The following is a 144,179-nucleotide window of genomic DNA, read 5'->3' on the forward strand; positions in this document are numbered from 1 at the left end:
CTTTAACTTTTTAAAGACTTTTCAGCATTTGTTCTGCACACTTACCTACGCAAACTCCAAGGGGCCACAGTGACTGGGGTCCCATTTCAGGCCCAGCGTGGAGCCGGAGAGCTCCTCAGCTGTAAAATGAGAGCGCCGGAGCGCAGTGTGAAAATGGATTAGCCTCGCTGAGATAAGGGAAGCCCTCAGCGAGCCATGCACGCCTTCAATGGGGAAAAGAACTGCTGTACAAATTGTTTTTGGTACATTAAGTACCTGTTACTTTATTTCACAGATGGAAAACAATAACACAGGCTCCGGGGTTGGAACTAGTGCTGCATTGAGGAATCTGAGAGGTTGGGTCCACCTTGCAACCACAGAGTTTGCCCTTTTTTCTTAATACGCAAAGTGATTTTCATAAGGGCTTTCGACTGAAGGAATTCAACAGACCAACGTAACATATGATGATAAATGACAAAGTGCCAGGGCGGCAGCCGACAGGAGACTGAGGGAAATCATACAGAATATCCATGTTAATAGAAAAAATAAAATAAAATAGAAAAAAGGCTGAACGTTCCCACTCAGCAACCAGGGCAGGGATTTTTCATTAATAGGCCCGCTGCCGCACCAGGGCCCCCCAAATTAAATGAGTGTGTCAGATCCTGGATGATTTATACATTTGGACTGATCTAACAGCTCCGTGGAACAGCTATGACACCCTGACAAGCCAACAATGGATATGAAAAATGAGCCAATACCGCCGCACTAAATCTGAGACTTTCAAAGGCAAACGCACGCATAGAATCGAAACCTCTAACATACTCACAAGTATAATGAAAATAAAGTGGGGGAAAAAATCCCCATAAGATTTTCTGCACAATTTTGGCTAAATCATTCAGTGTTTATATGAATGGAGTGATGGAGACAAATTGGTCCGAGTGGAGTGTGGCAGTACTTTGCCTTTCTGATGTCTTTTTGCGGCTGGGCACAGAGCACATCACTTCACAGCTAAATGAGATATCAGGCCTATTGCTGAGCTTTGACTCAATAGGAATATGTCAAATCAAGTTAGAGCCAAGGTGCTTTTTTCTGAACACCTCACCTCTCCTTCTGTTTCCATCACATTTAAAATACACGTGCAATTTATTGTTTTCTTTTTTCTTCCTGGTAACTTTACTTAAAAAGGAAAAAGAATGTTTGGGTTTCAGTGGCAGCAGAAGCCAACGTCAACCTTCCTCCATGCAGTGGCAAAAAAACATGTTTATAATTACATTGTGTGCAAGGCTAGTGGCCTTACTCTCTTGTTAGATGAAGTGATAAAAACCAGCATGATGGACTAAAGCATTTTTGCTTTTCTTAGTATTGTCCTTTTACCCTCTCATTCTCTGTCTGATGAAAAACTGCACTTGGTGTTCCTCAGAGCTCAGCAGATTTAGAGGAAACAATTACCAGTCCGGTGATCTCTGCTTCCCCAGTCCCGCCGATAAACACCCAGCGCCCTGAGGTATGGTCAGAAAATGATACAGTTTTAAACGGGTTAAATTTCATTGTTTCCTTTACACACCCTCTCTTCCTCTCATTACCCCCCCCCCCCCCCCCCCCACACACACTCCTCCACCCCCCTCTCTCCCTCTGAGGTTTTATTTCACAAAAGTGCAAACACATTTTTTTGTCGATCGGGGCAACAAAAAAAAAACAGAGGAGAGAAACGATAAAGAATATGAAAAGCCCATCTTCACAGAACATTAGACATCGCAAAACAACCCAAAGCTATGATCGGATATATCAAAACTGACAAGTAAAAGTTGATTGCTGAGTGTCTATTGATTGAGCAATATTTCACTGGGAGAGAACAGCCTCATAGTTGTCTTCACCAAACCCGGCCGCAGAGCCACATTTAATGGAGACAGTCCGTGTAAATAGTCCGCACAGATAAAGATGTTAACTTTGTTATTACACAACACATATGATACGACAACATCAGGTGCAGGTTTTGATTCTCAAAATGACTTCAGTTGTTTACATGTACTGGACACCTTGTTTGCATGATGGCAGTGCATAAAGAATCAAATGTAGCTGATGTGTGTGTTCATATGTTTCCACATCAATCTGTTCATGCATTGTATAGGAGGCCAGTGTTTGACCAAAGTGATGTACTGAGAATGGAGTTAGTTTGTGTTATAATTTCCCGTAATAGCAGCCAGAGCATTCTATTGTAAAGGTTGAGGAAATTACAGATTTACAATGAAAAGGAGAAAATATAGGCCTACAGTTTACTGCACTGTAAAACATAAATACCATGTAAGTATTGAAATAATATTGAATTTAAGACACTTTTAAAAAAATTTCATAAATTAGGGCAAGCTTAATACAGAAAAGCAATCTAACCAAAACTAGTTATAATAGTACTACCATATAAATTGTAGCTGTTCATAGGAATTGTTTGATATTTTACGTGTTTCTTTTCCTTTGACACTTATATTTATTTATTTTTTCAAAAAGTCAGATGAGTAGATTGCCATAAATAGATATAAACATGAAGTGAAACTGCCATTAGGTGATTAGCTTAGCTTAGCAACTAGTCTGGCTCTGTCTGAAGCTTAACACATGATATCTTGTTCATAGAAAAACTGAACCATAAAAAAGGTTTAGCTTCTATTCTCACAATGACGACCGAATAAAATGGGTCAATTATTGAAATTATGGAATCTGGACTGAGACTGGTAAGCTTTTTCCAGCTGCTAAGTTAACTGTCATTTAACTGCTTCATAGCTCAATATTCTGCGCAGTAATTTGACAGTGGTATCAATCTTCTTATCTAATTCTTACAAAAAAAAAGGTGAAGATGAATTTTCGAAAAAATTTCACAATATTGTACTTACCATTTAGATTTCAGGTTGTAACCTATTATAAAGCTCTAATATGAAATAGAAGAACATGAAGATAGAGGATTTAAGATTTCATATTCAGAAAACAGGGACATACAGATAATGACTGGAGCTTCTGTGGTGGTAAAAGGTTAAAAGGTAGAGCAGTGATGATTTATGGGTAGTAAAAGCCAACTTCAGGCGAGGAGGTCATGGGAAAGGTTGTGAGACTTGGGAGGTGAGAACAGGCAGAAATACACCTTTTCCATATTCTATTTGACCGTGTCACATTTAGTTATGGCGGGCATGCAATGATATGATCATCTGTAAATTGTGCCTTTATCCCTCCTATGCGAAAGAAAGAGACAGGGAAAAGAAGGGGATGAAAAATAGGAGAGATGCTTGACAGGGAGTGAAACACTTGAGCTGTAGAGAAGGCCAACAGTGCCGAGCACAGAGCAGCCCAGGAGTGATTGAATGATCCCATTCTGGGCTCTTTGTTAGACACTAGGCAGCGATGTATGAAGATTGATACACAAGTGCTCGACTCGGTTTGCTGGATCATCAAACCGATTGATATTATACTCCAGCCAAGGATGAAGACAAAGTAAGTGTTATCATACTCAATACTGGGGCTTGTCAGAAGCAGGAAATCATCCCATGTCACTGGTTATGGAAGCGTTTCGCTGACTGTCATGAGAATTTATCTCGGAGATGTGGCGCTCTATGGCAGTGTGCAGCTGACGGCAGAGGCCGCACCGTAAAGATCTTAGCTAAAGATTGAATTACAGCATTGTGCTTCGGACTGCATTTATTTCACCACTATCATGTTCATCACCAAAGATACTGTAAATCCCCAGTCTTCTTATCAAGGAGCCATTTTTTGTCACTCAAATAACATTATTCATGGTGCTATCATTATTCAGATAACATACACATTGCATCAGATGATTTGTTTATCTGTTGTACAGCGAGGGCTTCCTACATTACCCCTGTGGTTTCTCCAGCCTCCTCATTATTTCTCGGCCCTGGGAGCAGTCAGTGCAAAGTGAACGTAATATCTGTTTGGTGGCTCCATTGAGAAGGTGACGTGTAGTTTCTGAACTACATGAACTGATTACTCCTTTTACAAACTGAGAGCATGGCACTGGATCTGCAACACTGCTGGCTTTCCACAGTTGTTCGTCATTGCAGCTGGTGGAATTAGTCATATAGCCCTGTAGTAAAAATGTGAAAAATGTCTTCAAGTATACTCCTTTTCAAAATGTCGAGCAGAGACAGAGACAAATCTGTTTTATTTACATGTATTTAACTTGAATTTTGGAAGAAAAAAAATATAATAATAATAATAATAATAATAATAATAATAATAATAAATACAGATATAATTCATATGTATTCTGCAAATTGGGATTGTTTAAATTGGTCCAACAATTTTCTTTTTCAGTATAGTTATAAATTAAGCAATAGTCACCGTGGACCTGATTAACTGGAGCACATACTGTATGAGTGACATTGTTGGCTCTGCACAGAAACATCCCTTTTTTTTTTGCAGAATGATTCAAAGCAGTAGTACAACCATGTATTGTTGTCCAGTCCAGTAGTCTTTTTCATCTCATAAAACTCTTCTTTGTTCCTCAAAATTACATATTTAAAATGTTAAACCTGAAAAAAAATCCCCTTCTCTCTGTCTCCCCACCCTCACAGCGCCACCTGCAGTTAAGGAGCTACTGAGCCCCACCCACAAGTTGACAGGATTGGTTTCTTGGGTTTGTGACATCACAGATCCTGGCTTTCACAATTTTCTGATTGGCATTTCTGTACTGGTGCATTGAGGTGGAAACACTCGGCCATGGATGGTATTAACTGCTTATTTCCCTCAAAATGTGTTGTATCATACAAAAGGCACAAGAGAGACATGTTAACATGTTAAGAAACTTTCACGGGAGTTGGACTTTAAAGACACATAAAGAGATTGGCATTGTTTGACTAAATATGCTGTGGTATCAGGCAATGGTCCATGCTATATTTTTATCCCTGTAAAAATAAGCACTAGTCGTAGCAAGACAAATAAAGTAAAAAAGAATGAACATTTTGGCACCTCCAATTCCTACTCAAGTACAGTAATTGAGTAATTACAGTTAGTTACTTCGCTTCACTGTTAATTTGCAATATATTGGACTATTTGTCTGATATTACATTAATGCTTAGGAAGACATGTTAATGTTAAAGGTAGGATTGGTAGGTTGTTTCACTTTTTCTTATTTGTTGAAATCTTCTTCACATCCAGATAGCCATCAATCATGTGTTTTCTGTCATAAGGCTCTTTCTAGCTTTTCCAGGATTGCCAACCCCAGCTTTAAATCACAAGTTTAAAATGAAGATCACTGAATCCCAATAATAAAACTTTGGATCTCTAACATGATCAAATCATTGGGTAATTCGTTTTTATCAGCAATTCTGTAATGTACTGTTTCACTACGTGAGTCACTGACTGCAGTGGGCTCATACTAACACCAGAAGCTTCCTGGTGCTGTTTAAAGATCCAGAGACGCAGTCGATATAAGTACGTGCCTCCCTCTATGGAGTGGTTTTATGCACACTGTAAAGCTGTCAGTTATGTCTGTGCATACAGGGCCCTCACCATGTCGACTCTGTAAAAGCCATGTATGGGAAACACTGCAGGCCGCGGCACTTACGACTATTTCTCCTTACATTCATCATTTAAACATGTGCTCGCAGGCAGCAGAGGGCTGTCAAAAAGACTTACTGCTTTTCATCTTCATATTGAAATTTCCGAGGAGGTAGTTGTCCTGCTGCTTGTATTATATCAGATCTATTCTTATGGGATAAAGTTGTAATACAGTCACCCCAGCTATACACAAAGGGAGACACAGACACACATTCACACACGCCTTGTCCAAGTGGGATGCTTGAGCCAAGAGGTGCTTGCTATGATTTGGCCTTGTTAAGCTGTTGAGCCTGAAGAGAGAGAGAATTACCTCTGTAGGGAGGCAGACATATGTGTGTGTGTGCGGTGTGTGCTATATACGAATGTCTAGTGGTGATGGGAACAGGAGGGGGGGGGGGTGCACTAGCTTTGAGTTAAGGGCTCTATCAAGGGACAAACTTCTCTGGCACCACAAAGCCACATGATCCATCTCCCTTTTTAGCTGGTGTCAGGACCATTTTATGTGATGATGATTTGATGCTTGGGCACTGGGCCTCCTTCTCCCCTGCTCAGATTGAGCTATGATAGTCAGAGCTGGGATCACTGGGATCACTGAGCGGCTGGGCTTCAGCCATCGGGAAGCGGCGACGTGTCCCTCAGCTGTTAAACTAGAGCGGTTTGTGTCCGGTTAAAAATGAGCAGGAAGTTATAGTGAAGTTATCGAGGAAAAACTCAAAATAATGGACAAGGCCTTTTTCATGGAGGATATTTGACCTTCACAATAGAATCAGTTTCTTATTGTGCATATCGTCAGTATTGATGTATTAATATATAATTAGCATTTAACTGTTGGAAGTACAACTTGTTTTAGTCCAGCGTTTCCCAATGTAGGCATCAGATCCCCTTTGAAGAATCTCAAGATTAATCAAGAGATGATAAATGCTCACAAATGTTTTCATACCTTTCTCTAATTTTTGATTTATTTTTTAGCTTAAAGCAGAAATATATTTTTTTATGTAAAATCTGTCTTCTTAGCAGGTTTACAAAAATACTACTGAACCAATTTTGATTAAACTTGGTGGAAGGAGAGGACTTGGGCCAAGGAAGAACACACTGCATCTTGGCACAGATCAGGATGAAGGGGTAGGTCAAGAATTTTTTTTATAACCCCCTATAACAAGTCAAGATTTTAAATTAAATTTTTTTGGACATATTCAATGAAATGAAAATCTCCATCGAGTGGATTTAAATGTTTTTAAGAGGTTTGTACTCTACTGAGAGTTATTAATGATGATTAACATGTGACCACTGCACTTTGATAAGTCAAAAGGTCTGCTGATATAAAGCCTTTAACAGCAGCTTTACCTTTAGGGGGTTAAGGCATCCGTACAGACTAATATTCATTTGAGTGAACTAATTCACTGTGTGACTTTTGCATTATAGGATATAGAGGAAAGCTCTAATATGTAACCACAGTGTAATTTTTTTTGACAGTTTACTTACATTATATACTTTCTGCTAACAATCCCACAATGCAATTCCTCGTAATTGATGCATTCAAAGCTAAGGATCATCCATCAATGTCTGAAATCTCAATCCCTGCTCAGTGCAGAGGAACCTACTGACTCTGTCTGTTATAAAGATAAGTGAGTGATTTCATCCACAGTTCTACAGGCACCTTCACATTGCAGGGAAAACCATGTGTCACAAAATTGTGAGGTTTTCAGGAAAAACTGAAGTACCAAGTGTTCAAAAGGTTAATAAATTTCCTCTTTATCTAAACTAAAAAAATAAAAAATAAACATCCACTGAATTATCTGACACTCGTGATTTGATGCAGAGCTTTTCAGCCCTGGGTGTCTTTTCTATGTGCATGAAGAATTGATGTTCTGGAGATTTTCACAGGACAGCAGAGATAAGTGAATGAATGTCAGTGGGATACGGGTATGGTGTGACATAAAAAACCCTCCCCATAACAAACCTTATCAAAAAAGAGCTAATCTTTATATAGAGCAGACATCACAGCTAGAAAAGTGTGTCACTTGACTTTTATGGCTCGCTTCCCCCAAATAACAAGCAAATTATATTTCCTTATTACCCCTGGTGGTACTCTGATCTGAGTCTAGCTACGAACGTTATCCAAAGCTACATTTCAGTATATTTAGTAGAGCTGTGAAAAATAACGCGTTAACGCGTTATGATTAAATTACAGGATTAATTCGTTTTTTTTTTAACGCATTTAACGCATGCGCAGAAGGACCTTCCAATTCCGCCGCCTCTGCACTAGTTGCCGCTCTAATGCAGTCAGACGGCAGCTGCCATTCAAACAAACAAACAACATGGATAATTCTGATGAACCTGAGGACCTTCTGGACAGGAAGATCGTGTTCCAAAAAAACAAAGATCGAACATTCAGTAAAACCAAGGTGATATGCACACTCTGCGAGAAGTTATCGTTTCGACGTAGCAATACCCGCCTAACCACCGCAACGCGAAGCATGTGTTGGTCGGCGAGGGGCGTTCAAGTGGAATGCGCCAAACCAGACTCACTCGCCGGACACATTGTGCAAAAGAAGCGGTCAGCTTTACTGTCAGAGAATTTGAACAAGTTAGTTTGCCTCACCAACTGGCTAAAGACCGAGTAGCTAAGAGGGCCTTTAGAGGCATTAGATTGTATCATGGTGTGGTTAATGGTTGTGTGACAAAAAATATAAAAAATGTCAACCATCCTATGGCTAAGAAGCTCAAATAATTTCTGTTTGATTTAAAAAAAAAAAAAGTTTTATTCAACCACACAATGGCTAAGGAGCCCGAATATTGTTTAGGATGAAGATTATATTAATGTTCCATATGGAAAAGCAATGATAACTGCTGAAGAACTGCTGAGTTGCAGCACAAAAGAAAAGTTAAATGTCATAAATCTTGTTTTCACAAAAATATTCCGAGAAAATCGGTAATGTGATTAATCATGATTAATCCATAGAAACCTGTGATTAATTTGATTAAAAATTTTAATCATTTCACAGCCCTAATATTTAGTTAAACTTTTCAATGATGTGACTATTAAAAACCAAAATTGATCAAATGGTAAATGATCTTTATTTATATAGCGCCTTTCTAGTCCTGATGACCACTCTAAGTGAGTTTTGCCATTCACCCGTTCACAAACACATCCATACAGTGCATATGTGCAGCACTATTTGAGAAGGGGCCATTTTGGGGTGAAGTACACTTCAGCATGTGGAATGGGTAAAACAGGGATCAAACCACCGACCCTCTTGGTGAAGGACAACTGTGCCAGACCCCGAGCCACAGCTCCCCAGAAATCAGAAACTGTGGCAGAAATCCCTTTTTAAGACATATGTCTGAAGATCAGGACATTAAAAGCAGAACTATCTGATTGAGGATGTATATTAACTGTAGGAAAAGATAACGAAAAAAAATCTTTAGTTTTATTTATTATAATGGATTATTATATTTTTGCTGAAATGCCCCTTTAGGTACTGCAGTTTCCATCTAGTGCACATCCCCACTAGTCCCACCTGCTCAAAGTACTGCCAATAAACAAACTACTCACTCTTATGATCATAAGCGTTATAAATCCACTGTATTGTCCAATTCCGTGTAGCTTTTAAACAGTGTCAGTGTGTTGTGTTTGTGATCGGCCGCGTAATAGTGTAATAACTCTGTCCGCTGTAGAGGCTGTGGGTAAATGAGACGGTTCTGCTACATTAGCTTCATAACACCATAATCCTCTCTCCATAAACCATTACATGGGCCGCAACATTTGTGATTTATGGGGGGTAGAGGATCAATGGGAAAAAATTAATGCTCGCAAAACGTCCCAGGGACAGTATTGAGCAGATTTTAATTGTGATTTCGTTCAAGTGGCTGTTAGGCGGATGATGAATGGGAGCTAACCTTCCCCTCTGCCAAGCACTGGAGAGAGTCTTTAATATGACAATTAAGTGTCTGTCTTTTAGATTTTATTGTATCTTTCTCTCTCTATCTTGAGGGGGGGGGGGCACTCTGTCCTCCCTCTTCCTTTTCTTTTTACTTGCCTCCTGCGCACTCCGCCTTCGTTCTCTTTCTCTCTCTCTTCACATCACTTCATCTGTACAGTGAAGCTCTTGCGCAGATTAAATTGAGACTCTAGTTTTCTCCATCTCGGAGCACTTACTTATGTTTTATGACACGCGCTAAATCAATTTTATGTTGTTATTGATTTTTTCCACCCTTCCTCGTCCTATTACCCTCTTGCTTAAATCGACACATTTTGCCTTTTGCTCCCTGATTCTTCCCGGTCTTGTCTCCTGGTGACCTTACATGTATGACTGCGATACAGGAAAAACATACAGGGGGGGGCTTGTTTATGTACATGCTGGAGTAGAATCAGGAACTGTTGTAAAACGTAGAGGTCAGAAGGTGGCAGGTTAAACTTGGCGGTGACAGTAATCAGACATCAGCTGTTTTCAGATATAAACTCTTGAGGATGTCCGTGTAATTGGGACCGGACATTCTCCAGAATTTGCTTATCACAGATGATCAACACAGATTCTGCTCTCCGAGTTGTTCACAACAGCAAAGGAGCGTTCAGGTGAGGGGGGTTGCAACAGGCAGAGGTGAGACGTGACTTCGATTCTGCTGCGGAGATCACGTGTTTTCGTTTACTCCATGTCAGTACCAAAAGCTTTCTTGATATCTTCGTATTCGCATTTTGCACCTTTTTTTCATCCGTGGATATTTGTGTGGTTTTATGTTTTTTTGTCTGTAGCATATAAGAAACGTCATCAACATCCTCTCTCTCTTGCAGTGACTCCTGGGGAGGATGTCCTGCGTCCTGTGTTCTCACATCTGCTCATTCGGACATTCTCCCGCGTTTTTACAAGGGGACTGGTCAGAGAAAGTCCACAAGAGCTGTCACTCACATTTGTATTTTCACATACAGCCTCTCCAGAGATTCTCCGGAGTTCAGTCTATGTCTCAAAGCAGCAAATTTCTTGCAGTTAAAGATTTAAACTCGCAGGCTTTCCCCCCTCTGTGACATCACTCAAAGTGTTTTTCTCTTATTTCTCATACACCAGGAATGATTAAGGCCATCTTGACAAAAGCCATATATTTTAGTGAAGGTAAAGCACGTCACAGCCCAATCTGAGGTCCCCCCTAAAGGAAAAAATTAAACCTTTCCCTTCAATCATAAGACACAGTGCCAGCTCCAACATTAATAGAAAATAATTGTCTTTGTGAGCCGTTTTCATTAAGTTGTTCAAGTAAAATAAAAGATGTTTTGGGGGGATTTTTAATTTCACCTTCATCACTAAGAGTGACAATGCCTGTGGCACAATGTGAGCAGTTATTCAGAAGTGTCTCGGTGAACTGAGCCAAAAAGGCCAAAGGCCAAAAATGTCAATGATTGTGCGCAGCATTACAGGATAAAATGGGGCTGAATAGAAATGATAAAAAAGTAAAAGGAACGGGGAAATAATCAGTAAACAATAGAAATTTGAATTAAAATAATGACACAGAAAATATAACCAGGACCTGTTTTTCCAATCCTGTTTTACCAGATCTGTTTAGCTTTCCTTTGCAGTTTACTAATTCATTGCTTTAAGCAGAACTAACTGGTAAGTGCAGGAGGTTAAATGCAATAAGAGCTGGCTTGATCTCAGTCAATTTGTCCCTGTCTGTTGGCAGGTGCCCAGGCCTCGCTGTGTCCCAGTCCCCAGTGTTGGCTCCATCAGGACTCGCAGCACAGAGCTGAGCGGCAGCATCAATGTGACCATTTAGAGTGCGATGTGTGCAGATGCAGGAGGAGGAAGGTCAGGCCATTGTGCGACCCTCCTCCCTCTTGCCTTTCACTTCACTCTCTAGGACGCTGTCCACATCAAAGTTGGTATTGAAGCCCCTCAATCGGAAATCCCGGTTTGGCAGGGAAGCGAGGGCTTTAAGAAAAGAATGAGGGCCTTGACCCAACATGGGCGACTAAATCAGCCGGCCGACAGCCAAGAGGAAGATTAATACTCAGAGAGGCCTCTTTACTCCTGGTGTTAATGAACATTTCATATCTGTACTTATAGTCTAGATTGTGTTTACTTCTAACCTTAAATTAGCATATTGTAGCTGTAATAGAAAAGCGATATATAAATACAAAACCATTTACCATTTAATATATATTTATTATAACTTATGCTTATGAATAGGATTTTGAGCCAAAGACATGTATACAAAAGATGTCATTGCAGAAAATGACATTTTATTCTTTAAAGGATCTCAGAGTGTGGTATGATGGTGCAGCCGTCACCTTGGTTTGGTCTGGACGGAGTTAGCGTGTTCTTCACGTGGATATGCAGGTTCTCTTCAGTTACTGTCTGTGGAAAATAAACAGATGTATTTCTTAATATATAACTCATCTACTCTAAGTATTTCCTATTCTACACATGAATATAATTTTGAGATCCTCCTTTACTTTTCCAAGAAAAAAACGTTTTTACTTTTTACATAATAATATGTAATAATAAATAATAATAATAGGTTACTCACTGTTAAACAACAAAAAGCATATGCAGCAGGTAAAATTTGAATTTTTATCATTTTAACCGCTTTTCACAGATGAATGCATACATTTTTTTTAACAATATTAATATGCAATATCGAGATGGATGGATCTACATAATGAGCAATTTTCATTTCTATTCTCTAATTGCATGTCGTTATTTAGGAACTTAACTTTACCGTACTTTACGCATTTTGAATGCAAGAATAACTTGGTGTAAGTGGTGTAAACAGTTCTAAACAAAGAGAAGTGAAAAAAACTCCAGTGTTTTTCTACATATTAGGTTTGAAAGTCATGGTAAATAAGTAAAAGTATTCTGCAATTATAGTCATTTACACAATAAGGGTCTGTGGGACTAAACAATAAACTAAATGGCAGGAAAACATCCGCGGAAGTTGTTACACTCATATATGTCTATACAGTATGATGAACACATCCATAAGGCGGTGATTACACTTTCTAAATGTCTTGTGTACATTTACATTGATGCCCTCTTTATCTGATTATAGTCCCATCACCAAAGTCAATTAACGCATACATGGTTTCCTATATGAAGAAGAGGAGGATGCTCCATTATCTCAGTCCTGAGTAGCAGGGAGGAGGAGAAGTGAGACGGAGGAGAGGAGGGAGATGGAAGGCAGACGGAGGAGGTTGCAGATAGTGGGATGCATGACTTCTTCCCTCTGTCTCTTTTTCGTGTGTTTCAGCTCATGTGGAAAAGCTTTTCAAATTATGATGTGGATTGACGTGGAGCAGCTGTCTCCTCTCCTGGGTCCTGTCCGTCACCTCGCCGGTCACCGCTGACAGCACTATGATGGATTAGGAATTGTCATCCAGGACGCTTGTCACTTGTTTACAAGTCGGCCATCCCTCATCTCTCACCACAGGCCTTATAATCTGGCCGACACTCCTCCGAGCCCCGCCCCTCCGCTGCCAGACACGCTATACAAGACAACACCATACATTACAACAGCTTTCTTTTTCTTCTTCTTCCTCTTCCCCCTAACCCTTTTCTCTCTCTCTCCTCATCCTACATCCCTGGGCTGAACACAGTCAACACATTTAATGCATTAATATATGTGTTGTGTTCGCCAATCTCCCAGGGACCAGGGTGATGTCTTCTCCTGTCAACCTCTACCCCTGAGAACTGACTGGGTTTTATACAAACATCCCAGTGGGGGAGGGAGGGACGCTCGGATCTAACCTGCATTTTGTTTGAACAATGGAGCGTTTAAATCTGTTGCTCAAAAATATGAACAATATGTTCTCCATCACTGAGATGGTAAATAAAAAATCTGATGTAATCCACAGCCTGTAGCTGCATAATCAGGTAATTATGAACAAAGAATAGAACCCTCTCTTGTTTTCCTTTTTAGAGTTAAGCAATAAATAGTTATCAGATTTTTTTTGAGCGTGAGAATTATGAATATATATCAAATTATTACTTATTAATCGATCCAAATTGTGAAAAAATAGCATCTTCTTAGCATTATCTTATGTTATGTGTATTCAATATGTAAATATATATATTTTTTAATATTTATCTTATATACATTAAGTCGTATGTGTGTAAAGCACTTTGTAAACATGTTTTCGAAAAGTTGTATGCAAATTTATTTATTTATTTATGAATTTTATATCGAATCTTAACATCATTCAATTTTGGAACAATTGATGGACAAAACCAGCAACATTAAGACATCACCCTGCAACACTTTTTAAGGGCATTTTCAGACATCGAATTAAATAAATAAATGATTCAGTCAAAATTATCTATGTTAATAAGAAATTGTGTTACAACAAAACACCTTTTTACTCGACCAACATTTTGTTGTGTATTCGAACTGGTTCTCAGAGTTTGAAGCAAAACCCGTTGAAAACAAGCTCAAAACCACCTTCCAAAAGCTTTCACACCCAATGGTCTGATGAGCCGTGTGTCTCAGAAATGTCAAGGAAGAATTCCCGCAGAGTGGACTCTGATCTCTCTTTACAGCATCTCTCAGTCTGTGGCCTGCTGTGGGAATGTGGGAGTTTATGCTCCCTCTGCAGGCACAGTCCAAACTGGAAGACGAGCTAACCAGCCTTCCTCTCTCGCTCGGCCCAGCCAGCTGTGATCCTGCGGAGAGGATGAGTGGATGCCTTCCACCCTGCACTGCTGAGAGCCTCCCTGTGCTCCCAGCGTGGCCCTTGAGAGAGGTCATAATCTTCTCCTATCTGCCTTAATGGTCCCCTCTGTGGATGCGGTGATGGCAGGCCGGGGGAGTGGGGGCGGCACGCTGAAACCGACCACGAGCATATTGTCATTAAATTAAAAATTTCCGAACACTCCCTTGCTCATGGCATAACCGTCGCCGTGAGAGCGATCATAATTGGCTCTGAAAACATGCGTAATTGCCTTCAGCTGGCGTTCTTTTACAGTTGACATTGTTGAGGCGGCGGCGGGCCGATCGGCGGATTGAATATGCAGCTTGTTTCACAATGGCAGTCGTAATTGAAATATGGTACGAGTGAGTGGAAGATTACATTAAAGCTCCTAGATAATCACCTGACAGGGGAGTCATTGAATTGACAATCTGCTGCAGTTTTTTCGGGGAGCGGGCCAGGGAGAACAGGCCAAGGGAGGGAGGGAGTTGGGTGGGTGAGTGGGGTGGAGCGGGGGGGTAAAAGAAGGGATTGGGCAGAAGTAGAAGAAGAAAAAAGGTCTTGGCTGGCTCACTTATTCAGAGCAGTCCTTGATTGCCAGCCTGGCATTCCTGGGTGCTTTCTATCACCACATTTACCCAGCCTCCCCCCCACCACCCTCCCTATTCTCTCTCAGACACTCACCCCTCCGCTGCTTTGAGGAGACCACTTCCCCTTTAAGAGCTAACAGATGGTCTCCACTGCTGTTGGATTTAACCTCATTTTCATTCATATTTTTATTGCTTTTCCTCTCATCGTCGGAAAATGGTACCTTTCCTACTAAACACTGGCACTTCACACAGCCTGCGGTCTGCTGACACGCAAAGGAAATCTTTTTTTTATCAAAGAAAAGAAGCATGTGATAGTAAAATGCCATCATTCCACTCGCATGTTCATCTTCTGATTTCTCCTAACCTCCCTCGAATATTTCACCCCACAGCCCTTTCACTTCCTCACCCAGAAGGACGGCAGGGAGGGAAGTGTCGTTTCACAAATATTTCAAAACAACACAGGGACAGTGTTCATGCCCATTACTGGAAACTGATGCCTAAAAAAGACGAGAGGGGTCACATTCAAGTCGACCTCCTTCTCCATGCATGCTGTAAAGTATCAGTGCTGTTGTTGTTGCCTATAAGGTAAAATAGAAAGAAAAAAAACTTGCAGGTGCCTCCTCTCTTTAATCTACTTCACCCCTCACCATTATCTTATATTTGGGTATAAACACAGAGACTGTGCAACCCGATAATATGCAATTAAAAACAAAGATCATTAAAAAGTTATTGGTGTCTGCCTAATTACTATAACTTTACCCCCCTTATAATGAGCGTGCATGGGTATTGATTCGAAGCAAATCTCCCTTTCCTCCTGGAAAAAAGCAGGTAGTTACTTTGTGTTAAATCATTAATATAGTAATGATTTTTCCAGAACACTCTCAATTAAGACCAGAGCAGAAAATGACCCAGGGGAGCTGAAGCTCACGCTCTTAAAAGTGTGATGTTCCAAATATATCCTGGCCTCTCTCACCAGAGAATATGGATAGGGCCGAGCCGTGTTTCTGAATAATTTAAAGTGGGGCTTGTTGATTAGGTTGCGTGTAAATGTGTTTCTGTTTTAAAGGTCTGCACCTTTAATGTAATACAATGTGTACTAATACACTACTACATATGTGGTATGAGTAGGAAGTACTGCAGCACTGAGGTTTGACCTCATGTAGGATCATAATGAAGAAAAATAAATCTACCAGGATGAAATAAGAATTGAACAAGCATTCATAATAAAATAATGGAAAGACAAACCATTCTTTTTAAAATGAAGCATGATCCTAAAATTATCCTTAATTGGAAATGTCAGCATGCTAACATGCTACTGGTGATTTGAGAAGTTTTGTTTCCATTTTTCCCTTCATGATACCGAGTCTGATACCTAGACTTTGTGTATCGGCCGACACTGAGTACTGAGGAACTTATCTTGCTATCATTAATGTATGGCCTATAGCTCAAGCATACAATACTTCTTGAAGTTGTACTAATGGGAGTACCAAGCATGAGTTGCCAAATTGCTGACATTTTAGCAAGTTCTGGCTTAGGCCACAAAAAGCTTGTGACAGAATCGTTCCCAAACAAATGCTGTTTAATTAATTTGGTTAAAGTCATCAAGTAATCCAGAGAGAGAGAGAGAGCACCAAAATCAGTGTGTGTGTGTGTGTGTGTGTGTGTGTGTGTGTGTGTGTGTGTGTGTGTGTGTGTGTGTGTGTGTGTGTGTGTGTGTGTGTGGGCATACGTGAGTGCACAATGTTACCTTTCCCTCAAATTTAATCGATTATAGTGATACTTTTGGCCCGGGACAGACGTGATCACTACAAGCGTTTTCCACTGTACTGACAAGTAGCAGAACAGCACCACTGTTTTTTTTAAGTGCCGAAGAGGAAGTGGTTTCCAGTAAAAGAAAATTACAGTTTTATCTTGATTATTCTAATATACTTTAAAAAGGTTCTATTGGATCTGTGCATAGATTTGTGAATTTTTTCCGACCTGGCATTTTCAGGTGTATTGGAGGCACCTCCACTGCTGGTATCGGTATTGGAACATTTACATCATGCAACATGATGTTGAAGAGGTCATTTAACCATAATCAACCTGTTATACCATAAGCATGCTAATATTAGCTAATTAGCATTCAACATTAGCATTAGATACGTTTTCATTTTGACATGCATGTGTGCACTAAATTCCAGGCCAATCCAACAACATGTTGCCAAGATGTGCCACTAAAAACCACAAATGTGAACATTAACATTTTGCAAGGTTATAGGTGAGGGAATCACCAAAGTGTTTTACTGTACAAAATGTTGTGCCAATACATTTTAAAAGGGGAAGGGAGGTCATGAGAATCTGCCTCTTGCACCATATCTATACCAAATTTCAAAGAATTCTTTATTTTTAGCATTAAAAAAAGTTCATCAAAACTCAGTAGAATTTCAAAGCTAAACTATAGCGTGGCTAAAGTACAACTGAACCTCCTCTAGTGCGCCGCCTTCTTCTATAAGTTGCTTGTCTGTCATCACTGAACCTCCATCCCCGGCCAATTGAACACCCCTCCCCCCCGCTACACTCCCCCCAAACATGCTCCAACAATTAGATCACTTGTCGGCCTATTGTCTTAACACCTGCAAGAAAATCTGTCTCAATTTTCCCCTCTGCATCTGATCTACTCTTTCTCCCGTCTTCCCCTGTGGCCCCGCAGAGACGCTGGTCTCGGCCCCAACCAGCAGCTTCTGTCCCTGTCAGGGGGCTTCTGGTTGCTGCCATCCCACCATGCATTGTGCCCTTGCCAAGAGCATGTGCCAGTTCACACCCCTATAGCACCAAATAGTTGTTGTGATCCTGCCTTTTCTTTTCCTTGCGGTCTTTTGAGGCCCCTGTGCCAAACACACACAGAGCTCATGTAGGGACACACACACACATACACACACACACACACACACACACACACACACACACACACACACACACACACAAAATAAAAAACATCTCACTCTCCTTCCTTACACTCAGACCCATAATATTCACTTAGTGAGGACCAAGAGGGGTCGGAACAAAGAGACCCTCAGTGTTGGCCAGTGATTTGTTAGAGTCTCCGTAACCACAGTTTACAACAGCTTTCTTTTGAAATGCTTGACATTTTGCTTCCTAGTCCTTAGATATAGTCGGTGGGTACAGTGTGTCATCTTTGTTTGACTTCATCACACGTAAAGAGCTGTTTTCACTGGGTTTAATGTCATCCCCAAGGTAACCAGCAGGTTTCTGGCAACAACGCAGAAACAGCCAATTTGTCAATGGAATGTGTGTCAATATAAATCTATCAAATCCGTCTCAGAGCCATTCAGGGCTTCAGTTTTCGTATCTTTCTTCCTGTTTTTTGTGGCTCATAAGCCAGGTGCCGACCTCCAACATGTAGTGAGTAGTTTGAGTGTTTCAGGTTAGTATTAGGTGTTGACTGCATAACACACTAAGCAATTTAATGTTTCTGTTTACAGGATGTGTTGGTTTGTCTGTATGAAGTGGAAATTAAAGAAATATGCCTCATTGCCCATCCAAAACATTCAGCTGCAGGCTTCACACAGCTAATATCTTATAAAGTCAAGAAGTGGTTTTATAACCTTACTGTGATAATTACAGTAATGCTATGTGTGTTGTTTTTACTGGTACCTATCCCTATCTACATATTTGCAACTTGCCAAATACTTAAATTAATAACATAACCTCACAATGTTTATAACAAACACAATCTGATCCCAATTAAGTTTCACACCAAACATATTTGCTTCGGCATTTAGTTGGACAGAGACATCATTTTTGACGACAGAGATTTACTGGATATATAGTTTTAAAGAAGACGGAACAATGATTATACAGGAAGAAAACATTCTTGTTTTTATATGCTAATGAAAGGATGAGCTCACAGTGACTCCAGGATCCTTGATCAGCCATTTTAGATATTAAAAATTCAAGAAAATATAACAACAGATGATTCAACTGCTATTTGGGGATACTATGGTTCATTAAGTCACTACAGACATACAACTTGAGATGGAAGTATGACAGTTGTCAAAAATGCTTAATACCAAAGTTGACTTGTATAGCATATTTCATCAAGGCAATTCAAAGTAAATGGTTTGTATTTATATAGCGCTTTTGTAGTCTTGATGACCACACAAAGCACTTGACATTCACCCTTTCACACACACATTCATGCAGTGCATCTTTTAGCAGCACTTTTGGGGGGTTCAGGATCTTGCCCAAGGACACTTCGGCATGCAGATTGGGAAGACTGAGATCGAACTGCTGACCTTCTGGTTGGAGGGCGACCGCTGTACCCCACAGCCACAGCCACGTGCTTTACATAAAATAAAAAAAGACATCACAACACACTGTAAAAACACCAGAAAACAATACAAAATTAAACAAGTTACATAAAGAATAAAGACAAGATGGCGGAGGTAGCTGGCAGAGGTCAATCAAATCAAAGATCTAAAAAGCTATCGATGGTAAAATGATTGTGGAAGATGAACTAAACTTTTTCATGGCTAAAATGACATTATCTTACTGGCTGGTAATCACTTCATACTGGAATGGATTGAAAGTTCCAAAATATTACTCTTTGAACTCTGCCCAAGCTTCAGTCAACGCTGTGGCAGGGACACGAAAAGACGTGAATGAAGGGACATGAAAAGACGCAAACAACGTTAAAAGCAGCTTGAAACTACTTCAGGAGGTTGGAGTACCTTGCTATGTGTCTCACTTTTTGGACATCCCAAGCAAGTCCCATGTGTCTGAGCTGGTAAAACTACTGTATTATCTCCAATAGAAGTTGGGTTATGTGCTCGACTAAATGGCAGGTCACCCCTGTATTAACCCATGCATCTTCCGGTCCTGCAATAACAATCAAAGGTCAGTCAACAGAAACGCTGAGTGCTATTACTTTGAAACAGGTATACAAAGTCTTGTAAATAAGTATGTTTGTGACATATTCGACAGATAAACATTGAAATTGTGCCGAAAGTTCATTTTGATCAGTGTGGCCCCTCTCATCTGTCAACATGGGCGCCATAATGCAAAGCAAGTCGTTCCGCAATGTGGCCCAAGCGTAAGTCAGCAACAGAGCAGATCTATCTCTGTCTCTGAGCTCCAGCCGAAAGGTATCAGAAGAAGAATGTAGAAATGATAATTTGCAGATATTCTAAATGAATGACAGCAGTCAGTGATTTGAATGAGCCGTCCTGTGTTTCAGGAACAATTTAAATAATATCTTAGCCGAGTTCTTTTGTGCCTGCAGGAGAGTAACCATTAACATTGAGGCTGATATCAATCATATAAAAAGATAATCAGTAACTCTGGATCCCACACAATGGAATCCTATAATTACAATACAATAATTACAGAATAAAATGACCTAAAAAGCTATAGTTGAATAAATGAATTCATACAATCTACACACGTCAGTGTAATGACTTCAAAACATTATGTAACTTTCATGAGGATAAAGTGCATGCAGTAAAATTTAAACACATCCAACAACGATCTTACCTCCCTGAGTCCTCGGGATAAAGTCAAATAAGGGTTCATGACCTGTAATGATTTTTTACCCTGGAGTCCGTGACATGAAAATGTTTGAGCTCCTCTGCTGTACATACGTACAATGTCTAAAGGACGGTATGTCACAGTATGGCCTTTATGTTCTTGTGACATTATCAAAACGCTCATATGACAGCACACCAATTATGAATCCTGACGAGTGGACACCGGAAAACATCTCACACTTCCACTCTCATTGACATGACCTTTCACTGTGATCCTGCGCTCTCAAGATAGATGTCCCCTCCTGTAATGCCCTGTCTTTTTTCCCTTTTCTATTCATAGCTTCTTCTGCATCATCCCAAGGTAAATCCTATTGGATGGATGTTTTGGTCGTGGAAGCTCGTGAATGTTTTTGCCGCAGCTGCTGTTATTTATTGGCCACTGACAGGGCCATGAATTCCGGGGCCAAAGCGAAACTCATATTGTTATCAAAAGCATAAAATTCCTATCACTTTAGGTGTCAGAGCAGAGACAAGAAAATGAAACAGGTACTCATAAAGGCAGCGGGTGTTATAAATCAGCCAAAGGGGCCAGAGCAAGGAGAAGCTTGATTAAATAAGGGGAATTAGGTATTTTTGCAAAAGCGGGATATAACATTGATCTATGCTCCTGTCAGTGGCCACGCTTGACACTATTGTGTATTGTTTATTTTTCTTGTTCATGTATACTATATCAATTTGATATGACTGAGAGAAAACCCTGCCTCCTGTGGCCGCTATGTGCTCTGTTTCCTGGAAAACCGGGGAAGAACTCATCCAGGATCAGTTTGCCTGCGCCAGTTCCCTCGGCGATTTAAACACCAATCATATGCTGAAGCTTTGTTTACCAGGACATATGTGAAATGACCCCATGGAATATACTGTTTTTCTTACAACGCCATGGGCATCAAGAGGCAATTTAAGGTCAGTCAGGGGTGAGACACTTCGCTAGTTTATACCAGGGAGCAATACAATTTCATTGCTTTTTAAGGAAAATTACCTTTTGCCAAATCATTTCTATTTTTCTACTCCGTGCCAGATATCTATTTAATAAAAAGTTGTCCTGTTATTTGGAAAAACACAATAAATCCTCACACTTTACCTGAACAATTCGGACATAACAAACAATCTTTCACTTGCGTTTCCTGTTTCATTGCTATTTTGGGTAGACGCTGCTGATCCCAAGAGTTTGAAACTTCTGCCATGAAACGAGGTAAACAAAAGTACAAGATGATTTGATAAGTACTTTGAAATCTAAAAGTAAACAATTTATGCATGATGAATATATATGCATAAAGTATATATATATATATATATCCTGCGACACGTCTCCGTGAAACCAAATTTTGGCTCCATGTTTTCTCTTCCCCAAACATATGATTTCAGCCACGCCCACCTCTGCTATGATTTGGGGGTGTCCGCACGGCTGATGGGATCTGTGAACTCTGAAGAGTGGGGTGACGACCTCCCACCTCATCCATCACCCGGTGATGGACATGGGAAGCCGGTGCCTGACAGGTTGGGGTGGGGGGTGAATGGGGGTGCGGAGGGTACAAATGGGGTTAATGATAGGACTGAAGAGGGATCTCTGCTACCACAGCATGGTGGCTGGAAGAACAGAGCAGGGGGGGTAGAGAAGTGTGGCCAGGATTGAGGTCAGGGACGTATCAATGGGGTATTAGATGGACCACAGTTAGCCCGGCTAAATGTTTGTGTGACAGCCCAAGAAAGATTATCTGACTGTTTTTGCATGTGACAAATAAACAAAAAGTGTATCATCTGGTTCTGTTTGTGCCCCAATGTTTCTCACTTTCAGCTTTTGTTTTGAAACACATATCGCTGGCGTCTGGTACAGTTCTCCAGCTGACATTTGTGAAAGAGCAAACGGGTCCAATTCAAATGATGAATCTGGTAGTCAGGAGCGGTGTCACTCCATTCTCCAAATCTCACTGAGGTATAATGAGCCTCTGAGGGCCACTTGTTCCTTACAGCCACAGAAACTGGGACCAGCGTCATCAATCTTCAGAGCGCTGCTGAAGTGAAGCCGACTCCGGTTCTGAAGGTGCTCCTCTCTGTTGATTTCCTCTCAGTGGGAAAGCCCACGCTCCCATCACACGCCAAGAGAGCGTGCACACGGCTGCAAGCAGGGCGTGGTCACACACTGTGCGAACGATGAGAAGCAAACCTCCAACCGACACAACCAGTATTGAGCGACACCACGCCGTGAAGCGCACACCCACACACAAACACCCACACACACACACACACATAAATGTTAGTGTGGAATGGGTTCAGTGACGTTTGACCCCGGCCAACCACACGCCTGTCAACACCATACACTGCTGTTTTTTTCTTTGTGCATGACTGTGTGTGATCATACGTTTTCCTCTGTCTGACCTAAATGCAATCATGTCTAGACACTTCTTTCTTTCCTTCTGCTGCTGCATTGCTCATATTGTGCACATCATGTCAAAAGTTAGCTTTTTCAGGAAGTTCAAAAAGACTCCTTCCCCCTCAGTGTCAGACAGGAGCTTCACGCATAGTGAAACCAGGAACAGGCCACGGATGAGCTGCCCGCTTCACTCTCACTCTTGAATCTGTGGTTTCACTGTTTATTTTTTCTACGCTGGTTTTGATTTCATGTCATTAACGCTTGTTTTCTTGTTTTTTCTTAATACGTGTTGTTTTTCCGAGACTGATATCTTTGCATAACATGATGCAGGAGCCTATCTTGTCTTAGAGTGCAAATCAGATTAGTTCTTATTCTGTAAATAAGGATAAGCTATTTTTATAACAGAGGGAAACAACAGGGATTGACACAGATACTGTACATTATAATCTTCAAGACGATTTGCTCTGATTGATCCTGTTGTTTCTGTCTTTCTTCTGTTCATCAAAATATTTGTGCAAATGACTACATATGTCTTTATTGTGTTTGTAGGTGTTGGAGCTGTTGTTACCAGCTCTGGATGATCTCCAGTACACACTAACACACACACACACACAAAATACAAGTGTTGTGTGTGGATCGGGTGAAACAACAAGCTGCCCTTGCTTGTCTTCTGCTGGCCGGGGCCCTCGGTGGGATGGGCAGTTTGTGAAATGACAGGACATGCCAACAAATTGCATCACTTCTGGCTCTGTGGCCGAGGACAATGGGCCACCATATGCCGAAGTGTGGGGAAATGAATGGAGCTCATTTGTGCTGGCACCCCGAGCCCCCCCCGCTCCCCCCTTCCCGACCCTGCTGGGGCTGAGGCCGACACAGACAGACGAGCCCACCCTCTGCTGCGGTGCTGTCCACCAAGAACAACACAGACAAACATACTTTTGAATTTGTTGTGTGGAAATGAAATAAAGACAATTGAGTTCATTTGGTGACACTTCACAGAGCAGTGCTGAGAGGGCGGGTTGTAACGTTTTAAACTTTAAAATAACTTAAATTACTCTGTAACTGCAGGGTTATTGTTTGGAAGACAAGTGATATTAATAACATGCAGTGCATCATATAGTCATTTACATATATACACATGTTTTTCCATACATGTGAATGTGTCATTGAGAGCAGACGAGTGTGCTAGTTTGTGTTTATCTGCCTTTATTTGTGTGCGTGTGTGTGTGTGAGTGTTTGTGAGCTTGTGTCCGCGTCGGCCTGGGATGATAGCAGATGATTAAGGAGTGGCTGCTCTGTTGACATGAGATACTAATGAGGATGAAATGAGAAGGTCAGGGCTCGTCTCCAGGAGGGGGACACCAAACCCCCCCGTACCATCACCACCATCACCCCCCACTCTCTTCTCTCCCTGAACCCCTCTGGTTGCCTCCCTCCTCAGGATGGTGGGCTAATTCTCCTCTTAATCAGTACAGGCCAGCACACACACAAACACACACGTATACATTCGGGCCCTCTGATCAGGCACTCTGCATCCTCACAATAGAAACAATTAGCAGCTCAACAAGCTCAGCATTATGATTAGCGCCTCTTTTTGGAGGCACTTTAAATCTGACCAGGCCGGCCTCTGCTGTCAATCCATTCTGCTAATGCTGGCAATAAAGATGATGTCAAAAAGTGTACACATTAGTTATCACACTCATTCCAATGCAGACTTGAATATTCTTAAATAAGAGTGAATTTATTTCTGTCACTTTATTTTTGTCATTTTAAGCCTCTGGGGACTTTGAGGAAGAGAAAAGCACCTGAAAAACTGATGTTGACAGAAAATGAAAACACCCCAAAGCCCAATGCAAGGCTAATGTCACATGTGTTTATACCATTCAAAAGTCATGGGCACGTTGAAAATGTTGGGTAACATGTTGGAACAGGTTATTTTCCAGGATAAAAGGTTAACGTGTAAAATGACTTGACACAGGTCTTTCCCACAGGAAATATAAACACACATGAAGATTTTTAGATGGATAGTGAAAATGACTAAAAAAATGAAACACAATCATCTCTGGACAGATATTTACAGAATAATTATACAGGTCGTGGATTCACTGTTGGACTTCTGCTGGTGCAGGCCACCTACACAAACTAGAACCAGCTGTCAGTCATCACCCACCCCCCTCCCAGAAGAAAAGACCGACTTATGCAGGGATGAAGGAATGTAATGATGGAACATCCAGACAAAGGTAGGAGTGATGGTCGCCCAGCGATGCAGCAAGGCGACCTGTGTGAGTGCAGGAGAGCTTTTATTAATGGAGGTGTGAGGGTCTCTATCAGCATAGTGAACTGTTGACCCTGACAAGGGGAAGGAAGTGCTCGGCCAGCTGCACGCCATTTTTCATCTCTCTGATAGACCCCTCTCCCTCAGAGGGAGGGAGGCCGAGAGAAGGGAGGGGGGGGGGGGGGATAAAAGAGAGGGAGAGAGGGGCGTGTCCGATAATACGAAGAAGTTGGTCCTGTGAAGTGTGGCGAAGTGTTAGATGGAGGCCTCTTAAGCCGTGACCCCTGTGATTTTAAAGAGCACCCAGCTCACCTCGTTAATCAAAGGCTGATGCGTATCACAGTGAACCCCCCCCCCCAGCCCGCCCCCCACACTCCTCCTTACACAACCCTAAAACCCCACCCCAGCCACGGCCGTGTTGCACTCTGTCATTTTTCACAGGAGGTTGATGGGAAGATAAGGATCCTCGGGTCGTCCAGCCAGTTCAGGACACCATTTGTAGGGAGAGGAGTGTGTTTGACTCCTGAGTGTGTGCATGTTCATGTTAATGAAAGGAGCAGACAGGGGTCAAGGTCATTGTCCATAAAAGACGGTGGTTTTGGAACCCTTTCGTGTGCAGGTATATGTCACATGAAACCCACTGATGCATTATATCAGCACTCATTAAAGAGGAACACCTTTTTTACACATCAGTCTGTTTATAGGTAATGGGAGCATTACTGCAAATGTCTAAAAGATGGTATTCAGTCTATAAAAGTGGGTGTTTAAAATCTGATATACTGCCTTAAGGGATGTCACTTGACTCTGTGGTATTTGATACTGGAGTGTAAAAAGTATGACGAAGCAGAGAAGGACTCACACAGAACAATAAAAGATTCAGAGTCTGGATTTCAAATGTGTATATTTCATTTATACCAGGGCTGTACAAACAGTGCAAATGATTCGGCCCATGTTGGACTTCACTCAATACAGAATTAACAATAAAAAAGAACATGAACAGATTTAGATATGGGACGCGGAGTGAAAAGATATTAACACACCTCTGTAGGCCGCTTGATGCCACATCAGCCACATTAGCAACAGCATAACACAAGCAAATCACCAACTGAACTGTTGCATTGTGGGCAATATAGGCACCAGGTTTTGACAAAGAAAAACACGCCACTTCTGCCTGACATTTTTGTCTTGTTCGGTTGTGATTGGTTGCTAAGTCTCATTTATCACATACTATATGTCTATATTGAGCTCTGCTGCAATGCATGAGTTAGCATCATGTGTCAGTATCAAGGCCTATGAGGCCTAAATATACTGTAGATCTGATGTAATAAAGCATACATCTATAAATCTGCCATGTTGTAATTTCTATGTATAAATTCCTTTGTAAATTTCCCCCCACATTTCTCAGCAACAGGAGACCTAATAATAGAACTCACGTGCAAATTGAACTTGAGGATTATTGTGTTTTTGGCATCCGACTTCCCCCTTCCTCCTGAAATGAACAATAGAGGCAGATGTTTTTTTTATATAGAGAAAAAGTTTTAAAAGCATTTTTAACATCTTTTGTTTTATTTAAATCTAGGTGACAAATTGCTAAATATACTGACCAGGCACATTAAAGTGTTCCAAAGTTTTATATCTGCTTACTTCAAATAAAAATCAATTAAAATGTATATACCTATTGAATAAATCATGTCAGTGTAGAACGTCATAAACCTGCTCTGTACTAAGTCCAGTGTGATCGCTCTGTGCCGTTCGGCCAAGAGTAAGGGGAAGAGAGAGAGGGAAGGAGAGGAAAAATGAGCCTGCCAGTGGTTAATTGAGCATACAGATTCCTAATGTTTCAGGCGGTGGCCTCGCAGATGAGGGATGGCACTTTTTTTTTCACGACGCATCTTCCTTTGTTTCCTCTTTAAGGCTAATGAAGTCGGCCTTCCAGTCGCCACCTGGGCCGGACGCTCAGACACCAGAGAGACTCTCACATCCCCATTCGCGGAGTCTAACAGCGAGTCATCATCTTCGACACCACCCGCCCCACCACCACCACCACCACCACCTCCACCACCCATCCCTGCCAACGCTCCGCCGCCACCCTCGGCCAGCTCAAAGACAAACACACAAAAATGACACGACAGACTCACGCAAAAGCTGAAATGTAAGCATGCTTGCACACATACTGTACACTGGGAACACATGCACACACGCACGTCGGGTTATTAGCGAGACGTTAGTGATGAACTCACACTCTGAGATGAGGTTTACAGCATATTTATTACCAAAGCCGCAGACCTGTTTATTTTTACTATCTCAAAACAGCAAGCATCCATTATACAAAGATTTTTTTTTGGGGTTCCTCGCTTGTCTTTTTTTCCGACATGCCTTTAGGTCACCCACTAATGAGCTTAGCACTGAGGAAACGTGGAAGCGATTAGACGAGGCTTGGCTGTTTAAACAACAGGGTGATGATATTGCACCTTATGATTGCACACATTTATAACAACAGAAACAGGGGAGGAGGAGGAGAGGCTCACGTCTCTGTCTCGCCAGGCGACTTCACATGGCCTCACCTGTGTACGGGAAACAAGTGACTGATGGTGGCCGCTGTTGGCAGCCTCACGCTCCCCTCCTTATCCTTGCTCTGCTTTAGCAAGGTGGCTCTGAACCTCCTTCAGCGCCCCTGTCTCTTTTGCTGTAGCAGCGCAGGCCAAGTAGTTGTGGTCACCCAAACATGTTCAAGGTGCTCCGTGACCATATGTTTGCTCATTGGGGAGCGGAGCAGGGAAGGGCTGGACTCCATGACCTTCACCCGGGTTGAGCAATGAATACTCCAGGCTCCGCTCGCTTGGGTTCATGCCAGGTGAACACAGGATTCGAGCAACCCCAGACACGAAACGGGAGCGCACAGAGCATTTGACTACTGAAGGTGGGGAACGAGAGCGTGAAGGTGGGGAGTAGTCAACTTTCTGGCAGAGAAGCTAACATGCTTTTTAGTCTGTGATGAGCAGGTTGGTTCAAACCAGAGTGTCGTTGTTGGCAGGATTTGATCAACCTGCAGAAGGCCGTCAGACATCCTCCAGTGGAGCTACTTTGGGATACAACTACTATTTCTCACATGACAAACATTTACATTTCCTTTAAATCAGGATCCAACTTCCATTTTCACTGGTTTCGTTATTGTCGATTCCTTCGTTCTGTAATATTCCGCTATGACAATTTCAGACAGCAGTGCAGCAGAACTGCCTTAAATAGTAGCTGCAGTTCCCTGTTTTGGTTGTGTTAGTTGTAGGTAAAAGTGATGTGTGTTTTACGAGCACTTACTGTCAGAATGATAATTATTCACTGTTTCATTTTCCATTTTAGCCTTGAACAAGGTCGTAATATAAAAATATATATTTAAACATGGTATAATGCATTTGTTACCTAATATTATACAATTGAATGTTAATATATTCAATATTTTTTCATAATATTTCTTGAAAATCTTACAAACAAGATTATGCGATTAGTATTTACAATTTTTATATTTGTAATAAAATATAATTTCAGGTACGCTGATTCATATTTTTTTCACTCAGAAACTGTAAAACTGCACTACCTCATATTTACTTTATTTCATTTTATTATCTTTTATCTTCTTTATTTTCATGAATGGAGTTTGATAACATGACATATACTCATTATTGAACTAAATTGATACCTTGTTTTGTCTGTTTTTTCTTTTCATGTCTTTTAACATTCTCCTTCTCAAACAACATCATCTGCATTAGTGCAAATTAAACACCGGTAAAGATTAAACCTGCGCTGATAACTCCAAATGTCGGTGACATGGAGTCAACAAGGGATCTTTATGGGGAGGGAAAGGACTGAACGAAAATACCATTACTCTCAAGATCATTTAAACATGTGCTGGCATTTATCTTGGTGGTCCATGTCCGAGCACTAATGACAAACTGTTGTTATTAGTGGACTGAATCAAAGCCAAAGGCATGCCCACCCAAAACTTGAATCCGCTAAAACCACCACACCAACGCTCTAATGTGGTATTACAAAAATAATACAATAGTCAAACTAGTGTAAATTAAAAGTAACACAACATGTGTTTTGTTTGATGTGTTTTTTATACCTTTCTCTCTCTCTTTCTTTCTATCTCTCTCGCTCTATCTCTCTCTCTCTCATCCTCCTCTCTCTCCCTCTCTCTCTCTCCCTCTCTCTCTCTCTCCTTCCTGTTCTCTTTTTCAGTCCTCCACCATCAACTTTATTTTCGTGGGAAGATTAAATATTTCTGCTTGAGAACCCCCTTTAAACTATGAAATGACTGCTGTCACTGACACACAGAACCCCCCCCCCCCCCCCCCCCTCCCCTGTACACACACACATACACACACACACACCACGCTCCCCTGATTTTGGATGGATAGATGGGTCGGGAGGAGGAGGGGAGGGATGAGGGGAGGGGGCTGAAATATATAATCTCCTGAAAAGAATGAGGCCCTCTGGGATTTTCTCAAAGTGGCCCCTCTCTGCACTGAGGCCGGGGGAAGAGTGGGCTAGCGGCTGGTGCTGCTGGTATGGTGTAGTGTGTGTGCGTGCGTGTGCATGTGTGTGAGTGTGTGGGACGAGGGGGGTAGGTGGGGGGGGGGGGGGGGACTAAAACACGTCCACTCCACACTGTAACCTGAGTCAGAAGGGGGCCAATCTGTCAAATAATTAGCTGTTGCCCAGCACAAAGGTTTTATTTGCAGGAATTTCATCGCGGCAGGATTGAATAATATGTCTGTGCATTGTGCGGGGTCATGGGAACATCATCCCTTACTGGTGGCCCATAAAAGACGGCTAAATGATAATGAGAAAAGGCTCCGGTAATTCAATTCCTCAAGCTTTGGTTTCCATCTTTCTCCCCCCCCCCCCCCCCCCCCCCCAGTCTTTCTGTCCTTTTCTCTCCGCTCAGCTAATTGCGGAACTTCATGTTGATGCTGAAGTGGCTTTATTCAGCTTGCAAGAAAAACACACGGTGTAGTGGGAAAAAAAAAAAAAAAATCGTTCACGTCTTATTTCTCTTGCTTAGTATGTAATTCACGATTGAACAGTTACCGTCTTCAGGTCTGATGCTTTATTTTACTATGTGAAAATAGCATCAAGAGATGACAAGTAATAAATGGATGATTCAAATTGAGTGTGAATGAAGAAACAAGGAGACACTCGAAGAGATAAATACTGAACAGATGATACCAAAGAGTTTATTTGAATTCCTTTGATATTCTTCTGGCATAAACATAGGTGAATAGATAATCAGCAGCATGTGCCTCCCACTGCCAAACCCACCGGCTCAGTTGTCTTTTTGTACATCGACCTCTGACCTCTGAGAGCAGCCAAGCAGGAAGTGGATAGTGTTAAAAGGGATTGATTGGTTTGTGGTCTATAGATGATTGTTTATATCATTCCATACTGGAGGTTTGACCCTTGGCGACCCCTCTGTGGACCAATCCGCTGAGAGCCATGACCTGCATCCATTTGCAACAGGGGCTAATTAGCTTTGACGGGCCCCGTGTTTGCGTCCGGGTTGTAAACTGAAGCCCTGCAGTGCCCTGATTGAAGAAAGACGCGGCGCGGCTACTCCTACCTCATGCCCACCATTTCCCCCCCGCCGAATGTCAAACACATTAAACTTAATGTACCAGCAAATCTTACTCAATTATTTGTATGTTGTTGAGTTGCGTGCACATGTGTGTTTATGTGCGTGTCTTGTGGCCCTAAATGGCTGTTCATACGTCAGTGTATGTTCAGCTGTCTGAGCACACTCAAGCATGCTGGTGTTTACATGTACGAGGGGCAGAGATGACGGGGAGGCAGACGGGCTGAGTTTTGCCGTTCTCACTGGTATGTCCATGTCGGATGAGGTTACACATCCTGCAACACATTGTGGAGCGATGAGGAAACTTGCTTGTAAGTAAAATAATTGGATTATTGCGTCCTGTGATCTCGCTAATTATAATGAAAGCAAGTTTACAATTTTCCAATTATTATTCCATGCCTATTCTGTTCCCCTCTAATAAAGAGGAGCACTGATGCAAAACAAAATGCTAGGACTCCATTTCCTGCCCGTGCCTTAGAGCTATTCAGAGATGAGGGATGTACACACCCTCCAAATATCAGCCCCAGTGCCGCACATAACATATTCAACTGCAGAACACACACAGATCCCACAAGGACACATAAATCGTGCCATATACAGTCTTTTTTTTTTTCTCTGAATAAAATGTACATATGTTTTAAATGAGGGAAATTTTGGTTTTAAAATAAATCCTCTGATGTGAGAAAAAAATAAAAGACAGTACAGTTTAGTTTATGTGATTTATTCTTCACGGTGTCCTTGGTTACCAGGCATCAAATCGACATGAGTCACTCACTATGCCTCTGACAAATCATTGTATTAAATCTCCTCCCCTCGCAAGACCGTCCACTCTGTCTCTGCTCCTCCTCCGAGCCCACACACACACACACACTTGGGTGCTTAGTATCAGTCACTCATACGTCTCTCTGCCCTGCCTGTCAGTCTTACAGCAAATTCCCCGGATCACACTACATCTGACAGTATTTCATCTTGGATTTGATGATAAGTGAGAGGATTTCAGTTCAAGCTGCAGAGCTTAGCATGAAAACGCTGCTCTCTGTGAAAAGCTGAGGGTTTACATGATGTGGGATCCCCTCACCCTCACCTAACCTTTTTTTCCCCCTTTCTATGTCATCGCCTTGCCGTCTCTCTCTCTTTCTTTTTCCCTCTTTGCAGGATTTTGTTGATTTAGCTGCCTGACACACCGACACTGGTTAACTCCTAAAGGAGCTAAACGCAGCTAACCCCACACTGCATAGTTATTCTATCACCGGACTCCGAGGGGAACACAAAAAGGATGTATTTTAATTAAGCAAAGCCCAAGGGCTTCAGTATTACTATAATCACATGGAGGTGGACACAGTGAGATGAGGAAAAGAAAGAGCTGGGGTCATCGTGGATGAAGAGAAATTGTACCGTTTGAAGTCATACTGCATGACGCTATTACAATAATAAAAAATATGGCAGATTTGACTTAGATTTTCATTTATGTTTGATTATAATTAAGCCAGAAAAAGGTGTTTTTTCTTGTGGTGTAAAGTCCGACTCACAAAGTCCCTGAATAAGATTTATATTGTGGTCATGTCTCATTAACATCTGCTCAGTATCGGATGGAAAAAGTCCTTAATCGATTAAACCAATGTGCATCATAAATATATGAGATTGGCTGCTCGTGGGACAGCCATTTGTGACATGAAATAATACAACTAGAAAAAACTGCACTTTTTTATTGATAACAACTGCCATGAAATTGCCGACACCAAAAATGAACTGATCCATACAACATGCATTTTTTAATGTGACCAAAGCCCGATGCATTATTTCCTCATTTCCAAAAACTGTTAAAACACTGAAATCAGCCAAATCTTTATGCTCCTTGGTTTATATGAACATGCTACTATAGTTTCCGTTTGACTCAATCGCACATGTAACATTCTACTGCTGCAGAGTAGTACAATCAAATTTGTCTCACAATAACTCATCTTCCTCACATACTAAGTCCAAAGGTTTTATTCAGGTCTCTCTCTCTCTCTCTCTCTCTCTCTCTCTCTCTCTCTCTCTCTCTCTCTCTCTCTCTCTCTCTCTCTCTCTCTCTCTCTCTCTCTCTCTCTCTCTCTCTCTCTCTCTCTCTCTCTCTCGCTCTCTCTCCATTTGGTATAACAAGGTTCTACTCTAGTGACAGTGAAACAAGCTGTTTTTGCATCAAAGCTGATCTCAGCCTTTCATTGCTGGGCCCTGTTTACTCTCCAGTGTAAAACAATCCAGTAGATTCCCAGCCAAAATCAACTCGATCTAAAATAAAACACAGCGGCTGATATAAACTGCCAATCTTCTTGGTCATAATATCATACAATTACATACAAAGTAATTATAGTAATTAAACTAATGTGTTCAGATTTCTGTGGTATGATTCAGTTAGCATGAAATGATAGTGTATTGACCCTGTGTGTCTCTTTGTATGTGTGTAGCACATTTTGCAGCGACATACGTGTCTGACAGACTCTAATAACAGGTGAAGGGTGAGAGCGAACTCCCTCATCCCCCACCTCAACACACACACACACACACACTGACACACACGCAAAAACACATGCGTGCAGCCTAGGTTAACCCTGGAAATAAAGAAATAAAGGCATTACATGGAGAACATGAGGAGAATCCTGAATGCCAGTTGCTGGTAGGAAAGATGGATTGCCTGAATTCTCCACCAATCACCAAACAACACATTGGCTGCAGCATTGATTGATGAAGTATTTAAGTCGTCAATCTCACATCACCTGCTTTTCTTTTCTCTCTTTCGGCCCAATGGCCGCAGAAAAGCTATGCTGTGTCTGCAGATCGGATGAACCCTGACCGACGGGAAAACTTTGCAGATTTTCAGCCTGTGGGATCAAAATGAGGGTTGATGGTGGACGCTGAATCTAGTCATGAAAATTAGCCAAAGGTTTGCTGACAGATTTCAACTTTTATAAGCAGGTTGGGTTTTTTAATTTGCTTCACCCATTTCACTACAGATATGTGAGGTGTAACCTTTTTGGGCAACACACAGCTTGCTTCAAAACACAGGTCACTGTGTGTTTCCTCTCTCAAAACAGGCATTTTACAAAACCGCCAGTCACACCTCCAACTCCACCAGCCTTGCACTATAGGCCTCGGTGTGTGTATGTTTAGCTCAGCCCAATATTATTGATCACAAATCATGATTAACAATGATAATACTGATGAAAATGGAACATTAGCCCTCACCTCTGACCTTATTTGCAGACCTCTTTGTACTCTATGATGTATTCAATATCATAATCATGCTTGAGTACACTTGGTTTGAGGGAGCGGGGGTTGTGGGATCAATGGGACTCATGCACTCATAAGCAGAGAGAAAACATCACACCTGCAGATATTGTGTTGACAGTGCATCGGAGAGCAAACACAGAGCCACTGTCTGGTCCACCCGAGCTGAAGAGGGCCATTGATCCACCAGTTAACCTATTCTCCTGCATCAGTACAGCGGCAAACCCTCGGAGGAAAGTCCCTACCCACCCCACCCCACCCACCCCCCGTCCCCAAACCTGGCCATTGTTTCCCTCCACTAATATGATACCCCCCGAAGGTTCTCCACAGACCTCATTCCTAATCAATGCATGTGGTTGGTGGGATCATCCTGTCTCTGCAAATTAATGACTTCACTTTTTTCTGTGGTTTCATTCCATCGATTTGTTTTATTAGCCCATTGATCTCCATGCACTACCCCCCCCCCCCCCCCCCACCTCCTAACCCCACCTTCTACCTCACCAGGTCCGACCAATGTGCTTCCTCTTTGCTTATCAATGTGAGAGCTGATGCCATCAATGCAATCTGCTGATGCCTAGGTGAAAAGATGTGGGAGCAGTGTGTACAGATGGGTGAGACTCACTGTGGTTAAGCTGGATATACACTGGGCAGCTTTAGAAATGCTGTTGTTAAATTCCACCTCACACTGTAAGAGCAGATCGTCTGAGATGTGAAACCAAAGCTCCCGATCTACCTGCTCACATTGTTCAGAAACGTGCTGCCTCGGTTATATGTGCCATTCTGTTATAACTTTACCTCATAATAACAACTTTATTCATACAGCACTTTTGAAACAGCAGTTGCAAAGTAAAACGAGTACAAATATAAACAAGAATACTGAAAATCAATGACAAGAAGCTAAATAATACAATGTCATTTACAATCAAAGATGAAAAACGATATTAGACTATTTCAAATTCTAAAGGGAAAGACAGCAGATACAATGATAAATATTTTAAAGGTAATTCCAAAAGAAAAAGATAAAGAAACATAAATAATAGTAAAAACAAACATTTACCGAAACATTTAAAAAAACTTGGCTGTTTTGCAGAAAGAAAGAAAGTTACGTTGGATGTAACTATATTCTACATTGATCACTATCTGCACTTCGATAATTGCACTTAAAATTCACATGTCCGATATTCATCAGAAAATTTTGACCAGATGCTCCGGACCACCTGTTGGATTGTCGGGAACATTTGACTAAAGCTCGCACAATCTCCGAATGCGGTTGAAAAACGGGTTTAAATCTCACAGTGTGTGCTCAGTTTTAATGCTGTAGATTTATGCTGTTTTGTGTCTATCTGGTTCCTATTGTTAAGTTTTCCTTGAAATTAACTCCACAGTTGAAGTAAAACATAAATTTGCTTATTTGAGAAGAGGTTAGACCTCAAAGATGCCACTTTAACAAATGTTCATTATCTTTAATGTTCTCAGTGAGTCCAAATTATAGATATCCAGGTTAAAGGAATGTGATTTTTTACTAGTTTAATAGAATTGCCATGGTCTAAATCACTCTGACGTTCATCTGGTCAGGGCTCGCTGGTCTTATTAACAGCCATATCTAACTCTATCCCCTATAATTCCCTCTGAGATCCGAACAAAAGGATAGGAAGTGCTTTACTCCGACAAGTCAGACTTCACTTCACAGGAGGAATTACAGCTTTTCATTTTCTGTCACTGGAGCGTTTTAGTGAGGTGCCCCACCAGCATAACGACGCTCTTTCTCTCTTGTTTTATGACTTGAGCCAAGCACAAAGAGTTGATTCACAGTAATTACATATGAAAACGCAGATGCCGACGAGCATATCAGAAGTTTGAAAGCACCGAGACAGCTGCAAAAGTACACACACTAAATATTCCAATGCTGAAAGAAACATGGAGTCGGAGCCTTACACCCTCAAGATAAAAAAAAAACACACAAAAGTTCTTAAAGGGGAAAAAAATTCAAATGTGAGGTAGCTGAAGTGAGCCCCGTGTCCGTCAATGCTTCTGTCTGAATCCATCAGGGAACACAGAGTTTGTATTCGCTGGACGAGATTCTCCTCAGAGCCTCTGCCATGTTATAAGCAAAACCAAAAAAAGCTGATGTAATGCTAAAGGCTGTAAAAGATCTGGCTCCACCCATCCTCTCTCCCTCTATCTCATTCCTGTATCTTCCAATCTATTTGTTCTCTGTATTTTGTGATCGCTTTTCAGCCTTTACTGTGATAAGAGTATTTCATTTAAGGGATATTGTGTCAACTGCAGCAACAAGCATTCTGCTCTACACACAACTTCTCAGAAATATACAAGTGGCAAGTCAGTTTAACATCGCACCAAGCAAGTGCACAACTTATAACAAATAAATCCACAATATAAGTGCTGTGTCACATGTTGGCTGAAGACGTTGAAATATAAAAATATAAAAATATTAACAACCACACTGAAGATAAAAATGTCCAATCTGCATCTTGTTTTTCAGTGTGTGGTAGGTGTATGCACGTATCCTTCTCTGCAGGACAGTGCTTTTCTGCGGTGAGAAATAACAATATCTTGAGAGTGTCCACATTCAAAGATGAGAAAGAGACTATCAAGCGCCCCGCTCCCCCGCCAAAACTGCATGTTTATCCAGCTTGTGGGAATTCCTGTTCCTCAGGACGGATCCGGAGTTGTCCTGATTGGCGAGATTCCCGTCCCACCCTCCGCTCTGTCGGGCCCTCTCAGGGAAATCACATCCCACACAGATAGACGATTACTCACTGTCCCTCCACTAAGACGTTACTCTGCTGACCTGGCAGCCGGAGAGATGGCGATGGTGTGTTTGTAAATAACAGTGATGTGAACGCTCTGAAACATATATGCAGATGTACACATGCAAAGACGTGGATACTTTAAAATTTACAGTAAGACTTACACATGCATGCACATGCACACAGTTTAAGGTTTTCACTCCACTAATGTAAAACTTAGTTAAAACAAGTTAATATCACTTATCTGAGTAATAGCTCCCGAGTTCCCAAAATGTAAAAAAATAAGGTTGTCAGGGTCATTGCTGTTTGAGACTTTATTTTCTATTGTTTTTGTATATTAGGCAATAGAAGAATGGATCTTTATTAATATTTTTCTTCTGTCTTCTATCTTTTGTATCTATCTAGTGTACAAACAAAAGAGATCACATGCAAAACAGTGGAGCGGGTTTGGATTTGGAACCTTTTCTCTGGGGATGAAGTGACATGTTCTCCCAGTGATTCAAAACCCTATTTTGGTTCTCCTGACTTTTACTACTTCCTGTTGCATTTCTGTCTATCGTCTCTCTGGCCATTATTCTCCTGCCGTCGGGAACATCTGTCCTGATAAAAATGTTAAAATATGAGTGTTTTGTTCCCCTTCACTGAAAAACAACAAACAAAATCAACTACCATGATCTTACATAATATATTTCTATACACAATCAAAGATATGCCCTTGTGTGCATGAATAAATTAATAATAAAATTCTCTTGTCATCCCACGCTGTATGAACAAACATTTTCATGTACTTCACCTTTGCAGACCTGAAACCTCTGTCATCTTGATACTATTATCAGTAATTTGTACCTGGGATTCAGGTCATAAAGATTTATCTGGGCAATTAAACATGGTACAGTGTTCAGCACATTAAGAGGTAGGTAACTTACGTGTTGGTGCGTTAAGTCACCACTACATGCTTACACCTCTCTCCTGTCTTTGCATAAATCCTTTCAGGGCTTCTGGCAGCGGTTTCCTGCTCTTTCATCTGGCTCCCTTGTGGTAGGACTATTAGCCCAGCCTGTATACCTGCAAGTGTTTGGGAGGCAGCTGGCTCTGGACGCTCAGTGCCTGCACGGGCCTAGGGGCTGCTGGGACCTGGGAACACTGGCACCAAATACCAATGGGTAATTAGACCTTCATTCAAGAGCGAATGTGGCAAGCATTAGACACAAGGCTCTTTCCGGTTCAATTCTTATCTCCATCCTGCCTTCTTTTCCCCTCACAACAACCATGCTTCATCCACACTTTTTTTTTTTTCCTTTTCTCATGATTTTTCTTTCCGGTGTTGGACAATCCATAATCTCAAGAAGAACATCTGGCGTGTAAGGCCCTGCCATTAACATCTGTCTCGAGGGATCAAATCACAAGTGGACAGTTCTGAGCACAGGTGTGAACGCGCCCAAGACGTATTGAGGATGCTTTTGAGATGTGATTGCTCAGATCACCTTCGGAAGTGGTCTGGGCTGCATGTGGCCACACTCTTTTAGATGTCTTAATGCAAATAGATGTTGTACCACACTAAGGAACCACTTCTCAACTCACGACCCCCGGATCGGCTTCGCTTTCAAAATTGACACAACATAGTTTTTGAAATTCTCAGTGTTTCCCGTTCACTGATTTATTGTGGGCCACCACTATATTAAAATACCAGCCATGAAAGACATGAGCCCCAGCTTTCCCTTTACTATGTTTTGCTAAAGTGCAGTTTAACAACTCCCCCCTTGCAAAAACATGCAAAACAATAAGATTATGCTTTCATATATGTCACATTTCTTGCCACAGATGCAGATACTGAAGTGTCAGATATGAAGATAATATATTTATGTGTGTCTGTTATGTACCATTTCTTTTTGGTCAGTTGTGAGAAACATGACAGCAGTTGTTTCTCATGTAGGAGGAAATCTATGAGAGGCCCCTTTTCGTTCTGTGGTGAAAGGTGACATAACCCATAATTCCACTCAAACCACAATGTTCTTTTATCAGATGTTCCTCCCTTGCACTGTGAGGGGGGGTCACGTGACACAAGCGCTCACAAATGACAGTAACAAATTGCTGTAAATAGACAGAAGCATGGAAGCACAAGGTCCAGCCTCACAGCAGCCAGGGCTTAGCACTGCCAAAGAGGATTTTCGTTGGGTTAAAGGATCAAATACAAACTACAATATTTCCCCCTGTAACAGAACAATAGTTTGTGCAGTAAGACCAATATTTAGTGCTGACACAGGCCTGTGAAGATACATAACAATTTCCAATTGGTTAAACTTGTGAATGCAATTTCAAATCGGAACAAAACTCTGCAAGTTGCCTGGTTTCTGATGTCTTCAATTACAAATGTCAAATGTTACTTTTGTTATTTTCAATTTACATGTCCATCTCTGAACCATGCTTATTAGCCAATACAAATGTTTTTCTGATTGACATGTATGTTTTAACTGATTTAACTTCTTGTTTAACCTGATCCCTTTTCTTTGCTCTTTGTTGTTCTGTAAATATTTGGGAGTGTTGTTTAAATGATTTTAGTATTAAACACTCCAACAAGTACAAGAACACACTGAAGTCAGAACAACGACTTCCCACCTCTGGGAATGGTTCCTTCTGCGGAGCATGTGAATGCACAGTACACACACAGGGGTCCAGCAAACAGGAGCTAACACATTAGCAAGATGGCAAAGGTGAAGGATCAGAGATTCACCAATCTCTGACCCTTCACCTTTCACTCAAAGTCATTTGAAAAATGTAAATTAAACTGACCTTTGAAAATATTTAAATGAAATGTGGATATAAACATATAAGGAGAGAAAGCTATTATTTTTAGCTCATTATCGAATTTTGATTTAAATTATTTCATATAAAAAAAAGTATTTATTTGATATTGAACTAAAAACAAAAAAATCCAAATTCTACAGATATAATTAATTCCCACATTTAATCCTTGTGTCACAGGTAGGGGAGGTGTGAACCGGCTGACAGACTTGGTTACTCTGCAGTGAATTGAATCCAAGGCTGGGCAGGATGCTGCTTTTAGCGGTCAGAGGAAAACACTGGGTCCACATTAGCATAAACAGGAACACAAAAGGAAAAAGGGGAGAGGAATGGAATAGAAAATAGTGTTGTCAACAGGACCCCCCAGTGAGGAATTTCAATTTCATATATCTAATTATCCCTGTCAGATGGAAACAAGTGCCAAAAAGCTGTCTTTGTTCTCCCTCTTTATCCCCCGCATCTCTCTCAATTAATTTCGGCACAGGAATATGACTAATTGTCTCTCTGCAGCGTTGCAACCACATAAATAATAATTGTGGCCCGTGTTGCAGGGCGGGGGCTGTGGGGGTACTCATGCATCCGTTTATAAAATTTGAACACAATGGTTTGTGCATAATTCAGGTGATCGCGTTAGCAGGCCGATGCAACCTCTCTGCAGACATCACCCTCTGCCCCACTGTCTTGTAGCTGCATAATACCTCTATACTTTCCCTCCTTTGTACAAGCAGAGCGTCATGTCTCTCATTTCTGTCATTGGGATTGTTTCTTTGTTTAGAGTGCTGATATTAGCATCATAATCAGCCAGAAAGAAAGAGGCGGCAGTGATGACTGATTTATGCGTGGTTTGTGCTGAGAGGCCCAACAAAACCAGTTAGCGTCTACTCTCCATTTTCATCAGACATGTGCACTTTTTTTTCACTTGCCGACACACTAACTAACTTGAGAAATCAAATTTTCACCACCGTACAGTACTTCAGGGATGAAAACCTTTTCAGCGGGTTTGGTATATTTTTTCTGAATCTGGTACTTTGATAAAAGGTTCTTCTATTTCAATCTAAATGAAAGTGGCAAAGAAACACTCAAACTACTCTAATCAAGTGTTTTCAGCCTTCATACATACTGCTTTCGTAGGAGTATTGCACTCTGGTTTACATTTAACTCACATTGCAAGGTTTGTGACTTTGACAATGATTGTATAATTAATTAGTGTCCTATTCACACCGAAAGACCTTGTGTTTACCGGAAGGCCAAAAATATGCACTCCTGAAAAGATGTTTTATCACATATTGGGAATGGCATTAAAAGCCCTTGAAGGATACAACTAAAGAGATGACATTTGTTTGTTCAATAAAATCCTTCTCAAAAACGATCAGCAAAACCTAAACATAATGAGCCAAACATCCAAAACACTTCTAAACAAGGCTGCAGTCGAGCCCCGGCCCTCCAACCATAAAACATACCAACTCATTCACTCACACAGAGAGGGAGGGAGGGATGGAGGGAGGGAGGGGGAGGAGTTATTGTTACATTTCATTAGACACATTCCTTCTCTTTGGACTCTTGACCAGTTGCCATGGCATTTTAGCTGACCACGTTTCATATCAACCTCTCTCACTCACTCTCTCTCTCTTTGTTCTCTCAGTCAGTAAACTTAAACATGACTGGGATGACATGACCGTATTCACCATACACATTAACAACTTAGACGAAATAATGTAACAGGTAGAAAAAGTTTTATATAAAATGTTATAGAAGCTCCACCTATAAATGTTTGTTAATTTGCTTTAATATGTTTTCTTGAAGGATTAACAGGCTATCTTGCATAAACCAGCTGCAGGCTAATTGGGCCTGATTTAAATTACTTATTATACCTTAAAAAAAAATATAAAATATCTAAATAAATTAATAATAAAACATTTAATAAGTAAAACTTAACAATATGCTCCACAGTTCTCATCGTAAAGTCGACTTGATGCTCATAAATATTCCACTCTAAAGTCACGTTTTCCTCACTAAGATACGCCGTTGAAGGTCACTTTTCCAAACCGCGAATATCCTCACCTTCTGCCTGCATACTGTACAGGCCAAGCTAATCCCTATATTGAAACTGAGTGTTGGCACAGTGCATAAATCATGAGATGCACAATCGTTTAATATAGATATAACTCATTGGGATATTGGATTGTGTTGTCAGCCGCAGATATGCCTATTAGGGTGATGGCACCAGCTGACACTACGCTAAACCTCTTTGGTTATACATTGCACTGGAACACATTACAAAGACTCAAGCCTGCCTGCACATCCTGTGCTAGCACGAGAAGGAGTAACCATTCAATAGTGTGTGTTCACACTTCACAGGAGAATGCAAGACGACAACATCTGCTTGACTTGCAGGTATCACTGTCAGCTCATTGTCTTTTGTTTGAGGAAGGACGAGGTGTTAAAGAACAAGAAGAAAATGCAAATAGCTGATTGGCCAGAAGAACAACCACTTTACTCTTTGTTTTCTCTTAGGCTACATCCGTACTACTACATATTACTACAACTAAAAGGATCTCCATCCACTTGAGCAATTTAGCTCTGTATCAGTTTTAATCCCTGTCAATATGAACATGCCTGACAATGCATATCACATAACCACTCACGTACACCCCATGGACATCCGGAAGGCAGAAAGCTTACACACCTTATGCCGCAAACTCAAAAACACACCTCTGCCGACTTTACCTTAAATACAATTTTAAAACTAACAATTTAGTAGCACTTAAATGAACAGAACACTTACTTATAGCACTTTGTAGTTTTGCTTTTTTTGAAGAAGAAAATTGTACTTTCTTGATTATTGTTGTTCTGGGTTTGCACCCTCATGGTTGAATGCACATGTTGTAAGTCGCTTTGGATAAAAGCGTCAGCTAAATTAAATGTAATGTAATGTAATACACTGGGCATGCGCATGCTGGTGTACAGAGGAAGCTTTTGGTTGCGAGTTGCATACAGAGCTAGGTTACAAAATAGAAGCTGTTAACAAAGACAACAGGGTCGGCAACGCTTGAAATTAATTATCCATAATGTTTTCTACACGGTTAGCTGAGGCCGACGCTGGTTGTTTTCTTTCAGAAGAGGGTCATGTGATCGGAGCCCAGTGTTGCCAGATTGGAATTGTTGAAGTATCGTAATTGAAGCTTAAAATTATCGTTTTTTGGGGGGGAATATTATCGTATGCAACCAGAGTAGGTATGGGACGCTGCTGGAACAAACTGATCTGAGCACTGTCATCACGCGTAGTAGTTTGGATGTAGCCTAAGATACTGCCTACTCCACTGATTCAACATTGTGATTTGGCTAAATGGTCATAAGGGAAAGTCTGCACCACTGGTCACCAATGGCAACTTGGCCTGAAGTGTTATTGTAGTTTTTTTTACCAGGGTTGACCGTGCTTGGTAAAGATCACTACACGACACCTGTTGTATGAGCAGAAAGTGGCATTCAGTTGCCGTTAGTGATACTGAATGACCGAATTATATCGACAAAATGCAGCCTGTCACTCAAATCCCGCTGTTTAATTCTTTCACAAAAGTTTCCATACTCACATTAATTTGCATTTTTCCATCAACAGTCAAGTGTGTGCAAAAAAAGACGATAACAAAAAGAGGGGAAAAAATGATTTGCATTCAGTGTATAAATAGTTCCAGGGACAAGGGCTGTTAAGTTTGAAATTAACATGTAAACAGTTGGAAAGTCTGTCTGTCCCCCTGCCCCCCCATCCCCTTCTCCTTAACCCCCGCCCCTGGCTCCCTTTTAGCGCCTTGATAAATAAACATAAAGGCTCGCACAAAGACCGCCTTGTTCCTTTAAATGGGCTCCTTTTTAATGGAGACATATATTTCTAGGATTATATCAGCATTCAGTTGCAAATTTTGAGTTTTAATACTCCAATCGGGGCAGTCTATGAATAAGAGTATCATTTGAATGCAGGGAACACCTGGTGCTGAGGGCTGGGCTGTGAGGGGGCTTCGAGCTGACCTGGTGTCAGTGCCAAGGCTTCACTTGTTCCCAGCCGCTCCATTCAGATTCTCCCAGCCTCAGTCCTACTGATGACTGTAGATTCATGATCTGAGTATGTGACATGAAGAATCAGAATCAATCAAGTGCATTTCCTGATTGAATGCGAGACATATGAAAGGTCAAGAATTACACTACAATGGTTTAAAATTCATAGTCATATTCTATCTTGTGACAGTAATTACAAAGCAGTTAAGGCAGACTAGAAATGCTTTTATTTTAGCTTATTTAGACGTGTTTTCAGCGGTGCTACAGGCCGTCACATCAGCATGTAGTTTTAGATGGGGGAGGGACTTACATGTTAATTGAAAGAAAGTCTTCTTATTCTATCAGATCTTTTTTTTTTTTTTTTACCAAGTCTACATTGTCCCCTTGAAATGGAGATGAGAGCTCCAAATTCTCTCCTGTAACAAGAATGACAATGAATATTGTGTTAGATTTTTTACTTACTTGGCAGCTTGAGAAGAGATGGGGGTAGGAGTTGGGAGGTACTATTTGGAGGAGGAGAGAGGAAGGGGTTCCAGGGTCTATTCGTATGCACCCCGCATCCACTCAACACACAATCAGGCCTGTATTGCGTTTTGCAAATTTATACCCAGGATGTTGGTTGAGAGTGTTTCCCTGAAAAAGAGAGGGAGAGAGAGAGAGGTTTTTTTTTTTTCGAGTAAGTGTCTGCTTTCATGAGCAAGAGTGATTGAGGCACACAAACAAACCTTTGTTTCCCAGCTCACAGATGCAAGGACCAAGCTCTGATTTATGCCCCACCCCGAGACACATTTGCACTTTTTTTAATACTTTGAGACTAAGACTGTATGAAAACAGTACTAATTCTACTGAAAGCCAAATGTCTCTTGTGGCTGCAGCAACACAGATTGTCAAATAAAAGTGTCGCCCTAGTGAGAGACATTTTCTACGCTGGCCTTTACATCCACTAGCTATTCAGAGCAGCCCCTCTTCTTCCTCAAAATATTTGCACAGCCTTATTTTTGCAGGGGGCTGGGGAGCTGTACTCATGACAAGCCGATCTATAACCGGACACCAACCGTCAAAGTCAAAGGCAAGAAACACTGAAGCTAATGGACATTGACTCGCCTTTGCCTTGTTTGAGATTCATTTGCATTCTGTTTTGCTGATTTTCAGAAAATTTTGAAAAAACATTGAAACTTGGCTCATGACAATAGAAGCACAGAGGACATGTACTTTACCATAGAACAGTGGACCATTGTGTGCAGAGCATACAATTACCTCAAGGCAGTTTGTGTGATTTGTAATTACTGTACTGTACTAATGTGTGTTTGGTACATTCCAATCAAAAGCAGGTACAGTAGACCAGTATCATATGTCACATCAAATATTATAGGGGGCAAAGACACATGTGTAAAATAATTAACATTTAAAATTCAAACATTTAATTTAATGGTATATTCATAAAGGTTTACATGCAATTCAATTTACTGTTCATTGTAGTTGAATCTGTTTTACCAGTTTCTAAAGTGGCTTTATCCTGATTTACCTAAATAAAAGATGTTTAAGTTCCCTCAGACGATGGTCAGGACCAATGGACCAAAGTCCAGTTTGAGGTAGTGTAGGTCCAGAGCTAACAAACACCAATCAGATCGATAGCAGTGTGCAATTCAATCAACATCAAGCAGAGATAGACGCAGCCAGGACGTTTGTATGTTATACAAAAAGTCTTTGGTTCGCTCCCTAAATCGCAACATGAAACAAAACTAACCAATCAAATGTGAACAATGAAGCAAAGATATCAATCACATTTTGGACAATGACTCATCTTTGCAGGAGTGAAAGAGCAGTAGGGATGCACCTTAACTGTTATTTCTCTCATCAGTTATCAAAAAGATTTTTTAGCAGTCAAACTTTCTGTGTGAGGTTTATTTCCTGCATTGAATCATATGAAGTTTGTTATTTAAGTATATCTAAGTGATGGGTTTGTCATACCTGCACTACATCGGGTCAGAGTGTTGTATCTGCTGAGCTGAGAGCCCAGTTAAGTTTGAAGGCTGCTGACAACTTGTTTACGTCAGTCCCAATTAATAATTAGTTTAATGATTTGAGCGCTTGACATGTGCCCCGGACAAATGCAGGCAGGAAAATGCAGACACAGTGCTGTTTGCATAAATCTGCCATTTCAGCGCGGGTTGAAGGGAAAGAGAGCGAGAGCGAGAGAGGTGGGGGAATTATAGGACTCAGATGTGTGTGATTGGCGGTTCCCTTGGCTCCCGGGGTTAGAGAGTTCAGAGAGAAGCCGATTATTGTTCTCCCTCAGGTCAAGCCTTCATAAATAAACAAGGGAGAGCCTGCGGCACCGTGTTTTAGTATGATTAGCATATCATACAGCCTATCGACAAGGCACTTATCATATTACAGGACGGCCGTCCTCTGAGCACACGTAGGTTACATGTACAGGGTTGCTGAGCATACATCTCTGTTCATTAGAGGGGTCCTCGGGGGAGAGAATAAATCATATCAGCACGTGGTTATGGCAGCGCAGTCGTTTCACTTCGCCATACAGCGGATGTCAACCAGGGGCTTCAGTAATTCAGAGAGGAACAGGCAGTTAGCTTTATACTGAGGAGGGGAGATGATCCAGAGGATTCATAGGGAGAGAGTTGGTCGACTAGCAGACAGAGCTGTAGTAATTGAGACTAATTTCTGGTTAATGGTGCAGGGTTAGAAACAGTGACCATTGGAGTTCTATGGTTTGATCAGGGTCAGAGTTAGAACCAGGGGGTTTTGCGGTTGGGAAAAAAAGACTGCATCTCACTCCCAAGGGGTGAACTGTTTCTCTATTAAACATGACCATTAAACAAATGCTGTGTGTTTAAACATTAGCATACAAACCAATCACTGAGCTCATGATTATTCACTATCACAGATGGATGAGAGTGGTGATGTGATTTACAGAGTGATTTCCAAATGTACGGAATCTTGACTGGCTAATCTCAACCCTTTATGTAAAATTGGGTGGGGTTTAATATGATGACCAAAACAGGAGCACACCAACTGGAGGGCCACTGGGGGTTTTCAATAACAACCAAGATGGCTACTGGATATTTAGTGGAGAGGTCTATTGAATTCACTTTGGAATAAACAAACTGGATGGAACTTTTTTTAACTTATAGAAAAAAACAAAAGGGGTAAATAAGTATCCAGCGATTAAAAAAATTAGGCCAAGGGAAGCATCCAACATGTTGACCTTTTTTCAAGGCAAAACCAAGATGAAAACTAAATAAAAGTATTTTCTAAAAAGGAAAATGAGCATATATACATTTTTTTCTTAATGAAAACAATAGAGTAAAGTGAGGAATGGATACATTTACAAATAAACTACTCACTGTTTTAATGCAAAGTCAAAGGTGAGCTGCATTTATCTGCAGAATCACACACTCCAGTTTAGCCCTAATAAATTTAACAGTATCATCCCCACTGCCCGAAAACATCCCTTGGTCAGGAGTTGATTTAGAGTCTTCATCTGTTGTAGTACCAATAGTAAGAATGGTCTTGTATTCAGTAATGTTCTGACTCTGTCAGTAATGTGGTGTTGTTGGAAGAAACTGATTTATGGACATATTGCTACTACAACTTTATGGACTAAATTGACCTGCAATCCACTAAAAGGAGAAGCAGCTACGAACAAATATGCAAACCAGTTTTGTGCATGTAACGTTGGCCTTTTTTCAATTAGCTACCATGTTGCTGTCAGAAACTACGGAGATGATGTCATCAGACTAAATCTGTCTTCATGGGTTCGCACAGATGTATCACATCATTGTCAGAACAAGTTTCTCTTCTCGAACTAAACGTTCAGTCAGCAGTATTTTCGTAAACAAGTGAGGACCAGTAATGCTAAGTGAGCAACGACCACAGTAAGAGTGATTCTCCTCACACAGCTGGACTGAGGACAAGTTTTTAAACTAAACTATATTCAGATGTCAAAATCAATGCTGCACTATCGCCATTTTCCAATTTGACTTCTATGTTGGCCTTGACTTTTAGTTCCACTGAGAACTTGTCATTCGAAGTCTCAGCTCCCAGGGAGGATGATCCAGTGAACAGCTAAATGGAATAAAATAAGAGGATAGGATGATGGAGTGCAGCCAACAGACAAACCAATGTTTCTATGGATGATGAAATTAGCCCAGGAGGAATTATGACTGCAGCCATGATGGAGTGGAAGTCGACTCGATTCTCAGACACGCTACTCGGATTTCAATTTAGGCAAGTCCTTTCTCCTCAGCTACACAAGCTCAACTCACAGACCAGGGGCCACAATTAGCAGCTAGCTGCTCTGACCAGGGAGAAAGACAAAATGACATCCACACCTAAGCCCTCCTAAGCCTGGGGAGCCGTGGCCACAGAGCGGCTTCACTGCTCTCCACCTTCCAGTCAAGCATGGCCTCTTTAGATGATCCACAGACTGGGAAGGGATGTTATATTTTTACTGGAATGAGCGCTCTTTAGCATCCCTCTTGAAGAGGCAGGGATGCCGTAGACATCCAGCTGGGTGGATCTACAGTGGGCTATGAGAGGTTACAAATCAAAAGTTGAAATATTGGATGTTTGTCTCTCGTGTCTAGGCTTCACGGTGGAGGCACAAAGCTGGGATCAGTCTGGCTGCCATGTTTACCTGGATAACCAAATCCAACTCTGCCATGGAGACACAGCAGACATCAGGACCAGGACATTTAGTTTAAAGTCTAATATTTCCAAACAGAGGTTATGAAAATGCCTCAAATATGGAAAATATAATGAAAGTTTTAGTTTGATCTCCACAGCTGGTGGCAAGCATTTTTGGGCCATGAACAAAGGGGGAGCAGTGGTCCATATTCTCAAATGACCTCAGTGCATTTCTATACACATTGAGCATGTGCGCGTACTAGTGTGTGCATGTGTGCTTACGTTATGCCATCCCCACACGACCCACCCCTCAAATTCTCCCCTACCCATGCAAATTAGAACTTCACACACGCCGCGGCAAGCTGCCGGGTGCTCTGTGATTTCACACGGCCAATTAAGGCCCTCTTGGCAGTTGTGTGAACAGTTTCATTAGAGGAGATAATATTGCAAAGTGAAATGATAAGCAATCATTATGATTAATGCCCAAACATTACATTGCTTGTTAATGAGGTGTAAATGATCTCATTATTTTTTGAAAGAGTACAGATTAGATTAAAGTGGAGTGGACAGCGCTCCTCAGTGTTCAGACAAGTTAGTGTTAATTAGGCCCAATCTCCAGGAGCAAATGAGCCGCAACCCTTTGGTAAACAATTAGGCTTCCATAGCCTGGGGCTAGATGGACAAGGATAGGCAACTGAATGGATAGATCGCTGGAGAGATGGATGTTGAGGGAGTGTTCAAATCTGAATTGGACACATTGTTATATCCGGGTGAAATTAGACAATTGTGTTGAACAGAAAAGTACGGCCAACTCAGTATTTGAGTTGATATTGGGCTTTTATGAAATTTCTGATCCGACTGTTGATGCCACTATATCATTCATTATGTGTCTTATTGACTATAACAACCATTTTTAGATAACAAGGTTGTAACAAAGGTTTTTATTTTTAGCCTAAGTTATAAAGTGTATTCATTCAACATTACCCAGTTATTAATGACATTATTTTTCCATACTGCATTGTTAACAGAGCGAAAACAATTTCAGCGTCATAACAATTTACATATCGTCTTTTTTCTTGAAATAGAAGCAGAATCACTTTCACTGAGCTTAACGTCTCAAAGGTGAGAGCAGTGTCCCTGTATCTCCTCTGAAGACGGCCCGGCATCGGTCACAGAGGGAAAACGTCTGCCTCTGACAACATTGATTTTACCATCCACTTCCTTTGTCTAAAAAGATATGTTTAGATTATGACAAGAAAAGCGATGCAGTAATCCCCCTGCCATAGAAGTTATGTTTTAGAGTCATCAGACCCCTTATCGCTGCTTGATAACGCTTAACTCAAAAACATATAGAAGCCTTAGGAACGTCAATATTTTGCCAGCGACTGAAGGTGACCCCTGTGTTCCTGATGTTTGCAGTGTGTGCGCGGAGGGCTTTGATGGTAAATTTGTAAGGGTGGTTATGTGGGGAGGCTATTATGGATTTGCTATCTTGGCCTGAAGTGTTTGCTGCTGATTATGTGATTAAATCAATAATAATTTCTGTTTGGGCTCCTTTGCTCCTCTGCTTCATCTTCTTTTTCTTGTGTAGTTGAGCGGAACGGTGGGCGGGGGACTGGTGTACACAAGTGTGAATAGAGGAAGCACACACACACAGACACTCATACAACCATTTACAACACACAGCAGAACAACTGTGCAGCAGATGGCATTGGGGGCACAAACCAGGGTGAAAAAAGTGTACAGGAATTCGTAAGAAGAGAAATTTGACAATTTTCCTTTAGGGAGGGCCGAAATGCAAATGTAACAAAATAAGACACCCAGGAGAATATAATTTTCAACAAAATATCAAACATTCCAAACTTTTACCTTATCTAGATGAGCTGTCGTATTAATGCATAGCTCAAATCAGACTAAAGAACCTCTCATCCACTGGGTCACTGTTCATTCAACTACACCTCAGACTGGTCTGTTGCCGACTTGTGCCAGCCACTCCGTAGCAACGGCAGGCGCTCCCCTCACTGGTTCTGCCAGGTTTGTTGTTATGTCTAGACTGCAGGAAATGCAAGATTACATTTGTTTACAACCAACAGGAACTAGAACCAGAAGCTGTTAGGTGATTAAAGAGTGCAACCCAGAGAGTGTGTGTGTGGCTCAACCCCCTGGGTTTGGCACCGATCGCCTCGATATAGGCAAACCAAGATGGAGAAAGAGAGCAGAGCCGCTGTCCGCGTCAGTTAGATGAACAGATCGCACTCAACGCAGCGCTCTCACTAAGACTCCAGGTTCTGAAAGTAAGTTCGAAGGTGCCAACTTTATGCGTTTGTGTCTGTTCTGTGTGCGCACTGTATTTATTTGTGCATGTGTCTATGTGTACTATGCATTTAGTGTGTCTGTGGCTGCGTGTGTGTGTGTGTGATTATGTGTGGCTGAGTTCCCTCAGCACCCTCTTAAATCTATACCCAATAAAAATCAGCGCCTTCTCGAAAAAACAAAACCCAGGGAAACATCTGTAAAACATTGATTTTGCAGATTGCGAACCAACTGCATGGCTAATGAGAAAAGAAATCATTTTTGATTAATTAACGCAAAAATTGGAGAATCTAAGCTGCCACCAGGGAGATGACAAGTGCTGCAGGCCTGATCACACAGGAGGGAGGAGGGAGGGGGGGGGGCATGCAGAGGAGCTGCCTCCAGCTCTGGCTGCAGGTCGGGAAGGGAAGAAGGAGAGAGGCTATGTTGGTGAAGTTGAGGTATGGCTCCCATTACTGAGCCAAAATCACCTTTTTGGTGAGTCTTGGTGGTGATCAAATGGAGGAGTGAAATACTTTCCACTCAGTCATCGTGCACGTTTATTCATGAAGGGAAAACAGCTTGGTAGCTATCGGCATAGGTGGAGTTTACAGCTTTTACTGTACTATTTTAGTCTCTAGCATTTTATTTAAAGGGATTGATTCACCCAAATTACACCAACACGCACGGACAGAAAACATTTCTTTCTTCAATCTGTAGATATTTAACCTTTCAGACAGTTATAGTTTGTTTTATATGCATAGGCTATTTCTGCTGCCACCCCACTACAAGGGAGGTGAATGGAAATTTTGTGGTAATAAAAGTATTGGAAAAACGTTGACACTGTGTCGCTTCACACACTATCAGCAGTTTGCTTTGTTAAACCTACAAACACTATTTAAAATTCTGTGATGTGCTGTATGCATCATCAATAAAATTATATTTCCCTTTAGGCTTTTGAAACTTAAGCAATGTTTATCATAATTAGTTCATAATTCTTTAGGTTAGTCAGGGCTGGCTAGAAAAAAAACTAATCTATCATTATCTGAATTATTTCGGGACGGTAAAATAGGAAAAAAATATAACAATAATTGTTTTTGCAAGCAAGAATACCAATAAACTATTGGACGGACAATCACAAAACCACGTTGAAGGATGTAGTGTGCATCGAGGGACAAAGCCAACAAATGTTGGTTTAGATCTGGAGCAGAGGGTAGATCAAGGATTTTTTTCTTGAACATTGTGAGATAGGGTGTTTTCAACATTTCCCCTGATTTCTCAGAGAATAATTCCTGGTTCTTGATGAAAGAAATCCGACACTTTAAAGGGACTGATATTTACGAGTGTGTGCAGATTTGATGCAGATCTAAATAAAGATTCAGTTCTAGAGAAATTTAAATGTGCTTTCATTGGAGGCCAATTGGGCCTTGAGGTATGTGAGTCTAGTTCCTTTCTTATTATTTTGCTACTTTACTGTTACAGTAAATGACTGAAGACCTTCAATTTATTGCGCAACCCCTCGGGAACCAGCTGCATTACAGAGGTAGTTGTTGTAGTTTTGTTGAAGTGAGCTTTAAATATTGTTTTTGATTCATGTTAAATTCACGATTAAACAACCTCATGGAAGAGCAGCTTCTTTCCATTCATTATCACACCGATCAATATTTACAGCTTCAACACTAAATCAGACTTAATCTCTATCATTTGTATTACAGTGTCATATAAATGTGGTGTAATACCCTAAAAAATATATCATCCTAAATAGCCTCTTCAAACAGAACTCAAAATACAGTATATATATTCAGAAGGACCCACTTCTGTACATATGGAAACATACAGGTTTTCTGCTTGCTCTTAAAAAGACGTAAATGTAAGAATCAGAATTTTAGGCCTAGAAAACAAGTAAATTAATTAAAATATTACATAGTAAATTATTATACGATGTAAATACAAAGGTCTTAACTATGTTAACATTCGTTTAATGATAGTTCTGTTAAGCTTAACTGTTGTCTTTTACGAGAAATATTCGGGTGGCATGCATAGATTGTGATGGTTTTGTGAATTTAGTTCATTCTCAATTATGTCGATATTATTATTGTTAGCATGCTACAATAAAACTAAAAACAACACCAACATGAATATGTTAACTGATCTTTTACAAACACCCTGGTCAGAATTTAATACTTATACTGTACACTCTGTCTCTGGCTATAGTGTTAGAGATATCATGGCATTTAGAGGGTTATTCTCCACAAGGCTATTTCACCATATCTTCAATTATGGGGCACTGTGCATGATTCTGGGACACGGACATTCTTACTTATCCATCATACTAAATGAAATCAAATTTATTATGAGCTTAAAAAGTCTCAAATCGAACTTGTTGAAACTGGCAGGAAGCCCGACATATTATTGAGCACAGTATCCAGCATTCCTCTCACTGACAGTGACTCATCACTGATGAATAGGATTGTGGTATAAGTAGCACACTCCTTGTGCTACTTGTTTAGTGACACTATAATAATCTGGATTAATACCTCAGGTCTCAGAATTCTGTGGGCAGTCCAAGAAACTTTGGCTTTGATAAGGAGGTCAGACAATACTTGGTCTTTTCCCATCATATTGTGAACAACTGTGATCTAAATTTAGGCTGCACATGGTGTGAGTCTCCAAACAGCAGGGCACAGTGGAAGGAGCTGCCTCGCTGAAACGTTGGAGGTGTGACTCTCCGATTACTCACTGCTATATTACAAACTAATCCGCTGTCCGACAACACCAAGAATGTTTTGATTTGCTGACACATTTTTGCTGAATTTTAGCAGTTAAGGCTATTTCTACTGAGTAAGTCGTAATAAAAGAAAACTCATGTTTAACTAGTTGAATGCTTTTAATGTGAGGCTGCAGCAGTAGGAAATGCTCAGTTTGCCTTAGCAGTGACTTCACATAGCTTCATTTGTCCACAGACACCCTGTCTGTATAATACTTCAAATATATAAATATTGCAATACTTTCAGTGGGCAATTGACTCAATCACCACGGTTTAACCTCATTTCGTGATAGACATAGTCTTCAGATATTTGTGTATGTAACTGTATTGTCCTGGTCATGTGATATCAGGGGTTTTCTGCTAATCATTCACACATCACACACACACACATCACACACACACACACACACACACACACACACACACACACACACACACACACACACACACACAGTAGAATTGAGTGAGGGTGCAGACAGCCAAGTTGAGATGCTGCACTCACAACACAGCTGGTTCTCCAAGGTCAATAAGAAACTTGGAGTGTTTATTTGTCCACGTGCTTTATTTGCTTTCTAATACAGCTCTGATTTGACAGATCTACTTGAAGAGAATCATAGCGCTTCAATGTCCAAAGAGCGTGGGAAATTTCCACTCACCAAACAAGTTTTCCTCTCTCTCCTCTTCCTCGGTTTTCATCCTATTAGTTTTTCATAATTCATTACCATCCCATCTATTTTCCTCTGGTGCCCCCACAGAAAGCATAATGCTCAGTAGCGTTGCACTAACAACCTCCTACCCTTTAATGGTGAGACAGTAGGCCATTGTGAAGCTATGGATTTATAGCTATAGTCCTGGGTTCCCAGAATGCAATGTCACTCTGTCACGGCGTCATCAATCTGCTGTCTCTGACCAAAGAGGGAAAAAAAATCACTGCAGAAAAAGTAGCACAACAAGAGCGATACTTCTTTATGCATGATGTCATTTTTATCAGCTGCCTGTCTGTCATAGGTAAAATGTGTGGGCACAAAGAGTTCTATTTACTCAATAAAAGCCTGTGAGTAGCCACGTCAGACATCATCTACTTGCTGCAGATTACACAATTAACGAGGGCTGGTTGAGTGCCAAATGTGGCCATTGTAGCAAATGAATACACTTTTTGACGCCAAAGCTTTTCCAAGACATTTAATCTTCATTAAGCTGTAAAACCTGCAGCATGGCAGCCCTTTTCACACATTAATATCCACTCATGACACAGCATTAGCCTTTTATTATGAAAAAATATAGCCAGAATTCTACCAATGTACTTGTACAATAATCCTTTATATGCTGTGAGATTTAATATCCAGCATTTCTCCACTTCAGATTAAAATATCATTTTCACGGTCACAACATTGATATTTTCTACTGAAACACAAACTAAACTTTGAAAAAACAGCAGATAAAGTCCACTGACACCGTCGGTATGTCCCCTCGCTCATAAACCGTTACCTTTCAGAGTCATTTCCCATGATCTACACGCACAGATATTGAACATCATAAATCAGCTTCATAAAGGTTGTCTGAGAGAGTCTGTGTCTTTTTGAAAAAAGGTTGGGGGAAGAATAAAATAAAAAGAGAAAGGATCTAAATCCTCATGATTAATGTGCTTCCCAAACCCTCTCAGAGCCATGGTAACCAGGGCAGTTTGCCACGCCATTTAGACGATCCAGGAGCTGACATAAAAGAAGCATTTTTCCAAGTCTCTGACTGATGCAGCTCCTCAGTTCAAAGTAGCCAAAGTCTCAAAGAAATGTCTGCGCCCTTGTTTCAGGAAGAAACAACTAAACAATAATCTACTGAAGGCAAATGTTGTCACATAATATAATAAAGAGCCAACGTCTTCAGGGTGTGGAGGACTTGAGACCGGTCACACATATCTTCAATGTCCGTTCAAATCCATTAAATCCTCCGCCATACACAGACCCGATTCTTATCCTGCTCCTCAGAAGCTATTAAGACACTTTTTTCTAGATCTTCCAGTTAATAATTGAAATAGAAGACCTTGCATAATTACCACCAAATGGACCAAATTGAAGAGAAATAAATGTTGAGATTTCAACAACGATTTCCAATAATATTATGCAAATTAGGTTAGCATTTAATGAGAAAAGGAAGCCATAATATTGCGAGAGAAAATAAATTGTATAAAACCATCTAGGAGAACAAATGTTCCACTCCTTGATCCTAAATTCTAGAATTATAGCCTGAATTCTGGAAATATGATCACTTTATTTTTATATTACCAAAGTTTTCCATGTATATTTCCGTGTTTTTTTATTTGAAATAACTTTTTTTCCTCGAAATGTCAGATTTTCTTTCCCCCTTTAAGTGGTTTGAATACTCCCTCGTACATAATTATACATATCTGATGTCTTTCTGAAAAGAGAAAGACATCAGTAGAGGGTTTAAATCGCATGCATAAGAGTAAGGCTCAGGCAAGACAAATGCCTTCACTGTGGCTGAGGGGTAGAGTGGTCGTCCTCCAACCTGAAGGTCGGCAGTTCGATCCCCAGTCTGACCCATCTACATGCCGAAGTGTCTTTGGGCAAGATGCTGAAAGACACCATAGAATAACAAAGTGCTGCAAATAGATGCACTGTGTGAATGGGTGAATGTAAAACTGTACTGTAAAGTGCTTTGAGTAGTCATCAAGACTAGAAAAGTGCTATATAAATACAAAACCATTTACCATTCACATGGCCAAACTAAGCTGAGGTTATACAGGGAAATAAGACACTTTTTATTTTCCTGGATTTGCCAAAGGCCTCAATAAAGTGTCATTGTTTCTCACAAAACTTATTTTGAGGAAATGGGGCACAAGATAGATAAAGAAAACAAATCAATAAAAAAAGTTTCCTGAAAAAAGTAATTGCTATAATCATGCTTCACAAAATTAGATCCTAAAACATCATGAAATTAATTTAGAAAAATGTACTCAATAAATCGAATATATATCCCCAACAATTGCGTGTAAATAGGAGGATTTTAAAAAATATAATGTAGATATAAAAAATAATGGTGACGGAAATTACGGAGCGAGAAGTATGGACGTCAATAAAAAACTGAGAAACTCACCCACTTCAATTGAGGTGTGATTATAAGTTTGCTGTCGATGCCTCAGATCTGTCAGCTACCTGATGTGAGCCTCCTTTAATTTACTGTGTCAATAACGCTGCTGTGGACATGCAGCCAACATGATGGATGGAGACATTTTGCATGGAAGTGGCAATTCTTGAAAATAAAACGATGAGAGAGAAAAAATAAAATAAAAAAAGTGCCATTTCTAAATCACTTTATATACCTTTGGTTGTTCCTTCTTTAGGGAGCTGGTGTTCACTTTGAGTACTTTCTATTTACGAGGCATCAACATTCTCCTCAAGTAATTAGTCAGCACAGTCACAAGTGGATGTAAATGCTGTTTGTTTTCTGCTGTACCGACATAATTATGTAGACTGGGTACAACACAGTCAATTGACGATCAATCTTAAAACTCGATAATTTAGTGCAAAATCTACACGTTTCTTTGGAAACTACATTAGCTAAAAGAGCTGTAGAAGTGAAAAATGCATTTATGAGTAATTAAGTTTTTTCAGCAAACAAATGCCTATAAAGAGAAATGCTGTTGATTCCAGCATTAACCGGTTTAACACTACGGCTTAACACAGTTCAACAGGAAGGAATTTGTTGTGACAGAAAGTAGTTTGAAAAAGTTTGATTAACCTTCATTACAGCTAAGGACTTGACTGTTCTCTCAGACAAAAGGTCTTGACAGGAGGCCGCAAAGTTCAATTAAAGGAAGAGTGGAGAGGTGAGCATTGATTTAGCAGACAGTATTTCAAACTGCACCCCAGAGTACACGGCAGGGCTCTCACACTGATGACACTAATTCTTCAGGGAAATTCATGTTAGTTGGTGTCTAGACGTTTTATTACTTGGCCAAAGCACCAAAGTGTGGCTATGTTCCCATTCCGAAGACCAGGACCCCGACTGGGAGGCAAAAAAGTTTGTGCATTTATCGATGACAGCAACTTTGTTTTTTTGATTAGATCAGTTTGACTTACACAAGCTTATTGACAATCCAAAGTATCAAAGAGAAACAAGATTAAGTCCCTAAAATAATATCATCGGTAAGATACCCACATACCATCAGCACTGCAGGGAGATATATTGGGATCCGAGATATAGCTCCAATTTACATTTGTATTTTAACAAACACTGCAGGTTCCCGCAACAGACACTTCTTGCTGTTTCGTTTAATGCAGAGGCTACCAGACAAACACACAAACACACACAAACATACACACACACACACACACACACACACACACACACACACACACACAAACACTCAAGGAGGCAAAGAGGAATAAACTCATGGAAGCATGTTAGAGTGGACAGCCATCATTAAAAATTCAAAATGTATACAGGAAAGACAAAAAATTATAATCACTATATTCTGAAGTGCATTGTGATAAACATCTGGTTATCTACATCACAGTAAAGTATTACAGAAGAACGGTAAGAAGATGTAATTTACTTAAACAATGAAAAAGTGTGTAAAACTAATTTAAAATAGGAAATGTATGTTTTCTATATGAATGTGGAACATTACATTGTTCTCATCACTGCACACAGATCCTGTTTTATCAAAGCTATTTTTCATCTCTTTATTAGAACGGAACCTTCATTACTTTATTTGCACAGCACTTTTCAATAAAAGTAATTGCTTTACAACAAACAACATATATTTCACAATCAGAGTAAAGAAATCCTAATAATAGAGATAAAAATAATACAATTCATATACATCATACGATAAAAGTGTTATAAAGATGTTTCTTGAAACAAATTGGAATTTGGCCTAATCATTCGGAGATAATAGGTCTGATGTATAGGGAGGGGCCAGCCCTTGTCTGGCTATAAAACTGTTTTAAAATCGATCCTTAAACAAGAGATGCTAAAACAGGGGTGATATGGTAACATTTTTGGGATTGTGTAAAAAGCTGAGCGGCAGCATTCTGGACTAACTGTGGATGGTGAATTGAGTTCTGAGTAAGACCACTATAAGGGGAGTTACAGTACTCAAAGACAAAAGGGAGTGAGGGCTTGAGTTTTTGGAGAGGTTTAGTTGGTGAAGCTGTGTGCCATCCAGTGTTGTTTTTGCAGCGTGGCACTTGTGGAGATTTGCAATATTTTATTGGTCATCAGGACTTATTGGAATGTATAGCTGTGTCATCAGCATAGCAGTGAAAGTGGACATAATATTTGTGGTTGATATTGCCAAAGGGGAGCATATAGATGGCAAATAGAATGGGACCTAGGATTGAACCCTGTGGGACACCATACGGCACGTTTGAGGGGGATGAGACTGAGCCGGTCATAGTCACTAGAAATTTTGGTTGGAAAAGTATGACCTGAGCCAGTTAAAGGGCATGTGAGTGATTCCTACCCAGTTCTCCAGTCTGTCGATGAGTATGTGGTGGTCTACAGTATTGAAAGCAGCACTGAGAAAATAACCATGATAGAGGATTTACCAGCATCTTCATCGATGCAGACTTTCAGAAGAATGGTTTCTGTGCTGTGAAGGGACTAAAAACCTTTACTTGTGTGCCATTTAATAAGAGGAATAAATGACCCATGTCATAAAGGGTATTTTATAGGGTATGTCCCAAGTTCTCCAACCTATGACCATATAGGACATTAGTTCGTGAACAGTTCATAGTGTCATTCCCTGAACAAATCCCCTAATGGAACCAAGAAATATGCGACACATTTCAATGGCGTATTAGGGTCATATTGGAAAAAAATTATTTGGATTAATTGAGCATAAAGTTGTTAAATTACGAGGAAAAAATAATAATCATATTGCGAGAATAGACAGTTCCACCTCCTCTCCGGAATATCTTATGATAATGATTTTAATGCAGGGCAAAGGCTTATCTTTTCATATTCCCCATTTTACATGGCACATTGACTAAAATTAATACTTGATGGCTGTCATATTATGCCTTATTTTCTTAAAATAACTACTTTATTCTTGAAATCTACTAATAACAAAAACAGTTAAAATCCCTTTAAAAAAAATAAAAATAAAAGGTTTGGTGAGATTTAGGTGCAAATAGAACTGGGTTATAGAGCAAGGATCACAGTGAGGGTTTAAATAAGTATTTAGTTAAGGATTTAATATCTTTGCCACCATGGTTACAATAATAAAACATAGTTAAGGTTAGAAATCAATTGTGGTCACTGTGATATGAAAAAACTGATCAGATTGAAAAATAAAAAAAACTGTGGATTCCATTATTAGAGTCCAGTGTTTTGGCATCACAAAGTGGACTATGCAGCTATTTAACAATGTCTGACGACGCAGTTCTTTGTAATGTCGTAATCAGCGCTGCCACTAGGTTTGCTGCCATTTTTCTGCACACTGGTGACTAGGTGTCAAAGCACATGGTGCCTTTCTGCAAACTGTTTCTTGTGGCATTTTCAAAGAAAGTTCTGTTGAGGCTGTATTTTATTTTATAATTCCAAAAGTAGAATTGCTGTGTTTCATATATATATCCCTCTGGTAACACCTTGGTTTAATGGTAATACTGTTGCAGGTGTGACTTTTGCCAGACCTACTGCAATAACATGTTAAATCTCCAGTTATACATGTTTAAATGTGTTCCATTTAAACCACTGTTTGTTAGAAACTTGAAACACAAAGCAGAGGATGTTGTTTTTCTTTCTTAAGAATAGTTAGAAAAGCAAAAGTACTTATATCTACCATTAGTTGAATCAGTGTTGTTTATCAGCTAAGAACTAAGAATGAAGAAGGTTATTAAAGGACCAATTCACAGGATTTTGCTTTAAACAAAGAAATTGCACCACACGAAATATGTTTTATCATCCATTTTTTATATAGTACAAAGACTCCAAAATACACACCCACACAAAGTTTATTAGCAGGGATCCTGTGATGTGTGGCATGTTTTAGTGGAAAATTACACCTCTTTCAACAATTCCTCAGTCGGAATCCCATTCTAAAGTGGATTTTATCTGCAAATCACAATTATTTTGTTCATGCTCCGATTTAATGGGCACACCCGCTGGGCTGAAGAAGACACTTCTCTATTCATAAATGTATTACTGCTGGGGAATCATTAACTTATTGTTAGCAGCGCGACTGATGGCTTATTGACACGACAACATTCAACCAACCCTTTTGTCTTGAAGCCGTACATCCATATCACTGAAAACAATGTCATCTACCCTGTTTCCACCACTACCCCCGTGTGTCTGAGCTTAGTGGATGGCTTTTCACTGACCAGGGGAAAAGAAGTTCCCAGCGAGAGATAAGTGTGGCCTGGGTTCATTGGAGACACAGAGGAGGTTTTCTTTATGACAAGGAATAAGAAAAACAAAAGCACCAGATGCCACAGCCAAACAGGAACATAAGGGTGTGACATGATGTTAGACAAAAAACACTGTTTGCTGAAAACGATGAAGTGCTTCTCTTCGTGTTAAATTTAAGAGAACAGCGATAAAAGCCCAATAGTTTCACCAAAAAAAACAGTAGAAAGGATAAAGTGCGATCTGAGAGGCAAAGCTCCATCTGATATTTATGGCAGGAGATGCAGCAGTCATAGAGTCAGACAGTTTGCACAGATGGTGGCCATCCTTGGTCAACATTCAAATAAAAACGGAATGAGGGTCTCCCTCTGTGTCCGGCTATTCCTCTCTCAGTGAATGCAGACACAAAGAAAAGAACGGGGTGTAAAAGTGTTTAAGTAGGCAGAAGTTGTAAAGAAGGAGAAAAAAGCAGAATCGCTATTCACTGCTTGTGCAATCCTTTCTGCCTTGTTGAACTTTATTAAATTCTGTCGTTCTCTTCTTCCCGTCTGGCTCGCTTTGTCAGCTTCTTCTCATGCGTAACTCAGATTTTTTTTTTTTTTTAAACAAAGGTGTTGTGGAGGGCATTCAGCCTGAGGGAATGTGTTGGTGATAATCATACCACAGGGTACCAATAAGAATCCCACTGAGATGAATCACGTTTTTTAAAAGCTGGAGCGGAGTGGTGTAAGTGAGTGTTGACTGCTTATTGTTCAGGAAATGTCTGAGTTAGTGATGATTTCTGTGTGTTGGAACGTGACGCAGGCTGTGGTCATACTGCAGGCCTTTAGGTTTAGTCCAAATTTGACTTTTGGAGCGTGAATGCCCATGTGGTATACATGTTCTGTTTTCGCAGTGTTTAATGCCAAAATTAAATCTCAAAAGGACAAATAACTATATAAAATCATTCTTCTCATCAGGTTTTTTCACTACATTGTTTTCATCATATTTTCATTTATCTGTTCAAATTTAATTCCAGTTCAGTTTTATTCGTCATATGTAAGATACCAAAGGGTGAGCACTACGATGACAAGTTTTGGACAAGGAAGAAAGACCGTTCAGGTTAGCAATGCAATAAGTGTTATAACAAAACTGTTAACAAAATAAAGTGAGGAGAGCTTAATATAAAAAAGTCAGATAAAACACTATAATCATGATTAGAGGATGCAAGAGGAAAACCATTACAATTGCCTTGAGTGATTGTGTGATCACAATTTGAATAATTAATGTTATTTTGGAAGAAAACATTAACCAGAAAGTTTGGTCTACCTCGGATTTATTGCCCGATCTCTGACTGGTGCCCAATTCCCAAGGATGAGAACTGCTACTCATCCAAATTTAAAAAGTACAATAAATCTAGATATGTGTTTTTCTGTTTCTGAAACAGCAATGGTCAGACAAGCTAGCATGATGCCAAGTCAAAGTTTCTGTATTGTCTGTCTACCCTTCTCATTCGATATATCGATTACACTTTGGGGGAAATTTGTCAAATTATGTACAATTGTTCAGTCAAACCTCAGTTTGAGATAATTCAATTTTGGTTGCCAAATGTCAAGAGTCAAGGTTAGGGTAGCTCCCCTCACAAAGCCCATTTCCCCTTGTGAACACAATCATTCAAGCACACCTTGAGAGAAATACTTCAAATTTAGTGCAATTGTTCACTTAGATTCAAGGATAAACAGAGTTGATTTTGGTGGATGAAGGTCAAAGTCCAAGGTTATGGTGACCTCATGTTCACATGAACGGAAAATGAATTTCTCTACATCTGGCACAAACGTTCACAAGGATAACCTTGTGAACAATAACTTTGGAGGTCAAAAGTGAAGGTCAATGTGACCTACAAATTAAGAAGAGAGATAATTGACAAATTGACACATATATTCGCTTACTCTCACAGATTAACCGATTAAAGTTGTCTTTTCAAATGTCAATATAATGGTGGCCTCTCAAAACATGTTTCTGAACTCCTGGACATGAAAATTCAAATCTGTCTTTAGGGTATTTTTTCAAATCTGATCAGTTATCACTTGGACTCAAAGATTAAATTATTATGCTTTAGTAGTATTTCTAGTTAACCATGTATTAGCGGAAAAAATACAACTGCAATCTACCTGCAGATTACAAAGAAAGAATTATGTGAAGGATATATATTATCTGCGTCCTAAAATAATAACAAAAATGTCACCATATTCAATGATTTCCTGTGGAATCTATCCTTACTTACTCATGAATGCATAAAATGTCTACACAGCAAGATCCTTGCAGAATTAAACAGGGAATAATTAGCTTCTTATCTCAGACAAGTTCATATCATGGCCTCCCCATGATAGAAGCACAAGCTTTAGTCCTCTACACTGAGATAATACTGAAGCACTTTGCAGTGAAATAAATTACAGTGTAAATAAACAATTCTTTGTGTTGCCTGGGATTCAAGGAGGCCTCCAGATTCCACAATAGGAGGTTCAGGATACCTGTGTGAATCACATCAGCTCTGTCTAAGAGATAAGTTCGGTCTCAAAGTATGTCTGTAGTCTGCCCCTTCATTACAGCACCTCTGAAAGCCAGGCTAATGGATATGAAAGTCTGATCAATTGTCCAGGAAAGGGAGATTAGCGAGGGATGAGTCACAATATTCCTCCTTCTTGACAACCATGTCATGCTTTAGCAGCCTCTCAGGAGACGTGGCTGATTGATGCGTATCTTTCATCAGTCCAGCTTTAATCTGACATTCCTCGCGCTTCATAATCATATCAGCAGAAAATCTATATCACATCATCTTCTCTTTTTGCTGCTCCCCACCTGTGGAGCAGGACATACTTATGCCTTTATAGACAGGGGGAGGGAACTGACAAAGCTGACACTAGTGAGAGGCACGTCTTTATCTATTGATCATAATGTGCAGAAGAAAAAAAAAAGATTGAGAGGCGATGGAGACGAAGGGTAGGGAAAAGGCTGTTCCGTAAAACAAACAGTGATTGTGAAGTGACATTCTAGGAAGAAGTGGCAGACTCTCTCCTGGTGCCGGCCAAACAAACAAACAGAGGAGTGCAGCCACTGACCTTTGTTCAAAGAAGCCATCTAATCTGTTTCCACTTTACTTAATTAGAAAAAGCAGAGGGATTTTTAATGTGAACAGTGTTAATGGGAAACAGCTCACAGGTGCTAATTAAAAAAGAAAAAAGCGGATCTCTTTTGTAACTTTGAGTCCATTAATCTATATATTCATCCATCACAAACTTGGCAAACTTCTCTGATTATATGTCAGCTATTTTTAAAGCTCAAGCCCAAAGAGTACAAAATATCACTTGTACCAACGTCAAACTTCTCATACATAAATAAATGTTTATTTCCCAGACATACACAAACTGACGACTCTGAATTACAGGGTCTGGCCTTTGTCGAGCCGGAGAGCTCGGTAATTTAAACTCTTTTTCTGCATCGCTGATGGATTTTTTTCCCTTCTGAAGGCTACATCTTCATGCAGACAGTGATTAACCACTGCTTTACAGGTTCCACAGAGGTACCATGTGTGCCCTTGAGGTGGCAAATACATCCATTTCCTCTTTGACTTTGCCCATTAAAAGGAGCCAAAGCTGCGCTGCCAGAACAGCGTTACATGTCGTGTGATCCAGTGAGTGTTTGACGGAGGGGAGGTGGTGGCCGCCTTTAATATCAGCAACATATCATGAAAATGACACTTATATGACATCAAAGAAAAAATATGTGTGTTGACAGTTAATGAAAGTCAAACCTGCTTTGGAAACAGTTTGAGCGTAATATTAGAATGTACACATGTACAGTCACACACCGTATGTTTCATACATAATATCGAGTAAAACTATTGTGAGACTTTGTCTGTTGATAAATTACTTTTTTTTATTACTTTTTTTGTATTATTCCTATCCTGGTCAAATGAAAGTAAGAGTTGCTTTGAAAATAGATTTGAAAAGAAAGGATTTAGTAAATGATTTATAAGAAGGGAATGTACAATAAATTCAGTACATTTGCTTAAATGTTTTTACTTATACTTAATAATAGTTTTTACAGTGTTTGTACTTTTCTCCTATTTAGGGCGTTTAACAAATATCTTGTAATTTTGGGTTAAAAAAAAACTTACTATTCTCACAATATTTATGAGTTAAATTTATTGTTGGATGTGAATACAAGATTTTACATTGACTTGTTTGCTTACATATTAATTCCTTAGTAAAATATAATATCATATTTTGATATAAATAATGTGAAAACCTGGCCGGGGCTATTTTTCATGGTGAATAATTTGACTGTCAGAGGAACCTTATGCTGATAATACTTCTGTTTGTAAAAACTATGAAAATGTGTTTTTTGAATCGGTGTGTTACTGTCAGTGATCGACCCAATTACTTTCTCCTAAAATTTGATTTATTTTATCCTGTTTTGTCCTTGTGCTTTCTTTTTTTTCTAAATTCATTAGACAGGAATGTCAATGTTTTAATTTTATAAAAGGAAATATATATATATGCAGACATTTGCTGTATTTCCTCCTGCTCTGTGAAGTTTGGGCTTTCCAAATCAAATGTTTACGAGAATTTTAATCAGATAATGTTGAAGTTGTGGTATTTTAATGGTTTGGCTCTGTCTTTACTTTGGTGTCATGCAGTTACCCCGAACTCCTTTGCTATTCGAGTGTCCTATGGTTGGATTCAAAATGTCCAATTTAAAATATGATTGCCATGTTTATTTCTTCTATCTTTACCGTTTTCTTATTGCTTTTTGTTTCAGTGTCTTCACTTCCAGACCGGATTTACCCGAACCTTTGATTGAGAACCCCAGCTAATCTTATTAGATCATTTGAGTTGATATTAGGTTCACTGAGATCTGGTCTTCTCTGGGAAGATCTCGATTTAAGATGTGTTAATGTTTGTGTTCGGGCACGGTGTGGACAGCATTTGTCCAGGAAGACCAGGTGCTGCTCTAGTTCTTGATACTTGGAAGACAACAGCACCAGATCATCAGCATAAAGTGAGAGTGAATTCAGGGTTACCAAGGAGCCAAAGCAGTACTGCTAAGCCATTAATAAATGTTTTGTATAAAGACAAGCTGTATAAAGAACTGTTAATTTGCTAACCATTCAAAATCCACATTTATTTCTGACATTAATTTGTTATCGTCATGAAGTTACCACCCTGCACTGATTTGGAGAATCGTCCAATACAATTTATCTTCTTAATAGAAGCCTTTTTTTTTCATGGGATGATTGATTAGCATGAGCAGAGTTAAAACATACTGCTGTGATTAAGTAAAAAGACACTTTGCCCTTTATTCGAGTTCCAGTATCCAGTCATTGACAATGCTCAAAAAAACTTTCCCCTGGATTATTACTCACACAAATGCCTCTGTATTGTTGATGCAACTTTGTCTCGGGTCTGTGTTTTGTGATAATTTGCATCTGACATGTTTTGGGCTATCTGGTGTGTTGTATCTGTTAAAGATGCAGAGCTGTTCTTAACTGCTCGGGGATGGACAGCCTACAGCCTGTAGTTAATTGGTTTGGTTGAAACTACACAGACAGAAATGACATGGATCAGTGACCAGGTGTAATGTTCTGCCTCTGGAACCAATAAGGATTCAAATCAGAACCTGGAAAACCTAGAATTTTGGTCACTGTTACATAAATCTGATGAAATCATAGCTACATATTTACAAGTATTTTTTCTAGCACTGGGTCAAGTTTTTCAAATTGATATGAAGTGCATTGTATTAAATGTATAACCTTGAAGACAAAAACAATGAAGCCTATATTTATGCAGCTTCAAGTTGTCCTGATAAGTCAGAAGAGTATCTTACCCCTCTGTAATATTATTTGTTTTCTTGAAAGCCTTTGTAAGAACATAGTTAGAAACAATAACAGAGAGATTTTTTTATTCCTGCGTGAAAAAGAAACCAGTAGCGGATGAGCTCAACCCCATGCTATGCACCCCTCACCACATTAAAGCCCCTCTTGTATGGGCAGTGTGTGGTCGGCCTCTCAGGGACGGCAGGGGGACACAGGAAACAAATTAGCTTTCTTGACCTTGGCCCAAGTTTCCTTTGCAACCTTCACCCCTCCTCCTCCTCCCCGCCCTTCGTCTGGCCACTTCAAGGGGTCAGCTGGACGACAACACGTCTCTGTTTCCCTCCACAGTGGGGATGAATGCAAATGACAAACTCATACAGGTTCTGACGTGCATCGTGGGAAATGAGGTTTATGAGTTCATTTTACACATGAGGTCAACTGGATGTGGTCAGAGTAATTACCAGGCATACGAGCATCATGTTTATGTGGAGCAACTTTGAGATGAATATACGGGAAAGCAGTAAAAACAGAAGTGTGTCGTGCAGTTTGGGGCTAAGCAAGCTCGAGGAAGGGTTAACATGAAGCGCTGAATGAAGACGACAGCGCAGCCTTAAACGAAATCGCTCGCAGAAAGAATATTTCCTGACAACGTGAAGCAGCCACACGCAGCCTTTTCTACTCTGGCTCTCAAGGTGAAGATTGCTGTCACACAAAGGCACAGAAACACACACAGACACACACACTGCTGCCACCATGAGTAGGTGTTCCTAACATGTTAATAAGTTTAAAAGCCCAAAAAGAAATGCAATTTTCATTGCCGTGGCGACCCGAAAATGAGACCTTTGGCTATAGGAGTGAAAAGAATCCTTTCAATGATAGATATTGGATTGTAACACCAACAGGCAAATCTAATTCCCCCAGTTCACACAAAAGCACGTCCATGTGCATCAGTGTTCAGCCCGAGAGCAAAGATAACCTGGGGTGTCCAGAGGGGGAGAGGAGCAGCACTATATTAATGCTCATACTCTTCATTGATCTACGAGGAGTCCTTAATCTTGTGGGCAGATTCCTTCTAGGTATATTTCATAATGTGATACATTAGGCATCGATAACACTTGTGAGGGCCTGTACTTTCTCATGCTGGCACACAGCATTTATTGATCCCACGGTGAAGTAAACATGTCTTTAACACATGGCCCTGTCACTCCTCGCAGATATGGCAAAATTGCAGAGGCAAGGTCCAGGTTATTAGAGGCCCCGATGACAGGCATCAATGGTTAACATGAAGAGATATCATCTGAAAAGTTTGTTCCTGTCTAGAAGGAAAACGAGGAGGTCAAAAATAAGGCATCTCTGTATTGTTGAAGCGATGCAAACACATGCTGGAGACACATGTTTATTGCTCACCAACTTTAAACTCTCTGCGCTCTGGGGATTATTTATTTGATGTATGATTCAACTGGTGTTCTGGGAAGGGTTGACAACAAATACATACAGTAAAGTGACTCAGGGGCAAGGCTTTGGCAGTGTACCAAATTGACCATATTCTTATGACTAAACGCCAGCTTAAGCCAGAGCAATTTCCTCTTTCTGCAGGCAGCCAAGTATAAAATGATTATAGGTGTTAGCTTCTGTGTGTAAGGTTCATTATATGACTTTTCTTTTTCTCCTCTTTTCCCCCCCTTCTTTTCACCACTAGTGGATACTGGCTTTTTTCTTTTTTTAAATCTAATATTCAGTATTTATATAAATTATAAAATTCAGCATGGATTTGAGACCTGCGCAGTTATTTTTTAGATTTGATCTTCTGTTAAATTTGAGCTTCTTTTGTTGATAGAAGTATTTATTTTTAATTATTTTAAATATCTTTATTTTTAATTTTTTTATTTCCTATTTTTATTCAATGTATTTTGTCATGTATTTTTGGCACATGCTTGTGTGGTAGTGTCCCCCTGTAGCTCCCCTTTGAAGATCTCTAGTCCTTCAAAGGGGAGCTTCATTGTTGATGCCTGACGTGCACTAGCAGGGGTGTATCAGACATGTCCTTAAAAACATGCCAAAATGTAAGGAGTAATTTAAAAAATAATTTAAAAAAAATCTCCCTAGAAACTCATTGCGGACATCAGATAGTTATAGAAATATAATTCCTGTAAGTTGGCGGACCAGTGAAGGACTCTGACTGATTCATACAAACTGGTGGGTAAATCTGAGAAAGCGTGTGTGTGTGTGTGTCTGATTGTGTGTGTGTCTGTGTGTGAGTGTGTGTGTGTGTGTGTGTGAGTGTGTGTGAGAGAGAGAGATGTAGATAAAGTGAGATCACATGGCTGCTAGTCTGAGACCAGACAGTAGGAAGTGAAAGTGCCACTCCAGCCACAACACACAGGTCAGATCTCAAACACGGTTTTCCACTGTACAGAGCAATCACTCTTCTCGTTTTCCTCACAAAATTGCGTGAGACAGTTGAAGGACAGAGGACGTGCCCCACTTTAGAAGATGTAACCAGAAGACGACGGCAGGAATTAGAAATTGTGTTAGAAACCCATGAGTTATTTGGGTCAAGATCTGTCTCGAGAAATGTCAACAAGAAAAAGGCGTATCCCAATAACATAAAATAAAATACTGAAAATATTCAGATTCCATTTTTTTAAACACTTATCTTTCAAGTATTACTTTAGATGTCGATTTATCAATGCATTCCTTCAAAGAACGTGCTATTGGATACAGTAATGGAACCGATGTTGAAGTGTCAGTGTTTGTTAAGAAACAAAGTGAAGCTTGTTCTCGTATGTTGAGCGTAATTGTGTTATCAAAACACAAGAGCTTGACGCTGAGCTCACTATTGCATTAGAAGCCCTAATTATTTTTTCAGCAGTTTAATGAACTGAACCTTGGAAGTGTTTTGAGGGAGAGAAAAAAAGAACAGAGAGAAACACACTGCGGGGTTACTCAGTTTGATTTTATTTTGTCATTGTGTCTGACATCAAGGGAGGGAGAGAAGGGCAAACTTGTGAGGTTTGACAAAGACGGCGGCAGATGTGGAAGTGTGAAAAATAAAACGAGAGCGTGGATAGCTATTTGCGTGCAATGAAGAAAGACATAAAAAAAACCTGCCTCACACTAAGATAGTTGCTCCAAATGAAATACCTGGAGATTGCATGTTGCTTTGCATTTGCAGGGGTATTCAATTTTAATTAGGGTTTTGTAGACATCTTTTATCAGACTGTCACTAATCTCTCTCTTCCTCCCACCCCTCAACCCCCCCCTCTCTTCTCTTTCTCTCACACAAACACACACACACACCCACCCTCTCATCTTAACATTCTGAAATGCAAATACACAGCTACAAATAAAATAGACCAAAAATTTAGATTTTAGGGAATTGTTATAACAATTTGTCTGATTCACACATTATCATAAAAGAAGCAACGAATCGGGGGACAAAACCATTGTCACGTTTCAATTTGGGTGGAAAAAAAATACATTACCTTTTAATTGCATTTTCTGTGGGGCAAAGGTGATAATTAATTTTGCTCTGGGAGACAGACATGAACCATTGACAAGAACATACAAAAATGTTAAATAGTATTCTTGCCTTCAGTCCTGGATTTAAATTCTAATATTGCGACTCTATGAAGGCACATTGTGGGACAGAGAAAGAAGCACATGAGCCATCGTACTCTGCTCCACTGTTCAAAGACAAAAAGCTGTTATTATTAAACAATAATGTACAGGATCAGTAACTATAAATTTCATCCCACAAAATAAAAGCAGGTCTAGAATTGTTTATCCTCTATCTCCCTCATGCTCCCGACAACAATTTGAAACAAAAAACATAATTATTAAATACAAACAAGTAAAAACAGCGATCATCACACAATTATGTGCATTCTTTTTCAAAACAGTATCTTTCAACTCATCAGTTAAAAGGTAAACGCAACTTCTGGCCATAGCACGTCCTTTTATTCCTGCCTTGTTTCTATCTGCGTGTGGTGTGGTGGTTAGCCTGTCTCCCCCTCTCTTCATTCCTGGCCCTCTTCCATTGTTAGTCACCTTGTTTATTGGCTGGAGCTGCCGTGCCGTACTGGACATCATCTGAAACTACAAACGACAGGATGCAATAAGCTGGAGAATAGCAGCAATCTGTGGAAAGTTCTCCATTCACCAGAGCTCCCTAACTCTCTGTCTTCTTATCCTGGGCAGAAAATAAAAAAATCAATACAGGCTCACAGGGCTTGATAAAAGTGCTGGACAGGGAGAGAAGCAACACTGGATATAGTAAATTAGAGTGATCAAAATTTCCAGTTGACTCAGCCCACAGCCTACATAAACTAACAACCCTGTCTCCGCAACTGTCCGTCATCCTCCTCAGCCCACCGTCTTCATTCTCACCTTCAACTTCATTTCAGTCGTTCCATTTCACTGTTTTCATTGCTTTCCTCGCTTTGTGATGCTTTATCTTTCAACTGTAGAGAACGTAGCCTGTATGAGTTTCAATTTTCATTTTTCCTCCTTAAAACCTAAGCTGATGATCATTGCTTGAGCAAACAACTCAACAAATTGCTGCATATGGAGATCCAGTTAACCTTGCTCACTCACTCAGACAAAGGTAAAGATGGTTTTAACTCACAATTATTTTACCTCTGGCAATAAACTCAAGCCACCTACACACATCTATCACTTTATCAACGTGAGTTCGTATTTACAAATTCAACAGAGAAGGTAGCATTAACACTGAGTCGGCATCATTGAATGGTCAAACTTGTGCCTGTACATCAAATATTCACACTCCTTTTGGCTCTGTTTTGGTCTCCTCCAATTATTTAAAGGTACAGTGTGTAGAGTTTAGTGAGATCTAGTGGTGAAGTTGCATGTTGCAGCTGAATACCTCTCACCTCACCCTTCCAAACATAATAGAGAACCTGTGGTAGCATTCAGTTGTCATAAAAACTCAAAAAGTGTTTAGTTTGTCCAGTTTGGACACTGTAAAAAACCTCTGTAGAGAGGAGCCCATCCCAATGTAAATATAATGTATTTAAATGTAAAGGGGCCATTTTAGGGTAAAGAAAACAACAATTTGTACAATTGAGATGATTACATTGCAAGGAATATTTTATATTCAAGAGATCCCTTTCACCTAAATCTTACACACTAAACCTTTAGGGAAATATTGAGCTATTTAGCTGCTGAATGCTTCACAATCATTTCTTAGTTTAGTACTGAGCAGTAATTGGTTTAGAGTGGGGCTGGGGCCTCAATTTTCTGTCCGAACCCATGACTAAACTAACAGAGTCCGACCATAACCTGACAGGCGTTCAGTTTTTTGTGTCCAACCCCAACCAGAGTTTGCTGTTCTCCCTGATTACAGGCATATATAGTGTAAAAAATCAAGTAGAGAGCCCAGAACCCAAAAATACCATTACAAAATGTTTTGTATAGTGTGGATACCAGACCCGAGCCCATCAGGACCTGTTGGGTCAAAGTTCTAAAGCTTTGAGTCTAAAAAAAACTTGTCTTCCCTCTGTTGGAAGCTGATGAGAGCATGAGACTCAACCAAAACAATACAATTGCAACAATGAGCTGAAGCTATAAAACAAATACACAAACCTAAGAGGAACCACAGAGTTGATGATAATTCTCATGACTTTGTCATTACAAGCTCTGTTATAACAGGTCAGATTGTTTTTTTAGTTGTTGATATATTTATTCAATAGAGCAACTTAAATGTAAAGCTAAGTGTAATATAACTTGGTAGCCAAGACAATGGTAGCCTCACTCTCACACCAGTGATATTGCTAATGGCCGAGTGCCTCAAAATTAAAGCAATAAATCCTGTTGGCTCTTATGAAAATGAGTGTGCTGCCTTCCCAACCTCCTCTCTTCATGACGGGAGAAAAGATGTTGGGTCTTTATTCAATCCACCGTACAATTTAAGTTATATTGTTGCTCCTTAGCACTGTAAGGCAACACAGAAGATTTGACATCAGACCTGACCCAGTAGCACGCAATGTGCAATGGAAATCCTCATGTGTTTATGTTAACCATGCTTGTAATCCCTCAAAAGTGATGTTGTAATCAAACAATATACAGCCAGAAGTAAAGTAAAGTAATAATGCCTTTACATGCTGCTAAGAAATAGAGTTTAAACTCACAAGAAAGATTATGATGTTATTGTGTAGCAATACAAGCCTTCCCCTCCTCTGTCGTGCCGACCAAACACACACTAATTTAATTACAGTAATGCTGGTAGCAGCTGACTCACCCTGCTAACACCTCTTGCCAGCCTTGCACAGGGCCCCCTTGGCACCTTGTCCACCTACAAGTAAGAAGGGATTATTAGGGATTGGCCAATCCAGGCCAGTCCCATGGTGTTTGAGCTTTACCACGGAGCTAAGCTGATATGCCAGCTCAACACTGATAACCGCAAGTTGATGGTTGTTTGTACTGAGTGAGAAAATGCTTTCCTTTCCTTATCGGGGGCCTTTTTATTTTTCTTATGTATCATGAGTTTTATGTTAATTTGGCCATTACAAGGCATTTCTGCTGGTATTTTTCAGACATTCTTCTCCACTCCCTCTCTATTGTAGGAACTGGAGTATCAACCACATCGACATCTGTCTTCCTGTCCGTGCCAATGTGACAGTCACTGTGTTTGTGTGTGTGTGTCTGGGATCATCTCAAAAGAAACACTGGCTGCTCGAGCCGGCACTTGCCGTGGCATAATATCCTGTTGACCGGGGTTAGACAGCAGACAGCCTTGAGAGGCATAGATCCAGCCGTAACCCTGAGCAACACGCACATGTCCTATTAGCTCACATCACAGCTTGACTTTCCAGGGACCATGCAGGGACCCGCCATAGCCTTCAGCCAAAAGCTTGCCCTTCACTCACCTCTTAAATGGTGCATATGGTGCAACATAATACTAATGTAAAAAACCACATAAGAAACGGTGTGGGACAAGGTTTCCTGACATTCAAGAACAACACAGGAAGCAGACGTGAAGTGGCATCTTCCTCATCTTCCATTTCATAGTGTGTGTGATAACTAATTTTATAGTTATTTCAAGTTTAAGATGCAAGTTGAATGTACAAGTTCAAAGGAGGATTAAAACAGAATCCTGTTTATCGATGTGTCTTGTTAATCTTGTGTTAGCCTCAAGGACTCTGTTTGTTTCTATATTTATCTATTTTAATCTCTTTATATAGCAAAAGGATTCCAAATACAAATGCCACAAGACTCAATCCAATTGAAAAAACAGTTGGTCGTAGAGTGTTTAATACTTAAAACATTAAGAAAAGATTACAGATAGGCCATCGCGTGCATATTTGAGTTGCAATGACTTAAATGCATCACTCTCAAAGTATTGGCCTAAGTGCTTCTGTCAGAGTTCCACAACAGCCAATTAATTGCAGGTCTTGACTGTATGCTGCAGAGAAGTTCAAGGAATCAGCGATAATCCCGCCAAAGCCAAACGGACAGTGCATGTCAGAAACCTGCAACCATGCAGGAGTGTGAAGATTAGGATTAGCACATTTAGAATTGAAACAAATAGACAGTGTAACACAATCCATTGCTCCTGCTAACCAACCTAGAGCAGTTTACAATACCTTGATATATTCCAAAAAAGCTCTTTAAGATCAATATGAGTATAAGAATATATCAATATTAACTGAAATATTTCTTACTTCTAATCCAACACATGGTGTAAATCTGGGATTTTATTAATGCAGTTTGCAGCAGGTGCTACTGAAGCTTACTTTATCCTTCCTCAAAGCATGATCGATGAGTACGTCACCATGTAAACACACATCCTTACCTCCCCTATGCACTGCACACACACACACACACACACACACACACACACACACACATACACGCAAACACACACACAGACACACCAAGCTTGATTTTGAAGGGTCCTTAATCACAACTGAACAATTGACTGATCAATGACAGATATGAGGAACAACTGTGGAATGCTAAGAGGGACATATTCACTTTTATCAGTTTCTTTATTTTGGCCCATTTTTATCACAGATTATATTTCTCTCAGTGTTAACAGCCTGTCCAAGCCCGGCTGAGGTATTAATTAAAATCTAAATACTAAATATTGATTGATACGTTATCAGGGCATAGCAGTTGGTGTGCAGGCTATTGATCCTGCCTGTGATTTATTATCATATTTAAGAAAAATCATTTTGCCTGACTACACAGGGTAATGGATTTTTAGCAAAGGGTGTAATTTTTTTTTGTATCACCTTTGTTATGGGGAAGGTAGAGCAGATTTCTCAATTGCATTCGGAGATCACTGATATCCTCAACGGTGCACCGACATACGAGCACCTCGAGCTCTGCCTGGCCTGTGAGGGGGCTAAAGCTTGTGCAAGAGAACGATCCCCCCGCTCTTGTCATTGGGAATAATGGGTATTGGGATTACCTCTTTAATCACAACAAAGATTAACAGATGGTATGAGAACAGTTATTAGCAAACATCTTGCACTCATCAAATCAATAAGATGATTTGTAATCAGGCTGTCGGTGCGAGTGAAAAGGGAGCCGGGGCCGTTCTCAGTGAAAGGCCCTGGCAATCAGAGGCTACTGTGTAGCAATTACCTCTCCGCAAAATAGGTGTTCTTCCTCCTCTGGCTGGCAGTCCTCCAAAACACAAGGCAGACTGATAGCAACATAGGGCATTAACACGGCAAAACACAAAACACTGCATGGGTAGCTGTGTATTTGATCAGGTGTTACGTCGCTCCCAGATTTCATTTCACTTTGTGCCTTTTAATTTGGTGGATCTCACCGTGTACTTCGGGTGGGGGGGGGATCTAAATGTTTACACACGCTGTCTCTCACTACAAAAGACTGTATAGCTCATTAGCGGGTTATCATAAATAAGTCAGAGTGGGGACAAAGGACGAAGAGCATAGAAACTATAGTGTGGAGGGTTCCCTGTGCAAATATCTCTCCCTGGAGACGGAGACAGAGAGGAAAAGAGCGGAGGAGTGCAGACACGCCAGTGTATCCACTATACTGTAAATGGAGGAACATACAATCTGTATACTGCTAAAACTCCTCTCCAAAGTCATCAAGGCCTTCGTTTCTTCATCTTTTATAAGCTTTATTTTATGGTGATGTTGTTCTTTACACTAATTCCATTTAATCCTGAAATGTCTTCACACCCACCCACCTGGAGTGTACTTTCTGTGTGTTTGAGTCATTCTACACAAGGATCTGAAAAGAGGTCCAATTTAAGTTTGCCTCAGACTGTTTTTTTCTCTCTCAAGTTATTTTATTATTATATATCACATCCCATTTTTATGCTCTTTACTTACTTTATGCTCCTTACGCATTGTAGCTTGTGTTCTTCCATTTGGTTTTGCCTATTGAGTCAAAACTTTAAAAAAACAGAAATTGAATCATAAAACAACAAGTCACCTTTTTCATTTCTGATTGCTCAAGAAAAGTCTGCATTTTATACCTCAGTTTCAATACTGATGCTCGGCAGCAGCGATCAGTTTGACTCTGCTGCCCTCAAAGTCTCTTACAATCGATCTCGCCTTGTTCATATTGTGTGAGCTGTGGTCGTAGGAACATTGGGATCAAACTGATGCTCGCGGAGATAGTGGGGCCTCAAACAGGGTCAATCATTTCAGAAGGAAAAACACATTTCCGACCTCAGATAGATTTGTGGTGTTAATTATAACTTGAATAGCTTCAAATGTTTGAGGAACTTTGCTTACACAAAATACTCCTACAGATCTGCACTCATGTGCCTTTGCCTGCTCACACACAGTTTTAATAGCAGTCCAGTCACTACAGAGGATGTGCACCAGCAGCTGCTTAACATACATTTACCAGTAAAATCATTTTAAAAGCCTTGAATCATAATGCAACATATGCAATCTATATGCTCTTCTGTTGGAAATACACACATGGAAACACACACTGTCAGTAGGACAGGGTAGATCTGCACTTACCAGGATTAAGCAAGGCAAATGGTGCCAAAACACTGACAATATGAAGTAACTGATGCTGTTTAAAAATTCAAAGGCCTCTATTGAACAGACATTGTGGCACACACATCACTGGGCCACAGATCCCTGCAGCCCACTAGTCTGGCTGCTGGCAGCTCTCATGCACATGCATACTCTCTCTCTCTCTTCCCTCCTACAACAACACATTGGAGCGCTACACATCCATGCAAATGTAACCGACAGTTACATCGGTAGAGGATATCAAGGCACACTTAAAAAAACCTGCAACTGCACATTTGGCCTGTTTTTGCCACCGACACATAAAATGTGACACAGAGAGACAAACACATACACACAGAGGAGCATAAAATCACCTAACTGCAGCCCTCCCTTCACACCCCCACACCCCCACGCACACACACACACACACACACACACACACACACAGTCACTTGTCAAGTGACTAATATCTTTGCAAGGTCAAACCTGACAAGGAATTCCAATGAGATTAAGTGTCATCAGTGCGGCTTTAGCCCTTTTCTGCTCATTGTTCTTGGAAATGTCATTAGAGCCACAGATGACCACGGCCTCGGAGCAGTAAAATCTCGTCCCTTCCTGTGTGATGGGCCAAGTTGATATGATGCAGGGCCCCCGATCCAAACATCAAAATATAACAACCTACTTATGTTTCTGTATCTACAGTATATCAAATATCTATATACATATCTAGGATAGTTAGGCAGGTATTTTGGGCTTCAAATGTTCTATAGGTTTTTATTCAATGTCAGATATATGTGTTTTATTTGATCTGTCAAATATGTAAATTATTAATTTAATTCAATACATTATTATATCTATTACATTCATAACTTTACTTGCTCTGTATTGAGAAGCTCATATTTTATTCAGGAATTGCTAAAGCCATCAGTTCCACTTGGAGTTCTATGGCTCCAGTAAAAACTTCATTTTGGAAAACAAAATGAATAAGCTAAATTTGATTGTCCTGTAGTTACAGTAAATATTGTGATTTCAATGCTGTACATACAGTTTGCTTTAACCACAGGTGCGCACAACTACATTTATTTCCCTTTTTTGCAGCAGTGTTTTCAGTCTTGCAGATGATCTGAATAAGTTGTGTTTGTCGACTCCTCCAGCAAAGCACCAGCCTTGTCGGTGTGTCAGCCAACATTTGGTGTGCTGCCGCTCACAATGAATTTGACACATAGTCCTTTGGTGGCAGCAATGAGCATTTTGTCATCTCCTCTCGAGTGCCAACTCGATGTCCAATTACACCCGAGCTACTAATTTAATTACAGTAGCAGAAGAAATGGGTTGATTCAATTCATTTCAATTAGGCCTGATTGGACCAGTCAGATCAAATTTCACTCATCTCAGGTACGAGCCGCCTGTCACTTTTTATCTCAGCCCGCCTCATCTGGAGCCAGATAAGCAGGTCGTCATATGATAACTGAGAATGTATGGTTGAGCTCACTGATGTAAAAACAGTCTGCGGATCAGATGGATTCCAACGCCTCCACGATCCCTGACTGTGTGATAACCGTGAGAGGAAAACACACATTTTCAGGAAAGGATCACAGCCAGTTCCCACTTAGTAGAGTCCCAACTACAATAGTCATTATTTATGCATGATGTCCACTATTATCAAATTGTGTGTGTGTGTGTGTGTGTGTGTGTGTGTGTGTGTGTGTGTGTGTGTGTGTGTGTGTGTGTGTGTGTGTGTGTGTGTGTGTGTGTGTGTGTGTGTGTGTGTGTGTGTGTGTGTGTGTGTCCAACTAATGGATGTGTAGTGTGGAACAAAGTTAGAACACATGTTAGAAGAACATGAAAACACTGTCACAGCATGTCATTCAGACAAGCAGCTGCTAGTTTCCCTCAGTGTTTAGGATTACACACATTTAGATTGACACACAGACCTTACTGACAACACCCACAATAAGTAGACACATTCTAACCTCGGCTTATAACTCTTTAGATATTATTTCACTTCTGAAAGGAGAAAATCATAACAATAGACTAAATAAAAAGGAGGAAATGTGATCAATATAAACTCAAAACTTCACAACTCCTAAATGCCACAAGTATCATATGCCTTCAAAAATCTGTATGAAACTGTTTATAAGAACAACTATGACAGAGGATAATCCCTCACAGTCACTGATAGAATACAAATGCATATTAAATTACATATAATAATATTGAATACCACGCTAGGAAAAAAAAAAAGCCTTCATTGAAATTACAATTATTGCAAATACCGTTGTGGTGCAACAACCAATGTTTAAATAATCCAAGTTATATCTGCAATTATTATTATAACATAGGTCACCAAAAACTCAAACAATTGGCCTATGGTTAGTAAGTCTCACATGAAAAAATTATGTGGATTTAAAAATAACTGCATTGACATTAAAAACTACCACAGAGCGCATGGCTGTGGAATACCAGAGCCACGCGCAGGAGATAAAACAATGTAAATAAGCGCAAAAACGCACATTTGGCTCGTGCATGCGTCCGTACAGGAACATGTTAGTATCCTTACGGTTAATCTTCAACTCGACTGTCTCCCAATAGCAGAAATAAAAAAAAAAGTTGCATCTCGTCTCTGATTGGTGCAGATGAAATCCTCACAAGTGTGCCATAGGCTGCCATAGGCTGCTACAGTAGCCTGCGGTGTCTGTGTGTGTGCGTGTTGGCACCAGTTGCGGCGGCGCAAAGACGTCTGATTGGACACTGACGCCACGGACGCAATATATCAGACTGCGCTACAGTTCGGCCGGACTAATCCCATGGTCCACTGTCAACACAACGTGCACGTTAACGCACTCGATCATCAAGATATCGGATGCGTAACTTTACGGCTGCCGCGCTTCTTTACGCGCAGCGAGAAACTGAGAGTAATAATAATAGTACCAATCATACTGCGAGCGAGCGTCGTTTACCTCTTGGTGTCTTCCTCCCGGGCCGGCCTCCCCTCCTCCGTGTCCTCCGCAGCGGCGAGACACAGACTGAGAGCTGAGTGCGAGAGAGAGGAGCAGAGGAGTCCTCCCAGTCCGCCAGGACGCACAGAGGGCCAGTGTGGGAGCCAAGTAGCCCCTTTTCCCCTTACCTTGCCACACAGATCCAGAGGGGGTAAAATGGGTTTTAAAAAAAGGTTGTTTGGGTGATTATACGTTTCTTCTCTCCCTCCTTTCCCACCCTCCCTCCTCCCTCCCCTCCTAACACCCTCGCCTCCTACACCGGCTGTGCTCTCCCTTCTCCTCTCTCCTCTCCTGGTGAATAGAGTAGCCTCTCTGCATGGGGGCTCCGGCTCTGCAGCAAAATCAGCCCCCGTCCCCTCAGGTTAAAAGATACATCTGCAGGCGCATCCGGTAGCAGCTGTATCATGAAGCACACAATCCTTTCTCTCAATACTCCACCTCAATTATATTGGTGATATATGACATTTAGTTTGACACATTAATAGTTATTAAATTATTCCATAGGTAGTGCACCTTAGATATCGACATGTATGTGATGGGTTGCGTGGGGGCAGAATTACATGTTGAGTTGTACTTGAATCAGACAGAAAAACTATTATTTCGGTTGATCAAAAAAAATGAATTCACACTAAATTAATAATTGTCCCGGAAGTCAAAGCTCCCTGACAACCCTGATCTCACTGAGTCTTCCTCTCTCTTGTCTCCCACCCCCTGTGTGTGTGTGTTTGTGTGTGTGTGTGTGTGTGTGTGTGTGTGTGTGTGTGTGTGTGTGTGTGTGTGTGTGTGTGTGTGTGTGTGTGTGTGTGTGTGTGTGTGTGTGTGTGTGTCTGTGTGTCTGTGTGTGTGTGTCTGTGGTGTATACCGGATTAAATGGCACACCTCGTCTTAAATGGCACCTTGCCTCGTTTCCTCTCTCCTTTCATCATCAGCAAAATAAAGATTAGGCCTACAGAGAAGATTGTAAAGGCTCGACGCCTTTGGAGGCGCACGGATCTTCATTCCTGCGCCTTTGTGATGATATTGATGATGATGATGGCCAAGTGGACAGTTTGATTTTTGTGTGGCGAGCTAGTTATAAAGAATCAATATTATATCAAGGGGGTAACTTTGGTGATAAAGGACTCCGGCCACTCCGGCTATTCATCATAAGTCTGTAGCAAGCAGATAGGTCAAAAGAAATTATATTGCTCTAAAGAGTGTGTCTCCTTATCTCCCAGTACCAGGGGAGTGGAGGACACGCCGATCGATACAGTAGCTGCCGTATACTCCTTGCAATTATCAATAGCTGATTTTGTCTTCCTGGGGCTGCATCTATTAATACCAGATAATAACAGCCTTTTGGACATAACTTCTAAGGGGATGATAGAGGGAGAGGGAGAGGGAGAAGAAGAGGAAGAGAGAGGGAAAGTTTGCGCACAGGACGACCTTGATGTCAACAGATTTGTCTCTCATATGAGGTGGACACTGGGGAATAGACAAGTCAAACAGACAAGAGGGAGAGGGAGGGGGAGGGAGGGAGGAAGGGAGAGGAGAGAGCTTCCTCCCCCAGTTGGAAAAAAAGGCTAGGATCCATCAGTAAAAAATGCGATGTAGAAATAAATTAATCAGTTCCATGCGTTTGGCACAAGCATAATACGACATAATTTTTCAGCTTTATTTTTTTTTCTCACATAGAGGTATAATATTACAACCAATATGAAAATATATATTTTACGATCACTCCTGATATTCGTAATAAAAGCAAAGAGTTATCTTTACGTTGTCCCATAAATCATTTTTATCACTAAAAACAAATATTATATTATTATAATATACGCACGTTCTCCCCTCGTATTATTTACATGCCTCTTGGCCTCGCACAACTTAATCCTCTCAGAACCCCCCCCCCCCCCTTTCCTCCAACCCCCGCCATTGTGACCCCATGCATCTACACATTTTAATGCAAACAACAATGTCGTAAGTAAAGGGTTAATGTGTTCATTCAGCGCGACAATGAGGTGCCAGCAGTGCGCAACGTCGTTTTCTCCTCTCGCCTCTCTGCGTCTACTAATAAAACAGTTTGAAGTATAAAAATGGCTTTTTGTAAAATGCTTTTGTATCGTCTTAAATAGACCACACTATCTTACCTATCTGTTTCATAATTTATTATTCACAGTAAATCATCGGAATGTGAATATTAAATACATTTGTGGATGGCACCGTGCGTAAAATGTCCACACATTAGAAATAAAGTTAATGAAAAATGGGAGGGTTGTGGTGCAAAGTCTCCTGTGTAACCACATTAGGTCCACTCTCTTAACAAAAATATCAAATATCAAACCTCTGACATTGATATGACAGTGTGTCACTAACAGGCGGTGACTGCGCGGTGAGAGCCGTGAGATATTATATGATGGGAGGTCAAATGTGGGTGCTCGCTGTGGGGTCTGAGGACGAGCCATTGAACAATAACGTAGTGGTACATCCTAGCGGTGGCTGAAAGCAATGGGCTGAACCTCTGCTTGCGGGTTAAGTCACACACACACACATACACACAGACGGCAGCTCAGTCCCTCTCTCACACACACTCACACACACACACGCGGAGCGCCGAGAGACCGACACTACGGTAGCAGCCTGTCAGAAGATAATTCCAAAACTTATTGGTCTCGCAAGTCGAGCAAAAGCAGGACACCGAGTGAAGCCTCGCGTTGGGGGGGAAAAACCCAGCGGCGTCCGCTTGTTCGGTCACCGAGTATCCAGAGAAGAAAAGCCACTTTTTTGGAGCGAGCGCACCGAGGCGACGGCGCACAACCGGGAGCTATAACCTGCACGGCGGAGGAGGAGGAGAGGGAGGAGGAGGAGGAGAACTTCATCGTGACAACGAGGCGCTTTTTCTCTTCTACGGGACAGATGAGTGTCTGATCACATTGACAGTCGTGTGGTCGCTGAGAGGAGGACTCTTTGCCAAACGTGGCACCGCTTTCTCGGAAGACGCGCGTCAAAGTTTGGAGAGCGGAGCTGCGCCATTAGAGAAGAAAAAACCCGCCTGGTAACGCTTTATTGTTACTGTCAAGAACTTTTCTCTTCGCACACTTTCTGTTTGCGTGTGTGTCCACACACCGAGTGAAGCTGCGGCTATTTCCACGAAGAGGAAACTTGGAAAGCCAGAAACATCCCAGAGACCGTAAACACCGCTTCTTATCGAGAAGGAGGTGCACACGACAAGAAGAAAAAAAAAGTTACCAAGAGAGAGCGTGCGCTGGAGAAGTGAGCCTGGATCTCGAGATAACGCCAGAAGACGCTTTCTGAACTCATAGAAGTTGGATGATAAAGGCCAAAGTGATGAAGACTATAGAGACACTCGGTGAAGAAATCCTCCGGGCCTGAGAGTCGGTGCGCTCCGTGACAGGAGAGGGGGGTAACGTTCCCTGTTGGAGACCCCCCCTGTGCGCTGGCCATAACAAGCGATTTGGGTTGTCTTGTTGGGGGGAGGCTGATAGTAAAGAGACGGATAAAGTCTGAGAGAGAAGCGGCTAATTGCTTAGTCCGTCCCTCATTACCATATCCAATGCGCGTCCGCTGGACTCCAGCCAATCCTCCCCACCTTCACACGGTGCCATTAATCGCGAGGCATTATTCACTATCATAATTATTATACCGACATGCGCAATCCCACGCACACTAGCGGCACCAGCAGCAGCAGCGCAACCACCACCGGCTAATTCCACTTTTCCCCCTCGTCCACTTCTTCTCGCTCTCAATCTCTCTCTCCCTCTCTCTCTCTCTGCTGTACTAGACTGTTTGCGAACTTTTTTTTTTTTTTATGAGTGTTGATTCATTCGCTCTTCGCTGATGTATCTGCAAAACGCAGAGACATCCGGGAGCGCAAACGCAGCAGCATCAGGAGCATCGCCAGCACCGACGCCAGCAGCAGCAGCAGCAGCAGCAGCAGCAGCATGTCCCGACGCAAGCAAGCCAAGCCGCAGCACCTCAAGTCGGAAGAGGAGCCCGCGCTAGCAGGGGTGATCTCCGAGCACGGTGAGTGGATGCGGGTGTTCTGATCCAGGACAGCTCCCAGCTCTCCAACACACAACTTCTCATTCCTCTCGCACTGCTGCCGCCTCTTCTCCACTTTGATTTTAAACTCACCTCTTTGAGTTAAGGGCTTTGGAATTCATCGGGACTGCTGCTCCCATGAATACATAGATGCGATAATTTGCAATGCATCTATTCTGATGCGATTTATAAGTTAAAAGTCTCAAGTGGACAAGGCAGTCCTCTGTGGAGAAGTGGGGCTTTTTATTCCCAGAAATGTGTGAGCCCAGGATATAACCTGGCGTGTCACACACACTGCCTGCACCACATCACCGTCTACTACCTGACAGATGACTTAAAAGATTAAAGAAACGAATGCCCATAATAATTTAACACGGATTACACTATTTCCTCGATGTGCTGGAGGCCTTTTTTCTAAGAGGCCTGTTTTCAAATAGAATTGATTTAATACTTTAATATGATATTTAAAATATCGGAGCTGTGTTCTTTTTAAAATCTTGACTTTGTGTGTTCGTGCGCGCGAGATAATTCACGCAGGCACACGTGCACACCCTCACACACAAAATCCGATAAATAAGAAAATATTTGACTTTCTCTCTGTATTTAAAAAATTATTATTTTTCAAATAACTATAGTAGCTGATGTATAATTTTTTTTAAATTATAGAAATAATTTCAATCAATTTTAATTTCTTGTTATTTTTTTTCATTATCATGTTTTTTATTAGGGGCTTTTTGTCACTCAGCGCCTGTCTGGGAGCAAAAATGCGAATTTCTGTTGCAGTTCGGAGCCTTGTTTTGTTATGGAAATAGTTTCTTTTTCTCGTAGCCCCCCCTCACATAAATTTAGCACACTTGATTTGTTCCCTTTTGCTCACAATGTTGACACGATCGCTTGACAGAGCTCGTCCTCGCCATGTGGAGAAATAAAGGGGCTCATTCATCTTTTATCCTCCACTCTGTTTTTTGGTCCGCGATTAAACGATCATCACAGAGCTGAAGTCAAACCTGAAGCAAGAAGCTGAAATTCTGCACAAATTACAGAACTAACTGGCAAACTGTGTTCCATACGTTTTAGTGCTGAAATCACATTGCATGTTGAATTCATTAATTGAACAGTTTTGCTTTGATTTTATAAAATGTGAGAAAATCTTGTTTGACAAGTATAGCTATACAAATTTTGTTTAATTGAAATAGACAATAATTTACATTACAAATCAGATTTTTTTTGTTTTTTTCAATTTCCCTCTTTAAATCAGTGTTTCCAACAAACCACTGCCATTGTTTATACCTTCCTTGCCCATGTTGACCAACACACACACTCAGTCTCACACACACCCACACACACTCACACACACACACACACACACACACACACACACACACACACACACACACACACACACACACACACACACACACACTCACACACATTGCAGAGCTTCTTTAGAATAGAAATGCCTGATGTAATCTCCTGGGAGCAGTTCTCTTTGCATGGGGAAAATGTTTGGTGTGAGGTTGGAATCACACGTTTGCAGCACCGTGGATTTTCTGTCATTTGTGGGCAGTTCACTGTGGAACACAAACATCGTCTGTGCAGCTCCTCCGTTGAGATAACCGCTCTCAGATTTTGGTTGGAGATACCGAGCATCCATCAGGCTGCTCTCCTGTAGGATCGTGGAATGAAATGTTAACTTTCCTCTCCCCCTGTGAAATCTGAGAACGTGGATGATTTAAGTAGAATTTAATTTAAAAATCACAATTACATTTTTTAAGAGAGAAAGTGCATTGAAGGCTGGCCTCACATTAAGTGAAATTAGTCTTGATTTGAAGCAAATATATCCTGGATTGGTCTATAGATACAAGAAGGTGCATCTTTAGTTTTAGAGTAAAATCAAGCCCACACTGACTTCTTGGTGACCTATTGTATCCATGTCATTGTGTGTAAGACTGGAAGTGGCCGTGGAATGTTTTTGCCAACCCTCGCTGGAGCACTATACTGGCTTGCTTGTTTTCAGGACAGACATCGCAGTGAAACAATCCCAAGTCTTTGGCCGTGCACACTGAGACCATACACACTAAAACAAACCTAATAATAGCATGTCTCATCCAAAGCAACCTGGCACGGTGAACGACAGATGTCACACTGCCAGTGTATCATCGCAGCATGATCAGATTCTTCGCTGCCCATGTCGCCGTGGTGCGGCTCGTGGCGACACTATCGATCGTTGGCCTTGACGTATCGTTGCATATAATGTCAAAGGAATTCAGAAGTTCCAGGCGTCAGTCGCTGCTTGATTTAGACTTAAAATCTATCGGCTGTGTGCTGGGCAAGAGGTGAGGAGAAAGTCAAGCGTTCGAGTGACGTTCAAATTCGGCTCAAGGACACACAATCTGTCTGTAGCGTATTACACCAGCATAGCCACCAACTAGGAAAATATCCACAAGGTGTAGTCTATCAGGAAGTTTGATATAAACGTCTTCTTGTGTGTTCAGGTTTTTTATTTCACAGTTTTTCAATGTGATCTGACCTCTTTTATCTGTGACTTTATCCTCGGATGTCCACTCCAGCTTTAATGTGCTGCATCCAGGAAAACATGAAAAACTAAAATCAAGTGCCAACAAGCCCTTGTCTGACATACCATCTCCCCCCCAGGGCTTCCGGACACTTGCCCCCCTGGGGGCAGGGGGGGTTGTGTGCGTGTGTGTCTGTGTGTGTGTTAGGATGAGGAAAGCAGGGGGAGGGTGGGAAGGGGGTGTCTGCTTAGGAGTGCTTTTATAAAGCTTGTTGACTTAACCTTTGTCTAGGCCCGGCCAGCCAGGTCCTGCCGCTTGGTGTCAACCACCTTGTACAGTTGGAACATGTGTGTGCCGGTGACCTTGGTAGCACAGCTTACTCGTGTCCTAGAAAGAGTGAACAACGACGGGCTTTTTAATCTCACCACCGCTTCCTCTGCATCCAGTGTCTTTGACTGTGTGCATGGAGAATGTATAGAGGGGGCGGTGGCGTGCATATTACATAAAACACTCCTGTGCTTGTCCCTACTTGGGGGAATTTACCAAAGGCAAATCCTCCCAGCTAAGGGCCAAGATGTACGCGATCATATCCTTCGGATAAAAGTAGCCTACATTTTCTAGATATTACTGAATTGCTAAAATTTTATTAAACGCCTCAAGAAAGACACGTAGGTCATGCTTTCACTGAACGATTAGAAATGTATTTACAGTTTTTATTTATCAGGGTTTCATTCACAGATACGGCAGAATCTTTATTGAATTTTCCAACTTTCCACTTACTCCACCAGATGTTCCGGCAGGAATAAGGACTGAATGATCATATATTTAAAAAATCCTCACTGATAGTGACAACATGGTTTGTTGCCTACTTCCCCTGCAGTGGGGCTTTGTTTGGCTTTTGTCTTAATCCCCTCTCACCAATGGGTGCAGGCCTGTGGACCACCCACACAGTTGTGCCAGAGAAGACACTCAAATATGACTGAGTCTTAATTACTACTCAGCCCAGAAAACACACATGAACAAGCAAGGTCCTGATAGAGTGGAAGGCCTAGACGGGAGACTTATTTAATTTTAGTCCAAACAGCAGACTGTGGGGGATTTAAGAGGAAGCTAAAAAGCCATTAAGTGAAGTGGTACGTTTGGTTCTTGTTGGGTTTTCCTATACGATGGTTTTGTCTTCGCTTGTTTTCACGACTGTAGCGACGACTTGTTCAGGAAGCAGGGCTGAGGACAAACAGCTGAGATCTGTCCATCTCTGTAGAAATTGCAGGTGTAAAAAACGGAGATACATTTTTTTCAATTTAAAAATGTTAATCTAACCACGATCATTTTATTTACAGTGAAAGATCGCCATGTTAAAAAAAACAACAGAAACTATTAATTATCTCTTACGGCCTGCTGAAGAGGAGTGTCCACTAAAGCCTAGCGTCTCCTCCTCTTCCCGAGCCCTCCTGTAAATCCGTAGCGAGAGAGCCATCTTGACGAGTGACACAGTTATCTGGACAGCGTGCCGTCACTGAATACTGTATCGCAAATGCTTACACAAACAAATCGTTAATGTTTTGGCCGCTCCACATCTGCAGGCAATGACAAAGGCCTCTCTGTTGGTGCAGATATGACAGTACCATTCTGCAATGGAGCTGACCAGGCCGATGACACACACACACACACACACACACACACACACACGCTTGCACACACAGAGCGGGTCTGAGGATACATTGGATCATTCGAGGGGATACTTTATGTGTCGACGGCCACAGAGGCGACAGTCCAGGGAGCGTGGAACAGCAGAAACAAGGGATGTACATGTAAATAATGAAAGTGGCATGAATATAATGTTTTAACTATGTCACATAGTTATAGATTTATTCATTTTAAAAAGGGGAATATGACTCAAGGTTCATCTTCTCTGTTCTTGCTGAACCTTTGCTGACGAAAAAAAATACAAAATGAAAATACAGCAAAGGCGACATAATATATGATTAAAACATTTTCATTATTTAACTTTGGCCGTTGAATCACTTGAATAGAGATCAGTTTAGTGGAGGCACTATAAAAAAAAAAAAAACATGGAAAAAATAACTAATTGGGCCAAGAATTCCAGCATTGCTGAACTCAGCAGGCCTCCTTTTATTGCCCCCCCCCCCCCCCCCCCTCCCAACCTGGGCTGGACCTACAGTGATGCATCGCTCTGTGAGGGTCCCAAGCCATCCTCACATGCTTGAGAAGAATGCATGTTAAAGGAGCAGAAGGGGGGGGGGGGGGGGGGTCCAGGAGGGCTGTGTGAAGGCTCTTGTAGCACCTTGCTTTATGTGACTGACATTTGAAACATCATATATTGACTAAGACGTTTTAAGCCGCAACATGTTAAAATGGGGGGATATAATACACTTGAAATGGCCATTTTCTAAAATGAGGTAGCAATGACTTGACCTTAACGTATAGTAAATGTTACCAGTGTCATTGTCTGCGTGTGTGTTCATTAAGTGAATCTGGAAATTGTTAAGAATGGGAGAATCACTAATTGCCTAATGCTCCGCTCAATGCCCGCCTCTGTGGCTTTCACAGAATCGGTGGAAAGCATGAATACCTCATCTGATATAATATGTCAGATTAGCGGTTTCAGTTAGCATGCCAGAGATTGCTGAGCGAGATAGCGGACACACAGATGCAACGTCTACAATCCCCCTATTGAGTGCGTGCAGCTTAATATTTGCATCTGAGTAAATTAAGACTCTTAAAAGAATGAAACACGGATGGGATGGTTTTTTTCTCCTTCTCTTATGCTATAGGAAAATCAATACAACCCACACGCACACACACAAACAGCTTTAGCACACACTTACAGTCTTACAATTGTAATAAAATAACCATACCGTTGAGGAATTGTAACCATATTCACACTGACAGAAACCGAAGCAATTCCCAGGTCTTATTAATTATGTTAAATCTTTTTGAAAGTGTATAGTTTAAAATAAGCCTCTATTATATATCTATTAAACTAAATGTTCTCTCTACAATTTTTTATTTTTTTAACTTTCAAAAGGTAATTTAAAAACAAAGAGGTTGGAGTGTGCAATTACGATTTTTTGTCTGGAAAATATAGATCTTCACATGGATAATTAACAAAGATGTTGGCTTCTGATAACATACACACACACACACACACACGTACACGTACACACTCTGTAAGTATTATCCATTGTGTATGTATGTTGGACATTTTTTATGTGCTAATCTCTTTAGAAAGGCCCATAAAGTGTGTATGTTCTTTGTCTGTCTACAAATGTGTGAGAAAACGTGTTGATGTGTGCCCGTTGGTGTGTGTGTGTCTGTGTGCATGTGAGTGCAGGTCAGTGGCATACAAAGGACCCCACTTGTAATTGTATGAATGAATAAAAGAGATTGACAGTAATACCATTCTAATAACTAATCAGCTCAACACAATGCCTACTCATTTGTGTTGACCTTTCAACCCTCAATTATGGAAATGAGTCCTGCTGTCCGCTGCCGGGCTAAGGAGATTTCCAGCCTGCTGTCACATGTCACTGATGTTTTCACTCACTCTCTCCTTCTTACTTGTCGATTTTTTTTTTTTGTGACCGTTTATTATAGAAACTTTGAAAATGTGGTGGTGGGAAATGTGGTGGTGGGAAAGTAAAGGCAGTGGCTTTATTAATATTGCAAAAAATAAATGTGCACATCACAAATTGAAATTGTGCAGGATTTTTAAATTTTATTTTAATTTAATTGCTTAACCTATGTTCTCAATTTATCTTGGCAAAACATGATTAAGTAAAAAAATATCTTGTTCTGTCAGCCCTGCCCCCAGAGAGGATGAGAACACGGAGCCTGTCCAGAGCCTCTCTGTTGATAATTAATGAATTTACAGACACCAGACCCTGATAGCTCATGCCCCCTTCGGAGGAGTGATGAATTTCTTTACTAATGAGTCACGGTAATTGCCGCAAATGCTTCATGTCTGCTTCACCATGGCTCGCTCCTTTTTAACCTTTGAAAGGAGCGCAGGCACTGTATGAATCTCATGGTTACTCACTCACACAGCACAGTAAGGCCTTTAACGTGAGGTAAACCTGAAGTGTTTCAAGTAAAGCCTGCACGCCTGCCTGTAGTTAAATTTGCATTCAAGTAAATCTCCTCTCAACTTTATTTAGGAATTGTATGTGTGTGTTTGTGCTTTTGGCCATGGAATCACATCCATGCTGTACAAATGAATTTAATATTTTCATATCTTTTAGTAGCTCTTATTTAACAGTTACACACTCAGAATTATAAACTCAACCTTGTTTAATGGCAGCTTTATTTTAGTGACAATCATTACATGGAATAAATCACTTTTATTTGCAGTAAATCCCCATGAAAAGGTGTGAAGATTTGTTTTGTAGTGTAAAGTGTATATAAAATAGTTTGATTTGTGGTTGTACATTCTGTCTTTGAGTGTAAACTGAACAGGAGACTGTAATACAGTCCATCCAGGATGCTGTGGCGGTGATTGAGCACACTTCCTACTCGTAATGAACGACACACACACCTACACAGGGCTCGGACACAAAAAATAAACACACCAGGGAGGCCATTTTTACATGGTTTGGATCAGGTGTGAATTACGTCCCGATCGGCGCTTGCGTCTGCTTGTTTGACTCTTGATGGTTGCATGAGGAAAAGGAAGTGGCTTCTTACGACTGTGATTAAACATGTGTAACTAATCAGAGACTCTGCTGCCATGGCACTAGCATGTAATTTGGGAGAGGGGGAGAGAGAGAGAGAGAGCAAGGGTAGAGAGAGATGGAGAATAACCCTGAACATCTTTACTGAACATGAATATATTTAATTTTAAAACATTTCAAAAACATTTAAAAGTGGTCCAAACTTTAAATCATTGTTATTAGTTGCACAAAATTGCAATGGTTCAATTGAACTATTCACTTATTCACTCTTTTTCACCGTGCAGGCCGCTTGCTTAGAGTCAGGGCTAAAGCATTACCTTTGCAATGCTAAATGAAAAGGCTGAGGCGTTTGAAATTCAGGGGGAAATGACTGGTCTTGATAGCAGAGGGGAATCCTAATGGGGCCATCAAAGCCCTGATTTGTACGCAACAGATGAGGCAGCCGTGAATTGTATGAAATATTGGAAATCAATAGGTTCTATGGAATTTCATTAAGCGGCAGTATCCACAATTGATAGGCCCTCATAATTTGATGGATTGCACAAAGAATATTATTAGCTGGCTCTATGGAGAGGGTGCAAATTCACAAAACTGGGTCTGGAGGATTGGTGAACTAGGGCAATTTGTTCAGAGTAAAAAAATAAAAAGATTATTGATTGTGGTTATGTTAAAAGAGCGAGGAAAAAAAATCAAAGGTTAAATCTGTGCAGCAGTGCAGTGCAAAATATGTGTGGATTCCTTATTGATTATTTATTCATTAATTTTCCTTTTTTTGCTTCCCTCTCCCTCTTTTCCTATCCACTCTCTTCAACCCCTCCCCTCCTGTAGCCCGAGGCGATGTGCTGGAGGATGCCGACAGCGGGAATGAGAGCCGCAGCGGCAGTGAGGAGACCCATGTGTGTGAGAAGTGTTGCGCTGAGTTCTTCAAGTGGTCAGACTTCTGTGAACATTTAAAGAGCTGCACCAAGAACCCCCTGGTGCTCATAGTGAATGACAATGAGGACACACCAATCCTCTCCCAGGAGTACCCTACAGAGCCCTCCCCTGTACCCAGCTGCCCTAGTGAGCAGGCTGACAGCGAGGACCCCAGGGAGGGCAACCACAGTTCTGCTGGTGAGGGGGATGATGTCCCAGAGACAGCAACCTTAAATGGGGTTAATGTCCTAGAAAAGGAGGATGAGCAGATGGAGCTGGAGCTGGAGCTTTCTCCTGAAAAAATGATGGATACTGAAGAGAGAGATTTGACATCCCCTGAGCCAGATGCCACCCTACCTCAGCTCAACGATGTCGTCCCCTCCACTGTTACAAACTATGCCATGCCAAGCACCAATGTTACCTTGGAGACTCTTCATGGCACCCGGGTCGCAGTGGCCCAATTTTCACAGAGTGTAAGGGCAGCAGCAGGCAGTGGGGTCTCCACCATGGCTATCCCCATGATCCTGGACCAGCTGATGGCCCTCCAACAGCAGCAGATACACCAGCTGCAGCTGATAGAGCAAATACGGAGTCAGGTGGCTCTGATGAACAGACAGTCTGCCTCACAGCCCGCTCTCAATCACCATCACAGCAATGCTGCTGGAAACCAGGGGCCTTTGTCCTCCTGTGTCCCCCCTGTCGCCAGTCAACTTCAACTACACAACTTCATCACCCCTCCTGTCCATCAGATGCCTGTTAGGTTGCCAGCCACTCTCAATGGCCAAGGGTCTTCCCCCTTGACCTCAGCAATAGATGGGCCTCTCTCTCAGACACCACATAGTGGCAGTCAGCAGTCTAACTCTTCAATCCCTAACACATCCTCAAATAATTCAGCATATCCCCAGCCCAGTGGCACTGGTTTGTCATCTCTAATTTCCTCCTGCTCATCCTCCATCGCAAGCAACATTATTAGCACTAGCAGTAGTCTAACAGGAGGTGGTGGCATTAGCAGCAGCTCAGCTCTTTCCAGGAACTCCACCAGCCCTCTCTCACTCAGCCACAGTAGCCTCATGAGCTCGGCCTCCAATCTACCACTGATGCCTCACAGCTCATCCAGCAGTGTTATCTTCCCCAACCCCCTGGCCAGCATAGCAGCCACAGCCAATGCGCTTGACCCCCTCTCTGCTCTGATGAAGCACCGCAAGGGGAAGCCTCCAAATGTGTCTGTGTTTGACACTAAGCCCAGCTCCGAGGACCCCTTCTTCAAGCATAAGTGTCGGTTCTGCGCCAAGGTGTTTGGCAGTGACAGCGCCCTACAGATCCACCTGCGTTCCCACACTGGAGAGAGGCCCTTCAAGTGCAACATATGTGGCAACCGTTTCTCCACCAAGGGGAATCTGAAAGTCCACTTCCAGAGGCACAAAGAGAAATACCCACATATTCAGATGAACCCCTACCCTGTGCCAGAGTATCTGGACAATGTACCCACAAGCTCAGGCATCCCGTATGGCATGTCTTTGCCCCCAGAAAAACCTGTAACCACATGGCTAGACAGCAAACCTGTCCTCTCTACTTGTCCCACCTCAGTCGGACTCCAGTTGCCTCCCACACTGCCGAGTATGATGGGAGGTTTTAGTGAATCCCTGAGCCTCACTCCACTCAACAGGTCTCCTCAGAGGCCGTCTCCACCCTCAAGCGAGTGTGCATCTTTGTCCCCTAATATCATCACTGACTCTGGCATGATCACTACTTCACCCTCCCCAAAACCCAGCATAGGGAGTGATGCACCCCTTCTCTTGAAACCTGAAGGTGTTCTCTTGCCCCCAAGCTGCTCCTCTTGGCCAGGAGAGAACACCACCACCACGACTTCAGTAACTCAAGTGGTTCTTTCTGCTACTGTCACTTCCACAACTTCATCCAACAGTGGCCAGATCACTGAACCAATCAATAGCCTAAACTCAGTCTCAAACTCTGTCTGCCACCCTGTCCTTCCCATGCTTTCAGACCAATTTAAGGCCAAGTTTCCTTTTGGCGGACTCCTAGACTCTATGCAAACCTCCGAGACATCGAAGTTACAGCAGCTTGTTGAAAATATTGACAAGAAGATGACTGACCCAAATCAGTGTGTCATCTGTCATCGTGTTTTGAGTTGCCAGAGTGCACTCAAGATGCACTACCGTATCCACACTGGTGAGAGGCCTTTCAAATGCAAGATTTGTGGGCGTGCATTCACGACCAAAGGAAATCTCAAAACACACTTTGGTGTCCATAGGTCCAAACCCCCACTTCGGGTTCAGCACTCCTGCCCAATATGTCAGAAAAAGTTCACCAATGCTGTCGTGCTGCAGCAGCACATCCGTATGCACATGGGAGGACAAATCTCCAACACCCCGCTTCCTGAAAGCCTCCAGGATATGGAGACAGACCTCTCCTTTGACGAGAAGAGCTTAGATGCGATGAGTAGTTATGACGATGATCTTCTGGATGAAATGGAGCAGGCCATGGAGGACGAAGTTGACTTGAGAGAGGGAGAAATGGACCCATCAAAACCGTATTCACCTGGGATTTCCCCACCACCTTCCATCATCTCCAGCATTGCTGCAATGGAGAACCAGATGAAGATGATCGACTCCACTGCCAATATGAGCCGTTCGTTCGGTCTAAGGCCTACGCAGAATGGCAGCAGCTTTGGAGGAGAGACTGATTGTTTTACTACTGATTCCCTGTCTGCATTGGGAGATGCTGAAGGTCAAAGCTTGGGGAGCCCTGCTTTGTCAGAGTCCTCTGGCTCAATGCAGCATTTGTCCCCAGCTCACAGCCACTTTGAGAGCCAGCGATCCAAGTCCCCAACTACACTCAACAATAATAACAACAGCAGTGCCATGACAGCAGAGGGGGGCCAGGAGAACAATACAGCAGGCTTGGCAAAAGTGAAGTCAGAAAAACCAGAGACCCCCTCTCCTCTTTCTGCTACTGAAGGCACCGGGGCCCTTGACCTGACTGCCACTCAACATGGCAGGCACTTTATCAAGGAGGAGAGCCACTTCAACATGCTGTTTCTAAATAGGGATCGAGGTATGTGTGTTCACAATCTACTAAACTTAATGCATTATATGGAATTAAATTTCTTCACCGATTTAATGTGGTTGCTGCAATTGCAATATCTATTCTATTAAATCTTACACATAGATATACATGAGTGGAAAATGTGATTAGATAAGATAACATATTCATAGGAGAGAGAGCAAATATTGCTGAAAATAGTCCTAAACTAAAAACACTTTCCTCAGTCTAATTAATGCAATAGGAGTTTACTGTGCGTATTATAATATTTATTTCATTTCTCAATTTCTAGGCCTGAGCACTGCATCAAACATGGTCAAAATGGAAATGAACGGACACGGGAAGTCAGTGTCACTGAGTGACAACTCTCACCTACCCATGAGCATCCAGGTTCCAGCTGCAGCACCACAGACCACCATGAGCCCCAGCATCAACCCCATGTTGGCTCCGCCGCCTCCACGACGCACTCCTAAGCAGCACAACTGTCACTCGTGTGGGAAGAATTTTTCTTCGGCCAGTGCTCTGCAGATCCATGAGCGCACACACACAGGGGAGAAACCTTTCGCCTGCTCCATTTGTGGAAGGGCATTCACCACAAAGGGCAACCTGAAGGTATGAGACAGTTCAATATAACATCTACACAAATTTTATATGAATGGGGTCATTGTGGCTAAAGACCTCTGGTTATCTGTGTGTCCCCCTGGCCCCTCGCCTCCACTTGTTATCTCTCCTCACTGTTTACTCCACAAAACCTAATTTTATTCAACATTAAAGTCAGTAAAGCACACTTATGGTCACCTTACATGAGCTAAATGTATCATGAAATTACAGTCACAAAACGTAATGGTTTTGATATTCTGCACATTTTCTGCTGATTTCCAACCATTTCTAAAGGTGTTCTAAGATATGTATGAATGTATGCCTGTTTGCTTTTACATGACATTTTTGGATTTTTCCCATCTATTCCCATCCATAAAAATTTTGTTTGGACGTTGTATTTTCCTTGGATGTGGTATTTCTGACTTGCGATGACACTTTCTTGATGTTTCTTTTTATTTTCTTGCTAATTTTAGGTTCACATGGGAACACACATGTGGAACAACGCTCCGGCTCGAAGGGGTCGGCGGCTGTCTGTAGAGAATCCCATGGCCCTGCTGGGCGGGGATGCCATGAAGTTCAGCGAGATGTTCCAGAAGGATCTGGCGGCCCGGGCCATGAATGTCGACCCGGGTTTTTGGAACCAGTACGCAGCCGCCATCACCAATGGGCTGGCCATGAAAAACAATGAGATCTCTGTGATCCAAAATGGGAGCATCAACCAGCTGCCCGTGAGCCTCGGTGGTACGGGCATCACCTCCTTGGGAGCCATGCCTGGAGGAATGGACCGTGTTCACACGGGGGGCAGCCCTTCAATGATAGGAATGGAGAAGGCTGGTCTGGAAGTTGGGGCTAGCCGCCCCTTTTCAAGATTTATGGAGGAGAACAAAGAAATCGGGATCAATTAAAAACCTGTATTATTCCCAGGTAGGCCTTTGGCAAAGACGAAGAGTCTGACGGCAAGGAAAGAAACTGCTGATCCAGTCTTAACTCGTGTGTTATATTGTGTACAGATTAAATATTTTTTGTTTGGTTTTGGAAATACAGTATTTAGTATTGATTAGAGGTCTTTGCCTTTCACTCATTGCGTCCTCACTTGATATTTCGCCTATACGAAGAATACTTTGTTTCTCGTTTGAGAATATGTCGTCTTGCAAGATTTGCATGGTACTTATTGGTTTTTATTAGTATGTTTGACTGCTTTTATGAATTTCTTTGAAAACCAGGATCCTGCCTCATTAACAATGAGCAAGCATCTGATATGGACAGGACTAAAAGTGAAAAGAACATGGGTTTGTTTAAAGACAGTCTTGCCTTTGCCTGGGACCCTTGTCATGGATAGACTGAAGAAAAGACTCAAGTATAGTGTTTCTGTGCTCGCCTGATGTTTTTTTTCTCATGAACTAGAAAACTTGAAAAAAATAATGTTTGAACTATTTCAATCTTTACATTTAGTCCCCCAGCATTGTCTTATAATATTGTCCTGTGTCTTTAGTATTTATGATATCGACAAAAAAGCGGGTATACAAAAATATATTTAATGGCCCAAGCATTTTATTGATCCATTTCTTTTCTAAACTGCAGGCTTCACTGGTGAATATCTCTTTCAATAAAGACAATATGTCGTCTTGAGTTGATCAACAGAGAAACATAGTAGGTTTTATTTGGATATCAGTTGAGACTATCTGTATCTGGTTACATGGTAAAGAGGCTAGAGATATCCGAAGCTGCTATGAACACAACCCTGCTTTTAACCTTTGTAAAAAGAAAAAATAAGTGATCCTTTTGAAGAAATATCTATGTATAGAAATACAGACAAATCTAAAACAGGTATGCATATTTTGTATCACATAAAAATAGACATCATGAGTTGAGAATATTTGTCATGTTTGTGAATGCACTTTTTAAAAACAAGACGTTTTGTCTGTGATTTACCGTTAACCTTTTGACTGAGCTATCTATCACGTGCTGTTTTCATTGTTTTCAGCGTACCACTCCTACAATTTGCAGAGTCGTTTCTCTGTTATTGCATTTGTGCGACTCGTCAGAGTGCAGAGTCATCACTCAATCAAAACCTTCTTAAATAAAAAAAGAGAACAGGTGTGTGTTTGAATTGCTTCCTTATCAGCACCATGTTAGTCTTTCTTTGTCACCCTTTTATTTCCATAAATCAAAATTGAAATACCAGATTAATACGTGATAATTTTCTTAATTACCATTCATATTTTATTTAAACCTCTTCTAATCTCCTTTTCTAATGTATTTATTGTATTGTTATTTTGAAGCTGAAAAGATAAAAGCATGAGAGGAGATTCAGCACCTTGCTTCAAATTGTCACATTGACTTTAGAAAAATCTAAAGTGAAATCAAGTAGCATTTTTATGTGAAGTATTTAAAAATCCTAATGCATTGAAAAACTTTTGTAGATATACATATATATATATATATGACTATCAATACATAGGAATAATTTTCAAAAATAATTGAAAAATTATGTCTATAAAAATGAATTGATATGTGACCAGGAAATGTGCCTTCTCTTTTGGGACACATTGGTATTTTACAGTAAACACAGTTTACACATATTTTACAGTGGCTTGGGTAAATAAAAGAAAATTAAAAGATGTGGATTTTTTTTTCTTCAAATGTTGTTGCTTTGCATTGGCTTCTTTTAATTGTATGTATTTACTTTGAATTCTGCATGAGTGTGTTCTCAATAGAGGTCGATCACACACACGCACACACACGCACACACGCACACAGAAGAAAATAAAAAGTCACAGTTGCAGCTGACAGCTTGTTGGGCCTCTCCTACATATTGAAAATCCAGTTACCTTAATATCTAACTTTACATACCAAGACATTGAAATCTATCAAACAAAAAATACTACAATATATATTCATAACAATGCACAAAATATATATAAAACAATAATTGTGTCCTTGTTATACAAAGATGAAATAATAACAACAAAAGAATAAGCTCAATCCCTTGAACCTGATTTTCATTTCAGACCACTACCAGTAATTAACTATGAAACTGACACATGGTAACTCTTAATAATTCCATGATAAAAAAAATGACATAATCCTAATTACCAGTGTTATGTAATAAAACAGCAGGTCAAGACATTATTTATGTATAAGACAAAGCATTGCAGTGTTCCAGGCCTTTCACTTCATACTGTACATAAGGTGCCTATGTGTGCTGCTCCGGCAGGGGAGTCTGGGTAGTGCTGTATGCCCTGTGGGATTCAATGAAGTCCTGCCATTCTGTGTGTGTGTGTGTGTGCGTGCGTGTGTGCGTGTGTGTGTGTGTGTGTGTGTGTGTGTGTGTGTGTGTGTGTGTGTGTGTGTGTGTGTGTGTGAGTGTGTGTGTGTGTGTGTGTGTGGTAGCATCCTCTCAGCATTCAGTCCTGCTTGTGCAGTACAATTGACACATGGTCCACATGTGTGCAAACACACGCACAAATTGCACTCTCCTCCACAAATACCCATGTTGTCACTTTCTCCGATATAAAACCGAATAACAATAAATATTCTTACTTGTAGAGGATAAAGAAAACATCCCTGCTGTGAACAACAGTAAATGATCAGGTGCAAGATGAAGGTTGTTAATAACTTTAATCTCTGAAAGCAAAAGAGTTTTTTAAGGATTTTTCTTTCCCCTGGCAGATGTGATGCTGAATTCTTCACCGTATATAGTAAACAATTGATGGACTCATTTTAGTGTCAGGCTTCAGAATCCACTTATTTATCATTCATGAAAAAGTAAGTTGCAGGGATTGGTCAACATCAATGAAACTGGTTATAATATTTTTTAAATATCATCATTTCACGAGTTCTTCGAAACCCTCACAGCAGCAAAAATGTGAACAACGTTCATCACGAGAAAGATGCTTTGCAGTGCTTTCGTGTACTGCACAACTCCTGCTGTAAAACCACTGAGCCAATCAGCACATTATCCAGTGCAGCCCAAGTGATGATTGGTCTGTTAGAGTCCAGCTTACATCAGCTTTCATTAACAAGCCATACGTGTTTATTTTTCTGTTATTTTTCCCTCGACTTACACACACATATTAGTTTTCATGGTGATGAATCTGAGCGGAGTCTTCCCTCGGGAGCTCTTGGGGCTGATTCGGTAATGCGTGCTGCTGTTTGAAAGCCCATTGTTTGACACTGCACTGTCAGCTGATCGCACAGGCTTAGTCAGTGGAATTGTCAAGTAATGAAGAAATTTCATACTGACCGTTTTTCCTCCGTGAAGCCACTTATTTTGCTCATAATGCTAAATACATTCCACTCATTCTCCGACTCATGCGCTCACATTCAGCGGTTGATTTCGCAAACAGCCAGTAAACGTGCAAGACTGTGGTTTGTGACTCTAAACGTGGATTTTCACCAAATTTATTATATAATTCAATTGGCCCATTGCTGCAGCTTCATATAAACACTACGAGACGGACAGCTGCTTCACCTCAAGTGATTTCAATTATGAAGCATCTCCTACTCAACATGGGGTTAAATGAGGTTATTATTGATGACAGTGTAGGATTGTTATTCCCGTTACAAAGCTTTACCACGTTACACACATATTTAACTTTTTTTTATTTATTAAGTGAAACAATGCAACCGAATGTCCAACATGTGAGGTGCAATTTCATTTTACAGTTTAAAAACAGAACATTTATGAGCCACCAGAGGAACGCAGACACGGAATTATCTAAGGTGTGTCCATTTAAGAGGACTTTAACAAGTATAATTCTAGAGTGGGTTACAAGGCTAATTATCTAAAAGTAAATGTAACGTGCCTTTCCATTTCTCCGGGACATTTTTTTTTACTTCTCTTGGAAATGTGGCAGCTTTTCCTTTGTTCAGTACACAGAGCAAATTGCTTGGTGTTTTTTTTCTTCCGTTTTATCTGCACTTTACTTGTTTGTTTGTGTGCTACCTGTTTGAAGTGAATGTGTGTGACATTTGGGCATGGCACAGTGTGAACAGACAGGCCATCATTGGGACAGGGCTGTCGGCTGTTTGTTTAATGCCCTGCCTACTGTGAAAGGCTCCCTGAAACAGGCGCAGTAAATATCCCCATTGATCCAGAGGCAGGGGGCCCTATGATGATGTAGTGGCGAAGAGGCACAGGAGTAAATCTAACCGACAGTAATCCAATCCCATTCTCAAGGCTCTGGGATCTGAGATAGGTGCTTTAAATCCAAAAGTGTGCCTTTTTGCACAATCTCTCTGCCTTTGTTGGTGCAGCGTCTTCTGTTTTTTACTTCCACCTCTCAGCTCTGGAGACATCCACGGTCTGCTGAGGCATAGCCGTCCTTTATATCTGTTTAAATTCAAAGTGCCATAACGACGTCGCAAATTTAGCATCATGCTCATACCACTGCATGTCACTTTCACCTCCACACTTACTTTTGCTTGTCTTAAGCATGTGCATACACAGTCTCTTCACTCCAAAGGTAAGAGAGTGTGAAAGGTGTGTGCACTTGTGTGTGTGTGTGTGAACCCACTCCTCAGGTAATCGGTGCTCTCTGCAGATGGTCGAGGTGTACACTGGAAACTCTGAAACCCCATTAGGCTGGAATTTCTCTTTGATGGCTAAAGGCTGCCTACCTATAGCGCTTCACTGGTTGCTTGGCGGTTCCGATAAGTGTTAGTTTTCATGCAGGCTCTCAAGATGACAACGTTACGCACTCCAGATCCCCTGGAATAGGGCTGTGTGGTTTACAAATTCAAATTCTTTCCTGTATGGATTGTTGAGAGTTGCTGAGGCGTGGCGCCCTTTAGCCTGTTGAGCCTTTTGATACATTAATAGTTTGGTACAGTGAGGGATCAGCAGCGTGGCTCACCTCAGATGCTTGAGCTTGTTAGCGCACTTCCAAAAATTGTTTTTAATTGATTTCACTGCGTGCACACAACAGTGATCAGTGATTAAAACCTTTAGAAACATTCAGTCCCACTCACCACATGGTGCAAAGAGACTAAGAGGGAAAAAAAACACATTCTGATGATTATTACAGTAGAAGTTTCATGCTAATGTAAGATTGAAAGAAAACGTGTGTATTAAGTGTGTTTGTGTATTTTAGTGCTTTCTACTAGCAGCTCCATGTCTTGTTATAGGAGTGTGAGCAAAAAAAAGCCCTTGACTTTTGCTCACTTCTCATTAAATGACGTAGGACTCCATACCAACAAAGTCACATTGTAATCTCCTGAAATTATCTGGAGGGGCTGCATGTGAGAACACAAATGCTTGAGTCAGTGATGTGCTGCGGACATTCTCTAGTAAAAACTATCGATTAAGTCCAAGTGAGTCCATGTGCCATGTGAAAACAAAGAAGGACATTTCTCACAGAGTGTGCATGTGGATGAAGTTTCTAACATGCGACAGATGCAAAACTTATATAGACTAAAAGAATACAAGTCTCTCAGGAGGAAAAAAAAGCAGCCATGCACGTAGGAGACGCCGCCGAGAGATGTCAATTTGGAAAGACAGTGAGATTCGAGAGCTTTTGGTGATTAGAGCTGAGGCCAGTGTGTAACCGGTAAATCTCCTGTTGTGTTCTTAATACGGATTGGCAAACTCTGGAGAAGTCCCAACCCCCATTGTGCGAGGGCTCAGGTCTGAAAATGACTTCTGAAAGTCTAACTGGCTGGTCTGAGGCAGGTTAAAGGACTCTCCGTGTTTTTAAGGTCCAGTCAAGGTTTATCTTGTGCGGTTTGGTGCCTAAAGAAAGCAGTAAAAAGAAGCTCGGGGAAAAAGGTGGGGGTGTTTTGGAAAATCAATGAATGCGTGGAACATAGTGGTGGTCCACCTGAAAGGGAACACGTCATCAATTAAACAAACTTGGCGAACAGGGCCAATTCATCAGAGTGCGTCGTGGATCAGCTATTGGGTTCAGCTTCGACGTGACAAATGCCGGACCTCCTCTGTGTGCCCAAGGTTGCCGATCGATAGAGATCATCATTGTGATGTGGCCTTTTATCTCACAGCCCGCTCCCTCAAGCCTTATATTATTCCCAACACAGAGATCTCAAAGGAGGAGGAGGGGTGAGAAGGGCATGAGCCTGATTGTATCTTTTATTCTCAGAACGTATGGGCATTATTTTTTTTCAGTTAAAAAAAAAAAAGGGGTTGTATGATCATCCTTGTCCTCCAGCAGGAAAGTTTCCGAGGGTCCTTATTGGGTTTCGTACATGCTGCTGCGGGCTGTTTCGTATCGTGATTATTCCTCCATAGATGAATATCGTTCTGGTTAACATGTCGTTGCTCGCTGAGGGATTGAATCCTCTCAGCGCACGCATGCTCCCCCTCAGCGGCACTTATTCAAATGTGTCAAATCCGGCTGAAGAGGAAAGCCTCCTGGGCTGCTATTGATTTGTGCCATTATGGAATTCCATGCCAATAAAGTGTCATGACTTACTGTAACAGTCCAATGATTATGTTCTAGTTGAGTCACATGACCAGAGTGAACTTCCTCATTATCAGAGGCCATTATGAGAAAATGGAGTTTTGCAATTGAGTTATGCAATGATAAATATTGACTTATTTCAGCTTTAATCGGCCGCTTTAACTGCGTGTATTGGTGTATGGGCCTATAGAGTTGCCAGTAATTGCAGCGTTATTGTTATCTGCATCATGATCCACTGTCGTGACTTCTTTTTCAACCCTCGTTAATGTAAAGCCATACCATGCATGCACTTTAAGGCCCTGTCCATGCTGATGTGGATATCAGGCTAAACAAACTTTTGATCCTGGCATCAGTACCACAGTGCAGATATTCAAAAACTCTGGTGTCTGTTTATCTGTGTGAACATTTAAAACGCAGTGTTATGGGAACTACGACATCACGGCTCACTTCATGTGTGCCCCTTTGTTTTGTGCCATAAGCATGCACCAGAAACAACAGCAGACAAACCGGCTGCTACATCAAAGTCGCCAGTATACCGTTTTCTCTACGTTTGGTTAGCACTGCTCGGTTTAATGACTTTAAAGGGGACATATTATGGAAATTTCACTTTTGTAGTGCTTCTATACGTTAATTTGGGTATCTGGCATGTCTACGGTCCCAAAAACTCTGGAAAAAAACAACTCCCGCGATTTGTTGTGGTTCCTCTATGTCAGAAACTATATGCTAGAGTGCGTAGAATTGGATTACGACCGAAATAAATGTCATGGTCACACCATGCTCATGTAGGGCGTCTCGCTACATGGCCTTTGACGAGTGAGCTAACGCTAGCCGGGCTCCACCGGCCTGGTTAGCTCGCGAGCTAACGCTAGCCGGGGAGCCGGGCTAGGGGCTGAGGGGGGGCTGAGGGGGGGGCAGGGCACTCAAAACAGGTCAATCTGAGGAGGGCTGTTTTAGACAGGGTAAAAAGGTGTTGTTTTAAATGATCCTTGTGGTATTTTGACCAAAATATGTTACAGACATTTCATTAAGACCCCAAGGAACCATATCAACTGTGGTAAAATGGGCATAATATGTCCCCTTTAAGTACTCCACCACATCCAGCATTCACAGACGTCTGTCTTGCCCAATATCAGACCACAGCATTCTCTGGTGTTTCACGTATCATCAATATCTATCATCAGTTGACTTTATTGCAACCTACTGGTCAGGCATGTTTGTTTGATCGTTTTCAGTCATTTTCGTGTTCTCATCTGTAGACACATTGGATTCTGCTGCAACAAAGTTTAGCCCTGAGACTCCAGAAGTGTTTTGTTGACTCAAACACTTCACCCACCCCTCCATCGGGTATGTAGATAATTAGTGAATTTTTATTTTTCGGTGAACTGTCCCTTTATGAAAAAATATCTTAAGCAGAACTGACACTGGTAAATATTCTATATCCATACAAGGTGCAAAGATTTCGCAAACCCGACCTTCAGAGCGTCCTTGTGTATAACCTTGTTGCAGTTTTAGTCTATGGGCTCTTTTATTACACTTCACTGTCTTTGTCAAATCTGTTCAGTGCCTCACAAGTGCTGAAACCATACACCTGAGCTGTCGTGTAAAATATGCATGCGGACACTATCAGTTACATGCTTATATCCTGCTCCAGCCGGGATGAATTGAAGATATTACAACTCAGTCTGTGTCTGACCCGCCAGCCCCAGTTTCCCAACACTGATTTGAACCAGTCTCTCCTATCTGAGGCTCAGATGAGATTCCAGGCCTCCTAGTACCTGCAGGAAATTATATATACCGGCAAGACTGCTCCAACAGTAGCGCTCAACAAATATGGCCGGGTGGGCTCTCGTTCCACTCCAACTGGAACGAAATGAAAATTTGAAACTTAAAGTACAGCTGGTTTTAATTTAACAACTCAATTAAATGCTGCTCTAAGATTTCAACCACATGCCAAATTTTAGGTCTTATTTCATAGTTATCATACTGATCAATAGAGGAATAATTTTTTTGAATTTAGACTATTCCCTGTTAATAAAGTTTGATGTAAGCTAATTGATCAAATTACACATAGTGATGGAAAAAGGCATTGGCTGCCTTCGTGGCTTCTAAAAGCAACAGAGAAGAATGAATGGTGCAGTGCACTGAAATAGCCGCGGGCCTTGATCTACAGTGTACATTAAAATATAAGAACCCCCGCCTCAGCACATCCTGCAACACCCTCTTGACTCATACAGTTTTTGATGCAGCCAGATTGTGAACGCAACTTGCTGATGTATGGAATTTGAGGAGTTCAGAGTTGTCACTGTCAGTGATTGACATGATGGGAGGATCAATGTAAAAGCCTCCCTGCCAAGCAATAATCCATCCAAACTGATCACGCTTAAAATTGCCTGAGGGTATTGATTGCATGTGCAGGCCCAGAAAACACCGTAAGCACAGTGCAATAACAATCAAGTTGGCTAAGGAGGCTGATGTTTTTTCTCCTCTCCTCTTTGGTAATGCTCTTTCTCTGCATTTCATATACACCGGTCACTAAGTGCTTTTAAACAACACGGCTCAGCTGGTATCTTTGCTCAGGTAAAGATAGCTCACACTTTAGGATGCAGGATAAGTAAATAAAAAAAAATGTGTATCAGCACTAAGAAGAGTAAAATAGTAATGTTGGTGCACATAATTTTTTATTTAAAAAAAAAATGATATACTCAGATGTCTATTTATTAATTTGGAATCAAATTTAAATGTTAAATGGTAATGGTCTTATCAACCACTAATAGCGTTCACACAGCCCAATTATAATCTGCACTTCTTCTTTCACACACAGCAGAACAGCCCCAAGGGGAAAAAACAGAGTTCTGCATGGGTCCACTTTGGAAAACCTGCCCCTGCATAGCTCCATACCAGACCAGGCCTGTTACCAGCTATTATCTGAGTGAAATCTGGACCTGCCCGGACTCATTAACATATGACCTACGACCCCAACCATCACCCACGATTAAACACACATGCTGCATCAGTCACCCACATCAACTGGATCATGGCCTCCTTGTTCTCCTGTTATGTTGGTTGAGATGCATTCTTGGAAGGTATCTGTCAACTGTAGACATGAAAAATACTGCCACCAGCAGAAGGAAATTAATGTAAAATAGATTAGAGATAAATAACAGGCTACACAAACTAGGTGGGACTCGAGTTCCCTTTTAAGGCACTTAATTTGCTTGTATTAGCATTCAAATGGGAAAAAAACAGTTTACCGAAGATGCTGAGAAGATTTGAAAATATATTTGACTCATTATAACCAGTCCCGTGATGATAATTCTGACTGAACTCCAAATAAGTTAAAAAATATATAGATATGATTTTGGCAGCAGGTAGTCACCTTAGCCCTGCAATTCAGTATGTGGGACAAAGCTGTCCATGATCGCGGTGAACCATTGCATTACACCTTATCATTTCCTCAGGAGCTGAAACTCAAACTGAGACTCATCAATAATGCACCTATGATCTCCCATTCAGAAGATCTCGATGGCAGATCAAGCTACTGTAGTATCTCCTCTCCTGTCTCCAACTCCACTGCATCCGCATGTCTTCTTTAAACCAGCATCCATACATGTAAATTCACTTTACTGACCACAATCTCCTCACTAATGACCTCAAATATCCAGGACCCTCATTTGGGAGTTCAGTTTTCCTCATAGATTTTGCCATTAGTCCACCAAGATTCATGCAGTCCTATTTTATTAAAACGCACACAAATGGAAGTCTCCATGATGAGTTTTTTTTTTCCTGCTGGCTGGAGCAATAAAACATCATCTGTTGTCTCTGGACACAATGATATTCCGGTCTATATGGGGTGAGAGATGCTCCTCTCTTCAGCTCTCTTACTCTGTAACTAAATTATTAAATGCAGAGAATCTGGTTAAGCAGTGTACATTTTCCGAAAGGTCAGAAAGTTCATTAACTATGGACTGTCATTGATTGCATCCTTGCGTATCTCTCCGCTTGGTGTAGGTTTTAGAGCCTGGTTATTGAGTATAACTGCAACAAGAGCTCTGCAACTAAACCTTTCACAACATATAAATGCAGCTCGAATGCACCGTTCAAGCAACACAACGCAAGATTTGCTCTCGGCTATACTCAGGCTGCCCCTACAGGTGGGATATATAAGTCCTTGTCGTTAATACGAGTGTCGGTCCAAGCCTCCCTTTCCGTACTGCCGCACAGACAAGCATTTGTTGATAAACTGACGGAGCGGAAACCAGACACCTCATAAGCTAAAGAAACATGTCGTCGGAGAACATAGAGATTAAACACAAATATGACGGGTTAGGTTTATTTGTGTTAGTTTTGCTAAAACACAGCAAGCAAGTAGCCGTAGAGATGATCAATGTCTGAGTATGTGCATTAAATCCCATTGAATGTTTGGCTAATTTACTAAACCTGATTCTGATAATAGACAACTTCACTTCCACAGCCCAATGTCAAGCAAGCAGAACGTAGACATAGCAAGAAAGGAAAAGTTAATTCGTACTATCCAATAACAACAAGGCCAGCTCCGCATCTGTTTTGCATCCTTTGGCCTAATTTATCTGTCCCCAATGAGTGAATTATTCTCCAATGTTCACTCTTGTTTAGTTTCTTACTTCGTCACTTTTTGTCTTGGTTCCTCCACAAGATCCTCTTTGGTCTCTTCGGTGGCTCTGTGTGATGTCCACACTGCGAATGGCCACCTAATCATCTATTATAGCTAGATTTAGCTCTTGTAGCTAGCTGTCAGCTCCGGGTGTGGTTGTTTTTGTGTGAAGTTTTTGTACACCAGAGTTACAGAGTGTCACGGCATCCAACAGCGCTGTGGCAAAAACAGACTTGCTATGATCCATAAGTTTGTGTAAAATTACCTACTCTTGCTTTAAATACATTATATTATAGATATATGATGTTTAAAAGCAGGTTTTTTCAGCTCTTTTGATTTCAGATTTTACATTACGTAAGAATTTAAGGTAACAGTTCAAAAGGTTGAACTTCTTCCCTGAGTCGATTTAAGCCAGGTTGGCTGGCTCATGAGTCTTTCAGTGTGAGGCCACATGCGCCCCCCCCCCCCCCCCCCCCCCCCCCCCCCCCACTTGGCTGTATCTTTAAACCGAAAAATCCATAATGACTATGACAGCCGCGGTATCTGTTTCATAACAGTCCGCTCACGTCAATCAGCATGATGCCGATAAAGATCTGTATTTTGATTGAATGTGTGCAAAACTACTCATACTTTACACAAGCCACTTTGATGTTCACCCATTTGAAATCATATCAGATGCTGCACGCCGAGAGAACACCCCAATCAGCAGAGATGATTTCATAAAGGGGGCTCTTGGGTTACAGCGTCATAAATAACTCATGGTAATCCCATATTTCTCTGACTGTTCTCATTTTAGCCGGGGATGGAAAGAGGGCAGTTGTGACAAACATTGTTAGCGCGGCTGCCAAGCCATTCTGACCTGGCTTTATGTGTCTCGGCTACTCTGGTTTCTCTACGCACAGACCTATGAGGTGATGTCCCGAGTTATCCATATCCTTACCTTTTGTAATACATTACACACTCTGCATGCAGATAAAAAAAAAACACACACTTAGTTTTAACCCTATTTTGAATACAATCAAGAGTATGCGTTTTGCTTTTTGAATTAAGTAAAGTAACGATAACAGTTTACCCTTAAGGGAAAGCATGAATTTTCTATAATCTCCTCGCTCTTTCATGCCGTAAGTAATGTTGCTGTTCTTGGCTGCCATTTTAACAATGATAATCATGATAATGATGTGTGAGGGTGTGTGCGTGTGAGCGTGCACGTGCTGCTTTATAAGGATTTTAGAAGACGGCCCGATTCATAAGTCATGGTACCCCTGCTGAGACCTCTTCCTACACGTGCAATTTTCCGAAGCCAGCCACTAGCCAAGCAATAATTATGCTGAAGTTTTCAATTACACTGCTTCCATTTCATTAACAAAAAATGTTTGGCTATTGTATAATTAGATATATGAGCTTACCACCTACATTTAACATACCCACTACACAGCAGCTTGATGGAAAACAGAGAAGAGTTTTAGCATGTGTGCATTTACGGTGGTTTAGTAGAGTACTATAAAGTAGAATCAGCGAGACGTTAGGCAGCAGCCTCCCCCCTCCTTTTTTTCCGTCATTTTCAAAGCACCTCTAATCTCCAGGACGTACACAGACCTATAATTGAGTATCATGAGATGTTTGATGAAGTATGGGAGGTTCTGTTAACATGTAAAGTACACATGTACACTTGCTACATATAATCAGTTGCTGAAGCCCATACATTTATACTTTACAAGATCAGACATCTGAGCTATGTGTGTGGGTGAAAGGTTATTAATTACCTTTGCCACTGGCATTGAATTAAACGGGGAAACAGATCTAGTATCATCCAAACTACGTTGTGTTTCTCTATTAAACAAATCTATTGGATGTTTTGCGCTTGGAAACTTAAACTCTTGTCTTCCCTCTCCCCCTGTTGTGGAGTATGACCCGTTGATGATATTATATAAAAAATTTAACTGTCCATCATCGTGGCTATCTTGCCATCTTAAGTGGCTGTACCCTGTTACCACACAGGCTTGAGTTTCAGGGCAATGCAATCCAATACAAGCCACAGAAACTCTCCACAGTCCTGTCATTTTGGCTGTTCCCTTTCACGTCCCTCGCAACAGGTTTCCGCCAAGATTGTTCTCAGCATAGAGGTATGTGTTGCTGCTCGGAAAACCACAGAGCTTATTGTCAATGAAAGGAAGTCAAACCTTTAGATTGATGTCCGGAGCAGGTATTTTTAAAGACTCGCTGGTGTATAATAGGCAAATCAAACAGAAATAGTTTTTCTAAATTTGTTTATGAAGTTATTATTCACTTGAGAGGGGGCTGACCTTGTTGCTTTACATCTGCACATCGCTGATGGACAGCAGGGCCTTCAGGTATGTCCACAATCTATGATCTACCATGCTGGAGGCCAAGAAAGGAAAGAAAGGAGGTAAGAGTTATCTAGCGACGCAGAGATAGTCAGCAGGGGACAGAGTTTAATGAGGCTGGCCTCTCATTGGAGAGAAGTGCTGTTGAGCTGGGCTGTAAAAGGATCTCCGCCTGATATTCCCCGGCCCGGTGACAGAATTATTAAAAGCTCATCCTCTTAATGCAGCATCCACAGTCTCACCTTTCACAGGTCGTCGGAGACACTTACCCAGTAGGACTGCCCTGTTTCTTTCCACAGGTAAATTGGCATAGAGCAGACAAGCACCCAATCCAACGTCAGCGTGTGCGAGTGGTGACGGTAAATTGAACCCTCTCACCACAACTTGGTGCACGACTTGCTTTCAGCCAAACTTAATGCTCTCTTCTATCTGTCAAAGTTAGACCTAAGTATTATGTATATGAGCCCTAATCCCCTGTCATTAGTGATACTAATTGCATTATGGCGGTCATCAGTTGCAAAAATGATCTCAAAGTGGTGTCCATTTTTAAGGCAATTTTGATACTAAATGGATTTTGCCTCTTTGAGCGTAGGCGCAAGTCCCCTCAAGCCTGTACTAATTACATCCATAATCAAATGCGTTCTGTGTCTCCTTGTTAATGACATTGATCTTTTGGAATATCCGAGCCTATATTCTGTGAGATTATTGGATAAAGTGCAGGGTGAGGTCTGTGTGACCCCGGGAGGAAGACGTCGTTGCAGACATAAGTGGGTATTAAATGGATATAATTGACAGTGACCCTTCCTGGCACTCTGCGCTGCTGAAGAAGCTGGTCCATGGATCATACAGCAGAGGGGATGAATTAGCATGGGTTAGGAATGGGGAAAATGAAAATTAAGAAAAAGGGAGATGGGCTGAGGGATGGATCAATGTTGAGCCGGTGGGCTTATCAGCTGATAGGGGCTGCAGACGCAGTGGTCAGTCTTCAATGAGAGAGCAAAACCCTGTGATTTAGAAACTTTGGCTCTTATTTTCACACAGAACTTTGTCAAGAGCTTCCTCACATACGTTGAATTAATGTTCTTTCTCTTGCACCAGCGATCACATATGCATCCTGGGTGGGCATCTATGTTTGCTTATTGATCATTCAAAGGTCATGACCTCCTGGCTCTAATCCATTGTGATGATGTAGACAGATGATTTAGAGTGAGAATCCAACCCTGCAACATGCAATCAACGTTTCCCTATTCACAATATAAAGGCCAATCGAGTCGTGTACTGTGTGTGTTTGTAGATGCATATAATTGTAGAGCTGAGTATTTCAATTTCTACGACACCCTGACCTCTGTCTGGCAGTCGCTCGTCCCCTGCACAGGTGGGTCCCATTGTGGTGTGTGTCTGTGCTGTTTTTTTTTTTTTTTGCTGTACTGTTGGCATGATGAGGGTAATTGGAGTGTTGGTCTGGTGAATCAGTGCCAGGCTGGGTGGGCAGATTGCATATGATGATCATGTTCTGACCAGATGGTTAGCTGGCACAGGGGCCTGGATTGGCGGGGTGTGTACATGTATATTCGTTTGTGTGTGTGTGCGTGTGTGTTTGTGTGTGGGTTGGTGTGTGTGTGTTTGTGTGTGTGTGTTCTGGGGGAGGAAATGGCTGGAAATACCAATTTATGGTGGCTGCTCATTTGTATATATACTGCACTGTAGGTTGAGACAATGGAAAGATAGCTGTATCTAATGTGGTACATGAAACTGATTTGAGAGAATTTGTGGCATGTTTGTCCACATGAGCAAAAATTAGATCAACTAAAATAAGGATAAAAAAAATGTTAACATAGAAAAAAGACATTCCCTAGAACACGAGTATATTTTGACTAAACAGGACTTTTCCTGGTTAAATAAAGATTCAATAAAGCAGCATATACTGTTGAACTCTTTTTAAATCTATTAATCTATTTAATATTCATATTATATCACATTTATGGAGGCATGAAAAAGAGAAGGTCAACAACATCACCTTCTGTAGCCTATAATATTTTAACACCCATATCCGTGACGGTCACAACCTGTGACCACTTTAGCAAGACATTTTTTACGTATAATTTCAAACTACTCTCTATTTCTGCCTCGGCACAGTGCTGCTCTGAAATTGCTTTCATATTTTACGGGTAATTCATTCAGGTCCCATTAAGTAACTACTGTCACTGCTTACTGTAATTAGTTCTCTCATGCTGGTTTGGAGTTTCAGCTCCGCGGCAGGAAGATTTACATTTTACTCTTGGATAACGTTTATATGAATGAGCTTTGCCCTCAACTATGACGGAGTATAAGGGCCATGTTAATTAACAAATTACCTTGTAGTATTACATGACTGATTTTGTAGTATAAAGAGAAGAAAGTCATAATTCTAAAGAAACTCGTAATATTACGAGAAAAAAAAGGAATCATAATTTTTTCAAGATAAAATAAGATTGGTTCTTTCTTCCGAATAGACACAGGTTCTTCCACAATCTTTAAAAAGTCCTGATACTTGTTATAATGTGGTGCTGATTAGCCAAAATAGTATTATATTATTTCTAAGACATAAATAAGTATAAACATGTATTCTCTAACTCTGACTTTACTACCGTAACATTTTATAAATCTTGATTATCAAAATGTCAGAATCTTTTTCCCTTCAACATGGTCCTTCTACTCCATTGTACTAAAGAGATGTTTGATTATTTAGTTCAAATAAGCATTTCATGCCAGTTTCCTGCATAGAAGAGAGTTGGTTTTAGCCAACTTCAAAACAAAGTTTTGGTTGTAGGCTGTATGAGAACTTTTGATCAACAGGTAAAGCAGTCAAATCAAGTGATACACCACAAAAGTGTACAAGTTACATTTACTTTAGATTTTTCTCCTCCTCGTCCAAACAGTGGACCAGTGGCAGACCACAGTGTGGTGACCAGTGTCACGTTCTTCCAAGTCACTTGGAAATGTATTACTCTGGAAGATGACTAATGGCTCCAGCAAAGTTTTGCACATGCAGCCGGATAAAGTTTATCTTCAGGGCATGTGCAGCTGCCAACAGTACTTTCAGAAAACTTTAATCTTTCCTTTCAGAGGCTCACTTCCTATTTCTGTGCAGGGGACTTGATGGGAGGCAGACCGGGGGTGTTTTGACACCCGTCTGAAGAAACGATCGCAGTGAGCGGGCCGGCTGCTGCTGTGGCAAGCAGCCTGTCTACTGTGCCTCTCACTGGCTGTTTCTCTGGAACTTAGCGCCCTTGTGACTTAATTAGAGCTTTAAGTTGGGGAAAAGGAGCCCAGTCGGAGGAGAGCACTTCTCCCGGTCAGCCAGCCATGTGGCTAACCAACCAGAGTAAGTCGCTTTTATTGAGAATAATCCATCAGCGTGATCTGATGAGGTGTTGACAGATGATTAACCTACGGGGTACATGATCATCAGCTTATTAAACGCTCCAGATGTGTGATTCATGTGCAGGCAGATATTACATGGGATTGAGTCGTTTGGCCGTAACACGTCGGCAGGGGCAAACTTCATTACAGTGATGCTGTACTGCTGCACAGCAAACAAATAAATTAAAAAAGCATGGGGCAAAGCAAACTGGCAACAGTAAACATTATTGATGTGGCCGGCAGATTTCATTACAACACTCTGCTGTTTCAACTAATGACTAACTTCTTCAGCAAAATTTAACATTGTGAGAGGCGCAGCAGAAAGAGAGGCAGAGAGAGAGGTGCGGGAGGGAGGGAGCATTACTGGCGTTGCTGTCAGTAGGGGGTTCAGGCCAAGTGGGAAAACGTCAGCACTGTCAATGGGAAGGAGGGCTTGATGTTGCAATGATAGGCCTCTGTAATGGGCACTTTGAAAGAACAATCAGTGCCTTCTGTGAATCATATAGCCCGGCATGTAATTCATGTTTGCGTCTGTGAATTTGTGCCAGAGCACGAGAACAAAAACTATTTGTAGTCAGTACAAACTAAGCTGAATGTTATGCATGTCCTTTTATGAGCCGCAGCATCGTGCCTCATAGCCTGTGACTCATGGTGGATCTTTTCAAATTTTGTTGCTTTTTTTTTGCGTCACCCTGCTGGAGTCTCTATTTTTATGTAAAGTATATCCTGTAACATGAATATGTTGTTTTATTCTCAGATATTTTGTGTTGCAGGCCCACTCCATGAAGTATCAGTTTCCAAAGCTGTTCTTCGTATTGACAGTATCAACATGTCGTCTGGGATGTTCTGATGTTAAAATTAGCTTCCACCTGCACTGGTTTTCACATGACAGTACTTTACATGATTACTTTTGAGGTCACCAAAGTGTGATCAGCAGGACACGAGCCAAAGTAGATTCTACATCAGCTATAATTCCCTTTTTTGGTTCAGCACTTTGTGTCTTGAATAATATTTATTACATAACATTATAATATAATAATGTTTTATTCATGAAATAAGAAGTATCCATGTCATAGAACAATAATTAAATTTCACGTAAATTGCATTTTATGTGAAATTTGCCCAAATTGTCAAATTAACAACGTTTTTTTTATTTTTATTTAATTGTTTCTTTGTCAGAGATATTGCATGTGCATATAACAGTTACATTTCAACACACTTTTCACACAGGCCCAAGTGAATATTTCCCTCTTGTTTCACAAGAACATGAGATCACAGTGACCTTGACCTTTGACCTCCAAAATCGAATCATCATAGCCTTTAGTCGGAGTGAATGTTTGTACCCATTTTGAAGGGGTTTCCTCCAGGTGCTCCCAAGACATCTCAGTGCCCTTTGACCTTTGACCACCAAATACTGATCAGTAGTGTTGAATTTCTCAGCTCACATTTGATTTAAACCAAATGTTTTTTTTGTCCGTTTTAGTCAGCTAAATTTCTGTACATTTTAGTCTAATACAAGTCAAATTAAAATAAGCATTTTTGTAAAATTTCAGCAAACTCTTTTCAGTTTAAATACTTTTGCAAAAAATGCAGTCTTACTTCTGAAATCAGAAAGTAATGGGGAAAAAATACATATCAACAATCCAAAAATAACCTTTTTGGACTGTTATGCAATAAATCTGAATAACAGTGTAGTATTGTTGTAAAGTATACTGTAACAGTCTTTGTACAATACCATAATAATCCATGTTAAATAAGACAACATATAATTTTGTAAAGAAAATATTTGGAACCTCTTTGCACACAAACCAAACCAACCACAGTTAACTACATCCCTACTGACTGCTTATTTCAGATAGATGGTTAGAACAGTTCATTTTAAATATGACTTTTTAAAATATTTAAATAAAATAAAGTAATGGATGACTGAAATGACTGAAGATGATTGAAATGTACAGCTTCCACCCAAAGTAGAAGAATTAAAATCTAAAGGAACATATGAGACATGATGAGTGGTGTCGATAAAAAAAGTTGTCTCCTGGAGTGTGTCCGGCAAAGCTGTGGAGCATTTAAAAAACTGAATGACAAACATCTGAATAAAACCAGGAGGGAGTGGTAGTAATTAATGAATGGATTTTGTCTTTCCCTCCTGTCTTCAATGTGTTACACCACAAATAAAGAAAAAGATAAATCTCTATTGGCTAAACCCACTGCTCCGTCCACCAGATTAAAAATTCATAAGATTTATTGAATCGCCGTGGAAATCCCCAAATATATGCAATTTGATGAGGCAGGAATTAAAAGTGTCATTGTGCTTGTCAATAAGGCTTGGTGGCGACGTGGCAGTATCACATTGACTCCTGCGTATTAATAGTCAGTGTCCTATTGGGCTATCAGCTGATTGTTTGGAATGTAAATGATGCTGCTGATGGCTCCGGTGACTGATGGCTTAAATTCCAATTAATCAATTGCTTCATCAGTTTCCCTAATTCAGATCAAATATCTCCTGAGTGCACACTCTTCTTTCGGTGGTATTAGAAGAAATAAATGCTCTGGAAGTAATTTTCATCAATCTCGTGTACATGCCAATATCCCTCTCAAGCCTGGGCCACGTTGAGGACTTAATGTCTTAAGTGTGTGTTTGTGTGTGTGTGTGGGTGTGTTTGTGTGTGTGAGGGATTTGCATATTAGTGGGGAATGTTAGGCAGAAAACAGAAAATACGGCCAAATATTTGTGCTTGCTTCTTTCGTCTATTTGAATTTATTTCTCTTTATAATTATTTTAATAACAAATCCGATTTGTGACTGTACAAAACCAGGCTGAACTTTATTTCTAACATTCGTAGTTTCCTTCACACACGCTGCTTGCTTTGTGCTTCCTCGTGTTCAAATTCAACCTTTGTCAGGAAACATATAAACACATTACACCCGCATGCAGCCTGATATTCCACAGCTCCATACACAAGGCAGTTATGAGAGATCCCACCTGTACAGAAAGCAGCCGGCCTCATTGAGTGACCCTGACGTGAGCCGGCCCTTTGTACCACAGGCCTGTGCGCATATCGCTGCATCTCAAAACCAAAGATGCCACGCAAGGCCTCACTGTACGATAAGCCTTGTCAATTATACAAAATAAAATCAACTATTCATAAGTCGGCTGTAATGGGATATGGGCTGACAGATTTAATAATTCAGTTTTGCTGAGGCTTAACTGGTATTAGTTTGTAGCTAATGGTTGCCTTTTAAAAAAATTCATTGGAGACAATGCCGCAGTGAGAAGACACACATAATTATGCCTACTTCATTTACTTTAGCCCCATTCAATGTAAAAGAGTCCTCAACTGGTTAAGCATGCAGAAGCAAAGGTACTGTAATTTGATTTATGAATTTGATCCCCATCCGCCCCCTAACTTCATTCATCAATGTTTCACAAGGAGCAATTATGCATTGTGCTACAACTCTTCATAGCTCCATTATCCAGACTGACTATCTTTGTCAAAGGGTGTGTAATGGTATTGCTAAATATTCCATAATGGCTTGACAGGGCCTTTTCTCTCACACCCATTATTAGTGTGTCCTTCTTCTCAAATTGAACTCCTTTTTTGAGTAATAGCTTTTGACAACAGCAGATAACAAGGACACGGTTGAAGTTTAAGAGCGTGCGCAGTTACACTGTTCTCAGGGATTCGCCATTTGCAGAAAAAGAAAACTGAAGGCCTTGTTTGACGTGTCCTCTCTCTGCTGAGTATGAATCATTTTAGTCTAACGTTTCACAAAGTGTTTTTGACTAACTCAAAACGAATTCAGGCTAAGTTAATGTGTGAGACAGACTCCATTCATTAAATTCTGTCATTTCCATTCCCATGAGTCTTTGTGTGTTTGCGGGATCTCTTATTGCTTCTCATTTTAAATTACAGGGGAACAGGAGCTTAATGGTGAGGAAAACCATTGTTTAGCTTGCACTACATGGTGTGAATTATCTGGGCATGAGCGGGTGGCCAACAAGAGGTAGCTCTCAGCGACACACACACCCGACACTCCCCCCCCCCCCACACCTCTCCGCCCGACCACCTCCTCCAACCCTCGACAAATGCTCAGTGGTCGTGAACTACATTGATCTGGGGTATAATTCTCTATGAAACTGATGGATGAGGGCAGCCATTGACAGAAAGGGTAAAGACCACTTTGAGATGTCCCCTGTGAATAAGTATGATGGAAAATAGATTGTTGAAGAAGATTTATGTTTGTTCTCCACTGCCACAGGAGAGCACCCCCCCCCCCCCCCACCGCCTACACGCTGCGTACCAACCTCGGCTCTGACCGATCAAACATGTCACTCTGGTCAGATGAAACTCGGTGGCTCTATTCAGCTGCCAACTTTGTGACGATGACATTATTGTCAATATGCAAGATGGCAGCTGCAGTATTTCTTTCTTAATAGGGACATGCAAAGTCTATATTACTGTTATGACAATTGATGTAGTGGGAAATTACACTGTGTTTGAAGAATCAGTCAATCATCTCCTTTAATCCAAATAAAACAACAACACACAAATGATTTTCTTTTCAGAAAATCTGAAAGATCAGTTTGGTTTAAAGTATCTTTATATTTCTAACATCAGTGAATTATGCCACTGAGTTAATTAAGTTATTCTTGTTTTAACACTGAATGGGCCAAATTAATAGCCTGACGTTGTCATACTCACAATTCTAGTCAGAATGTGAGTCTGAGACCGCTCCATTGGGCTGTGATTATGGGGCGTGTTTCAACCGAACCAGGAAATAAAATGCCTCTTCGCTCTATTGGATAAACCTACAACCAATCAGAACAACGTAGTATGTGACGTATGTTAAGCACCGCGCTGCGCCAAGGCTGCCTCGCGGCCGTGCAGCGATCGTTTCGGCGTCGAGTCTATTTTTTGCGCTTGACGCGAGTGTATCGCACCAGGAAACACACTGAAAAATTATTTTAAACATTATTGATGACATATTTTGTATGATATAAATTATCAAATATGCATCCCATACTTTGAATTCCCCTTCTGTTGTCCTGGAGTTTTAATTTTACCAATGACATTATTAAATGTCCCCCTCTGCCCATCCACTACAGCCACACAAGCAGTGATAAAGATAAAAAGAGAGAGAGGGGGGGCTACGTATTCTCCACATAGGTTTGAGTGGAGAATACGTTATTTACCCTCGACACCCGACATTTAACGGAGCAAACAGCGGAGAACTTTGGTGTCGCCTCCGCGTTCTCTGTTCCTCTTTCAAAATGAATGCGCTGTCGATGTCTTCTAAAACAGACTCAAATGCAGCATCTACACATCTCAGCTCTCCAGCGGCAGGCATGTTTGTGGAAAGCAAAGTAAATGCTGATCACATATCCATGGTTGATCATTTGTCCATCATCGTATAAAGCCCGCCCTGACAATGTGATTGGTCCGAAAAGCTTCTGTTCGGAGCATAATTTCTCCCCAACTGAGCGACTCCAGACCGAACTTCCCAACCGAAAATGTTGTGGGCGGGACTAAGTTCGTCTGGCACCCAGGCTACCAAATTAAGGGACTATCCAGAAATTATTTGTGAAGGTATGGGGGCAAAATCCTCCCATCTGTTTACCAATAATACCACAATAACATGCCAACAATGTAATTATAATGCAATATCGAGTTGGTTAAACTCATGAGTAATGCAAAATAAATAAAAGTAAAAGTAAAAGAACTTCATATAGTGCAGCCCAGTTTAAAGATTCAGGCCTCCCTCTTATGGTGCATTCACACCCAAACACAAAGCACGTTTTGAGCAGTGAATGTACAAAGTCAAAGCAAAGACGCAAATAGACACACCTTTCACATTGCTACACAAAATCTGCGTCATTTGCTTCAATCGCTCAAGTTGAAATCAGGCTTGAATTTAACGTAATATAATATTGCAAAAGCCATTCAGTGTTGAGGACGAAACTCGATCCGAAGGAGCAGTCAAACCGTCCACTGGACAGCCAAGGTAGAGCTGAACAAAGCAGTCATCCAGATACAGCTCCGAAAGTAAGATTACAGCTGCACCTTAAACCTGGCACAGCAGTTTTTTTAAACTACAAAAGTGGATTTGGACACAGGCTCAATGCACTTGCACCATGTGCTTTGGACTTTTAAACCTCTCTAATTGTCAAAAGAGCCCTTAGTATCCCTTGGTCATTGGAAAAAACTTTAAAAACGTGAACAATCAATATACACATTAATTTGGCAAACATTTTATCAATGAAAGAGGTAGAAAATGTATTTGTAGTTTTCTATATTTTTAGACTTATTTCTACACAGGAGAGGCTTTTCCAGTGTGTGTTCCACAGGCCCTGCTGCATTTCACTGAGCAGAAAGGCTCTCACCTGCTGAGCTTAGTGAATGTGTGTACAGTATGTCCAGCTCTTGTCCTGGCTCCTGTCCTCGCTCATCTGTGTGTGGTATTGTTTGACTGCCAGCAGTGTAATCAGATAATACCACTGAGAGGTCAAAAAGCACTGCAAGTTTCAGCTTCAGATTTCTGTCACCTTTTACAAACACATCCAAGAGACCCATTTCAATTTGTGAACTCAGAAAACGCTTCAGTTACTTTGAACATCGAATTTCATTGCACATTTACCACTTGTTTGAGCTGGTTCCTGGAACATGCATTGTTTTTACTTACAGAGTCTGATGGCAATGACAACCCGTTGGCCAATTTAATCCGGCCTGAAATGTTTTGAGGATAAATCAACAGATAACCATAAAATTTGGACAATCCTGGTCCCCAGAGGATGAAGCCACTTACTCGATAATCCCCTAGGTGTTTTGACAAGTACTGCATGGATCTGTCCAAATATGCATGGTCCCCTGAGATCAATCCTAATGATTTTACTTTTCTTCTAGAGCCACCAACCGGCTTTTCACTTTTCCAATTTATCAGCACAAAATCACAGAAATTATTTAATAACATTCATGGTTGTTCCTTTAGTGGATATGAAATTCAGAGTCTTTTTAGCTAAATTTTAGCTATTGCATGGATTGTTTTTAAATTTACATTTGTCCCCACAAACTCATCATTATGATGAAAACTCCTCATCATTATTTAAAAATGTGTTTTTTTCTAATCCTGAATGGCCAATTATTGTACCTTCTTAAGGTCTTAAAACAAAATGTGAGCATGGCACCATGCTAAAGTAAGATGGTGAACATGGCTAAAAATAATTGCTAAACAAAAGCATGTAAACACACTGACCCTAACATTGGGCTCAAGTCACCACTTGAGTAAGTGCTTCACAAATCTGCCAGCTTAAACTCTTCATGCTGTTTTTTTTTCTGTTTTACTGTTGTCACGGAGCTACTACTTGCTTTATACTTGCAAGACATGTTCAACAAAACCACGCAAGGAACTTAGGAAATACATTTTCTTTGACTTAATGCGCATTCCTGCATTGATCATGTGTTGGACGTGAGGAGCAAGTTTTGGTAATTCAAAACAGAATACTTTCCCTGTATTGTTGTCAAGAAGCGTTAGACTGAATACAAATGGATGACACATCTCTACTTCCTCTTGAAGTACAATAATGAAGCCAAAATATGCTGGATATGGCTGCTGCTCTCTTGGGCTTTTGAGATCACTTGGAGCCATCAGTGACACAAGAAGTAGCTAGAATGACAGAAACAATCTGTGAGAAACATCTGTGGTTTAACCTTTACTATTTTGGCCCATGTTCCATCCACTAACAGGGAGGAGGCAGGATCACAATCTATACTACGGTCAGAAACCAGGGGGCAGTCGAGATTATTCAGCTTTACTTTTGGGGAGCTGTCTATGGTAGAAACATATGGAGAACGTTAGCTGCTGCTGCTACTCTGTTGACCTGCTGACCGTGCTACACATGTAAATTATTGTTGTTTAATACATGCATGTAATTCTATTTTGATGCATCTAACGATGTATTTAATCATTTTAATCAACAGTAAATCAATATTCCATCCACAAATCAATCCATTGTTGTATAAACTGCCTTACTGGATTCAATTTTACAATGATGCCTCCCACAAAATATCCATGACATCATCCTTTTTTAATTGAAGAAATATTTTTACATAATTTATGATGATTGTAACAGGTATGAATATTTCACTCATTTCACCCCCCCTCAAAAGCCGGTGAAATGCACTCCTGAGCTTATTCTCTTGAATCAAACTGTAGTCAGCACAAGCATGATTTAAATGTTAAAGCTCTTGAGCTGGAGCATCTTGTGTGGGCTTGTGTGTAGCCCCTTCCCATGATGCTCTGCTGGTAGGGGTCCTCTCCTCACGCAGCCTTTATTTATATGCTGATCTTGTGAAAACATCACCTTTGGCTTCCCGGAGGGTTGAAACTGGATAAAACTAGTATCAATTAGGGGGAAAAAAAACCCTACCGACAAATGATGTCTCCAAAACTTCTGACCTCAGTCTGTGTCGCTTTCATCAGGTTGCCAGAGGGTAAAGAGGTCTCTCCTGTGTTTATGTTTGATTTGGCAGCCGATGCTAAGCATCATATGCTGTCGGCAGAATGTGGGGGACAACTGGGAGTTTACCTTCCCCTTTTATTAAACTGTTTTAATCTGTTGCAGTGAGTCCAGCTTCCTGTAAGTGAGTAGATTAGAGGAAGGAGGGAGAACTACAGAAAGAGCTTCAAAGACAATACATCCGTAATATTGACAGAAAATTGACTCTGTCAAACACACAAAACCAATTTCCATAATGCATGACCTAGAGATACTGATGAGGTCAGAGCGGTTGTGAAAGGGCCTGTGTAACTGCACAACTTGAATACGTTATTGGATGAACTGCAAATGAGCTTGTGAATAATAAGAGGTGTTTTAATTTTTCCTCTAACTATGCTATGATTATCTCAAGATGTTATGCATGATTTCACATGTAAGTGAACAGTGTTTAATGCTATTCAATATGTTCAAATCTTTTTATTCAACCAAGCGTGTGTGTGTGTGTATGTGTGTGTGTGTGTGTGTGTGTGTGTGTGTGTTTGCGTGTGTGTGTGTGTGTGTGTGTGTGTGTGTGTGTGTGTTTGCGTGTTTGAATGCTGAAAAGTGTTTCCTCTCTTATCTGTCTCTGTGATGACGTCTGGGCAGCTTAACAGAGAGTAAGAATACTTTTATTTTTGTATCTTTTTTTAGGATTAGTGTTAGGATAACCCTCACCGAATCTGTTGAGAGATCAGTCCAGCCCTTCATTACATTTACCTTCAGCACCTACGTGACCAGCTATAGTTGTTGTGTTGTGTTGTACACTTGGTTTGTCTGAGCTTCATCACAGAACGTACTGCCTGCTGTATCACCTCATTCATTTTCTGTTGAGAAAAGTAAAGCGTCTTTCGATTGGATGATGGGATGTTGCAGAACTTTTGTCTCCCCCCTCTGGTAATTAGTCATTACGCAAAAACTGAGCTAACACATCTTGGACATTGTGGCGTTAGCGTTGATGTTGTTGAGTAATCTGAGAGATAATGATTAAGGCTACACCCTTGCCTCCTCTCAGTCTTAGTCCAACAATAGGAGATCCCATTGATTTCAGGGGGGGAATAAATTAGGAATGTGGAGAATCTTATATATTTTTTTCCTAATTTCCTAAAAGACGTGTTTTTCTTTATTTTTGTAATATTCTGACTTTTTTCTCATTGAATTATGAATTAATCCTCAGCTAGTATAGTGATACACTCCTGTTTGAAGTGACCTGCTCAGTATTTACTTTTTACTCATTCAATTATAACTTCATTCTCTTAATGTTACAACATTATTCTCGAAATCTCCGAATTTTGGTCTTCAGTATGGCCCAAATACTCGATGATGATGATATTTGCTGATTGATATGCTTGATAGTCTTTTGAATCAGAGAGGACACCATTTACTGTTCTGACTTTAGGTCAGAATAACAACTCATAAGTTTAGAATTTAACTCGAACAGGTTCAGTGCTAAGGCTTGTAGTGTTACGGGTTTGATTGAGGGTTCTGATTTGAGAATGAATATCCTCAGAAGTATAGTGATACACTCCTGTGTGAAGTGACCTGTTCAGTTTCCAGCTGCTAAGAGATAGTGAGGATGTCCGGGTGGTGAAACGAGCTCTCTCACACCCACACACACAAACACATACACACACACACACATACACACACACTCACACACACATAAGCACACACCTTATCTTATGCAAAGGTGTAACTGAAGCCTTCATAAGACACCAGAACTGAAGACAGAAGGAGCATCCTAATGCCAAAGGACCTTATATCCCTCTTCACGACGAGATGACACCGCCAAGATCTGCCGCAGAGTTTGTTGTCTTCCCAAAGCACTTAATGTGATCAGAGAATTAAAATTTCAGGGTGTCATTTAATGACGGCAGGACCCGCATCGCTGAGCTAGAGTTTCCTGTAGTTGTGCTGTCATATCTCATTCCGTTTCGTGCTGAGTGTGTTTTAGCCTCTACCCCCCCCCCCCCCCCCCCCCCCCCCTCCCTGTCCCTATATCATGTGATCAGGCAGATTTATTTTGGGGGGGCAGTGGGGTTTTCTGTAACTGGAGTCTGACACTGTAAAGCAGAGGCTTTTACATTTAATTACTTTTATGAGGCCAGGCTCATTTGATTTGTGATGAAGAACAGGCTGTGATTGAGGGAAGATTGTAAGGATAAATAAAAGGAGCACACGTTACCCTTGAACTGACAGCCGGGGTTCATCATATCTCTTTTTACAGCTTTTAATGAACCGAGATGTAGAAAGCACTCGGGAAACCCAGTGAATATGTAAATACAGACATTACAGGATACTTTAACAGCTTAAGGCCAAGGATTAACTGGCAGCTCCCACTTTTTTTCTTCCTGTTCTTTTTCTTGGAAACAAGCTATCTGCTGTTCAAGTGAGTGAAGGGCTTCTCAGTTACACTCGAATGAATGGAGCATATCAAACTAGCGACACTTTGATGAGCATTTTATGTAGGGGATTAGTGTTGAGAGACTTGTTATGGTCAAAAACAAACTCAAAAACAGGATCATTTAGCACTTTCACGCTCATTTGTTCGTCCCCGCCCTTTGTAATCCTCTGCAGCGGCTCTGGATGTGTTGGAGCTCAGCCGGTGCATGTGTACAGATATGAGATATCATGTCTACATGTGTGTGGCAGAATGTGTGCGCATGTAAATTTGTGTCAGTGTGTTAGTGTGTCTGGGCTGTAGATGCTTTGTCCCGTTAATGAGAGGCGTTCGGGGCCTCCACGGGGGCCTGTGGAAGATAATCTTCTCCTGTTTTGCTATGAAAGCTCTTCTGAACGTAACCGAAGAAACTCACTCAAATGGCGGAGGGCTCGGTTGAATAATTCAGCGTTTACAATCAATTTTCAGCCCCCACCTCATCTCGACACCTCCCCGGACCACAGGGCCTGCAGGCTCATCATGGGAATGTTGACAATTCCCTGTACAATGCACTCTCCGGCCCCGTGGCAACATGAGAGGCTGTGGGAGCATGGGTATTTGTGTGAGTTTGCAACTTAGTGTGTTTAATTATTAAAACCCCTCAAATGCTGTTTATTGCAGAACAAAAGTATGGCACATTCTTTTTCTTCAAATAAATTAACAGATCTTTCTTTTTTACACTGAAACCGATTTGACAAAGAAGCATCTAATCGTGGCAGGTAACTTAAAGGCAATTTTAATGTACAGACTCAAATATTGATATACTATCAATTGTATCCTGTTTTATACTTCTATAATACTGAAAGTGACTGTTACTACTTCTTTTTAAAATAATATTTTAAGATTTTTGCAGAGAATACTTTTGCATATCTTGAAATCTTTATACCTTGATATAATGATATCTTGATTGTTATTATTGTATGATTTCTATTTTAACTCATTTTTTGTTGCCTTTAAACAATATATATATATATATATATATATTTTGCAACTACTTTGTTTAACTTTGTTTTTTGTCAGGTACATAAATGGAATTGATGCAATTATCCATACATTCAGATTTTGTCAAATTAATCTCAGTTTGCATCCATCAGGCTTCAATATCTCAGCATGTATGTGCATATTCTGCATTCCAATGATGACCATGTTTGACTGGGAAATTCAAACTTAATTCAAACTTAAAATTAGTAAGTTAGCAGAATTTACAAAGTAATAATACGGTAAAATTTGCAATTACTAAACTTATTAAGTACCCCCTTTAAAAGCTCATTTAAACTCAGTCAATGTGAGAGATGTGTATGAAATATCACAGGCTTATTAAATGTGTGTAAAATAGATAGATAGATAGATAGATAGATAGATAGAGACTACATCTTTTTTGTAAACATTTTGGAGTAAATGTCTGTAGGTGTTTTAATATCTTTATATATTTAGTTTTTAAACTAATATGAACCTGTCAGTCTGGACGGTATAGTTTTTGTGGATGATTTCATTGTGTAGTATTGCTGCTTTGATGTCGGTCTCAACACTTTCTCACTATACTTTTTATCATACTGATTCATTTTGATTGGAATGACACACTATTTTAAGATGAGATATGCAGATAACTCAACACATACACAGTTTATCTGTCAATGTGTGCTGAGAGTGTGTCGGTCTTCTGGGTGTCAGCTTTCCAGGAGTATGGTTTTTCTGTGATGGAGGAGGTGGGGGTTGACGAGGTGGTGGCGGTGCAGCGGCAGCAGCTATATCCCCCTGTACAATAAGCTGCAGTATAATAGTCCTGTGGATTACCTCAATTGCAGGTGATAACAGACAGGCAGTGGAGCGGACAGGCCGATACAGGACACCCACTCCCGTGTGGGAAGCCGTATGAATTATTTCTTGTTTGCCTGCAGACAGTGTATGAGGGCTGGGGGCCAGTGATGGGTGAAGAGGGTGTGAGTGTGTGTGCGTGTGTCTGTGTGTGTGCGTGTGTGTGTGTGTGTGTGTGCGTGTGTGTGTGTGTGTGTGTGGTGGGGGTCCCATTGCTATGACTCAGTGTGACTTTACAGGTAGAGCAGGTGGTAGAGCACAAAGCACATCCAAGTGAGTCATTCAGGTCGCTTTGTACTTTGCACTTTGTTCTTTCTTTTAACTAACTGTATTATCTTTGTTTAGTCTGGATTCATTCTGATTTTAATTCAACTTGAATTATAGCTCTTCTTCTCGTGCACTGGTCGGGCTGACGTAGAGCCCGGCCACATCAAGCATGTCACCGTCCGTCAGTTGCTCACTGCCTGGGAAGCAGCGGGTGTGTATGTGTGCATGTCAGAGAGCGTGTCAGTCACAGATACCTTATCGAGCGGGAGGCCACAGCGCCGCTCTCTGTGCAACGCAGTATGCAGGATTCTTTGTCAATGGTGGAATCATGCGGGAAGGTGATACCTGGTTTAAGCATGATTAAATTGACACCCCATAGAGTGTCTCAGATACGTTTTTGTGCTCTTGATACTGCGACGGCAGCTTATTCAACGCTGTCTCCTGTTCAGTCTCACCTGTCATGCTGACATCATGGCATTACAATTACAGTGAGTGAGAGAGGGAATGCATTAGGCCAGCGCTGTGGGAAGAGGATTGAGCCAATGTTATACCTTTCTGTCCTGGCCGACCGCTCTCTCTCTCTCCTGTGTTTGACTTTAGGCAGCAGCTTTATCAACTCAACAATCACTCCATGGATTATTTCATTTTACACGCCACAGCAGTGCCCATTCTGAACATTTGCTTGTCCCGTGTTAATGCTCCAGCACTGCTTCAGAATTATTCCTTGTCATTAGTGAATCCTCCTCAAACAGTTCTACAGTATACTGCCACTATTTATTCTTTGTGTGCTGGAAGTTGTGTGTAGAGCTTTTTATAAACCATCTATAGTGCAGAATGAGGTTAGTAATTTGTGTTCATTCTACCTGGTTTATCTATAGTGAAGATGTTGTATTCCATGTTTTTCATAAAATGAAACTTAATTTGCTTTGTTCCTCTTCATGTTTGTGGGTTCTATATAACTTTGTGTGATTACCGAACTACTGTTGACACTCTCTTCAGAGCAAAGTTCATAACTTTTCAAAAAAATGTAAGGTCTGTAATTAAGCTTGATAAAGATGCAACAAAACGAACGTTGTGCTTTTGACGAAGTGATTTTATGAATGTTGATGAGGAAGATCAGCACCCATGATCCTTTAGGCACACCTCCCCCAATGACTGCTACAGAGCTGGACGTATGTCTATACAAATTGTATTAATATTGAACGTCCAAATCGCACCAAATTAGACTCTGCACTTCCTCTGGCCACGAACAATATACCATGCCAAATGTGAAGTCAATAAGATGACTGATTCTTTAAACATGTACTCCAAAGTCAGACGGACAGATGTTTGTGGAATTGGTGAATGTTAATGTAAAGAAAAATTGTAATTATGAAAAAACTCTATAAATACTGTAATATGATGATGATGAAATATGACAACCTCCCACAGTGTATTCTTGTCGTCCGCGGACCTCTGAAAGACAAAAAGAGTCACTTCCTGAACATCTGCTCTCAAGATCAGAGCTCTGTGAGACTATTTTTGTGTTTGCAGTCGCTCGGAGGTTTTAGAGTTCATGCTCTGCGGCGTATTTATTATTTACATAATTCAGATGCAGACAGTATTTATTTTCACTTTGTTTCCTCAAAGGTCCACGTCCACATATTTGTTCAGGCACGTGATTGCCCCTTCGACGTGACACTGGTGCGAGACGTTCTTTTAAGAAATGGGTTGATAAGGATTTTAATGCAGTTAATCAGTAGATTGATAAGACTGTTTGGATAAGTGTGAGACTTCTCAGCACCGGACCAGCAGTTGTACATGAGGAGAGAGAGAAAGAGAGGGAGCGAGAAGGAGCACTAGAGAGTGAAGAGGAGTCACAAAGAGGAGCTTTGTTTATGGCCATCTCTCTTGGCCACACGCACGGCTTAGCAAGAGAGCATTTCCTGTTCTGATTCATTCTCCAGGCCGTCATCGTGTAACTCACATCTCCGTTAACACGAGGAATCGAACACGTCCGTGGCTTCATGCACGCGTTGTTCTTCATCCTCGCGCTGCAACATTACCGTGGGATCCTGTGTGAACTTATCAGTTACTGTATGCCTCACCAATGCAATGCTGCATAAAAGTAACAGGACCCTTCCTAACATTTAGATAGTGATAACAGTCATCATGTTTAAATCACCCAGCTGCCCTGGGACGCCAGACCCCCAAGGACGACCCAGTAACACTTCATGTCATTTGGTTTTGGTTATTTATGGCAAATTAGCAAAGGGATCTGCAACACTCGGCAACCTGCAAAGAAAGTTAAATGTGCATGTGTGTGTGCGTGTTGGGGGGTCACTGATTAAATTTAACAAAGAGAAGATTCAGACTCACAGTCTGTCTTAAACTTCACAATAATACAGAACTTGAGTCTACAGAGAATGACCACTTATCTACAGGCAGCACTTAAGAAACACAGTGGCAGGCTGCAGATCAAGTCACAGCTGTGGAATGTGTGATCTACTATTCTGTATTAATGAGAACATGGAGGTGACAGTGCGGGGGGGTGAATGGGGTCAAGATTGGCCCCTTGAGCCTATTTTCCTCATCCCCCCCACACTCCCCTCAACAGGTTAATTGGGCCACGTTGTGTCTTTTATACAAGAATTGTAGTAACTGAATTAATTGACAGCAAGAAAAAATAAAAAACCTGAGTAGAATCAATTAAAAAAGAAGTGCAACGACAGCTGCAAAAGGTATTGTAGCGAGCTTTTAACTGATTTAAAAAAAAGTTGGAATTCAACATCCTCTAAAAGGCTTCTCCTCCTGAGACCCAGTATCTTTTAACAGAAGGTGTTTTCAGGCATCAAATCCAGAAAAAACATTGTTACCACGGTTGTCCATTTTACGTGTCAGACTCTTTAACACCGAGAGGAAAATGTCGTGGACATTAAGGTGAGGTCTGACACCCGGGTAAATCATGTTTGATTTCCATTGTGGAATCCGTGTGTTTTTGTTCACAGCACATAGAAATGTAGGTCAGCCCTTATTGGCAAAAGCTCTCGAATCTCGTCTTTCAAAGTTTACGTCTGCATCTAAAATTTCTCCATTTGAGAAGTATCATTTAGACTCATTTAAATGAGCTCTTCAGCAACTGCTCTCGTGTTTTCATCACCATTACATGAAGATCATGTTTTTGACAGACTATACTACTAGTTACAAATCCCCTGTTTGACGCAATATTGGTGACAACGTTATAATCAGGGGCTGACAAAGAGTTTGATGGACACTGCGGGCAGCATATTCCAGCCCCGACGCTCATTTTGAGGACATGTAAATATACTTATGTGCAGCGGGTGGAAGAGTCATAAAACATGCGGGCCCGTACTTCACCAGAGACTCACTGAGCTTGGCTCTGCCTGTGTGTTTGGGCCCAGCAGGCGGTGTGTCACAGCAGCCTCTGTGTGTGGCCTCCTTGTTTTGTCATCATTTCGTATGTGTTTAGGAATCATTGGCAACATTCTGACCGCAGCGTGTCGTCTTGTGAGTTGAACGCGGGGAAAGAGCACACGTGGCGCCCCCCTGCTCCATTTACCTCTAAACATATGCAAACGCACAAATGGGAAGATACTCGTGTATGTAAACAACAACACAAATACACACATGCAGTCTGGGTTGCCGCTTCCTCAAGTGATTTATGAAGGCCATAAAGATATAATTGCTCTGGTTACATATGGAGTATCAGAAGTGCCACATGCAGAGAGTTGTAGCTGTCTCGTTGTCAGCTGCTGCCCTCTGTGTTGCAGACGTCCTCGAGCAATTGAGGGGAACACCTGAGCCATTTTCCATGATGCCAGCTTCGGCGAAGGGGGGGGCACCAGGACATGGACGGCTGTCTTGCTAATGGGACACTTAGACGTCTGGGCTTATGTCATTCAGTCCCAGCGCGCTGCATCCAATCGCCCCCCTATCGCAGGGATCCAGCTCCGCGATGATCGATCTGCGGCTAGCCTCCTCCAACTCGGCGGTCGTGGCTCAGGCAACCGGAGCCGTCAGGCTCCTGAGGTGTCCCTCTCACCGTCTACCTCCCCCAGCCCCAATGCACACACACACACATATATACACCCTGTACTGTCCCACAGCCCCTTCAACTCCTGGCCTGACCTTGATGTGCCTCTGGAGAACCCAGCAGAAGCACTTTGTAGCTGCGTTCTGAGAACACAGACAGAAGCATAACTACTCTAATGAAAGTAGAGAGAGAAGAGGGACAAATAAATGCCAAAGTCACACTGAAGATCATCCGTCCCAATAAACAGTGGACATTATAGTGTCAACTGCAACTGGTGGTGTAATGATGAGAGTAAAAAGTGGTTGTGCTCTGATGGACAACCATAAAATTGTCCATGTAGAGTATATGAACAGACGTTGGCATATGCAGGGTTCAGAAATACAGAGGTTGTCCCAGGGCTTATTTCCCTGATATAGCATTTAAAGTCATTTGGAGGCCAATTGTATTTGCTTTAAAACCATGTCAATGGGAAATAGCTAATAATTATTAGAATACTCCACAGAGGATAGAACATTGAGAACCAAAGAACAAATATCCCTTGTGTTAAGTATCCCCACTTGGGATCAGGTCAGTTTGTGCTAAACAGCATAGGGACATAATGGTACCTCTTTCCTGGACACTGCAAAAACTCAATACAAACACAATTGCAATAAATGGGAAATAATACTTGGAATGATTAAGCTTTGAAAAATGAAGTAAAAAAACTACCATGAAGCCATGATTTAAGATATTTTTCCTTACTTAGATGTATCTTTTTGCAGTGTACGTGCTGATCCTCTCATCTCATCAACTTCTCCTCTTTATCTTTCTCTTTCTTTTATCCCTTCCCCTCTTATAGCTGAGGTTTGAATAATGCAGTATTTTTATTTCTGTCAGAAATAGTAAACACAAGGTCAATTGATATTTATATGCAAATAAGGTTACCGGCCTCTGTAGAATCATTATGGGAGGAGAATAAAACTCTACAGGGTTACCTCAATTTAATATGCCTTAAACATTTTTCTCACACTGAATTAGTTAAAAACAAAAAAATCATAGCACAACCCATTGTTAGATGATGAGGATGAAAGGCATCTTACTACGAGAAGTCCACTGGTAAAGCTCTCATTACTTGTATCATACCTCAGTACCTACTTGTCTGCTTTGCGGACATTATCAAAGACATCATATTGAGAGATGATTTTGTCCAAGATCCTTTACTCCACAAGATATGACGCCAGTGATCAGATGAGAGCTGGTGGTCTTGGTTTTGTTCAATATCTTTGCTGAACTAAATTGGTTCTTTTTATGAGGTTGTTTCACAGCTTTTATTTAAAACAAACTTCAGTGACCTTGAAGGTTGCTACAACCATCTCTATAGTGGCATTTAGAAAGACCTCTTGATGAGTAACTAAGTTATTTACTAATATGATCCGATAAATACCAAGCGGTTGAGCAAAGATAACCTTCTATTGCTGTTTGACACAACTGATCATACACATTATAAACTTTTCTCCTACATTCATTACTTTCTGATTTGGTGGGAATTTGAAAAACCTTATAAATTCCTAAAACCTATTATCTCGGATTTCTTCAACCAAACCCATACCAAGGCTGTTCTACGTGATTGCTCTTTAATAACTCATTTAATATTTTGTTACTCCCATGAGCCTCCCCTGAAATATGAGGCCCACTTCACATCTTAGGATATTAAAAACACGGGTAAACCATGTTATTTTCCCCTTAGTTACACACATTTTTTAGCAACACAGATACATCTAAAGATATTGTTGTTGTGAAATGTGAGGTCTTAGCTCTGTCAATTAATCAATCAAAATTTATTTGTTTAGCCCATATTCAAAAATCTCAATTTTTCTAATAGGGCTTAACAAGGTGCGTCATTCTCTGTCCTTAACCCTACGTCTGAAGGATCCTTCTCCCAGGACGGACAGAAGAGCTATAGACAACTGCCTTTCTGCAGTTCACTTTCCTGTCAACCAAAGTTTGGACACCAACTTATTGTTTAGCAATGAGTCTAAGTCTGTTTGTCAGTTCACCAATTTGCTCAATGGCCTTGAATGGCAAGAAATTTGAAATAAATTGCTATGAAATTTTAGCCTGGATGCCAGACGAACTTAGCCCCGCCCACAACGTTTTTGGTCGGGCAGTTCGGTCTGGAGTCGCTCCATTGGGAAAAAATTATGCCCGACCGGGCCAATCAGATTGTCAGGGCGGGCTTTATACGATGATTGACAGATGATCAACGGTATCAACGTAATCAACCACGTCATCACAGTGCCCTCGGGTTGAATTCGTTTTCAACAAACATGCCTGCCGCTGGCGAGCTGAGATGTGTAGATGCTGCCATTGAGTCTGTTTTAGAAGACATCGACAGCGCATTCATTTTGAAAGAGGAACACAGAACGTGGAGGCCACGCCAAAGCACCGCGCTAATCCCTATCGCCCCGGCGCTTGGCTGTTCACAACGGACACTGAAGCGACGCTGAACCGCCGGGCAATGCTAATAATATCACCCGTTGATCCAGTAGATCGCTGCACGGCTTTGTGCCAGTCACACCGGAGGCTGAAGCACCGCGCTGCACCAAGGCTGCCTCGCGGTGCTTCAGCCTCCGGTGTGACCGGCACAAAGTTTTAACATGGGAGTGGATGGGAGCCAGCTGTTATTTAAGGCTTGGCGCTGCGCTGAAGCGTCCGGTGTGAACCCGGCGTTAGTAAATAACTCACAATGCGTTGCTTAGCATACGTCACATACTACGTTGCTCTGATTGGTTGTAGGTCTATCCAATTGAGCGAAGAGGAATTTTACTTCCTGGTCAGTTGAAACGCCCCATAATCACAGCCCAATGGAGCGGTCTCAGACTCACATTCTGACTAGAATTGTGAGTCTGACAACGTCAGGCTAATGAAATTTGGTGCATGAGCATAAATAATTAGTGCTCATGACTTGCTCAATGTGACCCCTTGACCTTTCATTCAGTGCCACCATAGCATTCACATATATAGTATTGAGTGAGGTATCGTGACAACTATTGATTGGATTGACATACATTTTTTATTGACGGACAACTCTACCATTTCTTTCAAGCCATCATTAGTTTACCATTCTGAACAACATAAAAAAAGTGGTCTATATTGAATAATTACTCTTTGCTTGACTTTAATATTTATTAGGAAGTGTTATTGAAATATACTGGGGTTTAGGTCCTGTGTACCAAATGTTGTATGAATGAGGCTACTGAAGTTCAAAATTAAAAAGAGAGAAGGATTTTAAAATAATCATAATAATACAAATAATAATCCTTTTCTTAACCATGTGCTTTACAACAAGATAAAACAACAGTAAAATAACAATAAAACTAAATAATACAGCTAAGGAGAATCATTTTAATTGTGGATAGTCAATATGGCAAATCCTTCAATATAAATAATTCCTCATTGTAGTATTTGGGATCAGTTTTGCCATTGTAATGTACTACCAGTCTATTGTGTTATAGTGAATAGACTGGATATAATTTAATTGAATGTGTCTGTGGTTCTCGTTCAGTGTCCTGAGCGTACAGGTCATCTGTCATGGATCGTGTCCTCTCATGTTGCGTGCCTCTCTCAGACTCAGCTGTGAACAATGTGCTGGGGGGAGGGTGGGAACCTATGAGCTTATATGAGTGACCTCTTCCCATGATTGTCATCTAATATTGATGCTGTGTCTTCTAAGCTAAGCTCCGGTGATGAGGGGGGCTGATTTGAGATCATGGCGCTGATAGAGATGATAATCTGCATATGCTCTCATGAAAATGGAGAAGGGAGCTCTTGAAATAACCCTGGGTGTCTGGCTGCATAAACCCCCGGAATAAACAGAAGAGGCAGATATCTTAAGAGAGGTGATTCCTCTGAGGTTATTTGGGAGGATCACACAAATGTGGACAGGAAACACTAAAAATGAAACCCTCGTGATTTTTAGACTGACTCACGCATCAGAGTAGAACATTACATGATTTAGGTTATTTATGAGTTTCTAAATAGTTTTAATCTATAGATAATGTGTAAAAATGGGCAACACATGCTGGCATCTTGCGCTTTTGACTTAATTTGGAGCCAGAGTCTGCACAGTAGTGATTATAGAGCCATGGTCTCACTCATGCACACACTCAACTAATCACAAGTCACCTTCAACTGTAAATCATGATATTTCATCCAATTGTTATGGCGTAAAATAACAAATTCAATACCAAACTTGGAAAAATGAAGACTACAATAAATAGGTGAAAATCCAGCCAGCCACCAGGGGCTCTATTAAGATGATTTGAGTCCACTTGTAAGTAGCTGTAATGTCGTCTATTTTTGGCTACATCCATATTACTTAAACAACGGCACTTTTGATCTAAAACAATCTCTGTACACGCAAGAGTTTAGACTTCATACCAGTTTGGATTTTCCCGTCCATACCAACATACCTGCAATCATGTGACCACTCACATACACTGGGAATGTGTGTGCTGGTGTAAGCAGGTAGCATTTGGTTGTAGATTGCTCAAACGATAGCAACATTTAACTGCACAAGAGGTGTCATCAAAGCTTGATTTATTTTTCATGTGTTCTACCATAGAACTAAAGCAGATTTTCTTCCAGAGGGGGTCATGTGATAGAATCCTGACAAATTAGCAAAGGCTACAAATCAGCAAAGTCTACGTCGTAACCGAAAACACCAAGCGTATCCATAGCAGGGCTGATGTGTTTCCAAATGAAAACATAATAGTGTTTAGGTAGTCTTTATTTGCAGCATTTGCTTTAAAGGTTCAGTGTGTAGAATTTAGTTACATCTAGTGGTCAAGTAGCATGTTGCAGCTGAATACCCCTCACCTCACCTTCCAAACATGAAAGAGAACCTGTGGTAGCCTTCATTTGTAATAAAAACTGTTCAGTTTAGTTTGTCTAACCTGGGCTACTGTAAAAAAAACATGGCGGCCTCCGTAGAGAGGACCCGCTCATTCTAGGGTAAAGAAACAACAATTTGTATGATTTAGACGATCACAGATAAATGAAAACATCACTAGGATTATTTTGTATCAAATTTCTGCCAATAGACCCCTTTCACCTAAATCTTACACACTAACACATTAAATAGGTTAATCCCTCCACTTATATTTTGAAGGTGCTAGCCGACAGTTGGCTCTAGACAGTGGCAAGAAGTAAAAGTACTCAAAGGAACCCTGCACAGGGGGAGAACATGCAAACTACAGGTTCAAACCCAGCACCTTCTTGCTGTGAGGCATTAGTGCTCACCATGCCGCCCTGCCAAATAAGTCTTTCTAAATATTTATATTATGAAATTGAAGCCTTTTATGTGTCCGCCGTACTGTCTCATTTTCCACTCTCTCACACACAAACACAGACTGCACTCACAAAACACACTTTGAAACACAGGATGTGTATCTGCTAATGTTCTACAAACCAAACTTTGTTTCTTTTTGTCTGCATACAATACAAAAAACCCATATTCAAAAGAAGCGTTTGCAATCACGCTATTGCAGTGACAGTGTTGTTTAGAGGAATCAAAACATGCAGAGAAAGCCTGCTGAGTAGCGGGGTGGGGGGCTTGTTTGCCGTTTGCTTGTATTCTAATATCTCCTTTATGCAAAGCTTTACTGAAACACTGTGTGTGGTCCACTTCGGTCTGGTCTGCAGAGCCGGATGGCTGCAGTGGCTGCGTTGTTGTCTTTTTTTACTTCATTTTTCAACATTGGCCAGTGTTGCTTATAATAAAACCAGATTATGAAAACATTTGGGAGTCCCAACATGCACTGACGAATTCAAATATCAACAACGGGAGATATGACAAAACAGGGCACCTAAAGCACTCTGCCAATGCTTCAGACAACATTAGTGAATTAATTTAGGTTATGGGGACATTATTTGTCTATATTTCATTTCTGTTTTCAGCTTTGTTCTTTAAACAGCTGGAATTCCAGGGAGTGGATCAAGATGGGCACTTCCATGTTATTCTATTCTCTTCACACGATGGACATCCCCATTTTTGGATATCTTTATTACAATTGTAACATGTTACATTGAGATTTCTGATCTAATACATGTTTTGGGTGAATGCATTTTTAACTGGACTCACACAGTGCAAGTTCTACACCTGCCTTTTTGTAATAGGCTGACACCTTTTCCTGTATAAATGCTCTGGTGCTGCCTCCATTTCGTTAGTCCTCCTCAAGCACTTCTATAATATACTGATACTTTTTATTGTGTGTGGGCTGAGCTTTTAATTAATGGTCTATGAGTGAAGCTGTATTCATCCTCCCTGGTTTATCCGCAATGAATATTTTAAAGTACATTGTTTACATAAAAAGATACAGAATTTGCTTAATTACTCTTCATTTGTGTGGTTTATATATAAGTTTGAGTGATTTACTTAACGGGTATAAATCAGTGACTGCTGGTTAATATGAGGCGCTGGGGCGCCGCCCCCTCCAACATCCTGAGAATCAAAAGCCTGTATAAAAATGGAAAACATAATTTAATTAGATAATAATAGTTACTCATGCAATGCTCCTTGTAGACCATAAGCACCTTTGGGCATTCAAAATAAGTTATTTTCAAATTGTATTTGGTGGATTTCTGTCTAAATATAAATACTTCTTGGTGTGAAAGGGAATGTGATCCATAAAGTTCTGGCAACCAGGGTACCTGAGGCTCCTCTTTAATTGGTTGTTGCAGATTTCACAAGCTTTCTGCATACTTTATTTTATTTTATTTATAGCGAATAGGTATTGATTTACCTTTTTTTTATCTAATGTGTTTGGTCATTTCGACGTCATCTCAGGAACATCTGCAGTCACTGACTTGATTCCGCTGCGAGCTGACCGGCAAAGGTATGGAGACTTCAAGTGGAACTGCGGCAAATGCGGGGATTTCTTTTCAAAAACATAATTTCACAAGAAAAAAGGAGGAAAAAGGAGTTTAGTCTGGACCGACCTGATTAACAGATTCAGGAGCCGGCAAGTGATCAAGGATGAGCTTACAACTGGGCTTCTCCCACTCTTGTTATGAGAAACAGAGTTGAATAACTGTGTGGGGTGTAGTTATGTCTTCTACTGCTTCACCCATTTGTGGTTTCAAAGTGTCGTCACGGAGGTACGGTGGACAATGATGGGGGTGCGAGACCTAAAACATCTCTGAAAAAAGCAAGCGGCATGAAAGTTGCCACAATCACTTGCTTAGGCTACATTTTTTGGCAGGCCTAGCATAGCAGCTCGATGATGCCGGACAGAAAACAGTTTCCTTTTAGCAACTTTATTAAATCAAACATAAACTCACAAAACACGTAACTTAATTTGTCAGCGTCTGCTGGCATAGAGCTTTACAGCTCAGCACGGCTCCGTCTCTTGTGTGTCCCCCTCTGGCAGCGCCGCTGCTGCCTTTTAAACCTGAGGATCAACCAGCTAACAGCTCTCCCCTGCACTGTTTGATCCTCTGATACAGGCAGAGGTGCTCTCCCAACCACTACCATGGCTACATACTTTTTTTTGAAGACAAATTTCGAAAGAGGAACTGATTCTAAGAATGTTGCTGTAATGACGGAGATTGGCACATGCATCACATGAATCATGTGAATGTCTTTGCCAGTCTGTTATAATGAAATAGAAATGATGCAATTGTCAAAATGATGTGGCAGTGATGATAACCTGCAGTTTGGATCACAAGCTTTGTTCAAGTTGACTTTATTATCCCAGATGGGAAACTTGGCTTACAGTGATGTGCACCAGACACACAAACACAAAGTGAAATGAACTGCATAGATACATAAAAAAGGTACATAAATGATCCCTGAAATGGCTGTTGTCTAAAAGGCAGAAATAAAATGCTCAATATTAAAAAGAAGGGAAACTAAAATTGAAACTAAATGATCAAATTTAGAAAATAGTTTTTACTCATATCTCACTTGCACCAGGGTCTAAATCTACGACCTGAGGGGGGAATTTCAAATTCACAGTGGCGGGGGTTGTTCTTTCAATCCACCAACGACCGGACCATACGGAGGACCTTCTGGTCAAAGATGCTGTCAGGAAGGTCTGAGACACATCGATCACCTTACCAGCCATCTTCACATGCATTCCACATACAGATAGAAATATGTAGTGGAGAAAGTAGGTAGATGAGTTACCATTCTCTGATTCAAATTGGACATATATTTTAGATTTTGGAACTAAAACTAAATTAAACTACTTGAGTTTGGTTTTCAAACACCTGTTGTGGCCTCCATCACTAGTAATGTAACCAGTCTACACACAGTTGGAGAACTGTAGCCCACTTCCATTCTCTACACTTGTCTATCCCTCTAGTGGTGCAGTTCGAGCCCCCCCCCCCTTCGCTCATGACCACCTCTCTGGAGAAATGTCACACCGTTGCGGGTGCTAATCACGTTGAGCGGTTTAGTCTTTCATAAACAAGAGTGTAAAATTTAGGCCACACTAACAACTTGGTAATTCAGTAGCGGTCGGCGGACGTTGCAGCTATTCCATTTCAGGCTGGATTATGAATGCGTGTGCAAAGCCGTTGCCCTCTTAATGATGGCCCTGTGATATTACAGCTGCTCACAATTAGTCAGGACTCCCCCCCCGGCCGCCAGGGCTCCCCAGTGTAAATAAACGGTGGGACCGGGGAGGCTGGCCACAGTAAGCACTGAAACAACACGGCTGATTTGGACATCTGGTGTGGTAATAGAAACGTCTCCTCCACACTTTGACGTAATGAATAGGGATCAGAGTCCTTCTTTTAAAGCAGCTCGTAGGGATGATGAAGACGCAGCGTGCTTCATACATCACTGTTTATTCTCAGGGGTGGGGGGGGGGGGGGCTACTCTGGGTCACACACACGCGTGAGTGCGGTGCTTCACAAGGAAGCGTGGCTTTTAAAGCCCAGGCAAATGAATAGAAGAATCACGTGATAAGGGAATAAATTTGATGTAAAAAAAAAACAAAAAAAATCATCCACTGATGACCATGCAATTAGTTTGAAAGTGCCTGAAAAACTAATAAGTGGACCTATGAGCCAAATGTTAATATAAGCATGTCTCTCGCCGTTAAATCATTTACTATTGCACTTGTGTGAAGCAGGGGCCTTGAGACAGACAGATTAAAAACAAATGGACACAATCAGTTAAACAAAAACAAAGATATGCTGACTTTTAATCCTCAGACTGGGTTAAGCTCCAAAAAACACTCAAGCCAACATTTCCCATACTTCAACTTGATTACATCTTTCAACACGGGGCATTCATGTCATACTGTTTATGCTGTAATTATGAGCAACCGAGTTAGAAAAAAATATTCACATCAGAGCACAACATTTCCCACATGATGATAAGAACGACATGAAGTGTCAACAAAGGGTTGGTAAATGGCCACAAAGTCATCATTGCTGGTTATTAACATCTATAAATAAAACAAATAAATTCCAATATTAAAACCTCTAGGATCCAGTGAGATCATGTTCAGGGTTTGGTTGAGTCCCGTTTGACATTAGAATAAATTAAATGATTTGACAATATGGCTGAAAATAGCATGGTAGAATGAAGATAACTTTTCCTGTTCTTCGAAATCAGCCAAAAGCATCATACCAGTGTTATTGAGTCTGAAGCTTCATTCAAAAGAACAACTATGGCAATGATGCTCACTATGAGCTGTCAGGGACAATGTGACATTGGCCCCTCTTGTGATCTTTACATCTATAATCAGGACTGCCCCTTTAACATAGTCATGCAAAGGCCAGGATGTCCATGACAACGTGTCTATAATCACAAAATCTTAAAGGTTCACAACATTAACTGCACACTACACTCCCATGCTGCCCTTACAGTGCAGCATGGGAGTGGATATGTAACCTCATGATCTACTGGAGTTCATTAGACTGATGAGAGCTCTTCTGCATCACAATTGCTGTAGTACAAGCCAATTTTACAGTTTATTTTACAGTTTATTTTACAGTTTATTTTACAGCCCCCTGTGCTCCTTCATGATGTTCCCATTTCACTCGATGATAATGCCCCTATAAACACTGGCCAACACTGCAGATAGATTCAGAGCATTACATTGAGAAAAGGTTAAAGTGCAAAGCACTGATTTTTAATACATGGAGAGTGATTTTCTTTTGAAAAGTCAGTTTTTACATCAAAATAATTATTTTCATAGGAAGTTTAAAAGTCTTTTCAGCTTAAAATAACAGGTGTGAAAGGTGCCTTGGACCATTGTCTGGACCAACAGACCAAAATCCAGTTCACAGGATTTATTGATATCTCCATCTCTGCTGATATACAGTGTAAACAATATATTAATTTGGCACATTCTAATTAGTGTCTTGTAGTAGATCAAATGTATACATTGTAACAACCTTGGTTCAGGCCTTGCAAGGGTGAAAATGCCTTTAAACACAGCTGAGCTTCTTTATGCTCAACATTGGATATGCATACGGAACATACAGAGCATTGCAGTACCACTGGAAATCCTGGGGGGCAGTATAGCCAATAGTTCTAGTGAGACGACCAAAGGACATAAAAACAACGTTTTGTATGGCGGAACCTTTTGAGAAGAGACTTTGCTAGTTAGTAAGAAACTATATGTGTCCATATGATGTTACCTCACCCTTTTAATACATGGCTGCTTTTGCCTCTTTCTTTCTTACATCATCACAACCTCCTCAACCCTTGCTGTGTATGTTGTCGTCTCGCCTCTGCACTGGCTTCTAGTAGATGTATTGCTAACAACATGCCAACGTAAAGGACACATGGAAGTATGTGGGCAGTGACGGTGACATGTTTAAATTGGACTGATCTCTTTTAAAAGAGCATAAAAGAGCCTTTACCGTTCACGGGGTCATAATTATGTACAGTGTGTCAAGTAAATATATTAATATACATTATATATGGTCCCTAAAAGGTTGGGGACGTGTTAGTGAACAAGCCTTGTTTTCAGAGACCTTATGGTCAAATGTTGAAAAGATGAAAATTTAAATCAATCCAATCTTTGCCTCTTCTTTGAAATTTGTTTTCTCAACCACTGACTACTCACTTGGGTCGACTCTACTTGGAGCAGTTAGCCGAGGCTTCTCCCACTCAGTCCACTGACCAGTAATCAATCTGCTTTGATACATAGTTTCGTAACCTTGACTTTCAAGATAAAGTTGCACCTATTCGTCGGAAAGGTCAGGAGCAGATGTTAATTAACCAGGAGGGAAATGAACTAATGGGGGTTTCCGAGTGGCATTTAACAAGACACCTGATCCCATGGAAAGAACAGTCACAGTATCACATTTTTTTATTTGGTGTAGGGTTCCATGGGAAGTGATGGAGGAGATACAGTTTTGGTGTTAGACACTTGCAGTCGTGTGTTTGTTATTGTAACATTTAAGCCTTGTGCTATTAAATTCAGTAATGTTTACTAAGATGAATAAATTAAAGGTGTGAGCAGTTTAACCTGTTGCCTGTAAGTGGCTTGTGTGTGCTTTGTCACTTTGTGTTGTGTATTTGAGCTCTCAGTTGAGAGTTTAATCACAAAATGGATCCTTCAATGTTGGAAGATGCACATTTACTTGTTACATTCCATTAATCACCATGAGAGGTTACAATTAATCACAAAACTAAAACCACAAAACTTGGTGGAAGGATGTGGTTTGGTGCAGAGCTGGTCTAAAGGGCAGTTGTCCTAGTTTGCTGCATTATACAAAACTACTGGATTGATGGATTTGGTGGAGGGATGCAGTCTGGGTCCGGAAAGAAGAAAGCGGATCCAGTTTTGTTTGTTTTTTAACATTGAAAGGGCGTTTTTCGACCTCCAATTTGTTAGAAAATCATTTTTGGCTTCTGTTGAAAAGTAATTGGCATATTAAGGAATCTGATAAATGTGAGTGTGAGTAATTTGGTGCAGCTTGGTTGAATTTAAAGGGTCGGTTCGTCCTTGGTGGAGGAATGATGTTAGAGGTGACGTTCTGTTACAAGGCAAACTAACATTGTCAAGTTAAGAGACAAATGACTAGCTTTGCTTTACATTTTTTAGGACACTTAGACCCAATCCCATTTCACCCCTTGGCCCTATCCCCTCGGCCCTACTCCTTTGTTTTGCGCGCACCTGTTGGGACGGAGGGGTAGTGCTCCATACCACTCCAAACAGAGATTTTTCAGACCCTCACTTCAAATGGAGGGTTACCCAGAATGCCTTGTGAATCACCGGCAAGCTGGGAGAGAGACACACAAGTGTAGTATTTTCTCCATTAAGAAGAATTTTTTAATTATGATTGTAATATCTTAGTTTAATATAATTTCATTGTATTATGGTCACTTTATTCACAACAACCGTATGAAAAAAAAAAAGATTGCGAGCGCTAGCATGCTAGCGATCCTTTTTGCATGATAATCCTGTTTTTCACATCGACTACTGATGACGTGTCGGGTTTTCGCGATGACTACCGATGATTTAACGACTTCTTGAAGGGCTCTCCCAATTCGTAGGGGGAGATGTCAAGCAGATGTCAACCCCTTGTGACTCCGTTTCAAGAGATAGGATAACCCTCATAGGGGTGAATGGGATTGGGCCTTAGTGTCAAATTAGGTATAAAGGAAACTAAGAGCAAACATATAAATAAACTGAAAGGAAAGAAAATCAAACCCGTATCCTGTTATCTGTGACTTCAGTATAATATTAGCAACCGTTAATGTACCTTTCACTGCCTTACATCCCCCCCACTGAATGACTTCAAACAGTGAACACCACTTTGTGGGGTTTTGATGACATGTCTGCCTCAGTGGCCATGACTATCGCTGCAGTGCTTTTGCATGTGCGATTGTATATGCAAAGTATTTAACCCCAGAGTGGAGTTTACACACCGTGTGCACAGGCTTTGAGAGCTAACGTGGCATGCAGGGCACATGTCATCAACGGGAGGCTGGCAAGTTTACAACAGGAAACTCTCGCAGAGCAGCCAGTGGGATCTGCATCATGCTGCCCCAAGCGTTACATACAGTTTCCTACTTCTTTTGACTTTTCACAGCTTCAAAATGAGCCTCCCATTTTGTGGTTTTTACCCCACGACACAGGGAGCATGCTTTGTTCCCTAATGTTTTGGCACTTTTCCTCCACCTTTATCTTGGTCTTTTCTACCCTGTTCCTCGCCTCCTCCTCCCCCGCTGCAGCTGTACATGCGTGACCCTTGTATCGCCATCTGGTCCACATTGGGGACTGCCACTGTCATCTGCTGATAATCACTGTCACCTGCACATTGCGCGGTGCGATAAACACTTGGCGTTACCAGCGGCGAGCCTCGGCACCGCAGCGCTTGTTTAGGCTGCTTCGGAGCTGGTGGGAAAGAGAGAGGGGAGAAAGAAGGACTCGAGGCATCATGCGGGGGCTTATTTCCAGTATGACGCGCCTTTTCACAAACCTCCACCATCATCTGTAACACCTGAGTCCAGACTAACGAGATTCACTGCCACACTAATGTTGCCACATACATGTTTGTCATTACAGCCCGGACTCTTAGGTCAAGGCACAGAGGGGTTTCCCACTTGCATGTTTATACATCTAAATCACTGACCTTTGCTTGCACAGGAAATCCATCAGTGCTGATATACAGTATCTGAATGATAAATACTTCCCTTCAAATATTTATAATGGGATCAGGAAACCAGAAGAACTTAATTGTTTAAATTAAGCCCATCGAATGCAAGTGGCTTGTTAGAAAACATACCATTTTTGAACTGCAGGATGCTCTCATCGCACGCTGCGGTGGGTATACAAAAAAGTAGGAAGAAATAAAACCTCAGGAGTCAAGAGTTGCAATCATAATGATTTAATGATGGGCTTATCCTCAATGCAGTACAGTGTAAATCCTAGCAGCAGGAGAATATAGCTTTGTCCCCTCCAGTGGTTTTATCTTCCGGTGCTTCACTCTCTAAATCTGCCTGTGACACTGACAATTATTTGACCCCTGTGAGTGAGGAAGTTGAACTCTCAACTGC

General features: G+C 41.1%; 1 protein-coding gene and 1 long non-coding RNA gene across 2 annotated transcripts; one reads left to right on the top strand and one right to left on the bottom strand.

Moving 5' to 3' along the window:
• Positions 1-43,300: 43,300 nt before the first annotated feature.
• LOC128450108 (uncharacterized) lies at positions 43,301-79,563 on the bottom strand. Its single transcript, XR_008339949.1, has 3 exons — positions 79,424-79,563; positions 44,015-44,185; positions 43,301-43,615 (listed from the first exon to the last, which is right to left on the bottom strand). It is a non-coding gene; the product is annotated as an uncharacterized LOC128450108 (long non-coding RNA).
• A 1,891-nt stretch (positions 79,564-81,454) lies between these two features.
• On the top strand, positions 81,455-97,549 carry sall3a (spalt-like transcription factor 3a). The gene is given in 7 exon segments (XM_053433223.1): positions 81,455-81,459; positions 83,316-83,482; positions 86,308-86,348; positions 91,356-91,478; positions 91,481-94,697; positions 94,978-95,297; positions 95,759-97,549. Coding segments are annotated over 7 exon segments (4,305 nt in total). The 3' UTR covers positions 96,191-97,549.
• The last annotated feature ends 46,630 nt before the right edge of the window (positions 97,550-144,179 follow it).

Source organism: Pleuronectes platessa, chromosome 10 (genome assembly GCF_947347685.1).
Source record: "Pleuronectes platessa chromosome 10, fPlePla1.1, whole genome shotgun sequence".
NCBI lineage: Eukaryota > Metazoa > Chordata > Actinopteri > Pleuronectiformes > Pleuronectidae > Pleuronectes > Pleuronectes platessa.